The sequence below is a fragment of the Podarcis tiliguerta genome, assembly GCF_965153285.1.
Source record: "Podarcis tiliguerta genome assembly, chromosome: 7".
NCBI classification, from domain to species: Eukaryota; Metazoa; Chordata; class Lepidosauria; order Squamata; family Lacertidae; genus Podarcis; species Podarcis tiliguerta.
The window spans coordinates 47,471,386-47,584,635 of NC_139540.1; the positions used below are offsets into that span (position 1 = coordinate 47,471,386).

The following is a 113,250-nucleotide window of genomic DNA, read 5'->3' on the forward strand; positions in this document are numbered from 1 at the left end:
CTAGCATGCTGAAGTTCGTAGACAAATGGTGGTGGCTGGGGCAAGGCATGCTTTTGGAAAGCTAAGGCTGGTGTACCAGCTGCATCATTTCCTGAAGGAGAAAGACCTTGCTAACATGCAATGGAGTACTGAAACCTGCTTTGTATGGGGCTGACTCTGAAAAGTATCTTGGAATTTCTGTTAGTTCAGAATGCAACAGGTAGGCTTATAGCAAAAGCCTGACCTTGGCTGCACACTACTGAATCACCTTTGCTGGTTCCTGATATATTTCCAGGCCCAATTCAAAGTATTGGCACTATATTTTAAAGCCCTAAATGGTTTGGGATCATCTACTTATGTATGAACTGGCTGGTGCACTGTAGTCATTAGAGAGAGCTTTGTTTTCTGTCCTGTTCCCAGCAGGTGGCAGTGGTAGGTGGGCACTCAAGAGGGGGCCTTCTTAGTGGTGGCACCGGCAACTGGGTGTTGGAACATCTTGTCCCAGGAAATCTGACCCTCTTTTTCTTTCTTTGGAAGGTAAAAAACTGTTTCAACAGTTTTAGTTAAATAATTGTGTTGCTGTCTGTACTGCTTATTCAGAGCCCACCCTATATATGTGACTGCACTGTATTTTAATCATTTCTAATTCTGAATTAAATTGTTGTATACCTCCCTAGCAGGGGCGGACCTTGGTAATATGCCACCCTGTGTGAGGCCAACATTTGACACCCTCCCCCCAGCCCTTGTGGTGCCAGTTTAAGCTGGGCAAACCAGGTGCTGGGCTTGGGGAAGGAGGTGTGAGGCTCTGGCAGAGTCCTAGAGCTCTCATGCCTCCTTCCTGAATCTGGGCAAGCACTTACTGGGCTTGGAGAAGGCACCCTCCTCCGCTGTATGCCCAGTGCCCCTGCACTGTTTGTGCTGCCCTAAATCCATTTTTGCACCCTAAGACTTGCTTGGTGAAGGGTAGGCAAATACGTTTGGCCCCAGAGTGGGTGGCATGCAGTTCATCTCAAGTAAACCATGTAATGCAAGTATATTAAATGGGAGGGATATTCTGATCTCATCTTCCACCACCAAAGTCTTGTGCAAAAAAATCTGACCTGGCATCAAAATGTATACAATGAGGAAGCCATGTGCAATGAGGGTGGGAGAGGGTTTCATCATCTGTGAATGCCCTCTCATGCACCGGCACCCCACAAACTTTGCAGGGAACTGGAGCTGCCAATAGGCCTGCCCTGGATATGCCAGCCTGGCAAGTCTATGTGGGAGGAAGTTTGGGGCCCAAGTTGTTTAGGGCACTTTATGTCAATCTGGGCACCTTCAGTTGGACTCAGAAGCAAACAGGTATAGGTCTTTAAGAACTAATGTAATATGTGGCCCAGACAGAAGTGTCCCCCAGCACTCTGGCTGCTGCATTCTGCACCATTGCAGCTTCTGAACCATCTTTAGCACATAACAATCTTCCCACATACAGTACAATAGTTAAATCCTGACACAACAGGCTCCTACGGGTTCAAAAAAGCGGGTCCAAAAAAGAAAAAAAATACACAGGAAAGAGGAATGAAACAAATGAGTCTTTAAAGTCTCCTCCAAAGACTGATATGTAGCCGCTGACCACAGCTATACTGGAACAGAGTCCCAGTGCTATTGTGATTCACTTTATTGTGATTATTAGCTGTCCTAGAGATCTCATTCCTGGGATAGACAGGGGAATAGATATTTTGAATGTTTGCAATCTGTACCCCAAAATCTGCTGCTGGAGACATTCTACCACACCCTGCCTATAGTAGTGTCCTGCCAATTTACCTAGGCTATAATATCCTGCTAGTGTGCTACAAAATCAAACAGAAACAGATTTGTACTACTTATTCTAACAGGCAAAGCATCATTTATTTATTTATTTATTTATTTATTTATTTTCTTTCTTTCTTTCTTTCTTTCTTTCCTTCTTTCTTTTCAAATAACCATACCACACACTTACTTCACTACAGTGGTACCTCAGATTACAGACACTTCAGGTTATAGACGCTTCAGGTTACAGACTCCGCTAACCCAGAAATAGTACCTCAGGTTAAGAACTTTACTTCAGGATGAGAACAGAAATTGTGCGGTGGCGCGGCAGCAGCAGCGGGAGGCCCCATTAGGTAAAGTGGTACCTCAGGTTAAGAACGGACATCCAGAACGAATTAAGTTCTCAACCCGAGGTACCACTGTATTTGCAAACTGCCAAGCCACAAGGTAGGAACAAGGCTGGTGAAATTATTTGTGTATCAACATAAGACCCAGTGCAAACATGTCTTATGACATTAGAGTGACACTAGCATTTTAGCTATTGACCTCAGTAAGGTGTTATCCAATGATAAGCCCACTCTGTATTGTGTGAGATTATCAGATTCTCCCACATTTCAACGATGGTGATGCGGATCATCTTTCATGAGACCACCTTGACTTTGTAATAATAGAGGTTTTTATCTCCCAGCTTAATCAGGTGCTATTAAGACTCTCATCTTCTGTTTTTCCTATTTCTACACATTGCATAAATTACTGCGGCAGTTCTAGAAATATTGATCATGATTAAGTGCCATTGAATAGTTGTTGTTGCTGTTGGCATCCGCCTGCCTCAAGGGACAATGGAGTGTGCCTCTGGGGGTGAAGGATTAGAGATGAGAATCATTGTCACTTAAGAGCTATGATCACCATGGCACTTGTCTAAAGGCCCACAACTGAACTATATTGCTTGAAGTGTATTGTCCTTCATTTTTACCTTATTTCCTATGCTTTCACTCTTTATTTACTTGCAAGAAGCTTTTCTACCATAATAAACGACATTCAGCATGATTCTGCCCTTCTTCCCGAACTTTTTGAATTTTTTATTGGCTGGCCTAGTTTTAATTAAAAGATCTCTTGCTTGAAGCCCTTTGCATGAACTACTTTTTTCCACACCCTTCTGAATTCCTGATAAGAGTGGTAGAATACTCTCAATGACTAACAGAATATTTTCAATGCTCACTTAATGTAACCTTTTAAAAAAATTTAAATGATGGGTGTTCTTTAGTTAAGTTTCACTGATAGGTCTACTGAAATTAATGTACCATAGATATGCTCATTCATTTCAATGGGTTTATACTGGGTAAAATGTAGTTGAATACCACCCCATGGTTTGTATCCAATGTGAGTCCTATTAAGAGTAGACCCATTGAAATTAACCAACATATCTAACATTGGCCCATTAATATAAATAGGTCTACTTTGAGTAAAGCTTAGTTGTAATCCTTTGTTCCTCTCATTTTCATATAGTAGTTACCCTGAACCACAGTTTATGCACACTCTGGTGCATCATGGAACTCTGTATGTTGAGAAGGTCCCACGGAAATGAATGGGGAAGTTGTCTACTTACCTAGCTCAGATCACAGTGATAGGATTCCAAAATGTTCTTTTTCCCCTCCCTTTTGGGGTTAGACATATTCTTGGAGCAGGATGGGTTTTTAAAAAAATGATTTGATTATCTTGTATTGAGTTCTGCTTTTAATCATTCTGTTTCTCATATTGTAATGGTTCTAAAATTGACGCTGGATAGGCCCAAACCTATTTGACTTGCAGTTCTAGGCATTCCAGCTCACCGAAACAGCTTTATCAAGTTTAAGGGCAAAGGATATCAGTTTGGGGATTGCAGTCAACATCAGTCTACTGGAGATTTTCTTAGTGCTCATCCTCTGGACAAGAGTTGCTTATCTTCTGGGCAATAAAACCTGCTCTTATGCCAGCCTGTGCTACAGGCAAGCAGAGGTAGCAGAATAGATTTATTGCTATTGCTGCTGCGGCTGCAGCCCCAACTCCAAAGGGCTTGTTTTTGCCAAGGAATAAACATTAGGAAAGTGTATAGGTTGCAACAATACACCCCAATGGCTACAGAATTAAGTTTCCATCATCTCTTCCCCCCTCCTCCGCGCAATCCAGGTTTATCATAGGCTGAAACTGGCCGAGGAGCCTCAATAAATACGCATGCAGAAAGAGAGAGCTCTAGGAAAAAGTGGCTCGCGCTGAGAGCAGCTTGGCTGGGTGACAGAAGGGGAGGATCATGCGCACAGAGGGGCAGCGTCAGTACGGGAGACAGCAGCGTTTGCAGTTTTCTCTATTTCAGGAGCTAAGGCGAGGAGCAAAGAGCTCGCTTGGGGAGATCGGGAGGTGCAGTGGCGACGAAAGCGAGGGACGGCGAGGAGAGGATGGCTCGGGAATGATGAATGAATGACGGTCTCGGTCTGCGAAGCTGGCGAAGCAATCCGGAAAACACTTGTCTGCGTCGGGCACAAGGAGAAGGGAGTCGATGTTGCAGGCTGCAACGTTACCGTGAGCTGCATCGAGCGGATTGGAAAGAGCTGTGGGGGTGGGGGGGGGGAGGAAGATTGCCACCGATTGTGCTTTGTGTGTGTTTGTGTTTTCTGACCGAGAGGTGGAGGAGAGCAGCCCGTCTCGCTGAATCAGACCGAGGAAAAAGTGTGAGCTTTGTGGTGGGCGAGGTGGAAACAGGAGTGATGAGAGAGCAAAGGCGAAAACTAGAGGAAGGCGCTGTTGCTGCGGGGCTCTGCCGGGAGGACCGTCGCCTCCGCCACTCGCACTCCTGCGCTCGGGAAGGGCTCGAGGAGCCGCAAGTGTCCGCCCCTCCCCGGCGTCTTCGCGGGCAGCCGGGACCATGGAGACTTTGAACGGCACCAGCCTCGGCGAGGCTCTGAAGCCGCCGCCGTCGCCGCAGAGCCCGCACCACTCCTTCGCCGAGAAGAAAAGGCTCCACCGAGCTCCCTCCCCGGCCAGACCTTTCCTCAAGGACCTCCACGCCCGGGCAGCTTCCGCCAAGCCCCCGCCGGTGCCCCCCAAATCCCCCAGCCTCTCCGGCAAGCCGCAGTCCCCGCAGGCGGGAGCTCGCCCGCACTCGCCGGGGCTGCTGGCCACGCAGAGCCGCCTCTCCCGGCGGAGCTGCGCCCAGGGCGCGAAGGCGGCGGCGGCGGCGGCTTGCCTCGCTGCCGGCAAGGCGGGCAGCGCCAAATCCGCCCTCTCGAGCAAGAAGGCAGCCCGGGCCCAGGAACAGGCGGGCGCCAAGGCCGGCGGGAGGCAGCCCGGGGGCGAGCCCAGCAAAGGCAGGAAGGGCAAGCGATGCGCCGCCTTGGCCCCGCCGGGCTCCCTGGCCCCGGCCGCTGGGCTGGGCAGCGGACCCGGCGCCAGGATCAGCCACACGGACAGCAGCTCCGACCTGTCCGACTGCCCGTCCGAGCCGCTCTCCGACGAGCAGAGGCTGGCTCAGGCCGCCAGCAGCGACGCGGAGTCCGGCACCGGCTCCAGCGACCGGGAACGCGAGCAGCCGCAGCCAGCGCCCGCTTTGCCCTCGGGGCCAGGCGTCGCCCCTCAGCCTGCCTCGCCTTCTTCGGACGCCGCCAGCAAAGGGCTGCCAGCAGCGCCACCTGCCTCCCCGGCTCCCTCGGGAGCCGCCAACGTGGAGCAGCCGCCGGGCGACGAGGCGAATTGGGGGAGAGCCCCGGAGAAAGCGGCGCCCGCCAAAAGCGCGCCGCCTGCGGGGAGCCTGAGGCTGGGCGGCAAAGCCCCGCTGGTGGTGCTTCCCTCCTGCGAGAGGCAGCTGGTTGTCGACGAGGAGGAGCTGCTGAGGGAGATCGAAGAGCTGCGCTCCGAGAACGATTACCTCAAGGTAAAGGGCGGGAAGAGGGAGGAGGAGGAGGGCTGAGGGGGCAGCCAGCGGGTCAGGGAGGCGCCAAGGAAAGGCAGCGCTTGGCTGACCTGGGGGCAACTTCGCAAAAGTAACAGACACTCCAGACACCGACTGGGGTGGGGGGTGGGGTCGTCCATCTGGAATAAGGGCAGTTTCTTGGCAATGAGGGAGGGGATTCCTTGGGGCAAGGAGCATTGACAAGCCGAACTGGACGGCTGGGAAGTTTCCTTCCCAGTTCGAGCTATTATAGGATGTAATAATAGTGGTGTGCTGGTCCAGAGGTAGTAGTTTCTGGCGAGGAGGAGAGAGAGGGATGCCAATTTTGTATCTTCTCCAGAGCAAACGACGTTCAACTTGGTGATTCCTGAAGTTTTTCTGCTAACGGATGATCTCATGGTTGCAGAAATATGCGCTCGTTTTGTGTCCTGCAGTTGAAGCACAGTAATGTCAAACTTCTTTACGTTCAGAGGGGTGGCGGTGTATAAGTCCCCTGCAGCAAAAACAACCCGAAGAGTCTTGTGGCCCCTTAAAGTTAGCCTTTTAAGCCAGACTCTGCGTTGGTGGTTCTTGCCATTGAGGCATGTGGGCTCTTCAGAATGGTGCTGCTGTGCTGGGTTCCAGGTCAGAACCCTGCAGCTCCATCGAAGGGGGATGGACATTCCTTCTTCTATCAGGGCACTTTAATTCCACAAGAGAGACGCCAGTTCTCTGTGGAAGTCTGACTGGCAAGATGGTTGGTTAAAATGCTAGTGTTCTAAAAGCTGGTTATTGCTTAGAGCAGGGGTAGGCAAACAAAGGCCCTGGGGCCAGATCCGGCCCAATCGCTTTCTAAATCCAGTTTTTACATGAGTAGAATGTGTCCTTTTATTTAAAATGCATTTCTGAGTTATTTGTTGGGCGTAGGAATTCGTTCATATTTTCCCCCCAAAATATAGTCCGGCCCCCCACAAGGTCTGAAAAAGTTTGCTGACCCCTGGCTTACAGTATTCTAATCTCTCTGATAACTGATATATAAAATACCTGCTTTCAATATCAACCCCCCCATAGCAAAATGAAATGGTAAAAAATAGAACGAAGATAGAAGTTAAATAGTTGTTTTGATATTCAGTATATATAAGTATAGTTTGTCTGTGAGAGAAATGACAGGTGAGAGATCACACATGGAGAGCTCTCTGAATGCAGGGTTGTCAACATTTTTTATGGTAGGTGTTTAACAGCTGTGGCAGGGGGCGAAATTAGCAGAGGCTTTTCCTGCCATGGAAATTGATAGGCAGTCTTTCTGTGCTAGATTTCAGTCTGCTGGGCAGCTGATAAAGACACAGGGGGTTCTAGTAGAAACATCCTGCCCATCCTGTCTGCATAATCAGTTGCAGTGTGCCTCAACTGTCTTCTTCTTCTTTGGTGATCACTCACTCGTAGATTGTCTTCCATAAACATGGTTTTAACATGAGTCTGTAAGTGACTGTAGAGGCCAATTCTGGATCCACACGTCCTTCCACAGTGGGGACATTGGTTTCCAGGCAGGAGTTGATCACGGTGTGGATTAGCCAAGCATGCCTTCCTCTTAGCACGTTTCTCCCTTGCGTTCTGAGTTCAAGTGTCTTCAAAGCCCATGACACCTTTGGTAAAGGCTGTTCTCCAACTGGAGCGCTCACAGGCCAATGTTTCCCAGTTGCCAGTGTTTATACTACATTTTTTAAGATTTGCCTTGAGACAGTCTTTAAACCTCTTTTGTTGACCACCAGCATTACGCTTTCCATTTTCAAGTTCGGAATAGAGTAGTTGCTTTGGAAGACGATCATCAGGCATCTGCACAACATGGCCAGTCCAACGAAGTTGATGTTGAAGAATCATTGCTTCAACACTACAACTTAGCTGCAAGTCTTCTCAACGCCAGCAGTATGATATCACATGCACACAAAATAGGGTGGGCAAAACGCAGCAGTTTATTGACATTCTCTCACATTTACGTTTTTTAAAAAATATTAAATGTGTGCTCTAGAACAGAAGCAAGGAAAGGCAAGTGTTCCCAATAATTTTGAAAAAGGTATATGTGTACTTATACAGGTATATGTATATATGCAACTTCATAGCAGATTTGCCAGCTAAAAGAAGAAGCTAAAAAGGTAAAGGTAAAGGTACCCCTGCCCGTACGGGCCAGTCTTGACAGACTCTAGGGTTGTGCGCCCATCTCACTCAAAGAGGCCGGGGGCCAGTGCTGTCCGAAGACACTTCCGGGTCACGTGGCCAGCGTGACATCGCTGCTCTGGCGAGCCAGAGCCGCACACGGAAACGCCATTTACCTTCCCGCTAGTAAGCGGTCCCTATTTATCTGCTTGCACCCGGGAGTGCTTTCAAACTGCTAGGTTGGCAGTCGCTGGGACCGAACAACGGGAGCGCACCCCGCTGCGGGGATTCGAACCGCCGACCTTTCGATCGGCAAGCCCTAGGTGCTGAGGCTTTAACCCACAGCGCCACCCGTGTCCCTTCCCAAAAAGAAGAAGCTAGATGAGTTAAATTGGATTGTGGAGGAGCCTACAGAGATCTTTTAAAGAAATAAAAAAACAGGAGTACTGTATGTTTTAAAGCAGATCACAAAATAGTGTGGGTACTTGGAACGTCAGTTTGTATCAGAAGCATATCCACCAGAACACAAAGATCATCCCACAGGTGCCAGAGTTGCACAAGAACCAAATATACCACCTGGCGGGGGCGGGGGGAGATAGCATTTCCCCAGCTCCAAAATATAATGGTTTCTTTGTTAGGGGAAATGTGATATCCCTGTAAAGGAAGTTCAATAGTCAGCCTTGCTGTGTGCGCTGTATAGAAAACAAAAGTGTATTTAGTGCACAAAACTGATTGTGGGGAGAGTCCCTTGGAGACACGTGGGAATAACTTTGTCAGGGGAGGGGATGAGAGAACATGAAATGGGGGGTTTTAAATCAAAAGGCTTGTGTGAGCCTTGACCACACTTCCTTCCCCCTTGCTCTGTTCTTTAGCATGGCCTTAAAGAAGAGATCAGGCACTTTTGCTCCCGTTACCTGACTACAACTTGTCTTTTTCAAAGAAACCTGGAATGTTCAAGAGACCAGGGGTAGCCAACATGGCTGCCTGCAGAAGCTGTTGGGAATTGTAGTCCATTAACATCTGCAGGGCATCATGTTGTCTATGTCTGCTGTGGGCTATAATACAGACCCCATCCACACTATGCATTTAAAGTGGTACCATACCACAGTAAGCAGTCATGCCCCCACCCAGTATTCCGAGTTTGAGTACCACTTAGTGACTTGGTGCAGTGCACAAAATGGAATGGGTTTGTAGGGGGCTGGATGGTTTCAAAGTAGGAAAGGGAAGTAGGATGGTTAGGCCAGGCTCTATTTGTCTAAAAAGAAGTGGGTGGCATTTCACCCATCCTCACTTTTCTTTTGGGAAAAAGAATAGCCAGACCCATCTATTTTAGCCAACTGTATGGTCTATGCTATGGTATATAGGTTTTTGTTTAATTTAGCCTTTGTAAGGGTGAAAATATAGCAGGGGAGAGCAAACTTTTTTCATCACCAAGTTTGAATGAAAAAAACAAAGCACCCCACTTGCTTTATCAGTTAAAATGAGATCTCTCCCTTCCCTAATTTGGGGTTCAAATAATTTGTTATCTTATTCATGTATTTGTTCCATAACAAATCCTGTTAGTAAGTAACTAAGCTGAGATCTGCCAGAATGAGTGAAGATGTGGCAGAGCTCCAGGTCAGCCATCAAGTTCCCTGCTCAGCTAGGCTCCCCAGGTGCAGAACCCTCACTCAGCCAGAGATCCATGGGCATAACTTCCTCATCCTGGCTCAGCAAGGACTAAAATGAGACCAGTGGAGCTTACCCTGGCATGAACCTTAACAAATAGGGAAGAGTGGCAGGATTGGGCAGGGGGATCCTAACTCCATTTAGCTTGGTCACATGACCTGGCAACCCAGCAGAAAACATGATGGCAAAAAGGGTGGAATAAGTCAAACTCAACTCAATTTTAAAGGCTTATTTTCCAGGCTTAGGTTGACAGCAGCCACACTCCTGAACAGAGTTTGGATCTGGTGTACTTTATGCCAGCTTCCCTTATTTAGGATTGTTCCCTTAACACATTAAGCAGGCCCCTAGGATAAAGAACAGCCATGCTAAAAATGTTATTATAAAGATGCTGCTTAAAATGATTTCTCTTATGTTAAGTCTTCCCATCCATAAATAGAAGTCACTGTTCAAAATGCTGCTGCATGGATTTTTATGTGCTGGAACTTCTACAAGGGTTTGTATTTACAATATGATCTTTTGGCACACTACTGAAGCTACATTCAGAAAGATCTATAAATAAAAGAAACTGAGATGATTGAGTAACCACAAATACTGTACCATTTGACTTTCCTTCTTGTGAATATAGTATTTTGGGTTTATATTAACAAATGCTTCAGTTTGTAGCCTTTTATTTACAGAGACTATGTGAATTTTGCCTGGAGAGGGAATATGTTAGAACTGGGCCTAAAAGAGTGGATTAAATGTAGGTAAAGATTAAGCTGAAAAGGGGAGTTGTTATTAATAGAAGCAACATGGTATAGTAGTTCTGGGCATCAGTCTGGCAGTTGTTTTATAAGGATGGATTAGTTTACTGCAGGCCTAGACAGGGTAGGGTAGCCTTGTCAGCCCCATTTGCATTTAAAGTAAGGGGTTTGATTTGTAATGTAACACATACAAATGGATGAGAGATGAACGTTTCTTCATAGGAAGCTGCTATGAAGACCATTGGTTCATGTGGCTCAATATTGTCTACAATATTGTCTACTCTGGCTGGCAATGGCTTTCCAGGGTTTCAGCCAAGGAACATTCCCAGACCTACCTGGGCATGCCAAGGCCCTGCTGCATGCAAGGCAAATGCTGCACCACTGAGCTACAGTCCTTTCCCTAAGCTGTGGTCCTTCATTTTGCATCAGTGCATTCCATCACTTTGAAAAACTTTACTGCCAAGTGAAATAAGGTGGTGGGAGGGCAAAGAGTTCAGCTCCCCTCAGCCTCATATTCTGTATTGAAATTAGACACTGCCCATCCAATCAAGAACAGTTAAGACATAAAAAAGTCCAGTTCATGCTTGTGAAGAACAGCATTGGCTGCACCTGACATAGCTAGTTGGACCATTATTCATCTGGTCCAAAATGACACGGTAGCTGTCTCCTTCAACTCTTAAGTCACTTTCCCCAAGACTTTATGCAGCAGAAGTTTTAGGCATATCATCTGAATGGTATCCAAGGCTTCCTAACATCCTGTAAAGCAGGGTGGGAAACCTCTGGCCCACAGATGTGATGCAGTCTCTGGGGCCTCACTGTTTAGACTGTGCTCCCTCTTGTTCCACTCCCTCTTCCACCCACTATGACTCTGCATGTTGGCAAGGAAGAGAGGCAGCTGGGGAGGAAGAATTGCATGAATGGACATGCATTTGAATGGATGGGTATGTGTGGGTGAGAAGGGGAGAGAGAGTGGGGTGGCTCTGACCCCACCTACTTTTGGTTTTGGCCCCATAACACTGCTTCCACATAGTCCCTGACAGATTGAGTAGGGGAGGTTTCTCACCTCTGCTATAAAGAATATGAAAGACATTATGTATTTCCATGAAATCACCAAATATCATATAAAATGTCAAATACATTTTATTAAATTTATTTGTTGAATATATATACCTTTTTGCCAAGGTGTAGATAAGATCCTGAGTGATAGCCAACTAAGTTAGAGTAGATGCATTTATTTCAATGGGTTTACTGATGAATGTGGCAAACGGTGAATATTACCTGGTGTATACTGTATTGTAGAATCTTTTTTTTTTTTTGTGCACAGTAAGAATATCTAGAATTGATGGTGATTATTTAAAAACATATATATCAAAGGCTATGCCTTACTTCTTTGCATCTTAAATGTATTAGTCATAGGGAAAAGGAGATAAATCTAACCTTAGGCATCAGAATAACATCGACAATCTGCAAATGCTGGGGTAGTCAGCTGCTAGAGTGAGAATTCAGCCTGGTAAACAATGACTGTGGGTCTATCTTCTTAGCCACAGCTGTGGCTCTGCTGAAACATGGCATTGTCCAGAGGAAGCAGAGTGTATATATATATATATATATATATATATATATATATATCTCCAACTCTTTAAAACTGGGAGCAATTTGGAAACATATTGACACTCTTAAGAGCTCTGGTAATTTTTTTTTATTGGCTTTACATGCATGACCTTTCAGAGGGTTTCGTTGTACAAAAACAATGTTACCAAAAAGCCTGAAGATCCATAATAAATAAATACGCTTCTAACCATATACATTGTAACTGGTACAAATGGTGACATGAGCATGAGAATACAGTATTGATGTGTATAGTTATTTTGGACCCCCCCCCCCCCCGAGATTAAAAACAGAGTAATTTAAAGAATGGAGAGATTAGTATTCAAAAGTTTCCTAGGGCAAATGTATAGTACTGAGTCTTCTTTAAAAAGAGAAGAAAAGAAATATATTAAGCTCTGGCTGAAGCTGCCACTGGTTCAAACCCTTTGAAGCCACTTAAGTAGCAGAAATGAATAGCATCTTCTGCATCACAACGGTGCCCTTCTTTCTTTTCTTACAACAGTCACTCTCATGAATTTTTATAAGCTTTGCATTTTTCAAAAGCAGACACAATCTCAACATACTTTCCCCACCACATGTTTATTTTCACTATAGTGTAGATTTACATGTTGGTTTTTCTGTTTACGTTGACATAAGTGTGGTGAATCTTGTTAATAATAAGGTCACTGCAAAACAAAAGAGCATAAATAACTGTGTGTGTGGTACTGCAACAGTAGTTTGTGTGTTAGGCATGACAGATCTAGTTTTTTCGATTTTAAGCTTCCATCTGGTTTGACTGTTATTAAATAGTAAGGATACTTTGCCTCACTCTTTCTGCCCTTCCCACAATATCTTTGAGCAGACCTTGGTTCAGTGGGTTTATCAAGGAAACACAGCAAAGAATTTGCCAAGCATTGCTGCTCAGCAGTTTCCATTCAGTTCAATAGGGCTTGAAGGGCATCCCAGCTCCAGCCTGATTAAATAGAATGGCAGCTGTGCACTCACGTTATGGTCAGGTTGATTGTCGCAAAGTACTAAGCATTTAGATGGCAGTCCTATGTTCAGTTAGGCTTCAGAGGGACTGGGGCTGCCATCCCTAAGCACCAGGGACTAAGCCTCACTAAGCTTGTTGGGCTTTATTACTGAGTTACAGGCATAAGGTTGTGTTGCACTCTGTGTTTGCCAAGTGGATTCAGGATCTCAGACATAATGTGGATCTTATTTACTATCCTGAAGGGGGATCTTTTGATGATCTTGATGTCATAGACACCACACTCTGTGAAGAATGCTTGTGAGTGGAAAATGACTGTTAACGACATTTCCAAACATAGATCCCAAAGTTTGACACCTACTGTAATAACATAAATAAAAGTGACCTAATTTCACTTTCTGTTTATTTGCACTGATGCTGAGCAACCATATGCACCCACTGCCAAAGCTAATTATTCCTCCTGTATTTAAGGGTTTACACCAGACCTTATTTGAGTTACTATGGGAGTCTATAAATTTGCAGCCACTCGAAGGATAGGTGTTTAAATATTACTGAGAGTGTTTCAACATTCACCAAGCATAACTTTCTTGATTATCGCATTAAAAGTACTGTGCTAATGGAAAGGACAGTTCTCTGCCCCCTTCTGTCTCAGTGTTTTTTTTAAAAAAGTGGATTTGTTGTGCCAGAGTTCTTTAGTCCACTTGTGCAAACCCAGTGCTTTTCCCCCCCCTAAAAAAATGTTTAGGGGTACTCTCGTTTTGATTCAAGAAAATTACTGTTTTATAGTTCAAATTGAGAAAAATAAATACAGTGAATGGACAAAAGTACAAAGATTCACAATATGTTTAGCGGAATGCATATCCCTGAACACCCCCAGGAAGAAGCACTGTGCAAACCTATGTGTGTATATAACACACACAATGCTATCCTTCAGGGGTGCCAATTTAGGCCCCAGGTTATGGGTGCCGAATTGCACCCGTGACCTATCTGCGTCATGACATCATGACATAACATTACACCAACGCACAGCAGCGGCATTTCTGAGGTCTTGCGGCACCTTGGAGATCATGTATGAGGTCTCGCGAAACCTCCGACATAACTTCCGGTTTGTACCAGAAGTTGCGTCCTGACGTTTCCTCAGGGGTCGCGTCTGGCTTCTGATGCGACTTCCAGTACAAACTGGAAGTCATGTAAGAGCCTGTGCTGTGGGTGCCCAGGCCTCCAGGGCCCCCTATAGTTGGCACCTATGCTATCCTTAAAGAATTATAGGTGTAGACATGTACTTGAAAAATATCCAGTAGGCAGAACTGCATGGTTTTGCTCCTCTTTAAAAAGGCCAATAAACTGCAAATTGAAGGTATCTAAATCTTTGTTGGAAGCCTTTATGTGAGAACTAATCTTATTGCTGCTTTCCATCATCCGTTTTCTTTTTAAACACAGAGCTAGGTTAATAATAGAATAGTTGGTGTCCCAGGAGTCATCCTCCAGCAAGTTAATGGCCTATCCACTGAGCCTGAAGACCTGCTTATAAAGGTTTTAACTTGAGAGATTCAGTTATATACAGATTAGATTAATAGGAATGAGGTTTTTTAAAAAGGATATTCTTTTCTAGAAGAAATGTACTGTATTGCAAACTTTAGCAAAAAAACCCCAAATCTTTAGAAAGCATAATATTTTTGTTTCAAATTTGGAAGCTTGTGTGTGTGTTTGTGTAAGGCAGTGATGACCAAACTTGGCCCTCCAGCTGTTTTGGGACTACAGCTTCCATCATCCCTAGCTAACAGGACCAGTGGTCAGGGATGGTGGGAGTTGTACTCCCAAACAGCTGGAGGGCCAAGTTTGGCTATCACTGGTGTAAGGAAACATAGCAGCACAATAGACAAGGAGTTTCAACTTCATGTGAACTGATTTTACAGCTTTGATATATAACTTTTTTTGCTGTTCCTATTATTTCTGAAGAGGTAAGTTACAACTGGTATTGCAGTGGTACCTCGGGGTTAAGTACTTAATTCGTTCCAGAGGTCTGTTCTTAACCTGAAACTGTTCTTAATCTGAAGCACCACTTCAGAATGGGGCCTCCCGCTGCCGCCCGCCTCCGGAGCACGATTTCTGTTCTCATCCTGTTCTTAACCCGAGGTACTATTTCTGGGTCTGTAACCTGTAGCGTATGTAACCTGTCTGTAACCTGAAGCGTATGTAACCCGAGGTACCACTGTGGTTTGCAAGATCAACATGAGCTTGATGTTGCTTGCAAGATCATTTCCTCGGGATTCTCCTTGCCTGCTGTACAGCAAATGGGGACAGTGCAGCAGTTGTGAGTGCTGGATTACTCCTATCATATCTTGATGTGTGTCTTGATGGGGAGGGAGCAGAGTCGCCTTTTTGATATCTGATAGTGTTTTGGGTCATGGCAGGATGAGCTCGATGAACTGCGGGCTGAAATGGAAGAGATGCGTGACAGCTACCTTGAAGAAGATGTTTACCAACTTCAGGAACTTCGACGAGAGCTGGACCGTGCAAACAAGAACTGTCGCATTTTGCAGTATCGTCTCAGGAAAGCAGAACAGAAAAGCTTGAAAGTTGCACAGACGGGTCAAGTGGATGGGGAGTTAATTAGAAGCTTAGAGCAAGATCTAAAGGTGAGTGAAGGCTTTATGCATAAAGACATCCAAGTTAGTCATGGAGCTCTGCACATGCTATCTGCTATAGGCAAGTCAGAGTCCCATGTGCAATTGGCTGCTACATTGCCTTCAATAAAATCCTTGATAAGTAATTGGTAAAAGCCTGTCACATTTCACAGCTATGTCTGAGTATTTGGTGGGGGGGGGGGGAATGGTTTCTGTGAAAGCTATCTGGCACAGGCAGATCTAAAGACTAATAGAAGTTCTTGCTGGTCATAGAAGTCATCACTGTTCCTATGTGAAGCATAGCAGACATTGTCCTGAAGAACTGTCTCACTTCTCAGGAACCCCACTGTCAGGCAGTAAGGACCAAGGCATTTCAGAGTGCACATAGGAGAATCACACTTGCTATAAGAAGACATACAGGAGTCAGCTAGGGCACATCCATAGGAAGGTGACCAGAATGGTGAGGGATTTTGGAAATCAAGCCCCATATTGAATGGTTGAAAGCACTGGGTATGTTCAGCTGGAGAAGAGAAGTTTAAGGGGGAGAAAGAGCTGTAAAATATCTGAAGGGAAGCCTCTCAGAAGATGGAACAGACATGTCCTCTGATCCAAAGGGCAGGACTATAACTAACAGGTGGAAATTGTTAGAAAGCAGATTTTCGCTAAAATGTCAGGATAAACTTCCTGATGATATTAGTTGTATGACAGTGGAACAGAGACTGCCTTGGGAGGTGTTGGGTTCTCCTTCACAAGAGGTATTTAAGTAGAGACCACCTGTCAGTTACAAAATTTCTATATTAAGCAGGAAATTGGACTAGTGACATTCAACTCTATATTCCTCCCAACTCTAAATTATATGCTTTTAATATTTCCTGCATTTGGAAACCTAGCATTTTATGAGGAGGTGTAGGCTAAAAAACCCTCCCAATGAAATACTAACTTTTCACCTGAAAGGAGCCTTGGCTGTTAAGGAGCAATCAAATAGGCTTCACTCACCTCATTCTGAAGTAGGGGACTGATTTAAAATTTATACACAATAGATGCATCCAAACTGAGCCATATTTCCCACTGCCTAAACTGAAAATTCCCTAATGCTCTGAATTGTGCTAATTATGTGTGCAACTTGGTTTTCAGAAGACTTTCTCTCTTCAGTATGTGCACTTGATCTGTAAAAAAGATATTTATATACATATCTGTGCTGTGCTTGTTAAAAAGGGGGGGGGGGAGATAGAGTTTTAGGTATGCTTAATCTAATTTATGAAATGATTTGTTATTTAATACCATAATACCCTAAAATTGTATTCTAGTATTATATCATGGACTTAGTTAATGATAAAAAAGGTAAAGGACCCCTGACAGTTAAGTCCAGTCACGAACGACTCTGGGGTTGCGGTGCTCATCTCGCTTTACTGGCCGAGGGAGCCGGCGTTTGTCCGCAGATGGTTTTTCTGGGTCATGTGGACAGCATGACTAAGCCGCTTCTGACAAAACCAAAGCAGCACATGGAAACATCATTTACCTTCCTGCCAGAGCGGTACCTATTTATCTACTTGCACTTTGACGTGCTTTCAAACTGCTAGGTTGGCAGGAGCTGGGACCAAACAATGGGAGCTTACCCCATCACAGGGATTTGAACTGCCAACCTTCCGATCGGCAAGCCCTAGGCTCAGTGATTTAGACCACAGCGCCACCCGCGTCCCCTAGTTAATGATACTGGTTAATTATTTCCAGAGCAGTTAGTCCCTTGCAGCAAAAATAATAAAGATTTTTGTGGTACCTTGAAGACTAACTTTTTTATGGCATCTGATTTTGTGGAGTATAATCTACAACTTCAGGAGGCAGTGAGGGGGGTTGTTAATGGTGAGAGTCAGAAGGTAATGAAATGCAGAAAAGTGCAGGCAGTGATAATTACATTATTAGCAAGTGGCCTTTCACAAAAAGCCAGTTTATGTTAATAACACAGACATCCTGGTATTGGTAAACCAATTAACACATCTAGTGTGTTAAAAATCTATTGTGCCAATTTACTTTTCAAGTGATAGCACTGAAGTTCTTGATGATGTGCTATCTGTATTACAGAATGGGCAATTTAAAGTAAACTGCAGAATGTCCTGGGAGGTTTAAATGCCTCTCCATTGATTTTATACACACACACACACACACACACACACACAGAGTATATCCATCCATTTCTGCTGTCAGGAAAGCTTTTACACCTTACGTTATTATGCATTTATATTTTCAATTTTGTTAATGGAAAATGTTTTTAAAACTGCTACTGCTGTTGCTACTACAAGATATGTTTGTATACTCTTTTTTGAATAGGTAGCCAAAGATGTATCCGTTAGGCTGCACCATGAACTGGAGAATGTGGAAGAGAAACGAGTTAAAGCAGAGGATGAGAATGAAATCCTTCGTCAACAAATCATTGAGATGGAAATATCGAAACAGGCACTGCAAAATGAGTTGGATAGATTGAAAGAGGTAAGTAGCAACTGATGACAGATAACTAATGAGAGGCTTGCTAGTAAAAGAAATCTGAAATACATTTGAAATAAAACTCACTAATAATATAATTCCAGTCAACAAAATACCTGTCACTTTATACCTGTGAGTGACAGCATCTCCCAACTTGGTTTTTTGCTTTGTCCAATAGCATCTATATTTTAGAAATCCATTGTTTCTGACTCAGAGATCCTCTTGTTCACCAGAGGGCTACATGCTTCTTGACTTCATGTGAGATCTTATTTCTCCCAACCACCAAGCATATTATTGGTGTCGTTAGTGCGTTGTGTGAATGGGTTGTCCTTACTATGTAGGAATTTGTTTCTATAATGCTTGCTTTTCTCACATTTGAAAGTTATTCGTCATATTTAATGTTCCTGTGGGAGGACTGAATACATCTGGAGGATTTAAATCAGAGATGTTAATTGAGACATGTGCGACTAAGCTTCTGTTTAATACCTCATTGAAATCTGGGGTGGGGGATGCTGCCAAGCAATAGAGAACTGGCTTTATGTACAAGTAAGAGTTTGTATTAGAGAATTATTTACATTGTACATCCAGCCATAGAGTACTTGTTCTTTTATTTGGTATCTAAATAACTATTATAATTACATTAAATTGTACAAAGGGATGATTGCATGACTGGATGAAAGAAAATGAAATCCAAGCACAGTTTCTTGTCATTACATAGTCTTGTATGGTGTAGCATCCTTCTTCTTGTACCAGCACAGATCATTTTGGCAAATATAGTTTTGGGTTATTTTAAAACCAGATTGGCATGGGACATTTAGACACACTCAAAAACTAGCTGTGACTTATTTATTTTAATCTTTCAAACCATACTTATGAGAAGTAGCATGTTGCTGTTTTCTATTTTATAAATTGGGCAAAACATTCTTAATTTCTTTGTGCATTATGGTTATAAGAAAAGGTGGGTTTTGCTGAAGCTCTTGATCAATAAACCTGAATATGCTTACTTAGTTAATTTGAAAAAAAATCGTGCCTCTAAACTTTAACTTCCAGGGAGTGTACAACATAATTAAAACCTATATAATAAGCCGAATAAACAAACCAACAACAGTAGAGTCAGCAGTTAAAAACAGTCAACACAATAAAGCTTTTTAAAAGACATAAGAACAGCAGAACAAATATTTATAACTCCAGTAAAAATACACTTAAAATTTTCCATAAACAGCACTGAACTCAGCTGATATTCATTAAAAATGATTATGGACAGAGGGAGGTCCTTAATAATTCAGGCACCACAACTGAAAAGGCCCTGTATCCTGTCACCTCCTATGTCACATTCAAAGGTGGGGATATTCTTAACAAGGCATCTGATGAAGATCTTGATAAAGGACAGGTTCAGATGAAATCCATATTGATAGCTCAGTTGGCAGAGCAAGAGACTCTTAATCTTAGGCTCATGGGTTCAAGCTCCACATTGGGCAAAAGATTCCTGCATTGCAGGGGGTTGGACTAGATGACCCTTGTGGTCTCTTCCAACTATACAATTCTATGATTCTATGTCTTTGTCAACTGTTTGCCTACTGTTCCATAGCAATATATTTATTATTAACCACACTTTGGGCAGCTTGTATGACAGGAAAGAAAATATGACCAAAACAAGAAGAATTGTTGTATTCACTTAGTAATAAAATGTAAAATATTTTTTTACGTAAAAAGCAACATATGTGAGTTCATAAAATGAAGCACTTATATAAAACCAGGGAATGGAGGAACTGAAATATAGAACTTACATGTTTGATTTCCAAAGACATTTGTCAAAGAAGGTGAGTGACACAGTACAGAAACCAGTGTTATTCAGACTTTATTTTAGTTGTTCTATTGGCATGGCACATTTGTGCCTGCTGTGACACTGAAGGTTGCTCGCAAAAGGTAAAAATATCTAGCACAAAAAATGCAACAATAAAAACAACAAGGAGCAAATGAAAACTAGACATATAGATGGATGAAACTATAAAAGATTGACTGTGCAGAACAATAACAGAATAAGCAATCACATTTGCATTATTACCTAGTAACTAATACAATCAAGAGAAAGCTCAGGTGAAGATGAGAGCCTTCATCTGGCATCTCATAAAATAATAAAGTATGTGTTGGGCACATCTACCAAGGGAGGAAGTTTCACAGTTGGAGTCCAACTGCTGAGGTAGCCCTGATAGATCACTACTTATCCTCTGAAGGCGGTGAAATGTAAGGACAGGCTTCCCATAATTTGCTCAGCTGCTGGGCTGGTTTGTATGGGAAGAAATCAGTATTCCAAATACATTTACTCTGGACTGTTTGGGGCTTTAAATGTTAAAAAAAATAGTAAGTTGAATTATGTCCATGGTTAAACTGGAAAACAGTGAAGCTTTCTTAATGCAATATGTTCATTGTGACATGACTGGCTGTACTTCTACTTAGTTTCCAGATGGTAGTCTTGGAGTTGGATCCAGAAAACTGTTCAAGCACAATCTGTCGGTTTCCAACAGCACAATGACTTATTGACATGGAGAGGTCTCTGTGGGGAGTGATGTGCAGTGAGCTGTAGAGCTGCTAGGTTTAGATACAGTAAACAAGGAATTTCATAGAATCATAGAACGGTAGAGTTGGAAGGGACCCTGAGGATCATCTAGTCCAACCGCCTGCAATGCAGGAATATGCAGCTGCCCCTTGTTGATCGTGGGATTAAATAAAGTTTACCGAAAGTTAAAAAATAAAAGCTGAAGAACTCTGGGCAATCCACCCACCCCACGCACGCTCCTCCTCCCTCCAATGACAATGGGTATATCACTGCCAGTTTTTTTTATACTGGGAGTAGATCGCAGTCTCTTGGGAGTTGGACGTGCCTGACATATGGTATCAGGAACAGAATTAACGTTGTGAACCTATTGTGCAGAGTCTATTTAAGAAGTGGCATTTCCAGCCCTCATCCTTGTTCTATAGTACTTAGCAATTCATTGCCACGTGCTGGAGCAAAAAGTGGCCACATGAATCTGTTCCTGTACATGGTACTGTAAACTTGTGGATAAGAAAAATGACTGTACGTCTTCCCACCATTGGGTTGTTGTTGTTGGAATTAGTGAGAGAGGGATTGTAAAACTTTGACTAAATTTGTTCTTTCTTTCAAAGTCGCGTGTTCTGCAGAACATTCTGCAATGTAGAATGTGTGATTGCATACAAGAATGGCCTAGTTAACCCAGTGCCCAACACACCCACCATTGTAAGGTGAGAGCAGCACATGAAGCTAGTCCTGAACCATCACTTGGCATTAGCCAACCTGCTTCTCTCAGGTTTTAGAGAGGCTGGGCTTTTCACCCTCATTTTTGCAGCCAGTTCCTGACCTTCGGGCACAGATAATCTGAAAATCAGATAAACTGTTTCCGGATAATCGGGAACTCACTGTAATTGAAAGATGCTATTTCCCTCCAGGATTATTTCAGAGATGCAGAGCTGTGAAATAACCATGTTAGGCATGCAGGGATGAAAGCTAATATTTTGTAGCCTTAGAGGGATCAGAGAAAGATTCCTTTCAAGGACTATTCAGTGATGTTTTTATAATAATAATAATTAAGAAACCCTTCAACTTTTGCTGCATATAGTATATGCAGAGGTGCTCTTGATAGATTTGCCCAAATACTTCTTTTATAATAAAAAGGTGATTCATTCCTCTCAAAGTTATTATGTGTTTAGTCACTGATACAAATCAATAATTTTAATGTACATTTTTGATGAAAACAGTTTAGAAGTTTTTATGATTAAACAGTATACAAAGTTTATTAAGTAAAGAAAAAATGCATACCTACAGCAATTCTGTGATGAGTAGGGTTGCATCAACAAGAAGGGTTGTCCTTCTGCCTTCTGAAAAGGCAGGTGAGTTGTTTCCCCCCCCAAAAAAAATATTTTTATTTGATTTTAATAATTTTACAAAGGAAGGAAAAGAAATACAGTGTAACAACAAATAGCACACCACAGTTATCCCCCCTCCCTTTCCTGCAGTCAGTTTTACCAAGTGATTTGGAGATACTTACACTTGTTGGTTTTTGTTTTATTTGTTTATTTCTGAACTACCCCTTCTTTCATTTGTGCCTGTGGAGATTTGGACCCTTCAATGTGCATCCTGCTAAGGGATATCAAGAAACCTTGCACAGGATTCAACAATTCCTTTTCAGTATGCAGTGGAATTAGTTGACTGTGTAGTAAGGGAAGGAAGAAGGGCCCTTCCAAGGTTTAGTCCACTAACACTAAAAGGTGATCTGAGGTCTTCTCTATTTCCAGGCTCTCTAGCTCTTCTTGGGGCCTCTTTTTGGGTGTGCTCTGAACACCAGCTTCTCTGAATTCCATCTCTGAACTGTTTGCTAATGAGAATTTGGTGATCAGAATTACTTGACATTTCGCAGTTCGTTCATTTTTCTAAAAAAAATGTTGTGCAGTATATACTACATGAGCCACATTGTGCTCTTATAACAGGACTCTCCTCTCCTCTCCTTGTGTGCTCCCAAAGCCTGCTCCAGAGGGAGCATGGCCAGTGGTCAGGAATGGGATAACAACAACAACAACAACAACAACAACAACAACAACAATTTATTATTTATACCCCGCCCATCTGGCTGGGTTTCCCCAGCCACTCTGGGTGGCTTCCAACAGAATATTAAAATACAATAGTCTATTAAACGTTAAAAACTTCCCTAAATAGGGCTGCCTTCAGATGTCTTCTAAAAGTCTGGTAGTTGTTTTTCTCTTTGACATCTGGTGAGAGGGCGTTCCACAGGGCGGGTGCCACTACCAAGAAGGCCCTCTGCCTGGTTCCCTGTAACTTGGCTTCTCACAGTGAGGGAACTGCCAGAAAGCCCTTGGCACTGGATTTCAGTGTCCTGGCAGAAGGATGGGGGTGGAGACTCTCCTTCAGGTATACTGGACAGAGGCCATTTAGGGCTTTAAAGGTCAGCACCAACACTTTGAATTGTGCCCAGAAGCATACTGGGAGCCAGTGTAGGTCTGTTATGTGGTCTTGACGGCTGCTCTCAGTCACCAGTCTAGCTGCCACATTCTGGATTAGTTGCAGTTTCCAGGTCACCTTCAAAGGTAGCCCCACATATAGCACATTGCAGTAGTCCAAGTGAGAGATAACTAGAGTATGCACCACTCTGGCGAGACAGTCCGTGGGCAGATAGGGTCTCAGATAGAGCTGGTAAACAGCTGCACTGGACACAGAATTGACCTGCGCCTCCATGGACAGCTGTGAGTCCAAAATGACTCCAGGGCTTTCACACCTGGTCCTTCAGGGGCACAGTTACCTCATTCAGGACCAGGGAGTCCTCCACACCTGCCCGCCTCCTGTCCCCCCAAAACAGTACTTCTGTCTTGTCAGGATTCGACCTTAATCTGTTAGCCGCCATCCATCCTCCAACCACCTCCAGAAACTCACACAGGACCTTCACCGCCTTCACTTGTTCTGATTTGAAAGAGAGGTAGAGCTGGGTATCATCCGCATACGGATGAATACCCAGCCCAAACCTCCTGATGATCTCTCCCAGCTACATGTAAATGTTAAAAAGCATGGATAGGTGATGTAGCCCAAAACATCTGGAGAGCCCCAGGTTAGAGAAGGCTGCTGTTCATTCTGGGAGTAACTGATCTCCAAAACTCGTGGCTGAGAGCCATTTTAATTATTGCAAGGAAAATCCTACTGCGTGGTTCCAAATGAGCATAGCTAGGACAGTGCTTTTCAACCAGGGTTCCATGGTACCTTTTACTTCCATCAGCATATTCCCCCTCACAGTTTGCATGAAATTGTACAACTTCCCACTTCAGACACTTCATTTTCCACTCTTTAATCAGTCAGTTACACCCTTTCTGAGAGGAGGAGTATCCCTCAACAACAGTGGCTCATTCCAGTCTTGTTAACATACTAATACTTTGCAATTGTTATTATTATTATTTTTAAAAAACTTTGCTACTAATCTGAATGGTGTATCTAAATAGAGCATATTGAATGGTAGTAACTACAACCAAGACACACCATGCATGCTCAAGTGTGGGTGGGAATGTTGCTAAAGAAGATGCAGATCAGCTTTGGTTTGATTTACAAGAAGGAGACATGGCACTGGGGTACTGTAAAGACCCAGGTTGGTTTTAGGGTACTGTTGGAGTTCTGGTCTGTTCCTTCAAAAAGGCGCCAAAATCTCCAGTGATAGTTGATTCAAAAGAAAATGAAACTATATAGCACTGCCTCTGAATTTCTCACTAATATGGGGAGAGGGAATATGCAAAAGATAAATCCTATAAAAGGGAAGACTCCAGCAGAGAGAAAATAATCAGTGAACTGCGTTTTACTTTCTGGGGAGTCTATGAATGCCTTTGTTGGGATTTCCTATTCTCTAAATATCAACCCCATATGGATATATCCTATAGTTTAGCTCCTCATCTATGGGATTCTGGATTTGGATCTAACAGTTGCAAGTTAAACCTGATAATGTTGGAGACAAAATATTGTTGACAATAATTCATTCTTCAAATACTGCTGGCCAGTGAAAAGTGGAAGTGGGCTATTCCTACTCGGCATTCCACAAAAGCATTGAAAATATCTGGAGCTTGTTTCTGTTTCCTCAGTAAAGCTGCTATATTTTTTTGCAGCTGCCTAGGGCGTGTGTTGGTGTATTCTTTGTCTGGCCTGGAAACTTTGAGCCAGCAAAGAGAAAAAGGCAAACAGTGCAATGGCAGAGTTCAAGCTGCTTTGGAAAGGGTAGCCCTGTTGAAAGAGACAAAGCATGGGGAGGATTAGGAATTGGGTAGCAGCTGCAGAATGATTTGACATGAATGTTATAAAACAGTTTAGCAAGAAATGAATGAGATTGTGTAACTAGTAAGAAAGGAGGATTTATTTTATGTGCAACAGCCGTATTGAGCAGCTGATGATCCCACTTTTATGGGGGAGGGGATATGAAAGTGTAAGGGTCAGCAGGAGAGCGGCATAAAAATCTATGTGGTTAGAAACTGTTGTAAATGCTTCTATGTATTATCAATTTAGAAGTGAAACATGATGAACACAAGCAGTGAAGTTTAATCTAAATTGAGCAGCTCACCACTCTGCACTTCATCTCACCATTAATGCACACACACATTAAATAACTTTCCACCATGGAACTTTGTTGACTTTTTTCCTGGTCGTATTAACCAAAAGAAAGAGGTGTGAACAGTCTTAAGGAAGCAGAGGCTACAGTTGAAACTCTTGTCTGCACCTGTTTCCAGCTGCAGCTCTAAGCCCTGAGTGAGGTTTTTCCTTTTAGAACAGCAATGCTGCAGACAGAAGGAGTGTTGTTCCCATAGAACAAACCTCTTTACTAATCAGTTTAATGAAGATGGATGTTGCCTGTGTGCAACATGGTACCGCCACTTGTTGCTTTTGTAAGCTGTCATTCTAAACAAATACAGCTGCCCTGTCTTCTATATGACATGACTTTTATCTTGCAACACAAACTTAGTTTTAATATTTTTAGTAATATGTCTTTGAAAATTATTTCTGAGTGTTGAAGTATATATCACATTTTTATGTTGCTTTGCTTCAGCTTGCCAGATTAAACGATCCCCCTTCCCCTCCATGCATGTTGTTCTAGGGTTCTCCTGAACCTCCCCTAAGCCAATTTGAGGGGCAGTGGGGGGAGAATGAGGAAGTCTCATTGCACTAACAGAAGCCCTTACATGGGTTTCTGTTATTAGGACTAATAGCTGAAACCAGCCCCAGGAACCTGAATAGCACACGGACATTTCAAATTGAAGATCCAAAGGGTGGAGGACCCAGAGGCAACAGTTCAGGAATCTGCTTTACAATGTTTTTAGCAGAGCATTTTTTGTTAAAGGCTTGTTCTCACAGTTAGTGAACTTTAGCAAGTGAGGGGGCGATTGCTTTTATTTCACATTTCTATACAGTTGCATCCCTCAAGCATCTGGAAAAGATTTTTCATGGGAAAATGATTTTGATTTGAGTCAAAGGTGGTGAGAACTGCTACCTCTCCAATAATTTAAAAAATATTTTTATCAACCGTATAAGCCTGATTCTGCTTTCTTGCACGTTTTTCAAATGCAGCAGAATATTGTTTCCCTCTTCTTGTTACTTGAATGAAAAGCAGTAGGTCAGCACAGAGCCTTAAAAGTATGTACCATCTATTACCTGCTTTTCTGTTACTGAAAGAATAACTTGAGGGGGAGAGTGTATGTTTTTAAAAACATAAAAGTGTGTCTGCTGGAGCCCTTTATTTGGGGGGGGGGGGTAGACACAGTTGGTAACAAATACTTGGCATTCTTAGCTGCCGGAGTCTCTTAAGCATTTTCTACTCCCACATTATATGTTTGGATGCCAGATTTATAAAGAAATGAATACTTTATAATGGAATGGATAAAGGTGCTCATATCAAACTTCTTAGGGGGTTTTCCATACCAGATGATTGAAAGCAAATGCAAAGTCATTCTTTTAGCACCTATATTGATATTTGTTTCGTACAAATCTAGAGTTCCCATAAGTGGAGCTCCACTCATGGAATGCTTCCATGTGAGGAAAGGTTGGAGCCAATCTTCACTAAACCCTCTGTCATCCTGCAGCCTCTTGTAAAGCTGTTCCATTATGGGACTCTCTAGAACGTTGTGGGAGGTGGTATTGGGGGCTACAGTGAATCAGTGGACATTGGCTGTCCCCGCCCCCCTTTTCCAGTAAGAGCCTGCCCTGCATATCCGTCCTTTCCACCAATGGAAAGAGCAGGGACGGGGGAGAAATTTGATTCAGTTGTCACTTACAGGGAATAACTACTTGGATTTGCTTTCAGACATTCTCTTTTTTGTATCACATGTGAAACTTGTAAGTCAGTCTTGGAAAACCATTCGTGTATCTTGCTAGAAATGCTAAGAGTTTAAAGGCATAATGTCTGTGGTTCTAAACAGTATAAGCCCGATAGATTTCCTTTTATTTTAATGAAATGGAAATTATGTGTCAATATTACATAACGAATGATAAACACGAAGCTTAATTCAATTAGATGTGTGCATAAAAAAGTCATTTTGTTACTCCATTCATTTTCATTAATTGCTTCATTGTTCACTTGTTAGAACTGCATTTGTACCATTTGTTATTGTCACTTCCATTCATTTTCATTTCACTTTTAAATGAAGGGACCAGATGCTTTTTCTACTGGTTGTAACTTTGGTGCATGTCTGTAAGGTAGCCTTTAGTACAAAGGATTTGCATGGTGGATGAGCAGCAAGGGACACGATTGAGAGGGGTGGCTGAGAGGACATTAACAGATGTCAGCCAAACATAAAGGAACCCACAAAAGTTCTAATCTGCAGAGGGGGATGAGAACATCGCAGGCAACTGCCTGGAAGCAGAAAAATCTAGCAAGGCTGTTATTTTCTCTTTCCTCCTTTCCTCAAACATTTCTCTATTTTAGCTGTAACTCCATGTCTGCAGTCTCAGGAGTACTTCTGCAATGAGAAGCCTGTAGTTCTGAATGTGGCTTGACCGTGTTCTCCATTTCCTGTCCATGTCTTATTGCTATGTCACATTGCTAAATAACAGTTCTAATGACATTATCTTGTCCTTATTCAGGAAATGAAGAAGGATGATTTTTGTTTACTTCCAATCTTCTGAGAAAATAGTCGCTTGTTTATGACTTCCATAACTTATCTGTAAACCCTTACATAGGAAATACACTTGGGTCTGTATGTCATGGCTGATAAGAGCAAAGACCTCTTAGCAATATGTGGACTTACTGGAGGTTCCAGGAAGTATCCCTGGAAACCTCAAATTTACGAAAATCAGCAAAAACGGCACTGCCGACATGGCTTGCCATATGTCCGGATTCTGCTTATTTCCACCCAGACACTGCTTTCGACCACAGTATTCTGGGCATGTCCTGGAAATTCCAGACATATGGCAACCCTAAACTATAAGCACATGCTGTTCAAAAAGCAACCCAGAATTGAAAAAGTAAGGCAATTTCTCAAAATAATAGCAGCTCTACCTTTCCTCCCTGCTTCCATTGGGTTGTGATTTCCACATTGCAAATGTTTTGGTAGTGATCTAAGCTCTTATGACTCAGACTTTAAAGTCAGTATCTAAGCGCTCAAGTTTAGGAGGGAGTTTGCCTACAGACAAACATTATCTCATTGTGCATATTGTAATATACTGACATCCTCATCTGAAAAATATGAGGTGTGGACTGGTTATCCAGTATGGTGTTTTTTATATTCCTAAACTTCATGAAGTTCTCCCTGCTACTTATTGTTTAGTGTTGGGCGTTTTACATAGCACAGAAGTGAGACAGTTGCTGTTGTTGAAAAGCCTTTGCAATAGAAGACAGACAAGACAAAGGTGAAGAGAGGTAGATAATAACTTGCAACACAGATGAAGTGGAGGTCAGGAAAGCCTCAGTAGAACAGCTGAGACATGTGGGCATTTATAAATGGGGGAGGGGGGGCTGGGCTGGCATACCAGTTCCAAACAAAATGTGATAACCAGTGTTTCTTTGGATTATATTGTGGATCAGCATTCCTTCTATTGGCTAGCGCAGGCTTCCTCAATCTCAACCCTCCAGATGTTTTTGGCCTACAACTCCCATGATTCCTAGCTAGCAGGACCAGTGGTCAGGGATGATGGGAATTGTAGTCTCAAAACATCTGGAGGGCCAAGTCTGAGGGAGCCTAGACTAGCGTGTTAGATTTGGACATGATCCAAATTTAAATCTCCACTCAGTTATGAACTTCACCAGCTGCATTTCAGGGGTGTTTTGTTGCTAAACTATAGCTTTGAGGCCATTGGAAGGGAGAGCAGGTTAAGGCTTTAGATCTGAGGTAGAGCACATGCTTCACTTTGTGTGCAAAAAGCCCTGTCCAATCCCTGGAATCTCCAGGTAGGGCTGGGGAAGATTCCTGTATGAAACACTAGCGAGATCCTGCCAGTCTGTGCTTGATACTGAGCTTGATAGAACAATGGTCTGACATTATAAGGCAGCTTCTTATATTCAGATATACCACTGTTTGTTTTGCTCAGCCAAAAAGGAGAAAAAAAATCTTAAAAAGTGTTCCCTCCTCCTCCTCCTGAAAAAGTAGAGATATGTTTTAAAGATAGACTCCTCAATATCACTTTAATTCAGCCTTCTTCAACAAGAACCTTGGAGATGCTTTGGACTAAAAATTCCATCAGCCTCGTTCAGCATTGCCAATGGTCAGGGATGATGGCAGTTGTGGTCCAGGTGGGGAAAGTGTCTTCTAATGAAGTTAGAACCAGTTTTTTGTAGTATTTGAAGGATTCATGGAGTTGTTCACTTCCTTTGAGGGTAATTCCATGCACCTTTGAGGGTAATTCCATGCAGGTCACAAGGTAATTTTTGTATATGTTATATGCACATGTCAAAAAGCAATTCCAGGACTGGCTTCATGTAGCTTTCCCAGAGATAATCTTTTGAACACTGTCAGTTACAACGTTTTTACAACTTTACTATCAGGGTTGAGGACCCTTTTCAGACTGGCAAACAAATATCTTCATCTTCACAAGCTTCCATGAGCCACGTTTGACAGGTGGATAGGGTCACCCACCTGTCAGTCACCTGACATCATAATGACATTGGTTGACAAGAGTGGCTTTGAAGTGCTTTTCTGAGGAAGTCAAATTAAAATATGAAAATACTGAAAAAGTTATTAATTTAAAAATATTGTGGTTAGCTTTTCTGGATAAAGTAAAAGTATCTAGCAAAAACCAGCCCACGTAAATAGGTAAATGTATTTGAAGTATTAAAAAATGATGAAGAAAGACATAATACAAAAAGGAGGAAGTATAATAAGGCAGCTGGGTTGCCAACCATTTGTGGCTTCGAGAGGAAATATTTTTTTCTAATCTTGGTGTTGCGTAGGAGAAATGTGATTTGTATTTACAAATTAGTGTACATAAAGCTGTACTCATGCAGAGCCTCACACATTCATCATTGTTTGTAGACTCAGCCTGCCTGTCCCAGGTCACCCCTTAAAGCACTTAACCTGCAATAGGCTCACTAAAATAAAAGTTCCATGGCTTCCTTGGCAGTATTCCAAAGTTAATGACTTGAAAAGTGTCATCATGGGAAAGTTTGTAACCTTATGGCTTATTTTTCACTTTACAAAACCGTGGGAAATAACCTAAAAAAGACGTCTACAGACTCCATTCCTTTGAGTGGGGCCTGCTCAGAACTGTCATTAAAATGTCATTGTGTTAATGCTCATTCTCATCAGATTCGTTGGGAACTGCAGTTGTGGCTCCAGCATGGGCATGACTGGACTGGCCTCCCTTCTTCAGCCTTTGGTGCAGTGGGAGGGTGCACATCTGTCTCCTCTTACCACACCAACAGCCAGAAGACTCACTTGCAGGGCTCATCAACCAATCACTGGTGAGCTGAAGTGTCTGGCTAGGGAGCTGTCAAGCAGTGAAAATCCTATGCACTATCCCCCTAGAAGGTCAAAAACCATTTTGGGATTCAGGAAGGATATCCTCGGATATAGTTAGGAGACGGTTTGCTAAGATCCTTGCAAGAATTTTGCCAGCCGTAGCTAATAAAGAGATCTCTTGATAATTTCCGCAGTCCGTTCTGTCACCTTTTTTTAAAAAAATTGATGATTTTGGCATCGTTGAAGTCTGTTGGGATCTCCTCTCTCTCTCAATTTTTTTTAATGAGCTTGTGAAGTTGTGCAAGTTCAATTCTGCCCTCTTTGAAGACTTCGGCAGGCAACCCATCAGGTCTGCTGGCTTTGTTGTCTTTCGTTTGGTTAATAGCTATACACAACTTTCCTAGATTTGGAGATACTGCAAGCTTATCTGTAATTTGTTTTTGTGGGATTTGTGACAGCAGCTATGGGGAAGCTGCGGTTAAGGAGATGCTGGTAATGTTCTTTCCAGCGCAATGCAATACAGTAGCTTCTTTATTTTTTAGAAGAAACTATACCATAGTTTACTGGCCCATAGAAGGTCTTTGTGGCTTTAAAGAAGTCCTGTGCATAATGAGTATTGGATAAGTGCTGGATCTCTTGAGCTTTTTTTTTTATCCACCAGGTGTTCTTTAGTCCTCTGGTTCTTCTTTGAACCTCAGCCTTAGCATTGACATAGGTTTTTTTTCTTAGTGGCGCAGTTTCTATCTCTTTGCCAGATCTTTTCTTGTCGATAACGCGTTCAATCTTACTCCTGACGTGTCTGTAAGTTTTTTAAATTAAAAATTGAATTAAAATTCAGTGGCCGCTAGCCACGATGGGTGTGTGTAGCCTCCAGATTCAGAGACTGTATACCTCCAAGTGCCAAATGCTGGGGGAACAACACCAGGAAAGGCCTGTTTCTGTCTCCTGTTTGTGGGCGTCATGGAGGCATCCGGTTGACTACTGTGGGAATCGGGATGCTGTACTTTCGGTTCTCACAGAAAGGAAGCATTGCTTGAACCACTTGTTCCTTACTCCAAACTACCATGGCATTCTATGTGGGGTGGAAAGGAAATGGTCTCTCCTACAGAGAACAACTGTAGCTTATTGTCAGCCCACAAACAGGCCTAATTCTACATTTGCAGATTTGTGTATGTGGGCAATGTGCCATCCTTTTGACATTTTAAAAAAATGAGCAGGATTCATTTTCTCTTACTGATCTCATACAGGAAACGTCTTATTGCAGACATGATAAAACTGATGGGTCAATAGAAGCACTATTTCAGTGGTTATTATGTATACACATAATAAATATAGTGTGATCCCTGTTTTCTATGTATGACAGTACATACATGAAATTGTATGTCAAAACTGTTATTTTTCTCTCTGCTTTTAGCACACACATTAAGAACGTGATAAGGGAACCTATTCCTCAGTAATTGCTTTGTCCTCAGGAAGTATATTCTTAAGACACTGTTTTCTGCTTTAGGCAAATGAAATTGAGTTTGAGATATAAAATCCATGAATTCAATTAACACACAATGTTTCAGTTCCCTGTCACACACAATTTCCTTTTTTTAGCATACTGTAATTATAAAAAGGGGAAACTGACACATTCTTTCAATGATTTAGGCTGCAATCCTGTACTCAGTTACCTCAGTATGAGCTTCACAGAATAAGACATTTACAGAACTGCAGTATTCTTTTTTTAATATATATACATAAAATTCTATTAAGATTACAGATGAGTTCCTCAAAATGTGAGCTTATCTTCTTTTGGGTTATTCTGTCAAGTGCCTCTGTGTAAAAATGTTGACTTGTGTCGCACAATCAGACACAAAATCCTAGAACTTTACAATATGAAGACATCACTTAACAATATATTGCAGATGTAGTGATAGTTGAGGAAATTGGCTCTCTCTTTTCTATAAGTGTCGCCAAGCTTCACAATTCCTTGGCTCAAAACTCATGATGCTAAAGTATTGAAAAGCATCTGTGAAACCAAACACTTCCAATGCCATTTGGCGCCCTTTTATCATATACACAAATGAAACAAGACTGAAAGACAAGCGTTCACTGGTGAATCAGCAAATATGGGTATCGTGATGCCACACTGTACAGGTGGTGTCTCCCCTTCACATTAACACCCCAGCACAGTCAGCTCGGTATTTACAATGTTTATTACATATGTACAAGAAACAGGTACAGTTCAGGATCACGCATCCGAACCCGTTGAGTCAGATTTGGGGAGTGGCTTCCTTCGATTCCTGCGCATCCCTGAGCCCTTCCTCCTCCTGGCTAATCTCCGTCCTCTCTTCCACTTCCTCTGTCTCTGGGCGGTTGAAGGGCTCCACAGCATCCCTTCTCCGCCTCTTCTATCACTTGCTCCTCCAAATTCTCCTTGACACACACAGAAGACTTTTTTTCTTACTAGTTGCTGGTTTCATTATATATTCTATTGTATTGTATTAATTACTGTATTGCTGTATGGACATTCTGGTCTTGTTCAGATGGCAATACGTTAAAGGCAAGTAGAACTATATTAATATTTATTAACCTGTTATAAGGTGCGGAGGGAGGTATGCCTTATGGCATGCTTGCTTCAAATTCTATATTTGCTTTTTGGCTTCATAAAAATAAAAACCCTTTAAAATGAATAGTGATGGGGTGTGATGGCCTGGGATTCCGATTCGGAGGATGAAACAGAGGAATCCCGGCCTGCACAGGAGTCCCCGCCTCCAGGGCCGGCTGAACTGGGGCCAGGCCTAGATGCTGAAGAGCCTGCACCTGTGGCAGTGCATCAGGAGCTGGGCCCAGGTGAAGCCCTTCTGGCCCCAGAGAGGCTTGACGACTCAGTGGCCACAGGTGAGCCTCCTCCAGGGCCCAGTAACCCTTCGGCCTCTCCTGATCTGCAGAGGTTTAGAGCAGAGAGGCGAAGGGAACTGGTTGCCCCCAGGAGGAGTGCTCGCCTTAAGGCCAGAGGAGGCGGGGCTCCTGGGGGCCGGGACCGCCCCTGGCCTTAGAAGAGGATAAAAGCCCAGTCAGCCCGGCCCCAGGTTGCGGGAGCAACGTCGTTGTTGGCTTCGGACCTTCCTGCGTTCGTGATCCCTGCTCGTGACTATCCGGTACTCCTGTTCCCTGCTCGGCCTCCTGTTCCCGACCATCCGGTGTTCCTGTTCCCTGCACAGCCTCCTGTTCCAGCGTTCCTGTTCACCGCCCGGCACTCTGCCTCGGACCTTGCCCCTCTTCGTGTGGACTTTGCTACACCCAAGGTACCTTACCCCCGGGACCAGCACAGTTTGCTCCCGCCACCTCCCGCACTCCCCCTTCGTCGGGGTGCGTTCGGGAAGAGCCAGAGGCCATGGCTGAACAGGCGGCTGCACTGGTGGCTTTGGCCCAGGAGAACCAGGCCTTGTCTCACACCGTGCAGCAGCTCAGTGACGCGGTTGAGGCACTTCAGCAACGCTTGGAAGCCCTACCGGCTTCTGGGGCCGACGCCCCGGCTCCGGGCAAGTACCCAGTGGCTTTGCCTGAGAAATTTGATGGAGCCCCGGCCAGCTTTCCCATGTTCCTGGCCCAGGCCAAACTGTATATTCAGGGGCGAGCCCGGAACTTTCCTGACGACCGTACCAAGGTGCACTTTTTGATTAGCTTGTTAAAGGACCAGGCGGCCAAGTGGGCGTTGCCGCTACTCAGGCAAGACTCCCCCTTGCTGGCAGACTATACGGGGTTTTGCAATCGTTTGGAGGCCGCGTTCGGCAACCCCCAGAAAGAGAGTCAAGCCAACCGGGCGATTCGGCATTTGAAACAGGGCAAGTCCACGGTGGCCACATATACCACGGAGTTCCGGCTGTTGGCACAGGACTTGACCTGGAATGACTCGGCACTGCGGGACCAGTATCTCGAAGGGCTTTCGGACGAGGTACTGGACCAGTTGGCCACAATGGAACGCCCCACCACGCTGGACACTCTCATTCAACGGAGTCTACAAATAGGCGACCGGTTGGAGGATCGTCGTCAGGCCCGGGGTCGCCGACACTTCCAGTTCACGGCACCAGCTTTTTCCGGCAGCCCCACGGTCACAACTGATTTAACGGAGGAGCCTATGCAGCTCGGGGCAGTGCGGCCACGCCTTTCCCCCGCAGAGAAGGCGCGGCGTCGGGATGGAAATCTCTGTCTTTACTGTGGCGGAAGTGGACACTTCGCTCGGTTCTGCCCTGAGAAACGCCAGCCGCAGGGAAACCGCCAACCCCAGTAGCTGATGGCCCTAGCTACCGGGGGTCCCAAACCGTACAGAATGGGCCCGCACCAATGGACTTGCAACATCTTATGGTTTCGGTACGTTTATACCCTCCAGGTGGGCCCTGGATCCTCACCCATGCTTTGGTAGATTCAGGGGCAACCCGCTCCTATATGGACGCTGCTTTTGCCGCCCATTATCAGGTGCCACTTCGGAACAAGCCAGTACCGGTCCAGGTGGAAGCGATTGACGGACGACTTCTGCGTTCAGGTGCCGTTACTCAGGAGACCCAGCCTCTGGTCCTGTGTCTCCAGCAGCACCGGGAGTTGCGAACCTTGGACATTGCCTCTATGCCCCGCTTCCCCCTGGTGCTCGGGATGGACTGGCTGGAGGCCCACAACGTTCAGATTGACTGGGTCAAACGGACCGTGCACTTCCCGGACCCATGTTCCCATGCTCAATCCGGAACGCTGGCGGCCGCGCCCTCAGAGGAGGCAGCACCCACGCTCCCAGCCGTGTACCAGGACTACCAGGACGTGTTCGAGGAACGGGGGGCAGACCAGCTGCCGCCGCATCGGCCTTTTGACTGCGGCATAGACCTCCAACCCGGAGCGCCTTTACCAGTGAGTCGTTTATATTCCCTAACAGAGCCAGAGCGCGAGGCTTTGCAGGACTTCTTGCGCAAGAACCTGGAGCGTGGGTTCATTAGGCCTTCCACCTCGCCCACCGCGGCGCCGGTGCTTTTTGTTAAGAAGAAATGTGGGGAACTCCGCCCTTGCCATGATTACCGAGCCCTGAACAAAATTACCGTCCCAGACCGGTACCCCTTGCCCCTTATCTCGGAGCTGCTGGAGCGGGTGCAAGGGGCACAGGTGTTCACCAAGCTGGACCTCCGGGGGGCCTACAACTTGATTCGGATCCGAGCCGGGGATGAGTGGAAGACAGCGTTTGGGACCCGGTACGGGCAGTTCGAATATTTGGTTATGCCTTTCGGTTTGTGCAACGCGCCTGCTGTGTTTCAACGCTACATCAACCACGTGTTTCAGGACCTGTTAGACAAGTACGTGGTGGTGTATTTGGATGACATACTGATTTACTCCCGTGACCCGGCTCGCCATGAGGGACATGTCCGGACCGTGCTGCAGCGCTTGCGTGAGCACCGTTTGTACGCAAAGCTCAGCAAGTGCGAGTTCCATCAGCGGACTGTGGACTTCCTTGGTCACCGGCTCTCTCCAGATGGGGTGCAAATGGACCCGGGGAAGGTGACAGCGGTTCAAGAATGGGCGGCACCCCGGAACCGCAAGGACCTACAGCGTTTCCTGGGGTTCGCCAATTACTACCGGACCTTCATCGCTGATTATGCTCATCGCACCACCCCGTTGACCCGGCTACTGCGCCCAAAGACGCCGTTTTCCTGGGACAAGGAGGCAGAGGAGGCGTTTCAGGGGTTGAAGGCCTGTTTCCAGAGGGCACCAATCTTACAACATCCTGACCCCTCTCGACCTTTTGTGGTGGAGACCGACGCTTCCAGTACGGCTCTCGGTGCCGTCTTGTCTCAACAGATTGGTCCTGAAGCGCCACTCTTACCCTGTGCCTTCTATTCCCGCCAGCTCCTACCAGCGGAGCGTAACTATACTGTGTGGGAGCGGGAACTACTGGCCATCAAGGTAGCCTTTGAGGTCTGGCGCCACCATCTTGAGGGGGCACGACATCCGGTGGAGGTGAGAACCGACCACCGGAACCTGGAGTACCTCCAGACCACCCGCAAGCTGAACCAAAGACAGATCCGGTGGGCGTTGTTCTTTTCCCGGTTCCAGTTCCGGATCCGCTACATCCCTAGCTCTCAGAATCAGAAGGCGGATGCCCTGTCCCGGAAACCTGACGACAACGCAGACACGGTACAGCAAGCAGAACCCACCACGATCCTACCTCCGGCTGCATTCCTGGCCACCCAGGAGGCGCAGCCACTGCAGGTTCGGGTGCGGGAACAGCAGCGGGTCGACGCTTGGGCCCAGGAACGACTCCGGGAGCTGGCTGAAGGGTCCAGCCCACAGTATCCGGGGCTGGTCCTGCATCAGGGCCTTCTGCTGCACCACGGTCGTTTGTACATCCCGCCAGGGCCACTACGGCTGGAGGTTCTCCGGATGGCCCATGATGCCCCAGCAGCGGGGCACTTTGGACGGTATCGGACCACCCATCTGGTCAGTCGAGAGTTTTGGTGGCCCCGCCTGAAGGCTGACGTGGCTCGCTACGTTGCTGGTTGTGATGTCTGCCGGCGCGCCAAGGGACCTACCGGGCGACCCCCCGGCCTACTTCAGCCATTGCCAGTTCCACCGCACCCTTGGCACACGGTTTCGTTGGACTTTGTAGTGGACTTACCCTCGTCTCGTGGCTGTACCTGCCTTCTGGTTTTCTCCGACCATTTCACCAAGATGGTGCACTGCGCTCCCTGTCCATCTGTACCCACAGCCAAGGAAACTGCTCAGCTGTACCTTCAGCATGTCTTCCGCCTGCATGGCCTACCTGAGCGCGTGGTGTCCGACCGGGGCGTTCAGTTCACATCCCGGTTCTGGCAAGCACTACACCGGACCCTCGGGACGGAGGTCTGCCTCTCGTCAGCCTACCACCCACAGACCGATGGCCAGACGGAACGGGCGAACGCGGTGCTGGAGCAGTACCTCCGGTGTTACTGCAGCTACCAGCAGGATGACTGGGTCGACCACCTGGCATTGGCGGAGTTCGCCTACAATAACGCGGTGAATGCGTCCACCCAGCAGACCCCGTTCCAGGCCAGTTATGGTTATCATCCACGGCTGTTTCCAGAGGTGCTGCCGACATCCGCAGTCCCGGCGGTGACGGAGTGGCTTCAAGAGCTCCAGTCCCAGCAACAGCTTTTGGTGGAGCAACTGCACCAGGCCAAGGAAGCGTACAAGGCCCAGGCCGACCGCCACCGCCAGGTGGGGCCGGAACTTCGCGTCGGTGACCTGGTTTGGCTCTCCACTCGCCACCTCCACCCCTCTCGACCTTCGCGGAAGTTGGACGCCCGCTTCACCGGCCCGTTCCCTATCGTAGACCAAGTCTCTCCTGTGGCATTTCGTCTCCGGTTACCCGCAACCCTGAAGGTTCACCCGGTCTTCCACAGGTCCCTTTTGAGTCCGGTGGCCCCACCCGACGAGTTCCACCCGAACCGTCCCCGACCGCAGCCAGTGTTGGTTCGGGGAGAGCCTGAGTACGAGGTGGAACGCATCCTGGACTCCCGATACCGCCGGGGGAAGCTGCAGTATCTCATTGACTGGAAGGGGTACGGACCGGAGGACCGTTCCTGGGAACCAGCGGCCAACGTCCACGCACCTGCCTGCCTCCGAGAGTTCCATGCGACGTACCCCGGCAAGCCGGGTCCGGACCCTCGGTTGAGGGGGGGGCCTGGGAGGGGGGATGGTGTGATGGCCTGGGATTCCGATTCGGAGGATGAAACAGAGGAATCCCGGCCTGCACAGGAGTCCCCGCCTCCAGGGCCGGCTGAACTGGGGCCAGGCCTAGATGCTGAAGAGCCTGCACCTGTGGCAGTGCATCAGGAGCTGGGCCCAGGTGAAGCCCTTCTGGCCCCAGAGAGGCTTGACGACTCAGTGGCCACAGGTGAGCCTCCTCCAGGGCCCAGTAACCCTTCGGCCTCTCCTGATCTGCAGAGGTTTAGAGCAGAGAGGCGAAGGGAACTGGTTGCCCCCAGGAGGAGTGCTCGCCTTAAGGCCAGAGGAGGCGGGGCTCCTGGGGGCCGGGACCGCCCCTGGCCTTAGAAGAGGATAAAAGCCCAGTCAGCCCGGCCCCAGGTTGCGGGAGCAACGTCGTTGTTGGCTTCGGACCTTCCTGCGTTCGTGATCCCTGCTCGTGACTATCCGGTACTCCTGTTCCCTGCTCGGCCTCCTGTTCCCGACCATCCGGTGTTCCTGTTCCCTGCACAGCCTCCTGTTCCAGCGTTCCTGTTCACCGCCCGGCACTCTGCCTCGGACCTTGCCCCTCTTCGTGTGGACTTTGCTACACCCAAGGTACCTTACCCCCGGGACCAGCACATGGGGTGAGCAACACTCCCCACAAGTCCTCCTAAAAAACCAACAACCCTCCAATCATACATCCAGCTGTGTGGACAGTAAGGATGGAGCCAATATATTATCTACACTGACTCTACGCTCAAATATTCAGGGGTTTTTTAGTCTTAGAACCAGCATGGCACACTGTTTATTAACTGGCACATATTTTTCCTGTAATAGTTTCATTTTTTAATTTTCCCATTTTTGCTCTGCGACAATTTTTAGGCATTGCTTTTATAAATCCACACACTGCCACCACTTTTATTTTGATGTTGTGTGAGAATGCAGCCAGTTAAACAACAGGATGTAGGCTTGAAGTAAAAAATGTTTCTGAACAGAAGACAGAAAGATGGTGGTTAGATCAAGCCTGCAGAAATTATGTCCTTCCAAACTGAATACAGGCATGCTAGGGAACTTTGAAAAATAATCCTATTTCACTGAAAACAAAAGTGTCAAGAAAATATACTGTTGGAGAGGCATGGTATGACGTAATCTGCGAACACATGGTGTAAATTAAACAAAAGCATCAGGAATAAAAGCACCAGGGCCTAGAATTTCCCCTATATTACTTTTTAAAGTCACAAATAACCCACAACTAAGTTCCACGTTATATTTGTGCTTTCACATGGCTTAAAAGCCACTTATGGAACTAGAGTGGAATGTCATGCAACTTTAGTGCACATTTCCATGAGCAAATCCCCCCCAAATCCATTTGCAAATGTGGAAATGAATGCTAAACCTGTACAGTGATACCCCAGGTTACAAACACCTCGTATTACAAATGCTTCAGGTTAGAAACACCACTAACCCAGAAGTAGTACCTCGGGTTACAGACTTTGCCCCAGGATGAGAACAGAAATCGTGAGCCAGCAGCAGCGGGAGGCCCCATTAGCGAAAGCACGCCTCAGGTTAAGAATGGTTTCAGGTTAAGAACAGACCTCCAGAACGAATTAAGTTCGTAACCCGAGATACCATTGTACTCTGTTCCACTATAGTTTCACTGTACGGTATTGCACTGTCATTCAGCAAATGGCTTTCACATCAATACAATGCTAAAATTAACAGGGAAACATGAAAATGGAATACACTGCTGTGTGCCTGTAGCCCTAGTCTCAGCATCAACCCTAATCTTAGCATGTAGATAAGATTTTGGGGGCCTGACTACAGCTCTGGAGCTCAGCAATCAGAGGCTTTGAGGTAGAACCAGAAGACACAATCCTTCTCATTCCATAGACCATCTCATTTTATTTGGTATTATTGTGTGAAATGGACCAAGGAACAGAGGCTATATAACTGTGATGGTGCAATATCTAGAAAAATCCTAGACCTGTACTACAGTGCCACAAACAAAAATAAGCTTTATCACTAGATTCTATCTTCCTTATCTTCTAGAATCCATTCTCTTAATAGGATTGAACTGCCAAGTCCCAACAGAGATTATTATCTCTTGAGCAATGACCTAGTGCAGTTAGAGTTGCTGCATGATAATATTTTGTCATGTTTGGAAAAGATAGTTGCCCTTTCTTATCATTTTGTTGTATTATACTTATATCTAGCCTGGAGGTTTATTCCATTTGAAACTATTTATCAGGGATTGAATTGCATTAAGCTTCTTCAGTAGTTTCATTGCTAGTTATTAAAAAAAGAAATACAGTGGTACCTCGGGTTAAGTACTTAATTCGTTCCGGAGGTCTGTTCTTAACCTGAAGCTGTTCTTAACATGAAGCACCACTTTAGCTAATGGGGCCTCCTGCTGCTGCTGTGCCACCAGAGCACGATTTCTGTTCTCATCCTGAAGCAAAGTTCTTAACCTGAAGCAATATTTCTGGGTTAGCGGAACCTGAAGCGTATGTAACCTGAGGTACCACTGTATACATTTAGGCAAGTGGCTTACTTTTTACTGCAGCAACTTTTACCCATCCATGATATCTCTAATTTGCATCATTCGTCCAATTTTTGTTTCATTATAATTATCAATGAATCAATATAATCCTCCAACAAAGTCTTTAACATTAGATAATTTGCAACTAGATTATTTTATGTTCTTTAACTCAAGCCTGCGCTTCCTTATATGGTTAGTGTTGCTTTTAATTTCTGATTTTTTAAAAGTAGTCACTTTCCTCAGATCATCTTCATGAAATGCCCATTTAGCACAAAGTCTAATCTGCCCCACATTTTTTCATCTGAAATAACTACTACCTCTAGTTCCATATTAAGTTGAATCCATCTGATATTCTTCCACTGCTTCAGCCATCCATAAGCAGAACAGGTACCGAGATGCTCTTTAGTGTTCTCCCTGCAGCTCCACTCTTCCTACTTTGTTCTTAAAGGTTCCCCCACTAAGGAGGGAATGTGTGGGAAATTCTGGAATGAAAAATCACCATGGAGTCCTGTTCCATTGGATTGATAGAAGGCTCTGGTGAATCAGAGTCTTCTGTCAGTGAAGGCACACTAATTAGATACAACCCAATCACTCCTGCAGAAAGTAACACCTGCAGCAATGCATTATGGGCATGCACAGGGAATCTCACATTCACAGAATGCTGAATTAGATGGACCTTCCATTCAAGAAAATATCAGTCATTCACTCATGTGGAAAAAAACAAAGAGCAGCTCACAAGGATAGTTGTTGAGTGGGAGCCAAACCAATTCTAGTGTTCGACACTGGCAACACATTTTAGGGATGGGGAAGGCTCAGCCCTCAAATTGTTACTTTCACATTCACTTATCTGTTGCCCGTCCTACACACTCGCCTCAAATGTTTATTTCTCTGATGAAACAATTAGAGTAACAATTTTGGCCATGGTGAAATATTCTCTGTTACTGGGCAGTCCAGCATCAATATAAGATGGAGAACACTGATTTGCTAGAAGTGCATGTGAAAAGGATCCAGGGGTATTAGTATTAGTAGACCGCAAGCTTAATATGAGTCAACAGTGTGATGCAGCAGCAAAAACCCTCAATGCTATTCTAGACTGCAGCAACAGAGGTATAGTGTACCAATCAAGGGAAGTGAAAGTCCTGCTCTATTCTGCCATAGTCAGACCACACCTGGTGTACTGTGTCCAGTTCTGGGCACCACAATTTAGGAGAGATATTGACAAGTTGGAATGTGTGCAGATTAGGGTGACCAAGATGATAAAGGGTTTGGAAACCAAGTATGATGAATGGTTGGGGGAATTGGGTATGTTTATTCTGGGTAAGAGGAGACTGAGAGGAGATATGATAGCCATTTTCAAATCTCTAAAGGGCTGTGAGATGGAAGATGGAGAAAGCTTGTTTTCTCCTGTTCTGGAGGTTAGACCTGAACCAATGGATTCAAGTTACAAGAAAAAGGATTCTGACAAACATCAGAAAGAACTATCTAACAGAGCTGTTCAACAGTGGAACAGTCTCCCACAAGAGCTTGTAGAGTCTCCTTCCTTGGAGGTTTTTAATCAGACGATGGATGGCCATCTGTCATGTATTGAGTGCCCTGCATTGAGTTGAGTGCCCTGCGTTGCAGGGGGTTGGACTACAATTCTGTGATTCTACTTTTAAGGGCCTCGTGGTGTCCTCAGAAAATTTTGAAATGCTGTATTGACTATTATCTGTTGCCTGTCCTACACACTTGCCTCATTGTAGGTGTAAATTACAGGTGCTAAATGTAGTAGTAAATAAGATTAGTAAGGTTTCCAGATGTTCTAGCAATAGATCCTTTTTGAAAACAAGAAGTCCACTTTCTTCCACCCTCTGCTCATGATGTTATGGTGAACCTTCAGAGTGGCATTCTCTTGGGTGCAAGGAATTGTCTAGTTTGCTTAGTAGCCAATATATGAGTGTACAAGCATCCTTGTACCCACAAGCATCCTTTTGAACCTGAGTGACCTAACTGAACTGAGTGTACTAACTGAAATCTTACTGGCATCTTTCACAGTGGTTTTTTATTTCCTATCATTCATAGAAATGTCATTCTTAATAGTCCAAGAAATGCACAGGCATTATTTGCAGTCACAGTACTTATTGGTTCATAGTAATTGTGGTTGACTAAGGTTCCATTTAATACCACCCCCCAGCTTTTAAGAATATAAATATTGAATTCCAGTTGGTGAGGTCATCTGCTATACCTTCATCATTTCTTAATCCATTTCTGTTTTTACAATCCCATCAGTACATTTTTATTTCTCTCTCCAGTATCACTAATGAAAATATGGCATTAAATAGGATCCAAGGTTGTTCCTTAAGGAACTTGTTCCATTTACTTCTTTCCAACATCTTGAGATAATATATTAATATATTGTGGCTTTTTACATAGTAGTTCTATATAGTCAAAGGGGGGGACGGGACCAAAGTCATTCTGAGCTATTAACTATTAGATTCAATTTTAAAAACCACATCTTATGTTGTCAAATATGGATTTATGTAATTACAGGAAATAAAGTAGCAGCCTCAATGCTAACTGAATAATTTTCAGGCAGCTGCAATTATAGCTGTGCTATCTACAATATATTACATAGAACATTTAATCTTTAGGTCACTTTGCATTCATTTGCTATTCACCCATGTCCATTAAGTATTAGATAGAAAGTCTGTTGTGATGTCCATTTTATAGGTCAGGCCAAGATTATGTGCTTTCATCAGTGCCGTACAGGAGATCATTAGCTTATTTCAGATACTGTAGTTGTTTTCAGGTAGGGCGTTTGAGAATAATATTGGAGGCACAATAAGGGGAGTGAATACACATGTGTGTACAGTATAACAAAAATGGCAACCAAGGAAGAAGATTTGAGCTCTCTGTTACCACTATTATACTGATCATTTGTAAGTGCTGGAGTCTTAATATGTTAGTTGCCAGCTCTCTGGCTGATAAATTTGTTACTATGAATGTGTCCAGAGGCTGAATAATGTTAACATGACAGCTGGGGAAGCAGGATAATTGACTGGTGCCAAACATCAGCAGTAGCAGGTGCAGGGTTGATTCTAAGCTCCCCCCCCCCAACTGCTCGAGCCCCCAAACTTTTAGTAAGCCAAAGAAAGAGAAAGGAAAGGAAAGGAGGGGAGGGGAGGGGAGGGGAAGGGGGGGAAAAGATAAAGAGGGAAACAAGAGGCCAGGAAGGTTAGGAAAATAAGAAATAAAAAGACAAAGAACAAGAAAAATGGAGGTGCCTCGGGAAAAACAGGGGAATAAGAGAACGCTTTCCCCATATTATCTGGGGATGAGATTATCTGCCTTTCCTAATTTGAAGTTTGGGTACTGAGACTCCCATCTGATTATAACAACTAATTATAATTGTAATGATTAGTATTTGCTCTACGTGGAAAAAATTGTTATTGTCCCTGAAAAATATATCGTTTCTGTTTACTGTTATGGTACACTAGGGGTTAATGAAAGCTCTTCACAAAACGGATGCTCAAAAACTGCATATTTTAGTTTGTATATTATTCACCATTTTACCTGGAGTAATGCAAAAAAATAGAGGAAAACAACAGAATGGGAAAAACCAGAGATCTGTTCAAAAAAATTGGAGATATGAAAGGAACATTTTGTACAAAGATTACCATAATAAAGGACAGAAGTGGAAAGGACCTAACAGAAGCAGAAGACATCAAGAAGAGGTAGCAAGAATAAACAGAGGAATCATACCAGAAATATATGGAGGTCTTGTACACCCCAGGTAGTGTGGTTGCTGACCTTGAGCCAGACATCCTGGAGAGTGAAGTCAAATGGGCCTTAGAAAGCACTGCTAATAACAAGGCCAGCGGAAGTGATGATATTCCAGCCGAAGTATTTAAAAATTTTAAATGATGACTGTGTTAAGGTGCTATACTCAATATGCCATCAAGTTTGGAAAACTCAGCAGTGGCCAGAGGATTGGAGAAGATCAGTCTACATCCCAATCCCCAAAAAGGGCAGTGCCAAAGAATGTTCCAACTACCGTACAATTACGCTCATTTCACATGCTATCAAGGTTATGCTCAAAATTCTACAAGGCATGCTTAAGCGGTATGTGGACTGAGAACTCCCAGAAGTGCAAGCTGGATTTAGAAGGGGCAGAGGAACCAGAGACCAAATTGCAAACATGCGCTGGATTATGGAGAAAGCTAGAAAGTTCCAGAAAAACATCTACTTCTGCTTCATTGACTATGCAAAAGCATTTGACTGTGTCGACCACAGCAAACTATGGCAAGTTCTTAAAAAAAAGGGAGTGCCTGATCACCTCATCCGTCTTCTGAGAAATCTCTATGTGGGACAAGAAGCTACAGTTAGAACTGGATATAGAATAACTGATTAGTTCAAAATTGGGAAAGGAGTACAATAAGGCTGTATATTGTCTCCCTGCTTATTTAACTTATATGCAGAATTCATCATGTGAAAGGCTGGACTGGATGTATCCCAAGCCAGAATTAAGATTGCCAGAAGAAATATCAATAACCTCAGATATGCAGATGACACAACCTTGATGGCAGAAAGTGAGCAGGAATTAAAGAACCTTTTAATGAGGGTGAAAGAGGAGAGCGCAAAATATGGCCTGAAGCTCAACATCAAAAAAACGAAGATCATGGCCACTGTTCCCATCACCTCCTGGCAAATAGAAGGTGAAGAAATGGAGGCAGTGAGAGATTTTACTTTTCTTGGGCTCCATGATGCCTGCAGATGGTGACAGCAGCCACAAAATTAAAAGATGCCTGCTTCTTGGGAGAAAAGCAACGACAAACCTAGACAGCATCTTAAAAAGCAGAGACATCACCTTGCTGACAAAGGTCCGTATAGTTAAAGCTATGGTGTTCCCAGTAGTGCTGTATGGAAGTGAGAGCTGGACCATAAAGAAGGCTGATCACCAAAGAATTGATGCTTTTGAATTATGGTGCTGGAGGAGACTCTTGAGAGTCCCATGGACTGCAAGAAGATGAAACCTATCCATTCTTAAGGAAATCAGCCCTGAGTGCTCACTGGAAGGACAGATTCTGAAGCTGAGGCTCCAATACTTTGGCCACCTCCTGAGAAGAGAAGACTCCCTGGAAAAGACCCTGCTGTTGGGAAAGATGGAGGGCACAAGGAGAAGGGGACGACAGAGGACGAGATGGTTGGACAGTGTTCTCGAAGCTACCAGCATGAGTTTGACCAAACTGCGAGAGGCAGTGGAAGACAGGAGTGGCTGGTGTGCTCTGGTCCATGGGGTCATGAAGAGTAGGACACGACTAAACAACAACAACAGGGTTCAGGGTATGAAACATAATGACCTTAATCCAGTTTGTCTGGAGACCTTATGCCTATTGACCTAATTCAGTATGTAAATGCTTCCAAACCTGAGGGTAAACCTCCTATGTGGCTATGAGTGCCACACTGGCGACCCCTGTCCTAATGTATGAATACTTTGGTTTGCAGTTTTTATTTTCTTTATTAGGGATTTGGCTGCAAGGCACCTGGAACTGCATTTTCTGGCTTGTGTACAGTAACTTTGCTGAACATGCAATGTGTTTGAGGCTGCTCAGCAGTTTTAGAACTCTTTTCATCATAAATATACAGGAGTAAGGAACTGTAGAGCAAACCCAGCATGGCATATCTCTTTTCTTTATGAGTTAGTGGCTGCTGCATTAGATCATATTGGGCTTCCATCAATTTTCTGGTGCCATGAACTTTATAGGAAACAGAGGTTGTCCTAACTGGGATAGATGCAATGTGTAGGCTCTTTGTATCATATCAATAGGACTAAGAAATGTCAGTTGTTTGGGTTTTAAAAAAATAGAGTGACAAAGAGAACCAAATACACTTTTTTGGAGGGGGCACTCATCTGTCTCGAGAAATAATGGGGTGCACCTCTGGAGGTGAAGTCAAAGCCCTTCATTAGCAGCACCAGAGTGACCTCTTTGGGGAACAAGCCTGAGCAGTGTGTATGGAGGTCCTGGGCTGCCCAGATGGCAATACCCCCCTCAGTCTTGCTGATGTGGTCCAAAGGAAAGCAGAGCAATACATTTGGCTGCAGGAGTTGCTGGAAGGAGGCATACAAGGCACCATCCAACCGTCTCAGGAACTCCACTCTGGATTTCTGTACAGTTTACTCCTTAGCCTTTTCTTCTCCTGAAGATCTCTCTCAAGGCAGCAGTGATTTAGGATCAGAGTTTTCCTTCTCCTAGATAGACTACCTTCCCAGCCTGACAAGCCCCATCTGCCCCTCACTTCCCTCTACAGCACATGCAGAAACCACCTTCTTGTCTATAGGACTCACTATTAGCCTCATTGGGCTCAATCTACCAGAGTCTGTCTTTGCATGCAGGGGATGTTCCTAACTCACTGAGAGCTTGGGACCCATTGGCTATCCTCACCTGGTTTAGCCGGCCAGTTGAAGCTGTTCCTGGGTGTGGCCACAGCTGCATACTGACAACTTCTAGGAACCACAGGGGAGAGCCAAGTGCAGGGCAGGGACCAAAAGTGGACAAACTATCCCAGAAGGAGCATGACATGTCCCCCACCAGAGGTACTACCCATCCCCTAACACCCCATACACCCCAAGTACAGACCATAAAGAAATAATGCTTCAAGCCTGAAAGTTGCCAGAAATACTAGCAATATCAGCATGTCCTATAAGAATAAGAACCCAGCTAGCAAAATGTACTCACATTTTTAACCTGCAGCAACTTTTCATTAATTTCATAACAGTACAAAATTATAAATAAATTTACTGCAGATAAACGTACTGCAGTAAAACTGAGTACACAAAACTGCACATGTGCAGGCAAAATATATTTCCAGAAAAAAGGTTGACTGATCCCTGCACACACATCCCCTTTTGAAATGTAGAAATAATCAACAGTTCACAAAACAATTGGCTTTCAATAGAAAGAATTACCTAGCACAGCACAAAAGAAATATAATGACAAATGCATTCCAGTTTATTGTTTCAGTACAGTTTAAAGAAAATGCTGCATGGTGATTTGTTGCCTTGCTGGGCAGCGTATTGTTTCCTGATAAGTAGTGTGTCATGAATAGTGATTTAAATTCAGCATTAACTCCTCCCCATTGCTTACAAAAGAAAAGTACAGAAATTTTTAGTGGTATTATTTATGTTCTGGGGTTGCTTAGCACCCTTTTAAGATGTTTGTAGCCTCCTCCACCAGAGGTACAGAGGGTGGCAACATAAGAACAGACCTTTTCTGTGGTGGCTCCCTGCTCCCTAAAGGACATACCTTTAGGCACCAAGCAAAAATATTCTCCTTCTGCAAGAAGATATAATTAAAAAGCTTCTCAAGTAGCTGCCTGCTGACTGCTCCATGTGGCTGGCAGGCAGCAAAACAAAACAAACAGAGCAACAAATAAGTGTATCCAAGAACTAGAAAATAAGATAGAAGCAGGAAAAGTGCACTAAAAGGAAGGTAGAAACAGCTCTTTAGGATGCCAGGGATTCTTGTAGCCAGGGTCCAACAACTTATGTCTCAATCACCCATTTAGTTCACCCATTGGCTAAAAACATTGACAGCCAGGCTGACTCATTTCACAGAAATTGCTTGGATACCTGCATGTTTTGCTTCATATCTTTTTCTTAGGATGGCTAGCATATTGGGGGGGGGTTATTTATGTGCTCCCCTACTTTCCTTTGACCCACTGTTTTTAGAAAAAAATGTCAGGAGATCCTGTCACAAATAGCTCATGTCTCGCCTAATTTGGTTCTCAGGGAAACTCCTAGAGTGCTTTCATACTTGAGGCTAGAATAGTTTTTGTGCATCTCTTCCACTATTTATGTTAATGGCTCATGGAAGGTTAAAGCATAAGAGAATGTGGAGCAGAGGCATTTGTGATGCAAATGACCATTCTTGTCAACACAAGTTTTGCATTTGCATCACAAAGCAAACTGAAGCAAGAGCCGCTTGTCTCTCTGCACTTTCTGTGGACACAAGCTCCAGAGTGGAGGAAGCAGCAGCAAGATCTGTAACTGGGGTTTCCTCCCTCATCACTTAGTGCAGACTAGACATAGCATGTGATCACTTCTGGTTGTTGTTCTTTTTAACCAAAAGCAGCTTGGGGAGGCTGTGAGTTTAAGTGGAAGGTGTGGGTGTGTATACACACTAAATGTTTTGTCATCTTGAGTTTCAGACAGTCTTTTCCAGCCTTGCCTGGAGGTGCTGGGGAATGAACCAGGGCCTTTTTGCATGCAAAGAATGCACTCTCTGACACTAAGCTTTTCCCACCCCCTGAGCCTGTCTTTCTTTTGCTAGAATTTCCATGGACAATCTATGTGTTTTAAATTTACACAAGAGTGTTCTTGTTTAAGAACGTAAGAGCCTTTCTAGGTCAAGACCAAGGGCCACCAAGTCTAGGGTTCTTTGCAAGTATCCCCAAAACCAGCACACACTTCATCTGCTGGAAATTGATCAAACGTCTGTCAGTGGATCACTGTCCACCTTCTGTCAATTTCTGTGACAAGTGGAAGCATTGGCATTATGGCTAGTAGCTGTTAAACCTATTTTCAATCCATCCACATTGGATGTCATCATTGCCTCCTGTGATAGTGAGTTCTGTAGTTTAACTCTGCACTGTGTGAAGAAGTGTTTTCTTTTATCTGTCCTCAACCTTCCAGCTTTCAGCTTATTTAGATGTCCATGTGTTCTAGTGCTCTGGGAGAGGGGAGAAAACCTTTTGTGTCACCTCTTTTCTAAACCAAAAAGCCCCAAATGCTGTGACCTTTCTTCACTCCCCCCCCACCCCCTGTTCATTTTTGTTGCCCTTTTCTGAACTTTTCCTAACTCTACAATATCCTTTTTCAGGTGAGGTAACCAGCACTGTGCACAATATTCCAAATATGGTTGCGCCACATATTTGTATAACAGCATTATGATATTGGCAAATGTACACTGTCCTCTGGGGTTGACTTACTGGGGTTATTTCTTTAAATATGGGCCGACTCCAGTGGTATTTTCTGCTATCGGACCTTTGACTATCTCTGTTGGTTTCATAGCAGTGATCATGTTAACATATGGATTTATAAACTTGGCTGTAATCTATCTGTGTTGGAGTATGCTGAGAAAAGATAGATGGGAAAATGCAACAATCCTGAATTGTTAGACCTGCACAGATTTGTACACTTAAAACCATGGGCTCGTTTTTAGAAGCAAGTTTGGAAGGAAGTAATGGAAGTTGGATTGCCTGAAGCAGTTAAAAGAAGGACTGGCAAAGCACTTAAGAATATAATAAAATATTAAAATATAATGGTGCCAAGGAAAGATGACTACATGTCTTTTCCACCTCTAATCTAATTCATATGTAGACTTACTTAAAGTGCACTCTGCGTCTGGTGTCTTTTTGGCCTGACCGGGCATTCCTAGGTAAAAAAATTCCAGTTCATACTTTGCCTCTGGAAGACTGAAAATTTGTGTCATTATTTTTAAAATAATTTTAAAAATGACTGTTGTTGTTTTTTTGGTTTTGCATATTGCTTTACTTTATTGTCTTACATATTTTTATCTTGTACCCAACCCTGGAATTGATTTTAATGTAAAACAGGTAATAAGTCACATAAATAAATAAATAAAGCCTGCAATCTTAGGTGCACCTATCTAAGTATAAGCCATTGTGGCACATTGAGACCTGCTTCTGATGCCTAGACTTTTCTTTTTCACCATTGCAGGAAATTTACTGAGCATTCCTATATGGAGCCTGGAAACATCTGAAACCAGGCTGCTTGCATTCGTAGAGCTGAAACCTGTGGGCAGGTTTCCTTTGCCTTCTTTTGTTCAGTACTTAGCTCCCTCTAAGGGGAGCATAGCAAGAATGGAACGAATGGCCTGCTCCAGTAATGGCCCCTTTTGGAACACTATTCTGTTTACTGTTGGTGAGAACACTGCAGGTGGTAACTTCTCAAATTCCCCTGCCTTCAGAGGGTGCAGCAGGGCCCTCCAGTAGCAGAGCTCCTCTCTCCCACTGGGAGAACGCATCAGAGCCTGGTGGAGAGACGCCCCTGGCTAATCATAATCCTATCCAGCAGCTCTCCTTAGGGGACAAAGCTTGCACCGTTAAATTCTTTAACTGCTTGTTATTTTGCCACTTCTGACTGCAACTGAGTATCGTTATAGCTTCTCTTATTGACAATTAAAGAAGTGATCACACATTTCAGTGCTGTTTACTTATGGTCAAAAGTATCAAATTGCTGGTACATATCATTGTTTTATTTTATATTATATTAAGTTTTCAATTAAATTAATACATAGGAACAGTTTTATATCTGCTTTACAGAATATTTCTATAACTCAACATATTTCTTTACATTTTTGTTCCTTTTGTGTAAAAGAAAATGGACTGTGGGATGCACCTCAGATAACACCCAATAGATCTTATATTATTAGGTTGATCAATATTCTTTTTTGTTTCAGTAAGATTTGCTCAGAGTAAACCCACTGAAGTGAATGAACATTACAAAGTTAAGTTCATTAATTTCAATAAGTCTACTCTGAGTAAAACATAATTGAAGACCGCCCACCAGTATTCAAAACCCCTTTTCTGAGATTTATTAATAATGCCATTGTAAGAAAGTTGTGACTGTTTATATTCTGATCATTTGTATTATGAGATTTGGGCAGAATGAGGAATAGGAGAGAGAGAGAATGGGAAAGACAGCAGAAGCACTATTGCAGTAAACAGTGCTTTACAACTGTAAGCAGATAGAAGGGCAAGAGTAGATTATAAAGGTTATCTGGGGCATGTCCAGGGCAGAGGGGATTGTGTTGCTGCCTGTTTAATCTCTCAACTCCTTCGAATTTTACCTAATACTTCATAGAAAGTAGAGGTCCTTTTGATCCTGGAGCTTGAACTCAGAAAGTCATATTGAATATCATATGAACAATTTGAAAATTACATCAAGAGTATCATTTTTTAAAGAAATGTTTTTCAAATCTACTAACTCTGAACTTGGAAGAGACTGCAAATTACATCATTAGAGGAATAGGCAAAGATTTTTGGCATAGCACATTAGCATCTAGAATATCTTACTACAAGAAACTTTTAGAGGGTACTACACCTAAAAGGATTTATGAAAGTGCTGGTACAATATGTTCAGTTGTGAAATAAAAACAGCTGCCGCTCAGAATTTCTTGGAGAAATATTAAATAAACAATACTGGCTGTTTTTTTCCTGAATTTTATTTTTATAACAAATTTGCATAATTGATTGTAGTCCACATTACAGAATGAGGAGATCAAAATAAACAGTGGGTAAGTGCAAATAAATAGATCAGAGCAATTGGGAATACTAATAATTACACCCTATTTTACAAGAGTATTAGGAAGAGGGATGATAAGTTGGATTCGCAAGGTCCTGTGCACTATGTAAATCACAATGCTAGCCATTGTTCCTTTCACATTAATACATCCTGCAGTCAGACTGGTTGACGTGAACTTACTTTTCATATGTAAGGATTCTAAATGTAGAAAGCCTTAACCATTATCAGTTTTTGCCTGGCACTTGTCTAATGTAAGCATGAGTATACAGGATCTGGACTTCAGACTGCTTTGTTTTCCCCCCGCAATGAGCTTTCTGTGGGCAGACTATAAAGGATCTGTTGAAGGTCACCGGCTCCAATGATTGTCCTTTATGTAATGGTAGCTCTGCTGAGGGAGATATCAGAGTGGTGGGGGAGGAAAGGAAGTAGGCAACAGCAATGGCATTTGCATTAACTTGATAGTGCAACATACACCTCATCTTGGAATCAGGCAATTCTTTGAAAGCCACTTAAAGTTCCATAATAGCCCATGGGTTTTGATTTCCTCTTTTGATGTGTGAACTTGAAGCAAAGCCACGGAACAGGAAGAACTACAGCAAGTATGCCTGTAAAGTTGGAACTGAAAGAACAGACGCTCTGTAGAGAATTCACATTTTTGCATCTGCTTCATTTAAGAGAGGAGCAGCACTCAGTATGACACACTTCCCATTGCACATCAATATGAGATCATGATTTTAACCGAACTGGATGGAGGAGGAAGGAAAATACCATGTCAGTAATTTTGTTTCCTTCACACATTAAAGAGGTATAAAATGTGGTTTGCAATGTAATACAGGATATGTAATAAAATGGAATATACCTCATACCATTTGCCAAATTAACGTTTTCCGTGATGATTTGAAGAGAGTCAGATGTTACAGAAATTTTACTGAATGAAATGGAGATGTACCCAGGCTGGATATGTTCACAAACTGACTGTGCACAGTGGACTGAGTCTACATTGAAGACTGAGTCTTCAATGAGTGGTTGTTTTCCATCAGAGGAAGACTCCTTTGTCTTTCTAACTACCAAGTTAGAAGGAAGGAGGGAAGGAGGCCCACCCATTTGCTGGCTGGCATAGAGCCATTTCTTTGTTACCTAAAAGGCCCAGGTCTCTCTGCGTCACCAACCTGGGAGCTGACATAGGGAAGGAGCACCCCCCCACACACATACACACTTTTCCTTAGCTGGTACCAGTGGTGCAGCTGCGAATTTGCTTATGGCTGCCCTACTCTACCAAGCGTTGACAATCCCTAAATTGGGATGCACTTGGTCCTTTTGTTACCATCACATTGTGTTGGCCTTGCTGCTAACACATGATGACAATGGGCTTTGTGATAAATGAAAAATATGATGTGGCAGTCCATCTTTTTGATATGCATACGTTTGAAGCTTAACATTTTATTGTTAGATAAGGGAAAAGGTTCTTATATATGAGGATTTAACTGTAGGAGGTTTTTAAATTAGGTACCAGGTGCTTGATCTGGAAACTCCCACGAAATTCCCACCACTTTTACTTAGCCCATGGAGATTTTGGCCACCCTCTGGACTTACGATGCAATTAGAACAAACGAGGTTATGAGGCTACTTTTTCAGTGTGGCTTAACAATCAATCCATCTTCCCGGGGATTCTTGGAAATTATAGCTCTCCAAGGGCAATAGGATTTGTCTAAAAAACTACAGTTCCCAGGATTCTTTGGGGGATTATACCACTGTTAAAGTGGCATAATAGTGTTTAAAATATATAATGCAGATGTAGCCCCATACTTCCTGTTATTACTGGGTATTGGGAACTAGATTTCAGAGAAGTCATGTTACTAAATTGGCTGCTAAAAATATTTTCCTAAGGCCTAAATGAGAACGCTAGCATGTACGAAGATTGTATTCAGCATTAGCCAAAACTGTTGACTATAAGTGTAGCCTAAGGTATTGATTATATATTTAGCAAAGTTATTAATTACGGTGCACTGTATTAAAGTCTAACAATGTGTAGAGCAATGTAATCATTTAAGAGCCTAGCTGCAGAGTAGTATATAAAATAGATGAAGGACTACAAAAAAAAATGCTGTTAAAATAAGGCCTATAGCAGCTACTCTTCCCTTACCAGTGTGCTTAAAGGTCTTGGATGTGATTCTGGATTGTGCTTCATATTGCATTAAGCAGTTTATTTTCTGGGTAAAATATATTTGTGAGTCTTTTATGTATGGAAGCTGAGAAATAAGTAATGGTCATCCTAGTATAAATCCCATTTGCGACCTACTCTGAATTTTCTAGCACTATATTGCAAAACATATTATGTTTCTAAATAGTATGGTGTTCAAAAAACACTTCTTCTCTTGGACAGGGTTTGCAACATACAGCAATAACAAATCACAGTAATCTTAAAAGCAGATTAACATTTTGAACATGCAAAGAATAAAAATAAATTGTAGAGTATTTTGAGCATATGCTGCTGTATATGAGTGAACTGTAAATAGCTATGATGGTCAGAACACAGGGGAAATGGGATTAATTGTAATCCCACAGCATTTGAGCAGCTAAAATCATCCAATAGCTGGGGGGGGGGGTCAATTGATCGTTTTAAAACTAATTCGAATATATTTTTGCTTTAGAAAAAGCAGACAGACAGGAAGAAAACTGCAACAATCTTATTTACATCTAATGGCCAGACATTACAGATGTTTCTACTAATCTTTGCATATTTGAGTAAGAATATATTTACAAAAACAAGCCTATTTGCAGTGCAATCTTATTCCCATTAAGTTCAATGAAATTTATTCCCAGGTAATTGGGAATGCAGCCATAGTTCAATATATTGACCTGGTGTGAACAACATGGTAAGCCAATTTATGGCTTTCTGGCACTGCAAAAATGTGCAGGCTCCTGGAGACGATCTCACAAACACTTCGTTCCTCCCTGGTCCTTTTTGTTGCCATGCTCCACTGAGCAAAGGTTTAGGTTAGCTTACCATCCATATGTGGACTCCTTGTTAAGCTGTCTTCTCACTAACCATGAGTTTGGCTTCTCGTGTTGTGTGAACCAAGCAAATGTCACAACTCCTGAATTCTTTAGTGGACCTGTATGATGCTTTTATTTACATACACAAACAAACACAGACTATGTTTAGGGTTATTGCAAAATCCGTGCAACATATCAGTTAGACTCATTCAGAAGCATGTGGGCTTCTGTCCGTCACCTCCCCTCTCAACTCAAATCGTGCTTATTATTACCACATTCACAATGTACTTATTTAAGCAAAAACACAGCGTTATATCCAATTAATTCCTACACATAGATGATCCATTGAAATTAATGGAACTTATTTAATCATATTTATTAATTTAATTTGATGCTACTCTGAGAAGCGTTGGCTACGGGCCTTAAATTACAACAGAGGTCACCAATCGTTTTGGACCAGAGGGCAAAATTTTGAATTTTGAAAAAGTGCTGTGGGCACAAGTGAACAAAATAGCTACCATTGGAGGCAGAGCTGTTGTATTCTGCTCATTATGAGTTTGAATTGAAAGCATAACACAAAATTAGAATCATAGTCATTGCTGTTTCCCTATCCCGTGGGACAATGCTTGCCATGCGACATTAGCTACCTCAATCTGGTCCTGACTGGGGAGCTCAAACAATTGATTTCTCCTACATAAAGGTAAAGGTAAAGGTACCCCTACCCGTACGGGCCAAGCTTCACAGGTGCCATGGTGCCCACATGTGCTGGGTTGGCAATCCCTGGTACAATGTTTAAACTCCTTGTTAATGTCAAAGGCTTGTGAGCGAGAAAGAGAGAGAAAAAGCTTTTCAGGTTTCAGGGGTTAAAATAAAATGTCATGAAAGTACTAGAGAACTTAATGCTGATCCACTGCATTGATTCACTTTGATGACCTCTCCCTAAAACTTTGTGTTATTAATTAGGTCTCAATTGTGTGTTTCTTAGAGCTCCCTGAAGAGAAGAGGCAGCAGGGATATTCACAAAGAAAAGAAGGCATTTGCTCAGGTACCTGTTTCCAACAAAGTATATGTTTTATAAAGTCCACATGAAGATTGACCGAGCAAATTGATGCTGTTCCTCTGTGTGCCCAGGCGCAGTGAGCCTGCTACCCCTAAAGCGTGGAGGATGAGAAGCAAAATAGCTACAGTACAAAGATCTGACATCAAACAAGCCACAACTTTTATTGATTACAGGTGTACGTAGGCTTAGGCTTTGGCACTGAGTACACTGAATCATCCAATACATCTGCTGGCTGGTTACAATTTGGGGTTGATACTGAGTTAGGATTGACTTATGTCATACATCAAATAGGAACAACCCCTCAGGATTGCCACCCTAGGAAGTGCTATGGCCCTCAGCCCCCATCAGGGGCATTTGGACAGAAGGACCTCCCTAGGATCCATTCAGTGTGACACCCTGTCAGCTTAGAGTAGGGAGAGGCTAAGACTTCTGACTCCCCCCTCCCCCCCCCGCTTGATTAAGGATCCCCCACAATGCTTTATCTGCCAAAAGCTGTGACCGTTGCTATGAGGTAATCAAAAAACCCAGACGGGTCCAGTTTGCCTGGAGGAAAAATCCCTCACCTTGCATAGCAAAGTGTTCCCGCGGACCCACCTGAAACTCTGCCGAAAAAGGGAGAGAGGGTGGGAGATCATTATTCAATTGAGCTGCGTGCAGAAAAAGAGACAAACCTATTTTGTGTCCAAGGAATGGACCTGAGTGAAGACCCTCCCCCCGCCCCCGCCAGGGAGACCCCAGTTGGGTCTGCCACCGTCCCAAGGACATGCAGCCAAGGACATGGCCAGATTCACAGGCAGGCTAAATTTAAATCCCACGATTAGTGGGAAAGGATGGGAGTTCTCCTGCCAGTTGTTAAGGAGCCAGAGAAGAGGTGTCATGCCATGCTACAACTGACACCTCACAGGGGAAAGGTAAGCAGGATTTACAATTTTTTTAAATGCTAAAGTTGTCAGAACCTCTTTAAAATCAACTTACAATTCAGAATTGCTAGTAGTTTTTATATAATACGCACCTTTGATTCCCACCCCCACTTCTATCATCTCTATAGACAAAAGCTGAAACTTTTCTTATGGAAAATAAAGCACCTTGTGTCAATTGGAGCAAAGAGAGCTCAGGGACATTCACTAAATTTATCCTTGGTGCCAAGGTTTTTGTGCTAATGAGCATCTTGGCACTTCACACATTGAAACAACACATAGTGTGTTATTCTCTCAGAGTTTGAGGCATTGTTTTTTCATGAGAGCTGAACAGCATGTGATAGCAAGATATCTGTTTCTTTCCACCAGATTAAAATAGAAAAGTTAAAGCCATCCACTTGCCTCGCTTGCATTCAATTTTTATTAAATTCCTAAAGTGTGGATTTCCTCAGTACTCTTGGTTTAGAATTCTACTCCTATCCTGTAAAGAAACCCCACCCCCCAGTTTTTATACAATTAGTTGTTATATAGATTGGGCACATGCATTAGATTTCCAATCAGTGGTTGTGTTTCAACTATCAAATCTCAAATTAATAAGCCTCTGTATGCACAGGTTTCATGCACCTGTATGATTAATCTGACTGTTGCCAATGGAAGCTGAAGACAATGACAGGCAGATAAAGATGCTGTGAGTCTCTATGTTACCGCTCACTGCAGACTGTATCTGGACTATATTTTCCACCTACATTTGCCCTTTTCCAAATACAATAAAGTTACTTTCAAACAACTGAGAGCCAGCCATACAACAGAGCTGTTAAGCAAACAGAGGCCAGAAAACCAATTTAATATTCCTAGATGAATAAAGATGTCTTAACTTGGAGCCTCAAAGCTTGTGGTGTCAATGAAGTTTTCTTTCCTCCTTGAAAGATTGACAACATGTTCCCCATTATATGATCAGCTGAGGGAAAGTGGCATTTCTGTTCCTTCTATAAACACATATAGTTGTCTGGATCTTAGTTCCTAAGTGTTTTTTGTCACTTACATTAAGGTACTCAATTTTTTTGGATCAAATATTAGGTTTAAAAAATCCAATGATGTGAAAACAAAGAGAGTGTTAGCTATACTTCTCTGCATTTAGTTTTATTGAAAAAAAAAGTTTCTGTTCAGCAGAGCTGCAGAATGGAGCTTCTTGGAAAGTGCCAGGCAGCAGTCAGGACACAAAGAAAACTGTTTCTTCCGCGCAAGGTAGGATTGTTGGCACCTGCCCAATTTCCTGGGCACCAGCTATGCTGCCATCTCATCCAGCTTACAGCCCAGTAAGTGCATAGCCATATTCTGCCTGGCAAAGACCATTGAGGAGGTGACAGGAGTTGGAAGATTTGATTTTCATCCCTTTCTCTTCAGGTCTACCTACTGGTCAAAGATACAGATATATATATATATTTATATACATTTTGCAGTATGAGCAAGCCCTCAATTTCATCACAGCTTCTGCGCTGCAATCCTAATTTGTTCATGTTCCTCTTTCTGCCCCCCCCCTTTCATTTTTGCATCTGGTGTACATTGCAAGCTCTTTGGCAGCTAATGTATCTGTATGTAGAACTCTCTTCAAAATGCAGAGTACACATTGTGTAAAATTAGCTGACATGCCTATACCCTGTATGTGCCCAGATTCTGTGAAGAAGACCTCATCAACATACAGAGGTTGGATGAGGAGGTGGTAATGGGCATGTTATGACCTTCTCGTGGATTCACTGACTGAATTTTGCATGAACAGTTCTAGAGTTGGGGCCAATATAAGGGGCAAAACAATGCAAACACACCTTATGCCTGGGGGATGGGGTTGGATTAGGTAGATGTCCCCACCACCACCAGCTCAACCAGCCTGCCACTGTTCATACTTCTGCAGACCAAATGGAGCTGGGTGAGCAGTATTCCTTCTGGTGGTATTCCCACCAGCAGGGGCCAATGAAACTCCAAAGCAGGGCATTCTGATGGCAAGGAAGGGATGGTGTTGATCACAGATAAGACAATAGAACAGCTTTTCCTAGTTTATGGCACTTATAGCTAGATGGGAGTTGTAGTTCAAAACATCTGTAGGTCATCAAGTTGGAGAAGGCTGCTGTAGATGATTTCTAAGAGAAACTGGATCCCACAACCAGTGGAAGTTCATATCTGATAAATGAGACTGTCTAATAGATCAGAGCAGCTAATCTGTCACTTTAAGATTGGTTCACATTACAGATTTATCTGGTAACAAATGAGCTAACTTCAATTTCTAATGTAGCCAATGCATGGAACTTTTATTTGCATATTCTGTGCTATAATCCTGTTATTTTCCTGCTGCTTAGCATTTAATAGCTCTGCCTTGCTACCAGAGATGGTCCTTAATTAGCATGCCGTTTGGTAATGAGCATATGCTTACTTAATATTTCTTTATGTATTTCTCACAATATTTAAGGCTCTGTGCATGAAAAAAAGGAAAATGGAAAATGCTAAATTAACCTTACCCAGATTTAACATAAGATGTCAACAAACAATCCTAATCGTTCTAATTGAAATAAGATATATGTTGTTGAACATTTTGATTTTGTTAACTGATGTTGCCATGTGTTTTTCTCTCTGCAAACATGCATACATAACACACACACACACTTATTTACATCTATCATAATTTGTTACTTTTGCACTAATTGGGATATACCATTTGAGAAGTTTTAGTTAAGGAAGTTAACCTCAGACTGCAATTCTGTACACACTTACCTAGAAGTCAGTCTCACTGAACTTAACGAGGCTTACTTTTTAATAGACATGTATGGGTAGGTTTATACTATTAAGGTACAATAATTTTTAATATGCATAGGGAATCTAAGTCTAAGTTCTTTGGAGATCACTCGTGGCTGAGTAAGATTGTCTTCCATGAATATGGTCTTAACTGTGTGTCCGTAAGTGACTATGGAGGCCAATTCTGGATCCTCATGTCCTTCCACAGTTGGAACATAGGTTTCTGGGCAGGAGTTGATCACTGTGAGTCTAAGTGCCTTTCATATGTCTGCCTTAAATTACTATATGCTTATAGAAATCTTGAACTCCCTCTGCCAATACACGCTTTAATGGAGCAGACATCACTAGGAGATTCATGGGAGCTACATTGCTCCCATAAATGTAATGTACAAACAGGGACTTTATTACTGAAGGTGGAAGTAAATGTCAGCTCTGCCCATGGACACCATTTTTTCCACATGTGTGTGACATCTCTCATTTTATTTTATTAGTTTTGATCAAACAGAAGCTGCAATCTTACATGTCACTGCAGACCTTCTAAAGCAGGTGTGGGAAACCTCTGGCATGTGGGACATACTGGGATTTGCTATAAGATACTTTATACTGGATTTTGTAGCAGCTGATCTTCAGTTATAAGTGGCAATAATACTGGACTCCTATAAAATCAAGGGATGCGGGTGGCACTGTGGGTTAAACCACAGAGCCTAGGGCTTGCTGATCAGAAGGTCGGCGGTTTGAATCCCCGCAACAGGGTGAGCTCCCATTGCTCGGTTTCTGCTCCTGCCAACCTAGCAGTTCGAAAGCACGTCAAAGTGCAAGTAGATAAATAGGTACCGTTCTGGCAGGAAGGTAAACAGTGTTTCCGTGCACTGCTCTGGTTCACCAGAAGTGGCTTAGTCATGCTAGCCACATGACCTGGAAGTTGTACGCCAGCTCCCTTGGCCAATAAAACGAGATGAGCGCCACAACCCCAAAGTCGTCCGTGACTGGACCTAATGGCCAGGGGTCCCTTTACCTTTTACCTATAAAATCAACAAAATTTCTATACTTATTAAGTATCACACAGTGCTGCGATGATTTATTGAACCATTTCCTACACTGGAAGATAGCCATGTACACTTCAGTGTGCATGACGGATTAAAGCCTCACATAGTGAGGGTTATGCAGCTCACAGAAAAAGTGTGTACAGAATTACACTGTTGCTTGCAAACTTTGGGCCTTCTTTGGGGTGGCATGCATAATTTTTTGTGGAAGGGCTTCTAAACTTAGAAACTAATAATTTGTTCATTTTGTAGTAGCTGAAAACATGTGCAATCTCTGAAACATTTGTATTTGTAGCTGTTATTTTTCTGAGAATCTATAAGGTGGCAATTTTTCCACACTTAATTCATTCATTGAATGTGTGTGTGTGTGTGTGTGTGTGTGAGAGAGAGAGAGAGAGAGAGAGAGAGAGAGAGAGAAGGATGTTGAGCTACAACACACATCTTCCCTATACCTGCTTTATGGAGTTACAGCCATTGTGTTTGTATTTTAAACAATTTCCTCTTTCTCTCTTCATTTTTGGGATATTTTTCTTGGCAGGAAGACAGCGCTGATTTAAAGTGCCAGCTTCAGTTTGCCAAAGAAGAAACAGCATTGATGCGTAAGAAGATGGCCAAACTAGGCAGGGAGAAAGATGAACTGGAACAAGAACTTCAAAAGTACAAGTCTATCTATGGAGATGTGGAAAGTCCACTCCCTATTGGGGAAGCTGGAGGACCACCCAGCACAAGAGAGGCTGAACTGAAGCTTCGTCTGAAACTAGTAGAAGAGGAAGCTAACATTCTGGGGAGAAAATTAGTGGAGCTGGAGGTAGAAAACAGAGGTATTAAGGCTGAGATGGAGGATATGAGATGCCAGTATGAGAGAGCATGTTTAAGCCAGGACCATGTTTCAAGCATTCCTACCTCACCTTATGGTGACTCTCTGGAGTCAGCAGCAGAGCTTCGCCGTCATTTGCAGTTTGTAGAAGAAGAGGCAGAACTGCTGAGGAGATCGATCTCTGAAATTGAAGATCATAATAAGCAGTTAACAAATGAATTAAATAAATTCAAATTTGAGCCTGGACAAGAGTCTGGCTGGCTTGATGAAAATGCTTCCAAGTGCAGTGGATCCTTACAAGAAGAGTTGAAATCTGCTCGAATTCAAATCAATGAACTGAGTGGGAAAGTGATGAAACTCCAGTATGAGAATCGTGTATTGATATCCAATGTACAGCGCTATGATCTTGCCTCACATCTAGGCCTGAGGACTTCAAGCCCTAGGGACAGTGATGCTGAGAGTGATGCAGGGAAGAAAGAGTGTGACAACGAAGAGGGCCATCTACCTCAACCAAAGAGAGAGGGACCCATTGGGGGCGAAAGTGACTCAGAAGATGTATATGAAAAGACATCGGGTTTTGGGAGTGGGAAGCCATCAGAAGTTAGTGATCTTTGCTCCACTGAACTAACAAGGGCCAAAGAGGATACAGAGTCTTTGATCAGCATCAGGCGTGAAGCTGAAAGGCTCGAAAGAGCTGTTGACCGTCTCATCATTGACACAGATAGTTTAATATATGAATCAAAAGTGCACATAACCAGCAGTACTTCCTCTGAGCAAGGTCTGGAAAAAGATGAAGGAAAACTGGAGAGTAAGAATGAGCCGGAACTTTTGGATAATATTAATTCAAGAATGAAAAATTTCCAGAAAGAACTGCAAACTTTCCTAGAGAAGGTTGACAGTATTGGGGAAGGCCTCAAAGACCAAATGGAAGACCTTTCCCCTCTCCCTCACCTTACAGAATCCTCTAGTTTTCTCTCCACAATGACATCTTTATCCCGAGACTCACCCATTGGTAACCAGGGAAAGGAGCTAATTTCAGATTTTCAGGTAGGTGGACTTCTTGTTTGTCACCTCACTTTTTTTTTTAATTCTTTCCTGCTGCACTGGTGCTATTTTTACACATGGCTGCTTTGTTATGATTTTGAAGTATAAATGATAAAACTTTTTTTTAGGTTTTTATCTTCTACTTTGCTACAGAGGCTGTTCCTCATGGCAAAAAAAGCTAACAGAAGCTAAAGGCATCTGAATCTTTTCATTTCCTCCGTCCTTGATCTGCTACATTCATGGCCATTTTGTTCTGATGTCAAACTTTTAAAAAAAGTTACTGAGAGGCACCATCACAATACATTTTCTTTTCATAAGCCATTAGCAGCTTTGCTAATGAATGTGTAAATTACCTTTCCCCCTCCTATTATTCTGATTCCTTAAATGAAATGTGTTCTCAAAAGGTCTTGCTAAACATAAAAATCCAAAATAAAATAAGATATTCTTGCAAAGCCTGCTTGCAGCTCTCTCACATAACCGAGGGGTGAGCAAAGAAGCACTGTAGCCAGCGAAGGACTGCCTTTCGTAACCCGTTTCCCCTGGGCTCATGTCTATACTGCCACAGCTGCCACACTGGATATGGCTTTTCTGCACAGCACAAGTAAGGATGGAAGAGCCTTGTATCCCCATATCCTCCATAACTTGTATGCTTGCTGTTGGTTTGACTCATGCATCCTCATTGCATGCGCCTCATAACCAGTGTGCATTCTTTCCCCTCTCTTTCTCTTTTTTGCTTTTCAGATATTTCAGCCCATTATTTTGCTCATCCTCATTTTAGTTCTGTTCTCTTCACTTTCTTATGCCACTGCATTTAAGTTGGTTTTTCTGTTCATGCTTTTCTTTGTCTTGTAGTTTTTTCAGTCGTCTACCTTACCCATTTTTGTTTCTTTTATTTCCTCCTGTCCTTTGTTTTTTTGTGTTATCAACCCCACCCATGCACCTAACAGTCCAAACTGAGGGATCAGATGGAGTGGCAGCGCAGCCAAGACCATGGAGACGAGAGAGAGAGTCATCATCAACGAGGCACCACCGAACCACACTGCAGAGCTGATGGAGAATTTAAACTCTACAGGCCAGGAAACAAGGGTTGTTTCAGTCTAGAGGTTAGCACAGCCTATTAAAAAGCTCCTGCTGCCTTCAAAGGGATCAATACATGTTTGTCACAGAAGCTAAGGCAAAGTGGTGGGAAATAATTCATATGGGCTATTATGACTTGAATTTGAGCTAAAACCAGCCACAACAAACCCACAATGTTTGCTTAAAACCTCTGCACCCTTAGACTTCTGTGATCCACCCCTGATATACCTGTAACTGACCTGGAAAGAAACAGCTAGAATGCCATGTGTGAAATGTGGGTGGTTGTTGTGTTGTTCACTTTGATGGCTTTGAAAAATCATTGGAAGTTAAATTATATATCTCAACACTATATCAAGCAATAGTCACTACAAGGTTGCAGTGCAATACAAGTTACTTGTATTTCTCACCAACAAAACTTTCAGAAAGCCCGTGTAATTTTTTCCATGCTTGATAGCATATAAATATTTGTGATTTTATGGACATGGACATGCTCCAAAATCCCCCACACAGAAGTGCTTCCTTTTTTTTTTATTCTGTGAAGAACATCTCTCTAAACATATAGAACTATTTCTTGTTGTATACATCAACCACTTTCATTCTCTAGAACAACAATCAGCTTGCATACATAAGCATCATAAGTATGATGACTTGTATATTTATCCATAGATGATACATTGTGAGCTGTCACTGCTAATGGTTCCAAAAGCATTAGTTTCCATCATAGTCCATCTGGCTGTGTCCTGGAACCAGCCAAATTTGAATTCTTAATCGTGGGTATGTACAGATGTTGAGTGGTGGTCTCTGTAGAATAACAGTCACTACATTTTGTTTAGTTGTATGACTTTCATCCTGGATTGAGTTGACAGGAAACTGTTCCCAGTCCTTACTGGCTGAAAAGCAGTGATGCCACTAACCCAATTCTCTTCACCTTCTTCCAAAAGCAGTTTTAAAATGTTTTAAACCGTTTAAAGAGGGTATGAATGTATATTTGATTCCTTAAATTTACATGCAGCATTTTAAAATTACAAAAGGCTGATTGCATGGAGGAAGTAGCAAGATAAGACAATTAAATCAGTATTTGATTCACAGTCCAGCAAGTCTGTCAGATGTATTGCCTAGATTGGCAGGTGGGGAGGCAGATTTGAAATGTAGAGGAGAGAACAATGCAGCAAGCCTCAATTTGCATGTATGTTTGTGCACAACATGTATTAACTTTTGTTGTGGTTCAGCCAGGCACATAATAAATAGGCATAATCAAAATTAGGGAAATGAAGGAGGGCAATGATAAATAAACAGAGTTTGGAAGCATGTTGGTATTATGCTAAATAGTTTGTTCTAATGGCCTGTGTTGAACAGACATATTATTTTACAGTCTGTTTAGGGCCCAGACTTGCCAGCTCTGTACCAGATTCCTTCTTTAATGGATGAGCAAACATGCAGATGGGCATAGAGACATTAGATATTATAAATAAATTTGGTCAGTGTATTTTTAAAAAAAATATCCCAAAGAATAAGAATATGAAGTAAATGTTAGCCATTTATTTCAGATATTTATATGACACAATATTGCAAGATGACATAAGATTTTTTGTTACAGGGTAGTCCTTTACAGGTAATAAAACCTGTACTTTAATCCATGGATCAAAAGCGTACAAAACACACCTGTTTGCCTGAGATAAGAGTCTTGAAGACCCAGTAACTCCAGCTCCAAATTTTGATATCCCTATCGAACAGTTGGGTTTTTTTGCAATCAGTTCTATGTTTTGTCAAACTTAAGGCCACGTCAACAACTGATCAAACTTTATATTGTACTATAATAGCAGACTGACATTAAATTTAGCGATCCCAGGAAGAGCATTAATTTGCCAAATTTTTTGCCATTATAAAACAGGGAAACCAAGGTTATTTGCATGTGGTGAAATTATTTTTGAGTGTTGATTTTAGATTTTGTGTTAACATAGTTTGGTTCATAACTATGGGCAATAAGCTATGAGGGCATTAACACTTAAATAGTTGACGAAGCCCATTGTTTATTCAGTCAGAAGGGAAAGCACTGGAGTTTTACTAGCCATATAAAGTGTTTTTAAAGCATGGAATGGTGATTGTCATTTGTGACTGTGGGGAAAATAGTCCACAAGCATTTGACAAGAATAAAAGATGTGGATTAACAGAAGACTCTGAAAAAGAGTGGCTTCAAGATGTTAAAGTTTAACTAATCTGCATTAAGTGCTCCTTCAGAACTTTCCCTGAATGGTGGATCAGTTATTCCAATCTGCATTTGTGACTATGAGAACAGACCCATGAGTTCTTTTAGTCTAGATTCATTAATCCTACTTCTTCTCCTTCATTGGCAGGGATATAGAAGATATCCCAGTTCACAGTAATTTGCCAATCAGTTGATACAAAATATATTTTAACTGAGCAAAATTATATACATTGAAGATATAAAATAGGAAGTAAACTGTTAAAGAATGATGTTGAAGATAGCACTATTTTGTTATCTTCCCCGAGTAGATGTGCCATTGATGCTTTTCCAGATCAAAATGGCAAAAGGGAACTTTTTAGCTGCTTTGCTCTGGGAATAAATGTCTTCGCATTGGCCACTTAGGAAATCTGTAGATTTTTTGTCTTGTTGGATAGGGCCTATAAATAATGGATAGGCGGAAGTGAACCTCAGTTTGGTTTATACTTGCTTTTTGAGTATAATTAAATTATTGATTTGCTGCTATTTTTTCTTAATATTGATGATACATATTTCTTTTTGCAAATAAAATAAAAATAGATGGAAGATAAAAAAATTAAAAAAGAAGCCCCCCCCAAAAAATTTCTAGGTCTGTTTTCCCACTGCAGATTATTTTATACATAGTGTTGTGGTAGATTAATTGTTAGATGACAGACAATGTAAGTCTATTGTCTTTAATTTGGAACCACCCTATAGTCTTAAGTTACTTTAAATTGCTGCCATTATTTGTACTGCACCAGTAGTTATTAGCACACAGTATTATTAGTAGGTAAACTCTTGGGTTAAGTATATGCTTTGAAAGAAACTTGTCTTTTTTTAAAAAAAAAAGTCTTAAGAGCAGACTTCTTGTTTTCTTCATTAAAGCTAGTCATTCAACTAGTTCAGCACAGGGGAGGAGACAGACGCCTACTGAAACATTTCAACTCATTATTCACAGATAGAATAGAGCCCTGCTGTTGTGCGAGAGAGAACTATATTTCTAAATCTTTAAGAGGAACAAACTATTGGCTCCAAGGAACTATAAGCAGAAGGGAAATAGCTAGTAGCACTGATTTACAAAACCTTGGGCAAGTGCTAGAGTACGAGTTCTTCTTTATTGCATTTATATACACTGTGCTGTATGATGTGGATTCTGTAATAGTTCTCATCTTTTTCCTTGCAGAAGATTACATTTGGGTTTCATTTACAACACTCTAGTGCAGGAGTAGGGTAATGGGGCTCAGCTGGCAGGCCAGGTCCCAACTCCCCACCCCCAGAGTGGCTCACAGGCCACTTTGACAGGTGAGTGGGTCTACCCACCTGTCAGGTACCCTACGTCAAAGGTCAAGTGTTTCCCTAGGAAACATGTTTCTTGCCCATGTGGCTTGATTTCAAGCTACACGGGCAAAGGAGGCATTTCCAGCAAGTGCTGATAAACTAGTTGCCAATCACAGCAATCCCCACTTTGGGCAGGGAACTCCATAGTCCTGTCAACTCCAGCAGGGCTTTATGCCAGCTGATTGGCACTAACAGCAACCCTTGCTTCCAAACAACAATTGGGAGTGTATTTTAAGGATCCTGATTATTCCTTTGAAGCTGCAGCTTTATCTGCCCCATACCTGGTGTCATATATTAGGTATGGGGCAGGTGGGTGAGGTTGGGGAATGGTCCGTGATCTGGCGGTTCACCCCCCCCCCCCCAGTGCTCTAGTACAAGGTGTAAACCAGCCCATTTGTAAACAAGAAAGGCCTTTAACAACTTGGGATACAACTCATGGAATATAAATTCAAACTGTTAGAAATGTGACAAAGATAAGTAGTAAATTTTATATGCCAAGGTGATAGTCCTTAATCTAGTCAAATGCTAACTCTGAACGAAGTGCAGGTCCAACTGTTCTGAATTTCTTCACTTAATACTTCCCATCTCCGGAGACCAAATATGAACACAGGAACCACTTTTGGATCCATAGCCAGTCATCCCACTTCATAAATTGTCCTTTCACCGCCTTGCTTTTTCCTCTTTCTTTGTGTCTTTTGAATTGTGAACCTGCTGTCTCAGAAAATGCTTTAATTTATGGGACAGAACTCAGTATTATTATAACATTGTTCATTAATGTGGAGCAAGCATGTTGCTTGTTCCACAAGCCCTAATATGTTTGGAATTCCTAAACAAGCCCTCTGCCATTCTGCATGACAAATTACTTTTGAAACTGAAGGGAGTTTCACATAAACAATTTTGTGAAATGGCAACAAGAAGAAAAATATCACAGAACCAAAGAACAGGGCTACTTGATTCTGTTTGTGTGCCTTGGGATGGAATTTTCTCAAACAGAAATGTCCTCACACTGCACAGGAAGCAAATTGGGCAGGTTGTGGTTTTTAGCTTTAGAAAAAGGGACCAGAGAAGTCAGAGTTAAGCAGCCTTTTTACTCATGTCCATCTTTTGCTTAGATAGAGCCTGTCCCAGCTTTGGGTTTCTAAAAATAAAAAATAAAACTGCAGAGAAGAATATCACAAATCTACTCATGGCATCCAGTTTGAGCCTTAGTTTTCTAAAATAAGAAATGGAGTAAAAGTTTTGCTGTACTGTTGTGTGAGATTTTCACAGACATCCTCCTGTTCAAAACTATAATACTTAAATTTAGTATCCTGTTTCTTCTTATGGTCTTGCCAATAAATATCTGATAGAATTGTGACCAAGGGGAATATCTTGAATTTCATGGTTCCACCTTTCATCATTATACAAGTGCTTTCAATTTCTGTCTCTCAGGTGCAGCTTAGACAGGGCAAGGATGAATTTTGTTGAAGCTTAATGGTTGGCCTTCACACATTAGATTCATGTAGCATGTTGTGAACCAAGCATAAGAAAAGTATAGTGAAATGAGAAACTCCTTTCCCTTGCCCTACCTTAGTGGTAGCAAAGAAAAGCACAAATGCCTTTTATCTAAATAAGAAACAGTAAAGACATTTAGTCAAAATGGATGAATATATTGTTTTGTTATTTAATATGCTTGTATTGTAAGTAACAGTCTAGAACACAAAGTATCTGTAAATCAGAGTTGTTGTTTTGTTAACTTTCATTTTGTATCTGCAGGGAATTCTCTGTATAAAAGATCACATTGGACTGAGTTGAAACCTAAAATTTTTGAATTTCCCTCTTTTATGGTTTCAACTTTCATAGAATGTACTATATGAATATATGCTTTATTTCCAATGGCATATTTCATTAGACATTCCATAGCCTTTTCATTGTTGCACAACCATCAGCTAATCTGTGTAGACATTCCTTTCGTGTGTTAGACTGTGTGTGTATGTATTTGTATGTTTTCACCAATTAAATGGTTGCATGTGGATCTTGTAAATTCACTTTCAAGATAAGCTTGAAACATTTATGCAATCATTAGTAAAAACCCTAACAGCAAGAACAAATACTTTACATATGTGCCAGAGTGTGCATGAAGCTGACAAAATAATAGTCTTGAAATACCCATTATAAAACCATTTTTGATACTCAAACTCTCAACACATTCAGAAAATGGTGCATAATATTGCTCAACATCCCCGGTCATTATTTTAGCAAAAGTTTCAGGTATAGACTTGTTGGCACCAAATAACTTACATTATTATATTTCGTAAAGTGGAATGTTCTAAATTAGAGCTAGAATCTGGACTTTATTTTTAACTAAATGAAATATAATTTATGTATAATACTTGGACTTATGAAGTAATATTGAATGGTAAGATAAATTCGTATCAATTTCAGATGTGATTGCTCTTAAGTATGCTCTGCCCTGTTTTCATATTGTGTTTTTTATTTTTAAAAGTATGTGTGAAAATTTATACTCAGATATGCATTTTGTGCATTTCTGAACATGCTTTATCTTAAAATGCACATTTTAATTCATTTTGATACTTTTTAAAGGCTAAAACTATATCACATTAATATAAAATAAGAGCATGGTATGCAGTACAATGTCAGTGAAAGCATAATATGTTTACTTATTTATATTTGCAAATGTGGATTGGAACTGCTCATCTCTTTTTCTTTCCCCCAGTACTTTCTTCGCTTTTCTTTTTTATTATTTGATGCATGTTTGAAATTGAATCAGTGAAATACAATTCTTAAAATAGTTGCACATGGGCTAAAAACAGATGCCATCCCCCCAAACCCAAAATGGCAACACTCATCATTATTTGAATGTACATTAATTTGTGAGTACAAGTGACCCTCCACCGGTTTCTTATGTGTCTCTCTCTTGATTTTATTTAGATATCTTTTGATTTTCACTGTGCCGCAAACTTACAAAATGCTATAGCTTTTGGAGAGTAAGAAACATACCAGTTTTCTTGTTATTCTATAATCAGAAAGCATTGGGAAAAGACTTTTCATCAGTGAAAACATGGAAACCAATCCCTCTTCCTAGTTAACTGTCCTAGTTAAAGGACTGTCTTAAGTTTGTTATGGATTTAGGAGGTGGGAGGACTTTTTTTTAAGTAAGCAAGCTTTGAAATTGAACAACAAATGTAAAAAGAAATATTTGTAAATTAATGTTGAGTTTTCTAAAATGAATCTATAGTGCTCAATGCATTAGAACCTAATCTAGGAACTATAAGTGCAACAGCCTTCCCATTTGGTTGATTGGGACGAGAGTAGAAACCTCTTGCTGTGCTGGTATGTTGTTAGGTGGATTGAGAGCAGGCAGTAGTGTAGTGTGGCCAGATTCAGGTCAGGTTTTTCCTATTTTCTTACCCCCCTACTACCCGCTCATATCTTCCCAATAATCAATTGGTGCTGTGGATGTGGTGGGAGATGTAAAAATATTGATTCCAGTAAACGTAACAGCCATTTCCCTGGATTGGGATGCCTGTGAGTTGTGTTGTTCTGCATTTGCATTGTGTTAAACAGTGCTGTGGTAGACTCTACTATCCAATAGTCTGCATTGTATGAGTTTATTTTTCTGGTTCTGTGACTCTCCCCACCCCACCCCACCCTTTTCCCTATGATGTAACTAGGTCATAATGATGAATGTCGCCTCACCTGCATCAAATATATAATTAGTCAAAAGAGAGAAAGGGAATAATAAGGGTGAATAGAGTTATAAGAATGTATCATTGTTTCAACATTCGTCTTTCATGACAAATCAGGAAACATACCTTATATTGGTGTGAAATTCCCGGAATCCCTTAGAAGACTCTGTCCTCTGATGGTTAGGGGGTCAATCACTCAGCTGTTAATGTTAAGTCTGGAGTCAAGTGGCTTAGAAAGTCTTCACCTGCCCGTGAAAGGACAACAAGGAGGGAGCAAATCTAAACTCTCCAGGAAGGGAGCTCCAAAGTCTGAGAGCAGCCACTCAGAAGGCCCTCTCCCATTTACGTGAATACATCCACACAATACAATATGGGGTGAGATATACTAACCTTAGTATCCACCCAGGTCAGAACACAGATAATTAAAATGTAAACATATATTTAACTGGGAAACATAATAATCTGGAACAAGTAATATTAATGGTGCTAATAGCCTAAACTAACATACCATTACAGTTATCCTAGGTCTTTATACTTTCATTTTTATTGCCATCTCATTCCCTCTCCTCTCTGTCCCTACAGAACTATCCCAACTCTTCACCTGCCATTCTCAGCCATCATTTCCCACCTCACACCTACTGTGACTCACACTCTCTTCCAGTCCAACATTCTCTAAATGAAACTCTACCCATGGAAGTATAGATTTTATTCATGTTGTGTATACAATAACACTGCAAACACCACAAATATTAGACTCACTGATGCTGAGACATGCCAGTAGAAGTATTGTTTCCCCCAATTATTGTTGCTAATATCTAATAATGTGTTCTATATTTATTTAGAAGATTTAAAAATCTTCTATTTGTTTTATAGTGAAACTGCCTTTCACTATAAAGTTATAGGGCAGGTTACTACAACAGAAAATGCAATTATAAAACAAATAAAATCATTACAATTATAAAATACGCAAAACCCATTCCAAATGAGCAGAACAATATAAATTCAGCAAAATACTTTAATTAATTAATTAATTAATTAACTAGCTCTTCATTGTTTATTTATTAGACTGGGAGACTGGTATGCATGTTTCCCCTTCTGCTTAAAGGGTGCTTGAGGAACAGGCTCTCTAGAAGTCTTTAGAGACGGGAATTACTAATTAAAAGATTTTAGTCATGTACTTTGTGCCTATTAAAGCTGTATTCAAGGAAGCTAACAACAGTTCATTTAAAATGCAATAAACTTATGCATAAGCAGTTCACAGATTAGCCTCATTACTTGAAACTTTTACATTTTGCTGACATGGAACTCTCATGATAGGAGTCATTTGCACAGGGAAGCACCTTATGTTATTTCCATCATAGTCATAACATGTTGCCCTAGCATAGCTTTATGTACTTCAGTTACTTTTGGTGAGCAATGTTCATGTGTTGTGAGTATAGCATGCTCCTTTATTCATGTAGATTAACTTGTGCTTTCTAGATTTTTGATACATCCTGTGGAAGCAAGACATTGTTTTCAGTGGAGCTTGCCTCCATGTTAGCATGCTTAAGTCAGATCTTCAGCTGGAGATAGGCAATACTTTTAAAGAGATTTAAAAGTAGTTTCACTTCTCACAGTTGTGCATACGTGTTTGTCCTCATCACCTGTACAGTCAAAGGATATAAAACCTGTAGACCAAAGCCAATGTAGAATGAGTGTACACACCACTAGCAGACATCCTACTTTCAAACCATATTCAGCTGTCTCAAAAATACAATAATCTAGCTTTAACATGAGTTTAAGAGATCTCTGATATTTGTTTTTTGGAATATTTCTTCAATCTTAAGTCCTTGTGCCCCACAGGATTCCACTGGCACAGTGAAACTTCTTTTTCCTTTCCTCCCCCCCCCCTCAAAATCTGCTACAGAGGGTCTCCCGCCCTCCAAAGCCAGTTTTGAGGGCACGCAATGGCCTAGAGGGGACAGGAGAGGAGGCAGAAGTTCTGTTACATGCACAGAAGTCGTTTGCACCAGTAGAGCTGCCCTGGGTATGGCCCACTAGTATCATCTGATTATTATTATTTTTACAAGTTGGCTGTATGTAGCTTTTTCCCCTTTGGCATTTTCCAAAATCAGAATACAACAATCAGTCTGCCCAAGCAACAAAGAAATGCAGGAAAACAAGAAATGTGGAGGGGGTTGCATTTTCTGTATCTCCTCCTGCCCAATTATTGACACATCTGAAGCAGCCAAGGATCCAGGCTGAGAACAGATTTTGCCCAAGGCTGCCAGGATCCTTTAAATATATACTTGATTCAACATTTTAAATTTAATTATACTTTTACCTTTGTTGCTTGAACGTGATGTTGGGCTGTGATTGATGACACAGAGAAATTTGGCTATTTGAAGTTCTGCAAATTCAAATTTGGCTATTTGAAATTCTGCAAATTAAAATCTAGATGTAGGGATAATCTTGTTTTTTTATCAATTGGACATTTTACTATCAAATAAAATAGAGCCCCTAAGAACATAAGTAACTTTTTGATGACCTCCATAACCTTCAAGTGACACACAGACTAGTAGATACCTAGTCTCTGATCCAGTTTTTCACAACATGTACACAGTCTGAGATGTGCATGGTATTATCGACAGTGCAAATGAGAAAAGGCCTGAAAGCCCTCTGTCTTAATGTGTAGCCTAATATGGACACAGGGCACAGGTCTACATGTGCAGTTCCTGATCCAGCAATGGAATCTGTGTGCAGATTTTTCATTCATTTGGAATTAGATCTCACTGAATATGAACACAATGCATATTTGAAGTGTCTTTTCACTGTGTAGTTGTGTGTCTCAGTGATGTCTGTCCTGTAGTTCTGTCACACCTGTTAGAACCTTACTCCTTTGTCCTGCTGATCAGCTCAGGAACTGCCATGTTTTACCTGTACAGAATATATCGATTCAGGAGCTTCAGGCTCAACTTGAGCAAGAGGTGAAACTTCGCCAAGAGGAGCAAGAAACATTTACAGAAAAGATAATTCAGGTAAATGCATAATGTGGTTGTTGGAAGAGACCTTTGTCTGTTTTTCTGACTATCAGAAACTCCTTAGTTTGTGGTAAGAATTTAGAAGTTGCTTAAATCTGTTTCAGTACTGTTTCATGTATAGTTTTGTTATGGATTGGCAGACTTGTGGAAATACAATTAAGAGAAAATTAATTGGTGTTAACAGGAACTATAATTCTGGCTTTCAGTCATATTGCCAAGATGATAAATCTCAAAGTTACAAGGATATTTCTAGATCCATAGATATCGTATGCTGTAAGGTTCTGCAGTTTTCCTACTCTCTATAGCCCAATTCTACCTCTTGAAAATGTTGTAAAACTCACATAGCCCAGGAATCTAATGAAAGGAATGGCCTCTGAAAACAGTACTATTGTTTTTTGTAGGGTATGTTCTAGAACTATTTTTGTGCATTAAATTTATCTGCTTCGTTATCGGGTCTAAATCAATTGACATGGAGATTTGGCCTCTGTTACATTTCCCCCCCTTGCTTACAGCCAACTAAAATGTACATGATTATTTCAATCAATATATGTTAAAAGTAAATCTTTCAGGATCAGAAGTCAGGATAGGACTTAAATAACTTTTTTTTCCAAACAGAAACTTACCACAAAATAGTTTTCTTTTGTTCTTTTCATTGTTTCATTGGTAATATTTGGCAGAGATAAAACAGATGTGAAAGTGGTAGACGTGACTGCGTGGCAAGTATGCTTTCCTACTGAAGCATAAATATTCTAAAACTATGGCAACTCTGAGATTGTGGACTGTTTTATTTCTTTATTTGTTGGTTAAATAGCCTGGGTCTTCCCAGGATATATGCAGATTTGGATATATGCAGATAGCATACAATAGTAGCCATATTCTCCCTCAATAGGATTTCTTCTGCTTCCAATGATGATTCCCTTATTGTTTTAGCAGCATTGGTCCTGGAAGGCAAGTAGCTCTCTCTCCTTAAGTCAGAGAAAGTAATATTTCAGAAAGGAGAAAGGGAGAGGAAGGAGCTATAATTATTGGAGTTCTGGGTGTCTTATAATGACTAGTCAAAAATAAATTTAGCAAAGGCAATTCACATACAGCAGTAGCAGGGTCAGCGTCATATGGTGAGCATATTGAAATGAAGAGAACATAGAGCATAAAAATGTTTATGCTGCACAAGTCTGATGCAGCTTGTTAAGGTAAATGAGCTGTGTATTTCCTCAGTAGATTATTCACATACGCTTAATTAAATTAAGGCTACAGCCTGTGTTCTTCAGGTTCCTCAAAAATCAGATCCGCTGCCAAACACAGTTAGCTGATGATAATTAGAATGAGCAACCTTGGTTTATCTTGCCCAGATTTTAAAAACACACACAAGAATGAACCCTCAAGGGCGATATCCTGTTGATGTTGTGCATGGTTGTTCTGTTCAAAGCTGGAAGAGGACCATCTGCAGAGCCTACGGAGGAAAGACTTGGAGGTGCAAAGCTTAACTTTGCAGAACAAATTGGAAGAGAAGACCTGGAGTCAGGAGAAAAACCTGATGCATCAAGAACTCAGGCATTTCAAGCAGAACACCTTTCTCCTCTATGCCAAACTGAAAGGGTTGCTGAAACAGTGGCGACAAGGCAGGAAATTGGAGGAGCAAGGAGAGGATGTTCTTAAGGTAAGTGTCCCGTGTCATTTAATGGAGTGAAACTACCAGGAAAAGTGATGTGGATAGTTCTGCTAGGAACAAAATAGATTTTAAGAGATAACCTTGCTTCAAGTTCAGGTGTCAGAGCATCCTGAACTGTAGTATTGGAATCAGTGTCACATTGATTATAGAGCAGAAAAATGCTGAAGTGGAATCTGAAGCTACCTGTCTCTGGTTGTTGTTTTTTTGAAAGAGATATGCAGTGTGGGCCTAGCTGTACAGCTATTCTCAATTACCTGTTACTTATCTCCACATCAATCCTGTCTGACACAAATCTGTGAAGCAAATCAATAGCCTTATAGGCCGTTCTTCCTCACCCAACACCCAGGGTCCCAAGAACCTGGCACTGAACTGAAAAGATTTACAATAATCAGTCTATTAATAGTTTCAGATCAGTTTGGAGGTCATAGCAATATTGTGCATTTTAGGTAAAACGTGCTCTGAATAATGAAAATACGCTTTGTTTGAAAACTAACAGAAGAGCCCTAAAACAGCATTTTGTGAGGAAGTAGAAGTGGTTGTCATTCATTCTGTTTTCCACCCTCAAAATATTTGGCTCTATCATGAGTGGACTGTTTTCTTATGCAGCTCCTAAATAATGCATTATAGAAAATAGGAAGGAAGAGAAAAGCATATTGCTCTTTGAGACTACTCTACTAAACCACCTCAGGAGGGGGAAATTACCCTTTGAATCCAAATCATTCAGTCTCGCACGTAGCTAACATGTTTATCATGTCTGCTATGTTTGTTCACATTTGTTGGCTTTGTATTAAACTAGATATCTACATTACCAAAAGTGAGAAGAATATGTTACCTTTTGAATGAGACAAGGGTTTGAGCTGTGGAATTTTACATTTTTTAAGCTTCCATATATGCTATAAAATTTCCATCACTATTGTAGTGGCCATATCACTAATAATGATGATTTATAATGCCTATTGTATGCATATTGGCCATAATGGTGTTAGTCTGCACTTAATATTACCATGCCAAAGCAAAATCTCTTCAAGGTTTTAGACACTGTTTAATATTATTAAAATTAAACAAATGGCATGTTTAAAATAGGTAATGATCTTCTTCCTTGAATCTGAAGTATACATTTGCCATTGCACATTTACAGCTTGAACCAAAGCTATGTGTGCACAAAGCCTTCTTCCCATCCCAACTTTATCTTCTAAGGAATGAATAATTCCTTATGGAATAAAGTCATGGAAGGGGATGAGGAAACCCTGCACATGCAGTGTAACACATGCTTGTTCGGAACTTCTGGATCCAAACATTCAGACAGCAAGGTTATCTTTGATTTTATTCACTTGCTATTTTAGTTGGAACACCTTGAGTCCCTGCCAGAATTCAGCTTTCAGTCTGAACAAAAGCATGATGAACGGGACGAAGAGGAAGAGGAGGAAGTGTTTGGACTGGCAGACTACTCCCAACATTCCACCGTGGAGATAATGGACCATGGACCACCACTGCAGACTGCAGAATTGTTGCAGCATCAAAAGCAGGTACCAAGGCAGGTGCTTACTGTGTCTGATACTTACTTTCCTTGGATTGTATTCAACATTAACCATACTCAGTGTAGACCCACTCAGGTTAATGGACACTGCTCACTTAGGTTCATTAATTTCAATGGGTTTGCTCTGAGTAGAACTTGGTTGGTTATAATCCCTCATGTTCTGCAATATGTAAAACACATTTAATCACAGCATGCCAGTGATCCTAATTACATAGTGATGTTAATGTGTTTCACTTATTATGTTTATATTAATCAGGATAAAAAGGAATGATATGATTGCTGGTGCCTTTCTGACTGATACTTTAAATGAAATATTCCATTTCCTATCATGGCTTATTGCTCAGAAACATATATATTTGTCTGATGGTTTGCAATATCTACAGGCTCACCACCTAAGCATCATAGCAATGTACCATCTAACCATTTGTGTGTGGGGCTTTTTATTTCATATAAATAATTAAAGGAGACATATGCTTTAATTTATTTAATGAAAGATAGATATGGTGCAAGAAAACCCTTTTACTGCAATGGGTGCTTTTAAAACAAGCTACTTAATGTTAATATCTTCTCCCCCACCCCAAGTGGATTGAGAGGTTTACCTATTTTGAGCTTGACCTAGATTCATATGCAGCATTTGGGCCTCAGGAAATACCAATAGATACATTAAATCAGCAGTGTGGTTTCCAAAATAGCAGCAGTGACTTGGGGTGCAATGCAGAGCCTTTAAGAATCATTGGCTGCTTATCCAGTGCTCTTTGATATAAAGTCTTTGAAAAGGCTCTATTTCAGGATGAATATACGAGTCAGAATTATGTATTTAGAGGGGAAGTAACTCACTGTTTAATAAGATATTCCAAAGGCAGTAAAAAAAATAAAATACTATCAATACAATGACACTAATACAATTCAATAAAGCACTCAAATAAAAACAAACAAACAATAATGACAATCAAATAACTATTTTAAACAGCAGTGACAAGCAGCAATTACAGCACTGATATATTTAGCAACCAAATGCTAATTTGGAAAAAAGTTAAAAATAAAAAGATCATACTTTCAGAACTGGTGGATTTCTTGTGGGAGATGGTCTGCAATTTTGTGGCTGTAATGAAAAAGGCCTTCTCAGGCATCCTAATGAGTAGTCACCATTCCCCATTCTCGGACTGCTTTAGGTGTAACATTATTTTTAGTAAAATTGGCGGCTGTTGCTTTATTTACTCCGAATGCACTGCATTAAACCACAGAGCCTAGGACTTGCCAATCAGAAGGTCGGCGGTTTGAATCCCCACGACGGGGTGAGCTCCCGTTGCTCGGTCCCTGCTCCTGCCAACCTAGCAGTTTGAAAGCACATCAAAGTGCAAGTAGATAAATAGGTACTGCTCCGGCGGGAAGGTAAACGGCGTTTCCGTGCGCTGCTCTGGTTCGCCAGAAGCGGCTTAGTCATGCTGGCCACATGACTGGAAGCTGTACGCCGGCTCCCTCGGGCCAATAAAGCGAGATGAGTGCAGGAACCCCAGAGTTGGTCACAACTGGACCTAATGGTCAGGGGTCCTTTAATGCAATTTTTAATTATGGAAATAAAATTGGGCAATACTTCCCTGACTCATTGTCTCTAGAACCTCTGCCTATAGAAAGGATGTCCTGACAGTAGTAATCCAGTGACTATTAAGACACAGAATAGCATTCCTGAACAAATAGACTACAGTATATATTTCTGTGAAAGTAGGTCAAAAACAAGAAAGGATGTAACTGCCACTCTAGAGTAGCCCATGTATTGTTTTTTATAGGCTGTCTGACACTTTCAACATCTGCAGAAGCTTCTCTTCTTCTGGCCCACAAAGGGCATTTTCTTTAGAATCAATCTGAGAGAAGGGAGGGATGGGGGAGCAAGAGTGGTTGCCCAGACACATTAAGTTTTGACTCATCAGGACTTGAAATAAGCCATATCATTTGACCTCAGGAAGAACCTACCACCACCCCTATTGGTGCAAATTAATAAGCAGAAGAAACATCAAGCTATATAGTCCTGCACAGTGCAGGGTAGTCCTGGCTTCCATGTGAACTTTTGCTTTTTATTCATTCACATACCGCTACAGTGCTGAATGTTTCATTGTGTATGGAAAGGGTAAACAAGAAAAGTAGAAAAACGTAAACATGGATGCTAGGTAAAGGTAAAGGGACCCCTGTCCATTAGGTCCAGTCGTGGCTGATTCTGGGGTTGTGGCGCTCATCTCGCTTTACTGGCCAAGGGAGCAGGGACTGAGCAACGGGAGCTCATCCCGTCGCGGGGATTTGAACCACCGATCTTCTGATCAGCAAGTCCTAGGCTCTGTGGTTTAACCCACAGTGCCACCCGTGTCCATGGATGCTAGCCTTGGTGTATTTTCACTCTGCCTATCTTGTAGGGCGTCACCGCAGTGCAAAGCACCAGGGCACATATCCTTGTTTTTCCTCAGAGTTGTCCTTACCTTCAGAGGAATGTATTCTTGCAGTGACTACTGGATAGCTCAGTTGTTTAGAGCATGGTGTTGATCAATACAAGCTTCAATCCCCACATGGGACAGCAGCATATTCCTGCATTGCAGGGGGTTGGGCCAAATAATCCTCAGGATCCCTTCTAACTCTACAATTCTATCATTCTGTGACTCTGTAGAGGCAAGATCTAGTAATAGCCCCGCTTCATGAGAGAAGAAAAACAAGGGTCCTATTTGACTTTTGAACTAGGAACCTGGATTTTTGATCACACTGAGAATTGTCTCTCAGTCATCATAGTACTGTTACACACAATGATAGACTCTATTTCATGGCTTTTCATAGAAATGTACTTTCTTCCATAACATTTTTTCACAGGCATAGGAGTTAAGCAGCATCCTTCTATGCTTTCTTTTCATCTCTCTTCTGAGCTATGGTGCAGGCTTCCTTTAATCCAGGGGTCAGCAACCTGTTTGAACCAGCAGGCATATTTTGAATTTTGAGAGAGTGCCGTGGGCCTCAATCACAAAATGACTGTCGTGGAGACTTGCCATAACACAACATGACTGCCATGGCGGGCAGTGGTGGTGACATAATACAAAATTAGAGGCTTTAGAGTCATTGCTGCTCCCCCCGGCCCCAGATAACCTCAAGTCAGCTACATCTTGCAGGTCCTGATAGTGGAGATCACAGTATTGATTTTACACACACACACACTTCATATAAACATTTCTCCCCATGAACACACTCTCTCTATCCAAGTACGCCTCTCCTTCTCACACTGACATGGGCATCTACATGGTCAGTGGTCAGTGAGGGGCAAGTCAGAGGGGTGGTCAGTGAGGGGCAAATGAAAACACTTAAACAGTACAGCAGGGTAATTTCTCATTTTAGGTGCTGGATTTGCAATCACTGGGTTAGGCATTCCAGAGAAGATGAGATGAAAAGGTTTTGAAAACATAGTAATAAGGGTGTGGGTTCCCACTCTGGATGTGCCAGGCACCAATACACTTTGGATGCAGCCGAGTTTGATATTATGGACATCTTTGACTTGGTATCTCAAAGTTGTGGGCTGAATCGTTTTGTTTATTTTATAAACCAGGAAATCGCACTATAGACAAGCCAGGCTTCTGAGGCTTTTTTCCTCCTATTTCTTTGGTAGGAAGCTAGCATTCGGGGTGTTTTTCATGCAGCTAATCACCTTGACAAGAACGTAGAAAACAAGAACAACAAAAAACCAACCACCCCTTATTTATCCTGAGATGTTTGAAAATACAGTTTAATGTATTAAAATTACAAATAGCTTTTACTTCTGCAGGCACGAGAAAACCGCAGGCTTCTACATGCCCTAAAAATACTGTTGGATGACTTCCGATCTGAGCTCCGGGATGATGAACGAGAACGTCATGGCCTCCAGCAGCAGTATGCCACTGACAAAGCTGCTTGGGAAGTGGAATGGACTAAACTGAAGTGTCAGCTGGAGCAGGTACAGTTCCCATTGGGGAAGGGCAGTAGCTCAGCAGCACAAGATCTGCTCTGCATGCAGAAGGCCCTAGGTCCAATATTTGGCATTTGCAGGTAGGGCAGGGAAAGGCCATATTTTCAAATCCTGGAGACCTGCTGCCAGTGGGTGTAGACCACTGAGCTAGATGGACCAGCTGTCTAACACAAATAAGGTAGCTGCAAATATGTCTGAAACAACAACTTTGAGTGAACCACCAGCTCTTATTATTGTTTAATCAAATTGTAGGATGGATTCAGGTGCACTTACTCAAATAACTAGTGCCTCATTCTCTAGATGGTTTCCCTGATGTGATGCTGTTTGGAATAGCTATTTAATGGGAGTAGACAGTATTAACATTTTGCTTTTATTTAATCTTATTAAATTGTAGAATCTTATTAAGTCCTAGAAAGTGTGGTTTTGTGTCTCCCTGTTGTAAGTGGTTTTGATTTTTAATTTAATGTAAAAATTTTATGTTTGAGTAATTTATTAATTGTGCTTTATTGCATTTATTCAGTAAAGTATTGCAAATTAGAGCAGATGGTTTGTGGCAGGCATGTTCTAAGCCATAACAAATGTATTATTTGATGCTATTATTTTACATCAGGCACAGGTGGTGAGAGCAAAAATGACAAGAGTCCTAAAAAAAATTCATTTGGTAGCATTACCTAATTTCAGTGAGGATAAAAGTCAGAAAGCTACTGGATGTAATGAATGATAAATTAAGTGGGGGGGGGGCATGAATAGTAATCTTGCAGCTTAGGTAGAAATGCAGTTGTGTCTGCAACTGGTGATTGCCAGTGAATGGGGATTCTTCATTCTTTCCCTGCACAAGTTCTTCACCATAGACACCAAGAATAGGGAGACTGTGTAAGATCTCCATCAAGCTATTCATGACACATGCCTAGAACAGCAGACAGAGATGACTGCTTCACAGCTTTGTTGCATAGATACAGACAGATCACTTCTTTGAAACTGCTTGGTTCAATTGGAAGATATTTTAGCTGAATGTAATCCTAATTATTGGTAATGAACAAGGAAGCTCCCAGGATGTATTTATAGGGCTTGGGAAGAGCTGCATATCTGTGATTTCAATATGGCATCTTTGCAAGGAACAGGGCATTGGATACAGAAATAGGAGAACACCCCCACTCCCTTCACAGGCTTACTCTGATTCATAATACAGCTATCCTCCAGCTCAGATAATAGCTTGAACTGCGAGAAAAGCTGTGGATTGTAATACTTGCCTTAGATTGAAGACAAATATAATGAGGTGCTGAGGTTGTATTCAGAGCCAAAGAATTACAAATTTTGGTGACATGTCTAATTGGATTTGCAGCCTTAATCTAGCAATTAGGCAAGTATGGAGTCCTTGTATGACTATTGTACTATCGTTGCCTCTTTTAGAGCAAAGCTGTGCTTCAGAATGTTAAGGCATGTTTGTAAGAATCCCCTTGTCAACTGGGTAGCAAAGCCCAGCCTTTACATCTGCCATCAAAAGAGATGTTGACACTAACAACCTTTGTTTCATTTATAGCTGGAAGGGAAGAGCGAAAAAGCACAGAGTGAGACTGGTCTTGAAGCAAAAGCAGCTTTCAAGAGAGAGAGGGAGGAGCACAAGAAGCTCCTGGCTGACAGTCACCGATTAGTTATGGACTTGCAGTGGCAAATCCAGCACAGTGAGAAGAACTGGAATAAAGAAAAGGTAGAGCTTTTGGAGCAGCTCAGCAAGGACCGGCAGGAGTGGGAGAGGCAAAAGAAGGAACTGCTGAGAAGGCTAGAGCAGGTAATTCGGATGTCAGGTCATGATGGAATGTGTCTGCACAACTATATTACAAAAATTAAAAAGGAACTATACGGCTTTCTTTGTATACAAAACAAAAAACAGCACAAACAGGGTGAACACTCTTTGTTTCATTGGTTCTCATAACAGATAATTACAGAAGCCCAAGGGACCTAAGGAAGAATGCTTCCAAAACTAATTTTAGAAGCCTCACTAGTGTATAGGAAATTAGTTAAAGGTTAAAGGCTATTTCCTGTCATTTCACTTCTCCCACAAAGGCAGAGTCACTCTGACCTTTAGAATGCAAAGCTTTCTTGTTCTCAGAACACAAAATTATATTCCTTTTCCTTCTTAAAAAATCAAGATCTGCACATTGTAGTCTACTTCTCATTTTTAATTCTGTGGTTTCCTCTCACAAGAATGATTTCCTAGTGTGAGTAGTTGTGATGTGTGAGCCACAACCCTCTAACCAATTGCAAGGCTGTCTCTGAAAACTCTACGTCTCATTGAACCTTACTTATAGTCCAAATGAACTATCTCAGGTTGATCTTTTGGATACCACTTAATCATATAAAAGCTGAATTCTACTGTGAGCTGTTAGAACAGAAAATCTCACAAGACAGATAGTCACCTCTTTAGTAACTGTATCAGCGTAGCTGTTTCATGACAGGCTACCAACTGGGGAAAAAACCCTGTACATTGTATCTCCCAGCTTCAATAAGGCAAACTTTCAGTTCACTGAGGAAGAGGAAATGACTATTCACAAACCAAATAATTTATAAACGTTCTTGCGTTTAGATTCATTTTTATAATGTTAATTCCTAGATGGCAGCACTCCTCTTTAACCTAGGAAACTTTCAGAAATTTGTACATCTTTGGATCAATATAGCTTCTTAGCAGTTAGCTAGATGGTACTTTCTGTGGAAGCAATTAACTTATCTCTGGTATTTTGCATGGCACTCTGCATGTTTGGAGACATCACAGTGATATATACATAAAACAAGAAGGCAAATAATCTGAAGCATCTAAAAACAGAAATAGAGGATTGTGGCATAATCAATATGTATTCACCATAATCACTGACCATTTTTCTTTCTGTTTACTTTAACCATAATGTAGGAAAGCAAAACATCCCCAGATTTATGAAGCATGAAATAGATCATATGGGATAATTGTGGAAATAGAAGCATGCTGACCTACATTTCTCAAGGCTTCCAAATATTCTCTTTCAAGTTCACTGCTACAGTGTTCTCTCTTGAGACACAACATCAAGCCTAATTTTGTACTGATGGTGACTGCACGCTTTTAGGTTTTCAGATTAATTATTTCACAGCTCTTGTTTTTTTGCTGTTTAATTATGAAGAGGAACCTTTTGCTGTTCTAGTATATTTATGTACATGTGCATATATTGGAGACTAGTGATAGACTTCAAATGTGATTCAGCATATGCCACCCCTGCAAGTCTTCCTGTGTTGACCACAGATTCACCCCATGCACAGCAGACAGGGGAAGTTCACAATTTTAAGTGCTGATAGCAGGGTCTACCAGGTGGAAAGATGCTAAAATCCCACTTAATGTGGTGCCTGTGTCCCCAACAGCTTTCTACTCTTCCCAGCATGAGATAATAATTATGCCTGACACCTATAATCCACATAGGCACTACACTAGTTGTTGCACTGATCTGTGTTAGTCCAAATAAAAATATTAGGGTGAGAACAGATGGTACAGACAAGTTGGAACCTTTTCTGATATCTCCTTCCCCTCCTAAGTATAGCACTAAAGCAGCTGGAGGATACTGCCATTTGAATGCAGCCTAACAGAGCAATGCTGTGCATGTTTACATGAAAGTAAATCCCATTTTGTCCTATTAAATGTATTTAGGATTGAAGCCTAAGGCATTGAACAAGAAGTTTCCATGTAAGCGTGCTCTTGCCATCAGAAACACAAACTAGGAACTGCCTTTTCCTCAAACATCTGAGTTGAAACGATTTTATGGAAATAATCAATCTTTCTACCTTTTTATTTGAAAACATCAATATGATATTTAAGTTTCATATATATCTATATCTATATCTAAAGTGGTATAAGATGAAATAAGCAGACAACTACTGTGAAAGCTACTCTGTATTCAGTTGATGTATGGTTAATTTCTTTCTCAGCTTCAGAAAGCAAATCCACAAAGAGGAGACAACATTCTTTGTGACTCAAAAGAAACTAGCCTTCATTCATTTTCAAATCAAGTGCCTCACCCAATGGGGTCAAGATCCTACTCTGATTCAGACACCATGCAATTTGAAGATCGATCACTGTCGAAACTGAAGGAAAGTGACAGGTGCACTGCCACAGAAAACCTCTTTCTGGAAACACTGTCCCTTGATTCTCCGGATGATTCTGATGAACGGCAGCCTCAGAAACTGGAACGAGAAAGGTTCTTAACTTGTGCAAATGAGGTGCGTCCATTGCTCTTTGTATTGTCAGCTCAGTTGTAATCCCATATCCCTGCTATTTGGTCAAAGCGTGCTTTCCACTGCTGTTTATATAGGGCCTTCTGGTGAATCAGTTCATTCTGGGAGTTGACTGTATTATTTAGCCAGATGCACATTGGATCTTTCTTGCAGTGACTCTATTCAAATATTATGCTGCATATAGCCAGGGCCAACGCACCCATGAGGCAAATTGAGGCGACTACCGGGGCAGCAGATGCTGATGTTGATCTTTCTCACCCCACCCACCCGCCTTGCTTCTGATGTATCTCTTCCCTCAACTGGTTCTTCCCTGGCACCATTTTGGGGTCCCCCTCAGGTGCCAGAATGTCTTGGGCCAGACCTTACATATATTGTGATATAGATGCCACAATCTCACATCCCTACCATGGATAAGGAGAAGTTTGGTGGGGGACTGTGTTCCCTGATCTAGGCTATTAAAATTAGAATTGGTTATGGAGAACTTCCATTTTTTGCCATTGTTTATCATTTGTCTTTTTAATGGGGCTCTAAACAGTTATCTTTTTAAATTGTAGAACAAACTCTTTCTATAAAATAGAAGTTTTTAAAAGCTGGGCACAAAAATTATGACTAGGGGGTGGTTGTTCCTACACTGCATGTTGTGAGGAATCATTATGGTATTCCCCATATGATTAACGTAATGGTCTGCCCACACATTTAACAGCAATGGTATAATGAGTTTCAGTTGATGCTAATTATCGATATCTAGTAAATTTATAATGAAATAATGTCAAAAAGTAGATTTTATCTGATCTCAGCACTGCAAGGTCACTAATATCAAAGAGAGTAGCACAGAAAAGCAGCTTCAGACATGCAAATATAATATGAGATATGTACTAGTTGTCTTTATAATCATTGGAACTAAAAAAAGTTGTGCTCTATTGAGAGATAATTAATCTGTGTGTCTGGTCTTAGCAATGTGAGGGTTATTTGTTTATACTAGTCAGTTCAACTGGGAATACTATACACAGATGCATATAAAGAAAAAATCCTTCTTAATTATCCAAATATTGGAAGCATGGGGGAGGTCAGATATGCCTTCAAAGGGTTTTCAAGAATTTGATATATTGAATAAAGTTAATGCAAATACAGCCCACAGGCGCCCAATATAGGCATATATGCAGGCTCAAAATTAACAGTTTTTTTTACTTTCAGGAAGAAGAAATGCACAAGGGAAATCTTCAAAGGTGAGTAAAGTGGGGTGAAACATAGCACAAAATGAATTACATGAATTATATTAACACACTTACCCTAAATTGGCTTCAAGATCTTAAAACTAGATACCAGAGGTTCAGTTCTAGAATTTTACTGTGAATAAAACTCCCCACTATTCTGTAACATAATATTATGGAGAGCTGTCACACATGTGATTTCCTCCCTTAATGATGACTTCTTATTTTTTGAATCCCTTTGTTAATATATTGCATGCCATTTAGTTTCTTCCTCAGTTTACCCATCAATAGCCGTGGTTAAGTGTAGGACAAAACAGCACAGAGATTCAAATATAAAGTGAAAACAAAGCAGATTGCATTTTCTTTAAAATAGTGATATTGGCAGGTGGTGATGCTTATGTGTATGGTTACTTAAACTAGACAGTTAACTTCACTTTGTTAAAGTTGCTTTAAATAAGAACATTTACACTATATGGTTACTACTACCCTAAATGATACAACAAATTCAATACAGACTTCCGGTCAATTTTGTTAATTTGACGCTATGTGCTTCCTTCTCCAGGGCAATGTCTGTCTCCTCTATGTCAGAGTTCAAGCGTTTGATGGACATTTCTCCTTTTCTTCCTGAAAAGACTCTGCCTTCTTCCAGCAGCAAGGAGGAGATAACACCTCCTCTGTCTCCTGATGATCTGAAATACATTGAGGAATTCAACAAAACTTGGGATTACAACACTACCAGAAAAAATGGTGGAGCTGTCGAGAGACCTGGAGATACTTGGGCAGAGAGGACAGAGATTGGGAAGGCAATCAATAATTCAGTTCCAGATCCATTCCAACCACCTTCATGGTACCTCACCACCAGTGTTACTATGACAACTAATACCATGACCAGCCCTGAGCACTGCCAGAAACAACCACTGAGGAGTCATGTTGTTGCAGAAAAAATGGGAGTTAAGGTCTTTCATAGTCCACCAGTTGTTCGCAGGTTTGAAACCTCAGTGGTAGCTAGCAATGAAGGGAAAAGCCAGTCAGAACCAGACTTTTTGTTCCCTATGACCAAAGTTAAGGGAAATGGGGGCGAGACAAAAGGTGCTTCTTCAGAAGTGTTTGGGCGATGGTCTTCTGACCTCTCCAGACACCACAACGATTTCCTGGAGAGTGGTATTCATCCTATTGAACGTCCTATTTGCACTACTTTGGGTTTTGCGTCCTCCTTGCACAGCCTGGAGATGTCCAAAAACCTGAGTGATGACATGAAAGAGGTCGCTTATTCTGTCAGAAATGCAATACGTACAAATTCGACAGAGCTTCAGTTCAAAGACACAGCTTGTCAGACTAATGGGTTGAGAACTACGGGCACACAGACCACTCAAACTATCAGTGTGGGCTTACAGACAGAAACTTTGCGTAGTATCACAAGCAGTCCACACAGGTGTCTGACACCAAAAGGGGGTACTACACCTGTCTCATCACCATCAAGAAGCTTAAGGAGCAGGCAGGTGGCACCTGCTATTGAAAAGGTCCAGGCCAAATTTGAACGCACATGTTGTTCTCCCAAATATGGCTCCCCAAAATTACAGAAGAAAGCCTTTTCCAAATCAGATCAGCCAAATAACAGGACATTACCAAGCACACCTCAGAAAGGGTTCAGTGAATCTGCTTGGGCCAGATCAACCACCACAAGGGAGAGTCCAGTTCATACTACTATCAATGATGGCCTCTCCAGTTTATTCAATATCATTGACCATACCCCTGTGGTTCATGACACCCTCCAAAAATGCTCCAGGTCCAGCAGCCGATCAAGGTCAGCAGAACCCAGGTCAGAACTGGGTCCTATGCAAGACATGTGCACAAGTATCCGTGGTAGGTCACCCAGTCCCCTCCGTTTTGGCACAGAGCTACAAAAGGATGAAGGAGCTGAAACGACAAGTATCAGGCAGGACTTATCAGCTCCTCCGGGATATACTCTTACAGAAAATGCTGCCAGAATTCTCAACAAGAAACTTATGGAGCATGCCTTAAAGGAGGAGAAAAGGCTAGCTTCATACAGCCCTCCCAGTCTTAGCAATGAGAACAGCACAGGAGAAATAAACAAAGTTGAACCAGGGTCCATTGAGGTAATGAGTTTTATCCTTGTATAGTAAACCTTTTTAGATGATGAATGTTATTTGTGAATGTTGATTAAAATATAAATGTGGAAACATTTTTAAGCAAAAGGGAATTGACTGTATAATGTATGCTTCTTTGAGACTGCATTTTGGAAGAACTTTAATGCAACACTTTTCTATGCTTCACACACATTTGTGGGGGGGACGTGGCATTTGTATATAATAGAGATATAAGTAGCAATGGGTCTTTAAATGAACGCACCATGATGATGGATCCAGCCATAAGATGATCATATTGAGGGGTGTTTCATTGTAATATATCTGAAAGATAACACAGCAGTTTTCATATGCAGTATAATTTAAAATATTAATTAACTTGTATTTCATACAGTAACACCATGACAATTTTTAATGTATGTCAGTACAATCTTAAGCAAGTTTATTTATCAAAAGTAAATTCTGCTGAATGCAGTAGAACATAAAAATTTTGTTTTAGGAATTGGAGATTTCATATACACAAAAGGCACTATTTACCACACTCGAGTATCCATGCACAATTGCTTTGAAATTAGCCAGTTTTGTGATCCAAAGCCTCCTGAGACAAATAGGTTTTCAGAGCCTTTCTGAAAGTCTGGAAGGTGGTAGCACTCTGGAGGTCAGCTAGCGATGAATTCCAGACACAGCTTTGGAAGCTACTGACTACAACAAATTTGCCCACAAATTTACTTTTGGGATGGAGGAAACTTCCAGCAGGGCCTCTTTCTTTGGTCTTAGCAGATTTACAGAAGGATACAGTGTCCATAATGCATCCCAGCAAATATCTTCCTACTACATCTTTGAACCCCTACGTATTCTACAATCTTCATAAGTATCCTGCAACATTGCCGTATTGCTTTTTGAGCTGCTCCAGATGTTAATATTTTTCTGGATAGTTCACCTGTGCCATCATGTTTGAAAACTATGTGAGGGTTGCGCCTCGGGTTACATGTATTTGAAAGCAGAGCAGCACAATAGACATGTGATTTTCACCCATGGTTGTATGGTTTTTCTCCTGTGTGAAAATTATGTATAAAGATGATTAGGAAATGTTTATTGCTGATCAAGTATGGTCTTCTGGATAGAAGTTGGCTTGGGTCAAGGTTTAAATCCCAGCTCAGCAATGAATTCACTTAGGGGCATGTCATGGTAACTCTTGTTATTCTTGAATAAGTGCAGTATTTGCATTTGCATTCTAAATATTTTATATTCTTTTTTTAAAAAATGTGTGAATATGCTATTTAAATGGATCTTCATTATAATGACCATTTGAAATTGGTTCACTGTACCAGTTGTGGCATTAAGCCTGCAATCCTGTACCTACTTACTTGGGAGTAAGCTCCACGGAACTCTAAGTAGGCATGTATAGAATTGCACTACAATTTCCAAAACTAGTAACTGAAGTTAACCTTAAATACACACATTTTATAATCCCTTAACATAAAGTAATAATTAAGAAGTTTTACATAAAGGCAAACACGTTGTGTGGGCAACTTTTATAACCAAATGTCACATACAGGGGGAAAGAAATATTGCCATTGTGTGGTGTGTTACTACTCTTGTTATATCATCTTTTCACAATGGCAATTACTTCACAGGAACTGACTTCAGTTGCTTGGATGTTGTTTGAGCTCACTTCCATAGTTCCATAAAAAGATACAAGTATCGTTGAGGGTGCTTCCAGACAGGTCTTAATATTGTAAATGTGTTGTGAACAATTATTCTTTTTTAAACTTACTGGATTTTCCTCAAAAAGGGTAAATCCAAATTAATTTGGGGAGTGAGGATACAGGCTGGCATTTTTATGGCGGTGACATTGTGGGGACGCTGCAAAAATGTTGTATGCAGGAAGAGAACCACTCCCACAGCACATGCTTTTCTAGGAGCACCCTGAGTAATGCTCCAGAAATATGTGGGATGGTGAACTTTGAAAGGCTCAAGTCCAAAGGATGGACGTTTAAAATGTGATAGCACGATGAAAGGTTTATGGAATAATCATTTAGAGCAAGTCAGTTTAGGAAGTTACTTGCTAATGGCTTCTATTCAGATTACCAAATGCATTTTTGCTCGTTTGGTGGCTGGGCTGAACTTAAAATGGCATGCCATGTAAAGTAAAGCATCCTGTCAGTATTGCTCCTTTCTTGATTCTGGCAGTGGGAGTGCCTTACGTATCTGTTCCAAATTAGCCAATCCGCTCATACTGAAAGAATAATTTATTTCTGCTCTGCAGGAATAATGCATCACTGATTTTTGAATACCCGCATGGAATGCCAGTTAGAAGCTTGTTGCTATTTCATTTGTGCTTCTTACAATTGTTTTCTTCAAATTTTCCATTTAGGATGCCTTCTGTGATACTTGCTAAAATATAGAATATTTGTGTGCATTCACATGCATATGTGTATTATGTATACACATGTTAAATACACACTGGTGCTTTTTTCATATATGTATATATATATTGCTCTGCCCCAGGGCAATATGATAAGTTTTGTATCCTCAAAATGCTGTTTTCGAAATGCCCTCTACATCTGCCCTGACCCTACCTCTGCCAAACGTCTATCTGATTAGGAAGTCATGGCATCTATATACACGAAACTTCTTCAGGTCACACAAAAAACAAAATGTCTGGTTTTTCCTTGAGCTGCCAAGAACTTTGCATACATCCGCCATAGTTCTGTTATTCAAGAAGCTGGGAAAGAGAAGAGCTCCTGAAGAAAGTCCAGCAGGCCACATTATTTGGCAAGAGAACTGCTGTAGCTGCTGTGCTGTGTCATGCTTCATATTCTGTTCCGAATTGCGTGGCCCTCGCTGCATACTGCCCTCTCTGCTGACAACCGTTTCCAGCGCTAGAACAGATGGCATCAGAATGCTTTCTCTTTTTTTGCTTCTGCTTTTTCTCCCCTTCCTTAAAGGCAAAGACAAAACAGCAAATTCATATCCACTAGATGTGATTTGTCACCCAGTCTTTCCGATTCTTGCTATATGAACCCATTCCTTGCCTTTAAAAAAAAAAAAAAAGACAGAAACTTTCTAATTTCAAAATTTATTCAGACTTTGGAATACATTTGGAACAAGTGGAATACATGCTTACCAATCAGATATAGTCTTTAATGCCATACCCTCATGTAAAGACAATGCTAAAAATTGGGGGTGTCTCCCATTTGCTTTCTCAGTGTAATGTTAGCAGTTTACTGCATCTTTCACATAGCCTCTCCAGTTATGGCTGTGGCATAATAAATGTTAGCAGTGAAATATGGAGAGCTCTTCAATGCTGACTACATTTCTCTGGTTTAAATATTCTTTCCAACCTACTTCCTCTTTTTTTTCCCTCTGTCTGTCTATGTCCAGAACCAAACTGTCTTACTAACTGCCCCCTGGGGACCCTAACCCTGCCTGCCTCACTGCTGTAAGTCCTTTCTACCTTTGTTTCCAAAATTCTTTACTTAAAACAACAACTTTTACTTGGTGTAGAAGTATAAACCGAAGAAACAGCAGCATTCCCTGTCACTGGCATGAGCTGACAGTGGATTCCAAATAGAGAATGAAGCTTTTGAGTCATATAGCTCTGTCCTCTAAAACATTTCCCACCAAATATTATTCATTAGTCACTGTCATGAACACTCTCAAACCAGCATGTTTCCTCTTCAACCAGGTCCATTCCATGGAACTAAGTTGAACCAAATTAGTTTTAACGCAGCTTTGCTAGCTATAGGATTCTGCCCACGGTGCAGTTTTGAAGGTATTTTTACTTGTTGTTCTTTCGTTCTCCACCATTTATTGCACCTGTTAATATAATTCTTCAGTTTCCAGATAAATAGGGCAGAGGCAGCTGCCTTGTTAGGGTCATGCTTTAGATGCAGCAACATGCTCCATTGCTTGTGCTGTGGCAACTGAAGACCAATCCACAGGATAAGGTCAGTAAAAGCCCCACAGAAGGCTGGGAGTAAAATGGAAAGAATCTCTACATACCTAGTTTCGAGACTAATGTTGCGTTCAGACTTTCATAAATACGGAATTTGCCATTGCAGCATGATAGCGTTGTCATTGCAAAAGTTTTCATTGCATGGTGAGTCATTCCTTTTCTCTCAGATGGAAAGGAAATGGGAAGAAAGCTTCGCAAGGTGAGATGGTTGCCTCACTGAACGAGTCTGTCCTACAGATGTATTTGAACATACATAGTTTGAGAGGCAGGGCTCCTGGGAGTGCACATTCATTACATGTTCAAGACATGCAAACTTTTCCTCAGGAACAAGCACATGAAAAACCATTCTTTGTGTTTGCAGCAAAAGTTGGCTGTGCACAGCACTGATTGGCTGGAAGGGATGATGGCATGAGTTTTTCCCCTCACAGCTTTTCGTCTGTTTTAAAATGGGTCCTGCTTTAAGAAAAAGAAAAAAGAGACACAAACTGAGTATCGGCACAATCCTATGCATTTTTATATCTCACTGAGTTCATCATCTCATTAACTTCAGTGGGAGTTTTACCCTAGCAAAGACATTTAGCATTGCGACCTAAATAAGCATGCAACACTTCAAAATAACAAAGCATATAGGAAGAGCAAGATCGATTACTGGGTCAGTTCAAGCCACTTGCTATTATGCCTGCCAAAGGCATAGCAACTGTGGGAGAAAGGTGGGCTTCCCCTGTGGGATGAAATGTGTTGTGAAAGAAGCAAATGGAAACGGGACAAATGTTGAAATGTTGTTGCTTGCGTAAATTGCATTGCTTTGACCAAGCAATGGTCTGGTTTTATTCAAACCACAGATTAGCTTTGCACAGCAACAAAACAGCTAGAGAGGAGCCAAGCAGTTGTGATCTCCACTCTGAGGGTCTGCCCATTTGCTTGTTCACACTGAGGCATATTTGCATTTAGGATTATGTGTGAACCAGGCCAGTGCTGTCCATTACTAGTAAGTGGTTGCATTGAAGCATCTTACTTATCCCGTCTCATATTATAGACACTCTAAGCAGTAGACTTAAACATAGCCATGTATGGCAAAACAAAACCTGCCAGTCCTTTATTCACTGAAAGCAGCTATAAATGGTGTGTTCTACATATTGGAGTTCAGAAATAAATGTGGGCCTAATTCTGCCTTTCTCTTAAAGCTGCGATAGAAAGTTGCCTGAAATAGGAGTAACATCATTGAAATAAATTAATAAATGTGGCCATGTATTTAGCAAGAATAAGTCAGAGTAACCAAAATTCAACTGAGCTGTGCATATAATTACATCTAGAAAAACATAGTCTCAGTCCATCTTTTCTTATGGTAGACGCTGGGCATGGTTTTAGTATTGTACCATATTTTAACAAGATGGAGACTTATAATTTCTTTCCAATTGGCATGAATGTATTCTTCACCTTATTACTGGATGTTTCTTGATAGCTTTCCAGTACAAAAGCTCTATTACTGATTTAAAATGCTAGGAATTCTTAATTTAATGGGATCTTGAAGGGTAACATTCTCTCCCCCATAAAGTGTTGTGGTCCTTTTCTCTCCATAGGGAAAGGGCTTTTTCAAGGGTAGCTTGAAGACAGTAACACGAGTGCAACCTCTCTTCATTCCATGACATTGTGTTTTGTGCATCCTGTTTCAGTCTGTTTCTGTCTCTTCTGCCCTTGCTTTTCTGAAGCAACCATCCTGTGCACAATTACCTGAGAATAAGTCCCCCCTGAATTCTGTGGGACTTACTTCTGAGTTACATGACTAGGGATTGTGGAGCAAAATACTTAACTGTCAATGTCTGCTTTATATCGTGTTACCAGGCTCAGCATCCTCCTGTCTTTTACTGCCTTTGTTCCATTTTTATAGCATGGTGTGGTAAATCTCTCACTCCATTTAACATGTGTCTTTGGCTCTTATTCAGTAACTTATTCCATAACTCTTACTATGTGGTATATAACTTCCAGCTTTGTATACTGCCAGGGTACATTTTGATTTGGATTTTTGTATAGCTTACATATCACTCTCTCACCTGTTTAGTGATTTACACCCTCATTGTGGACCTTTTTCTTCTATGTGTTGATAATCTTAGCACTTTTTGTTTTTAGATTCTTAAAGGTACACAGTGGAAACCTGATTATGTGCTTTGGCAAGTTTACACCTCTGTACAAATTGTACGCAAAATTCTCCATTCTGTAGGAAAGTCTGTAATTACTAGCTGCCATCATCAGTCCTAAAATATAAATAAACTGTCAGTGTGAAACATCACAGTTAAAGGCTGTGTACTCCAAATGCAACCAGGCCTTGCATTAAGTTTACTTTTCCGGTCTTTAACTTTTCTCCTTCAGTAGTCCTGGGTTGCAGATTGATTTGGGCTGTGGCCAAGGCTGACAAGGCCTTGAAGCATCCTGAAGTAGTACCTCATGTGACTGATTTCTAAAAGTGGCACTCTTTCCTTCCACTTGGATTGATCGATCTCTTTGTGCAATTACAAAAGGGGGAGGGGTGCTCCAATTAAGAACTGTGGAGCCAGAGGTTGGGGGATGATTTTCATGTTTTTACTTCAAGTAAATAGATATCAGTGACCAGTGTTAGCTGGAGCTGCTTGTCTGTTTTACTACTTTCAGTTCAGTTATAAAGGTCAGTTTTAAGTCAGTAATATTGTTTAGCAATTGCCTACCATTGCTTTTTGGTCCAAATTATTTTTAAATCCAAGTACACTGAGAGGAAATCATGCTTTCTATTCTGAGAGTTCTTCAGTTGATGATTATATCATAATTTTATAGAGAATATTACTTGAACAAACCTGACCAATTGTCCTCTCACTAGCAAATGTAACATCCAGTGTCACTGAAAACGTATTAAAGATACTTGGGGGCGCGTCACACGATGGAACTGCCTCACATCAAGTATTTTAGTTATGCCTACAGCCAGTGTTTATAATTATGAGCATATTTAAACAGTAGACTTCTCCTGAATGTGAACATTTTGAGCCAGACTGCATGTGACAGCAAGAGAATTTTGTGTAGAATCAGGTCCAAATCTCTCTAGCTCATTGGGAAGGTGCAATTTGAATAGCAGCATGAGTAGACAAGTTGAGGCATTAGAATTCTCCCCTATTCAACCAGTCTTCTTCCTGGGTGCACTTCGTTGTTGTTAAGTAACCTTTGAGGTGACTCCAAGATCAGAAGTAAACCTCACTGGGATAAAACTGGTATTAAAAATGGGGTGGGTTGGAAATTCGTCTTCCCCCTCCCCTCCAGCCTTGTATTATAGGAGACTGGCAGGACTCTGTTTGGGCCTCCTCTAGTTGCCATCTCAGTTATTTTCGTCCAAAATCCTAGTAAGTGAATGTTGGTCAGAGACATCAGTTCACTTAAATTACTTGCCTCATCCTTTCATATTTTGCTTCATTGGTTACAGGCAAAAGTCAAGAATTTAAGAGCTGTCTACAAAAATGTGTTTTTTGCTGCTTTGGTTTCCTTGCCAAATTACATATGCTTAGATTTTGGATTTAGCGTTCTTTCATTGTGTGATATATAAATTGGTAATTTTGTTCCTCTCCATTTTTTCACAAAAAAGGAACTACCTTGTTCCGCACTTGCTCCATCCTTAGAATCCTGCTTCTCCCGACCAGAGAGACCAGCGAATCGACGCCCACCTTCCCGATGGGCCTCACATTCCCCTACTGCCTCACTATCTCAGTTAACTGGGGAGGAATATGGAAGCATGGAACTGCCGTTGGAGAACCCAAACCAGTGATGCAAGCCTGCATGAATTATCACAGAATAATTCACTGTCTTTTGCATAGTAGCACCATTACCATGGCCAGTCTCTGTCAGCGAGGAGAGCTCAAGTTGCAGAGGTTAAAGAATGTTCTAGAATGCAGCTGCTTTGTGTACCTGAGAAACAGATGTTTCTAGAATGAAACAGTTAATGTGCCTGTAATAACTTATTTTTTTCATAGCTCAGAAAACTATTTTTGCCTCCATCTTTTCTACACACAGTATATTAGGATCTAAAAGATATGCAGATAAAGATAAGGTTTTAAATAAAACATGAATTATGTTTCAAGGGAAACTGAATGTGTTCTCTCTTTCCCACTCTCTGACTACTGGCTGCCTTCTGTTATATTTGCACCGTTAAGGTTTGGGTTTTGTTTTTTAAATTAGAATTTTAAGTTAATTATGTTGGTTATCAGTTTGAAAAAGAAAATTCATAGAGGTGCTTTAGCATGTCTGAAGCAGTAACTTTTAAGTAGTGAAAAAGCCATTGAACTAGTTGACTAGAGTTGTCTTAAATAAACTAGAGGGGAATGCAGGGAATATGGAATGAAATGTTTAGAAAAGGGCGGGGGGAGCCTCAGACAGTCTTAATGAAGTGAGCTGTACGATACATACACACACAAAAGATTTGCATGTCATTAGGTTCCTAGCACTTTAGTGCATGTAGACACTGCTACTGTACTCTCACTGTCACATCCGTGTCTCAATTTCTTTCCCTGTTATATTGTTGTGAATTTATCTGTACTGTACTTTTAATGTTGGTATTCTTGCAATGATTGTACAAAAAAAGATTTTTAAATAATTGTTCAAACAGTTCAACTGACTATGTACAGTGTTTATTGAAAACTTCCCTTGTTTGAGGGAAAGCACTGAGAACTCTGGGCATACTAAATTGTAACTGGCCTTGTTTTAAGAGTCTGTTTGAGACCATGTGGTGTGGAAATAAATTCCTCAGTATTTACAAAACGCTGGAGTTTGTTTGAAGCTTGATATTCCTAAACCTGCTTCCCATCTATTACATGAATGCTAGCAAACATCCTTAACAAGATAGAAAAATCTGAATATGAACAAATGGACATGTACATCCCCCTCCCCCCAAAAAGCTGAACTTGTAGAGTATGAAGAACTATGTTGGGAGCGTTCTTTGCTGTTTGCAAAAGAAAGAAAAAATCTAGTTCACTAGGGTGGCAGTTTCTTTTTTTATGTTTCCTTTGATATTTAGTGTTTGATCATGAGCATATGCTGATACCATCTATCAAAACAGACAAAATTTAAAAGCCAGACTTAAAAGCCAGATTTAACACATTCTTGTATCATACCAGGTAAGAATTGGCAGACGTTTGCTTTTCTTACAAGTATCTTTGCTCTGAAAGCATTTATGGGCAGTTAGGACAAGGCAAGGATGACTAGTGCTGTGTGATCTTGAGCCATTTTTCAACTGTGCCTCCTATTGCATTCCCAGAGGCCACATCAGAACTTCTGAGCACTTAAAAGGGGCCTCCTGAGTATTTGCCCTTCAGTGCCTCTTGGCACCCTAGTCAAGTATTCCACATTTTTTAATTGTTAGGGACAACATAAAGAGGAAGACAATAGGGGCTGAAAGAGAAAGGGGAAATGTGGTGTATAGAGGCTACATTGCAAGGAAACACAAGAAGACTGTAGATCATCTTTAGTGCTAAGTTGGTGCAGAAGCTAAGAGAGGTGCCATAACTTACAGTTTCTGTGTCTTTTTTTGTGAATAGGCACACATATAATTCTTTAATTGTGATACCAACGTTTCTTTTGATTTTTTGAGCTCAAGGGATGATGCTGTACACTATGTTCTCAATCAGCAATACAGTAGTATCTCAATGTGTACTGGAAAACTTTGTTAATCTTACAGCCAGAGATGTCTCAGATGCTTTGATAAGTGAGAAAGGATCGATTCCATTAGATATTTCCAGTCTTTTCAAACCCAAATCTCAAAAGAAACGGGTTGATTCAGCTGATGAATTTCAGTAGTAATTTGATAATTCTAACTCAGATGAGAATTATGAAATAAGCACCTTGGATAGTGCAGTCTTTTTGATAGATATTGTTATCTGCTGGAGGTTTTGATACAATTGAGGTGTATACATTTTGTTAAATAAATAGTCAATCAGATTAAAGAGAAAGAACTAGTTGCAGTGGTGTAATCACTCCTCTGCAATTAACTCCAATGCATTGGGCCAGGAGATGTAATTTCATTTCTTTATTTCCTCAGGTTAAAAAAAGATGAAGCTGATACCCCAGAAACATAAGCTCTCTTTTTCCTATATAGAAAGATACAAATGGGAAAACAAATTATAAGGAGTGCAGCCTAGGGCTTCTTTGAATATTCATAATCAATCTTCCTTAAGAGAGAGAAAGAGAGAAAACGAGAGAAAGAGTCACACATAACTAGGCACACATAACTAGTTAATGACTCCCAGAAGCGATGTTTGCTCTCTGAAATCAGTGCACACAGCCAAGCCATCGGATTAGTCCTTAGCCATCCTGAAATAGTAAGGTGTGTCAGGATAAGCAGCTTGCCATGGGTTGTCAAGTAAACTGCTTACATAACTGCAGGAATGACTGATACAAGAGGCTGGCTGAACCCAAGGAGCCAGAAAAGAAAAGGAGAGAGGGAGCCAAATGCATAAGGAAAGCACTTCAAAAGATCTGAAACCCACATTAATGTAACGTTATGTTCCCTGTGGTCAAATCCTTGAGCACAACAGTATCAAATATGTTGACCAAGATCTTTAAAAGCATGTGGGCTTTCACGTTTTAATTATGACAGCATTATTTTTCTGTTTTAACAAATATATTTTCTTTGTTAATATGGTTGATATGTTCTGCAACATTGATATGTTCTGCAAAAGATTTAAGGTAACTTCTGTCTCAACTTTATGAAAGCTTGATGTCCACTGGGTGCAACTGTGCTGGCGAATTACAAACTGAAGGACTGAGCAGAAATAGATAGAAAGAAATAAACAGGCTGGTGTAGGTTTTCAGTATGATGCTTCCCTTTGCTTTTTTTGTTATAGCATTTCTCACCTCCAATAAGTTTTATTTTTATTTTTATTTTCTCTTTACAAACCTGATGTAGATAATAGTTAGATGTTGTTGGGTTGTTGTGGCTGTGTGTGATGTGTGTGAAGATTGAGCATTTTCACATACAACTGAAGTTTTGCAGATAATCATTTTGGGCTGCTGTTCCAACTGGAAATCTCTTGTATAGGCTATGATCTCCCAACAAACCCTAAATAACTCTCCTTTTGATACTTCATTCAGAAGTCATTAATACTGATTTATGCCTGGTTACTACACTGCTAACAATAGTGAGACAAGTGTATTGCACAAAAATGGAGAAATAAAAATCTTACCATAACTGGCTGGTTAAGGAAAACTTGCCAAACCGTCTTAATGAGAAAGTTTACCTATTAAAGCAATGCAATACATAATAAGAAAACAAATTTATTGAGAGGTGGGCCTTGTTTTTACAGTTCTGGAATGAATGTGTAAATAACATTATTTTTCATTTTAATTTATTCATGGTACTATAGAGTTTCAGTTACATTGTCACTCCACCCTCTTCGTATGTCAGTTTCTTGTCTTTTTTTGGTTTTGTTTCATTTGTTTACTTTTTCTGCATGAGAAGCAAGGTTGCCTGATTAGAATGGTTTTTGTTTCATGTTGTTATAATAGAATATTACTATTTATATAAAAAAGTGGTATGATACTGCTTTAAATGTATAGTACAGTGTGATTCAAAGTGCCAAGAGCTGGCAGGCCTTTCTTTGATCACAGCTGCTGAAGAAAATGCAGTTGTGACCTCAGATATCGTTGCCAACTTGCCACACGTACAGCCTGATTTTCTGAATTCTTGGTGTGAAGAACTGACCCACCAGCTGTTGCCATCTCAAAGGTCAAAGTTATTAGCTTGTAATAGAAAAAAAAATGTGACATTATTCCTGAATTATTAAGCTTAAGGCCAAGGAAGCAAAAACGCACATTATTTATTCACATAGACTGCTGCTTTCCACTATGGCATGTCAGCATTAATCACCCAGGCACTTATGTAGCTTATCTTTTAAGCAGCAAATAATTAGAGCTTCTTTCTTAGGTTGAACTAAATAATTTAGTAGAATCATTTCTTCCAATCAGAAAAGTCTTGAGAAAAGGGCAGCAAGGAAAATGATGAGCAGGTTCCCTAAGCAGCATCCTAATGAATTAAAAAGACTGTTCACTATAGTAGTGTGGTAGAAAGATACGTGTTACATAGCTCTGATTTTTAACACTTTTCATTTCCCACAAAAGAGAGGAGATCCTGATATAAAAGTAGGTAATACCAAGGAAACTCCTTTAACTCCAAACCTTATGGGAGCTATTTTAAATGTTGCCTAAATTCATTTTGACCTAGCCATGATAGTAAATTAAGTTGTTAAACATCTGCTGTCATTACAGTGAGATCCTTTTGTAAAAGCTTACAAAATGTCAACTGCGCACACATCTGACAATGTCCTGTGACATTTTTTTAACATTGATATTCATTACCTCAGACTTCCAATGAGTTTATTACCTCATAGAAGTGACAGAGAATTCTAGCAGAGAAGGTTATTAGACTTAGTGTATATAGAAATGCTGGTGGTGTGATTACAACCTAGAAGCAGGTATTTTAATGGAGAGTAATGCATTATGCACAGAAATTACTTTGGCAACTGCTGAGTGAGAAGTACCCTTTAGGCAGCTATGAGGCGGCCAACCTAGCCTCATATTCTTCCATTCCAATATTACAATGGATCTTTAAGAAGATTTTCCAACACGATATAAATTCTAAGTACTAAAACAGGGATGGGGAAACCTGTAGTCTTTCGAATGTTGCCAGCAAGCCCAATGGTCAGGGATGGTGGCACCACAGCAAGATCTCAGGTTTCCCATCCTTGGAAGACAGCAGAAGCTGAAATATATGCAGCAAAAAGGGGGAGAGGTATGTGTGTCACTTAAAATTGGGACTTGAACTTTACTGTTTGGCCTGTCTTTACTGTTTATGATTCCCATGTGTAGTTTCTGAGGTAAACAAAATAATTGTTCTGGAATGAGATGAAAGGTAGTAAGTAGATCAAGGTCACCTAGTGAGTTTCATGACTGAATGGGGATTTGTTCTGTGGTCTTCCAGGCCCCAGTACAACACTATAATCATATGCTACACTGTGCTTTTCTTCTAGACCGGTACTATATACCCTTGAATACCTACAACAGAAGGTATTGAAATGGGGCAAAAAAACAGCTAAAATATTAAATAAACCTTGAGATGTAATAGATCCTTTGAACACCTTAACAGTAAAAGAGGCCATACAACCAAATAAAGCTATCACTTTACAATTACAAGAGAATCAAACTAATAAATTAAGAAGATTGCATAACCTAATTTTGTGAGATGGAGAAATAAGAGAAACTGGAAAACAACATCTGGAAATATACTTTCAACATAACATTACTTCAGAAGAAGAGTGGCCAACTATACGGGATGCTGCTAAAGCATATATGAGAGGGGCCCTCATACCGAATACAATCAAACAACAAAGAAAATCTAAACAGAGAAATAAAGCTCTTACTGTATATTGAATGTCATAAGGAAAGGACATAAACTAACCCATAATCCAGAAATTCTGAATCTCTAAGATCATTACATCAACAAATACAAAGAGGAATTAGAGAAATATACAAATAGTATGAAACAAAATGGTATGGATCTGACAATAAATAAACCTTCTAGATTGCTACTTGCTTTTTTGAAGGATAAACAAGTGAGAACTTTGAAACTGGTAAAAGGTATTTGCAATAAAAGCAAATCCCAGCTCAGGAAAGCCCAAGAGTCCTGTCTTGCGCCCTGAGTTTTCCACCCTTTCCTGCCATTTTCATATATCCGTGATGTGCATTATAATGTTCCCATAATAGGTTTTTGAGAGCTGTCTGTTTTTTGTTTGTTTGGTTTTGGCTATAACCTGTATTTGGTTGACCAATGAAATCTGATGACGATGATGACGATGACAACAACAATGATACTGGTAATAAAGCATAAAGATAAAATAGCCACAAGTTCAAAGGATATTATACGTTACTTTCAACAATTCTACCAGGAGCTATACTACTCATGAACAGCTTTCCCCTCCCCACTTCATGAGAGAAGCATCATAGATTTCTGTTTCCTTATGCCTCTGGTTTGAAAGAGTCATTGCCAATCATAATTCAGCATGATTATTATTCCATTTTTTGTGTAAAAATCAGAATTGAACGTCTTCCACACCGTCCTTTGTATGCTGACATATGGTGATCACAGTGTGAAAGAAAGTGGAGCCGGGGGTGGGGGCTGCTATTCCTCTTTCATGTCGGGTGTTGCAACAAGGAGGTCTTCAAAGCAATTCCTGGAAATTGGTTCCTTCGGTATCTCTGATGCCTTAGGAAAATATGTTAATATAGCAGCAGAACCATAGATAGAATCTAAGCTTTGATGCCTTTTAACAAGCTATGCCCTGTGATGGCAGTCACTCTTGATGCAGTGTTTCTTCTGCTGACAAAGAATTCTTAAACAATAATAATAATACAGGGATGCAGTAATATAATTTGGAAAATTAGTAATCCATTCGGGCTAGAATGGATTAGTGAGACGGAGTCTACTACTATATATTGGTAACATTACAGAACCCAGCAGGGATTGGGTGAATAGTGGAAGATGGAGGTGTTCATGGAAACTGTGTCATTGCTTTGAATACTTCATTTTAATTATCTATCACAATGGGGTGACTGACGAAGTGGACTTTGTCCCACTTGTTCAATAAATGGGTTCGTCTTGTTATGTTAGAAGCAGATGCTCTCCTATTCCTCCTATACCAGTTCAGATACCCAGGACATAGGACAGGTTTCTTTACATTGCAAAACTTACTACAAGCATTGGCTTTATACGCAGTCTTTTTAAGTTGTTGCAGAGAGCTGACATTCTGAGGATAGCTCAAAGTAATTGTGCCTATATGGCAGTTTCATCCAGAGACCAACAAAAAAAGATATTGAAGACTGACAAAAAAGACATAAACTTTCCTTTCCCCCCTTGAGTAACTTGCTCCTCTGCTCCTGTTATATGTAGAGGTCTGTCAGGGACTGGGCAGAGAAGGAATGGTGGAGACCTCCTCCCCATCCTGACCCTTCCAGGGAGGAGGAAGAGGAAGACAGTATAGATTTACAACAGGGGTTTTGCGGGAGGTCACAGCTCGGAGGCAGATGAGGGGGAAAGCTGGAAAATAATGGGACAGGAGGAGGCAGCGGAGCGACAGCTGACTGACATAGTGCCATTGGACTGCATTCCAGACCCTCCATCTCCCAGAACCCGGCGAGCCTTGAAAGTAGGAGAGCAAAGAGCTCAAAGACAAATGAGGATGTGGAGAGACGGAGGGTGGAGATTCCACTCAGGACAACGCCATTATCCAAGAGGCTAGGTTCTATAGCCTTTCTCTGTAAATACTGAATAAAAACGGACGGTAAGAAACCTTTCCTTGTCTTTCTACTTTCCTGGGCAAGCAGTCAGGAGCCGCTGACAGCATCCTGACCAGGTCCAACATAACACTGATTTGAGAAGAGGGAGTTTGAAGGATGTGAATGCATGTCCTTGCTTATATCATGTGTAACATGCAAGCCATAAGAATCAAGTCTCATTGAACTCAGTGGGGCTGAATGCTGAGCAGACTTATGTAGGAGCACATTGTGAAGTTCGCAAAAGATGCTTACAAAGGCACTGCACTATTTCCCTATTCAGCATAAAAGAAAAAAGATTTTAAAATGACATTTAAGACCTTATCAATTAAATATATTCTAAGAAATAAAATAATGATTGGTTGCTCTCTCATCACCACTAGCATTGTCTCAAATAAAAATATTTTTGAAACTACACACAGACACACACACACACACACACACACACACACACACACAACTGTATTGATAATTAATTACACTTTCTCTTTCAACCCATTGAACATTCTGCTTGAATACCTGGAAGGTGCAGTACAGCTTGAACATTACAAATTGATTTGAAACCTTTTGGTAGGTACCAGAATACTAATAACAAATAAATGTGGTGATCTTAAACCTCCTGCATTGAAGGAGTTCTATTGAACTTTAGTGGGAGTTGGTTGGCATTACCAAATTGATTGAAAATATGCATTCAAAAGATGCTACACAATTAACAGAAATGTTTCAGAAATGATAGTTGCTAGTTATTGGCTTTCCCATGAATATTAGATATAATTTAGACAATAACTATTGTAATATTTTTTTCTTTGTTGTGAATTTTGGATGTAAAGTCTATTAATACATACTTGGGAGTAAGCCTCATTGAACAAAGTAGGATATACATAGGAATGCATAGGATTGTGCTATTTTTGTATCACACACACACACACACACACACACACACACATACCCCTGAAAGAGGAAGAAGAGGAATGAACCATTATCAATATGTAAAAAAACACCTCCTGGCCAGACTTTCTTTTAGGAACCCAATATGGAATTGACAGATTGTCCATCTTTAGAGGAGGTAGGTTAATAGGATCCTGCATCTGTTGCACTGGCCAGACTCCAAACATTCTCCTTTTCCTGCTATCATATCATAGTCAAGGTTAAAGAGATAATAAATAAGTAAGAAAAGATGGTTTTTAGGATTACGTACTTCAAAACAGAATAACCATCACCACTTACCATTTGAGTGATATTACTGTGTGGTTGCTATAAGCCAATGCTTTTCTTTCTGGTGAACGAAGAATTGTAAGAAAGCTTAAGGCCCTTGCCTTTGTTGCATTGTAAAGGAAATAGACCCATCAGGCAGAGAAGAGACACATAAGTGCTCTGAAGCTGCCTTAGGAAGAACATTTTTAGAGGGATTGACGTGTTTCAAAGATAATGTGAAAAAGGACTACTGAATTTTTGTTCAGTGCATTTACCCTAGTCAGTAAACTGTGTGGAGACAAACCTGGCAGAATTTTTATCACTTTCTAAACCAGGTTTTAACACAACTGGTCCTATTTCAGAAACTCTACCTACATAATGAGCAAAGCAGACATGGATCTTTTTTGCACTGGCACCTAACATCTGGAGCACCCTCCCATTCAATCCTAGAAGTGTCAACTATGATGCGTTTTAGATCTCATTTATTTATTTATTTATTTATTTATTTATACAAACATTTATAATCTGCTCTTTCATAAAATATAACAAGCTGGCTTACAACATATGAAATACAATATAATCAATCTATAAATATGTATAAAAACATAACTAAAAACATCAGTAAATATTTGGTGGTTTGAAGAAAAAAACATATTATGATGGCCTGTCAAAGCCAGCCTTTTTAAAGATTGCACTGTTCAGTATTTTGATTCTGGATTTTTATTCATAATATGTGTTTCTTTACTTTCTAAACTGCTTAGATTGTTATTTTTATATTCAGTGGTCAACTCTAAATCACCTGATGGACCTCACCCTGTAGATCCCTACAGATGTTGACTAGCATGGGCAGAGGAATGGAATCCTGAAGTATGCTATGGATCATGGAGTCAAGCAGAAGTCCTCTAATGCCATCCTTCTGAACCAGCATTGTAGGTAGGAGCAAAATCATTGCAATATTCCACCTCCCCCCACCCACCCATTCTCAACTGACAAAACTGGTAAAATACTGTGCTGGTGGTATCAAAAGCTGCTGTCTCCCAGAGGAGTGCATAAAACAATGCGACCAAGTCTGTTTTGGTACCAACCTGGAGCCTGAAATGGGCCTCCGCCATGAATGCCTGAAGCTGACCAGGCATCACTCCCTTGAGCACCTTGCCCCAAATGGGAAGTTTTGCAACTGGCCCATAGTTATCACGTAGCAGTGGGTCCAGAGAAGGCTTTTTAAAGAAGGGCTACCAATTAATCTCTTTCAAGAAGGTGACACAATGACTCATGAACTACCTTGAGGATCCAACCAGCCAATCTTCCACTGCCTTTCATCTGCAAACATTTAAACTGATTCCATGACCAACACCATCTAAAAAGAAGGACGAAATGTAAAATTTTAAAATAAAGAAATAAATACATATAATATTAGAACTAGTGTCTGGCTCATCCACCTGTCCACACCATATCTCCCTCAGACTCATGGCCCCTTCCCAGTTAATACCTCTTCAAAAGTAGGAATGGTTATGCTATCACCCAGGTCTACTATTCAGTCAAAGTAGGGAAGTACATAACTAGTGATGGGGAAGAAAAGGTCTCTATTCTGATTTTTGATCAGTCAAGAGAGATACAAAATCTTGAAGAAAGGCTGGGTCCCTGAGCAAATGCTCATGCTTCCGTAGGGAGTCTTACCTCATATGCTCAGATGTCTAGATTTGCTTTCGGCAAATAATGTAATTTAATTATCTTAGGAGACAGCAGTGTGCATTCCCATAGCCAGCAAGAATGGAAGATTTACCATCACACACACAAAAAAACCACTGTTGTTCCCTGGTAGCAAATATTGTTTGATGTAATTTAAATTTAGATTTCCTTTCTCTCTCTCTCTCTTCAAACTTACATGAAGAGGTTAGCAAGTGTGTATGATGTATGTATTAATAATCCATTTTAAACTGTACTCCAAAGGCATCGCTATAAATGCATCTCTGGCACATTAGGAAGTGTTCTAGCAAATTATCTATCAGTAATAAATAATGCAGAATGCATTTTGCTGGCAGGGTAAGCACATCCATTAAGTTTGAGCTCTCATATGCACACTTCTGTGGCAGCAGAAAGCACTGTATTGATTCTTCTCCCCCTGCTCAGGTAGTAACATGGATGCGATGAGTCACGTTGCTCACTTACTGAGAAAGAGAATTTGCTGATGTGATCATTGCTCTCTATAGAGAGTGTAAGTAATGGAAAAATCACAGGGTATGTGGCATAGTTATCAGTGAAGAAAACTAAAGGATATTCTTCTCTTATTTGCACTGCCAATTCAGGGATGAAGCCTCCTTGCTTAAAATTCCAACTTGCTCATGTATCATTTATTTATCAAAGCCATCCATTTCAGTTCCTTGTTCTCTTCCCACCTCCAGCACGGAGTCAAGCTGGGTGGTGAGTTTAAATCTTTTGGTTCACATACACAGAGATGCCAAAGTTGTGAGGGAGGAATCCATTTGTTAGAGCTTTTAAAAATATGCTATAAAAGGATTTTCTTTGCTCTGTTTTTCAATCACCCAGCAGCCCTCTATTCCATTTATTATTTATTGGCACAAGATATTCCTGCCAATATTTCTCCTGTGCTGTGCTCAAGGTTACTATGGTTTGGGCAATGTAATCTGAACTAAATTACACAGTATATCCTGAAATGACAGCTGCTTCTGCTTTAAAACTTGCACATGATCTAACTGCTATATTTTATATTTCTTTACTTCTGACAAAGAAGGGACCAGATAAAGGTACTATAATAACTGAACTAATCTTCTTCAAAGAGACAAGCATGTATATCCTTCTGTGAAAATCTGTGCTATTTCTCAGTTGAAATGTGCCCAAAACACTGGTTTACAATTTCAGACAAGCCTTCTATTTCCCTTATCATAACTTTAGATAACTCTTCTTTCCACAGTAGAATTTGGAGCCCATGTCAAAATCAGTCACATTTAGTGTATAGCCTTTGCTGAATCCATTCCATTTTTGTATGCTTATTTAATGTACATTTTCTAGACAGTCATACACCATGCTCATAACTTTTTCCTTGGGTGGGGTAATGTTTGGGACATGTATGGAAACCTATAGCACTGGAGTGCACGATAATATCTCGAGAAATGGTTATCACAATAAGCACTACATTGGAATGCCAATTTCATGCCAAAACCACATCAACTAACCCAGGCATGAAGATAAAGAATTATCAATTTCAAATTGTCAGTCCTGTTTAATCCATTTCTCTGCATTTCTCTTATTTCTAGCAGCTCAAGTCATGGAAGAGGTGTGATGCCTGAAGCTAATGCATTGAATGAATTAGATTCTCAGTCTCCTCCAGTCTGTCAACTGACAATTTGTTGGCAATGAAGGAATAAGACATGAACCTGCGCTAAATGTTTTGAATCAGCATTGAAAGCTTCTCAACCCAGTGCTTCTTTTATCAGTAGCTGTGTGATGGCTGTCTAGGTGACTGCTACACAGGTTCAAAGGCTTACAGTGAAATCCAAACCCTGCTTTCCCAACCATTCAGCAGACAGAACAGGGATTCTCAAGTCAGTGAAGTAACTCTCTCAGCAGTCTACAGGCAGAGGCTGGCAGTGCTAAGCAGAGAGACAGACACCTCCACCCAGTTTAACCCCCTGCCAGCCCAGCACAAAGGGCAGGAGGTTGGGTTGCAATGCCCCTCAGCAATATGGGAAGTGCTGGCATTTGGTGCATTGCATTAAAGCTTCTGACTTCATATTCCAAAACAATTTTAACACTAATACATTGAACAATTACTACATTTTAGGTCTGTGACTTGACAGAGAGCCTTCTGATCAAGATCACCTTAGTTATGGAACACCCACCCAGACCCAAGGTCCACCTGCCATCAGCTGTAACCCTGCCTTTTCCTTCTGGCTTTTGAATTTTAAGAGACCAGCTTGTGCAGCAATACTAACAGACAGTGGATGTTTAGTCTAAGGTATTGAATTTAACTGTTAAAACTATTGTTGTATTTTAATGCTTATTGTTTCATGTGCTTTATTGCAGAAGCCTGCAATAGGGTTCAATGGTGAAGGGCCAGAGGGCCATTTAAATAAATAAATAAATGTTGACGATGGAGCTTGAAAAACAAATAAATGTCTCTCAGGCTTGGTTGCCTTGTATGACTGGGCATGGATTTGCAGAGCTATGTTCTTGGGTGACATCCACCAGCTCTCAGGCAGTAAGATCCTCTTACATTTTAAGAAAAAGATGGCCAGTACATCTTGGTAAGATTAAAAAAGATCTGACTGCAATCCTCTGGTATGACTGTTATGATTAGGCTAGAGTTTAAGTAGAAGCCACCCCAGAGATGTGCACCACATCACTTGGCTATCACCTCATCTTAGGTTTCAGACAGACAAAGGAAATTATACTTGGCATGAGGTTCTCACTGAAAGAAAAGGCTTACAGCACAAAGTGGTGGTAGAGAAATGATGTATAAGTGTATATCACTTTTACAAGTAGCCCAGACTGGTATGTTTGCTTGTTCTGTCACAGCCAATGTGACATTCTGTACCTGGCACAGAAGACTGAACCTATTGGTAGCCATTATTATCAGTGTGCAGTGTTTAGTTTTAAGCCACAGTGATGCTTCAGTATCTTTCAATGTCTGGGCCTGCATAATGTCAGATGAATCTATTTTACTAGCCCATGCAGAAAATGTTCAGACAGCGATGCCTGCAAAGGGATGGCAAAGACCATGAGCAAAAATTTAGTCCATGTTATATTAGACCTTAATACATTTTGATTAAAATCTGGGGGAAACAAATGGGACACTGTGGAATATTTTAGGAGAGCGGCTGCTGTCAGTCACCATCCTTGGATTTATGAGCAAGATCAGAAAATGAGGCTTCCTTCCAGAGCAACCTGCATCCTGCCACTTTCCCCTCAGAAATTACCTCAGAATTGCTTCAGAATCCATGGAATTTGTGGACACTTACCATTTTCACCATTGGGTTAGATAAGCACGAGTTATTTAACGTTATGGCTTGTTGGTAAATGTGTTTCAACATAAGCATCACTGATTGATTGATTTTGAAGACATTTGGGGGTCTTCCCCTTGTCTTATGACTCCATATTTCTGTTCAGTGTTCATTCATCACAACACTGGCCTCACTCATCAGCTCAAAAAACTGAAAGGTCACAGTTCACAAAGCAATTGTTTCAAATGATGCCTGTACATTCTGCTTCATAACTTAGAATCACAGAGTCATAGAACTGTGGAATTGGGAGGCAGCATGAGGGTTGTTTTACAAGGGATAGAAGAGTCCTGATCTCTCTTTTTTAAAGCAAAAGCTCATAGCCTGAGCCTCCAGCTGACTCTGAGGCACATTATAGCTGCACCCCCTGCATCTCTCCCCTTTGATGGCCCTGAGCAATTACTTTAAGCTAGCCTTCCCCAGCTTGATACACTCCAGATGTTTTGGATCATAATTCTCATCAGCCCCAGCTGACATGGCCAAGTGGACAAAGTGGAGATCATCCCCAGCCTGGACCAACTGGGATCATCATCACTATGGAAGATGAAATTCCTGGTGTGGAAGCATAGAAGCTGGTGTGTCCACAAGAGACTGTAGGTTGCATTGCTGATAAGAAAGTTGTGTACAAATAAGTGTTTGTGTAAAGCTGAGCAACTCTGTGCTGCTGTAAGGACTAGGAATATGTCAGCAGGAAGAGAAGGACACTTAAGCTGTAGGAGGATCTGTAAGGCATAGGCCTTGGCAGCTCCTTAGTTGCTAAAGATGACCTTGAACCTACCAGACCACATTTCCCCTGCTAAAGATAAAGTACATTACCATGATTACATTACTGCTGTTTCATTGCACTCCTTTTCATTGTATGAGTGCTACCAGATCTTATTTGCCATGTCTTATCCAGTTAAACCTACTTTAGGCATTCTGATTTATTCAAATCCCTTTGGTATGCAGCACTTTATCAAAAACCCATATTGAGAAATGAAAATGTATATGTCGTGCATGAAACACCCTCATATATGAACGCGTTGTTTTAAAATGCAGAAGTAAGCATGTGTGTTCCAGAGAAAGGAGCTGCACTTGGATTTGAAACATGCAAATTCAACTCCAGCCTGATATTTCATCCCATTATTATATTAACAATGGCAAATGTTGAAAGGTTTTTTTTTTTAAAGGGTTTTTCTGCATGGCCAGTCATGAATTGTGCCTTGATACAATACAACTGAACTGATATCCCCTCAGAGGGATATCTCTACTTGGAAGAGAAGAGAGTAGCTATGCTTTTAAATACAAGTAATGTTTGCAATGTCTGCTGCGCAGGGCCAGCCCAAGACATTTTGGCACCTGAGGCAAACCACAAAACTGTGCCTCCTCCACAGTTCACTCACAGGGGTGAGTGAAGATCTACATCAGGAACAAAGATATACACATATAGCACGGGGAGAAAAGGATTGACATTGGGAACAAGGGGGGTGGTGTCAAATCAACCTTTCCCAATGGTTGAACTGGAAATCAAAGGCCGTCATGGGGGGTGGGGAAGGGGCCTGCTCGGAATCACGCCAGGTGGGTGCGGAGACCAGGAGACTCCAGAGGACAGCCCCTGCCATTTCCTAAGCCCCTAAGCCGTGTCTCCTATTTGCTCCTATGCACTGTAGAGGCAGCATTGGGTAATGCATTTCTTGGAGGCCAGATCTGCTGCCTATGTGGATCTTGCCGCCTGAGGCGGTCGCCTTACCTTGCCTCATAGATGGGCCAGCCCTGCTGTTGGGGGACACTTTGAGGGGAGGTGTTCAGTCACTGATACTTCAGGAACATCCACATGACAGTTTAATGTGGATCACATATAATATGAAAAAAGTGGGGAAATCCAATAGAAAATTGCATGTTGCTTGACTATGGATGCACTGAAGCACATTATGCCTTCACATTTCTATGGCCAGCTCTTTATGCATGTGGTGAGCTTTGGGAGGGTTGCATTATGTCACTACCCACTGTTTCCCTTTGCCCCTTGCCTGAGCACAACCTCCTCATTTTGTTCCCATCAGTCCAAAGGATGCAGCATGCCTCTTTCCACCAGTTGTCCCAGAAGGAGCATTCGTGGTGCACATATAGGCTTTTAAACAGAGTTGTTTGCAATGTTTCCTTTGCACAAATCTGCTATATTAAAAATAAATAATGAATTTGGCCCTTCAGGATATAACTAGGAAGTGGCAGAGGCTGGGAAGGAAAGGCAGGAGTGGAGAGAGAGATGGCATTTGCTATCTCGCCTCATGCTGTCTTGGCCAGGAAACAGACAGTTTGTTTTATTCTTATTTTTAATACAGCTGTTCTGCAAAAACTGGATCCACAATAAAATTAAAAATCGCTCCCCCCATTTGCCCATTTTAAGTTGTTTTCACAGAAATGGAAGTGGGTGAGCAAAGCAGCAGAGATCATTTAATCTGTGATGAGGTCCCTGGAAAGAGAGCAGCATCAGACCGTAACTTTAATAACTGATCCTTTTCACTTTTGCTTGGAAGTAGCTCCCAATAAGTTGCATGGGGCTTACTCTGAGGTAGATAAGGTCAGCACTGGAATACAGCCTTGCAGTCCAATTGCATGAGGTTTACTCCAGACTAGGTGCAAGCAGCATTGTTGTACAGCCACCCAGCCCAGATGTAAATCCTACTGAATTATATGAGACTCCTCCCAATAACCCAATATGAATAAAGGGTGCACAATGGATCTCACATATTATTATTATTTTGGTTACTTGATAAATCCATCTTAGCTATAAGCTGGAGAATTGGAAATATTCTCCACTTTCTGCTGGCAGAAACATAAAAAAAGAAAATAAACGTAACAGTCTCTTGCAAAATAGTTTTACTGTTCATTTATTGATCATCTCAGATACCGTAATCGTAAAGAATTATGGTTGTGTCACCACCAGTAAAACAATCACATATCCTACCTGTTCTCTGGAATAGTCTTTTTAGTATGGTGATGGGTGCTGTCACCTAGTTTGGTCAGTAGCACTTAGAAGAGCAACATGAGGTTTTCTTATAAACCAAGCCATGAGACCAATGGCATAAAGAATGATCTAAAAATTGGCGGGCATAAGGCAATCCCAGCAAAA

The 113,250-nt window shown here is 41.4% G+C and overlaps 1 protein-coding gene and 1 long non-coding RNA gene across 12 annotated transcripts; one reads left to right on the forward strand and one right to left on the reverse strand.

Annotated features, from left to right (window-relative positions):
* Positions 1-3,819: 3,819 nt before the first annotated feature.
* On the forward strand, positions 3,820-97,368 carry MTCL1 (microtubule crosslinking factor 1). 11 transcript variants are annotated; one of them, XM_083450006.1, is made up of 17 exons: positions 3,820-5,674; positions 15,226-15,450; positions 17,764-17,922; positions 55,870-55,929; positions 58,029-58,106; positions 61,227-62,552; positions 63,497-63,652; positions 73,769-73,891; positions 75,321-75,551; positions 76,907-77,089; positions 80,891-81,058; positions 82,611-82,859; positions 85,016-85,306; positions 86,516-86,547; positions 87,095-88,649; positions 92,025-92,082; positions 96,200-96,306. In XM_083450006.1, the coding sequence occupies exons 1-16, from the start codon at positions 4,670-4,672 to the stop codon at positions 92,061-92,063; spliced, it is 5,880 nt and encodes a 1,959-aa protein (XP_083306132.1). In that variant the 5' UTR covers positions 3,820-4,669; the 3' UTR covers positions 92,064-92,082; positions 96,200-96,306. The 11 variants fall into 11 exon arrangements, with proteins under 11 accessions (XP_083306132.1, XP_083306123.1, XP_083306126.1 ...); XM_083449997.1 differs by lacking the exon at positions 92,025-92,082 and having other exon boundaries at positions 3,821-5,674; positions 96,200-97,368; XM_083450000.1 differs by lacking the exon at positions 92,025-92,082 and having other exon boundaries at positions 3,821-5,674; positions 58,032-58,106; positions 96,200-97,368.
* LOC310682003 lies at positions 89,057-94,137 on the reverse strand. Its single transcript, XR_014513715.1, has 2 exons — positions 92,646-94,137; positions 89,057-91,581 (listed from the first exon to the last, which is right to left on the reverse strand). It is a non-coding gene; the product is annotated as an uncharacterized lncRNA (long non-coding RNA).
* Positions 97,369-113,250: the final 15,882 nt, after the last annotated feature.

Excerpts from the sequence above, each read along its gene's own strand:
- MTCL1 (XM_083449997.1), top strand. The coding sequence starts at position 4,670 with ATGGAGACTTTGAACGGCACCAGCCTCGGCGAGGCTCTGAAGCCGCCG. Across the intron at positions 15,451-17,763 it reads GCTTAGAGCAAGATCTAAAG|GTAGCCAAAGATGTATCCGT; the intron begins GTGAGTGAAGGC and ends TTTTTTGAATAG. Across the intron at positions 55,930-58,028 it reads AAAAGAAGGCATTTGCTCAG|CAGAGCTGCAGAATGGAGCT; the intron begins GTACCTGTTTCC and ends GTTTCTGTTCAG.